Source organism: Scyliorhinus canicula, chromosome 14 (genome assembly GCF_902713615.1).
Source record: "Scyliorhinus canicula chromosome 14, sScyCan1.1, whole genome shotgun sequence".
Taxonomy (NCBI): Eukaryota; Metazoa; Chordata; class Chondrichthyes; order Carcharhiniformes; family Scyliorhinidae; genus Scyliorhinus; species Scyliorhinus canicula.
Window position 1 is genome coordinate 21476320 of NC_052159.1, and position 144179 is coordinate 21620498.

Sequence of the window (144179 nt, forward strand, 5' to 3'; positions counted from 1 at the left end):
AAGTGTAATAAAGCAACGGATGCTCTGCCTCTAGAACCATCCGGACACAGTCAAGGCTGCTGAAGGGGAGCAGGCAGCCAGAGTGACCCCCAGCTCCCCAAAACAAGTCAATATTGCTCAGCCTTCTATGCAACCCAGCAACTAACCTGTACGTAGTGGAGGCGACATTTTTCAAAACATATTTTTATTCAGGACATTTCTATACAAAACACGCATTACAACCGCCCTTATACAGTTATCACAAAAACACCCTCCAAACACCCTCCGCCATACCAACCCTCAAGCCCCGCTTTATTATTACATAAAATAAAAATAAAATGAGAAAACAAAATGGCCCCCGCTCCCTTTTGCCTCCCCCCTTCTCGCTGAGATTACCAACTCTTAAAGAAGGAGATGAATAGCCTCCACCTCGACTTGAACCCCTCCTCCGACATCCTAATGGTAATCTTTATCTTCGCCAGATGCAAGAATTTTGCCAGGTCCCTCACCCACCCTGCTGCCCTTGCCGATTCTGGGGCCTGCCAACCTAGCAAGATCCTTCCAGATATGGGCTTTCAGGGAGTCAAAGGCTAACATATCAGCCTCTTTCCCTCCTTCATCCCTGGATCCTCTGAATCTCCAAATATCGCTATCCACGGGCCACCTTCACCCCCAAGATCTCTGACATAGTCCCTGCAAAGGACTCCCAAAAATCCACCAATTTCGGGCAGGACCGAAACATGTGTATGTGGTTCATTGCCCCCCTGAAACACTGCCCACATCTGTCCTTTAACGATGAAAAAAAGCGACTCATACGGGACCATGTCATATGCACTCTGTGCACCACTTTAAATTGAATTAAACTCAATGTCGCACATGAGGAGATTGAATTTATCCTATGCAGAACCTCATTTCATAACCCCGCCCTCAAATGCACCACCCAGCTCCTCTTCCCACTTCCTCTTTATCTCCTCCATAGGGGCCCTCTCCTTCTCCATTAACTGCCCATAGATATCAGAGACCTTGCCCTCCCCTATCTTATCCTGGCAACCGTGGAAACATGGCCAACTCATCCCTCACAAAATCCCTAATCTGCAGGTACTGGAACCCATTCCCCCTCCACCAGGTTCCCCAGTTCTGCAAACCTACCTTCCATAAACAAGTCCATAAACCTCTGTATCCTTTCCCATTCCCACACCCTGTACGTTGAATCCAACCCTGTTGGAATAAATGTATGATTGCCACAGATTGGCACCCACAGCGACATGCCATTTATCTTAAAATGTTGCCTGATTGGTTCCAGACTCTTAACGAGGCAACCACCACCGTGCTTGTAGAATATTCTGCCGGCGAGAATGGAAGTGGAGCCATCATCAGTGCCCTCAAACCTGACCACCTACACAAAAGCTCTTCCATCCGCCCCCAAACCGATCCTTCCTCCACGACCCATTTCTGAACCTTCTCCACATTTGCCACCCAATAGTAATTCATCAAATTCGGCAATGCCACCCCCCCCCCCCCGACAGCCTGTCCTCTGCAAAAATGCTCTCCGAATACGAAGCATCTTACTCGCCTATATAAAGGCCAAAATCATCCTGTTTACCCTCCCAAAGCAAGGTTTAGGCAAAAAAAATCAGGGGATATTCTGATAAATCAACAAAACCTTTGGGAGTATCATGGTTTAAATTTGCCCTGCCAGTGATAGCGGAAGAACACCCCACCTCTTTAAATCCTCCTTCACCCCCTCTACCAAATTAGTCAAATTCAGCTTCTGCAACTGAGCCCAAATTTGCGTCACCCATATTCCAGATATTGAAAACTAGACCTAACCAGTCAAAATGGCAACTTCTTCAGTCCCCCTCCTTGTATCTGAGAACCTCGCTTTCTCCCACATTTAGTTTATACCCCGTAAGCGTGCCAAACTTTGTCAGTATCTCAATAATCCTACTCGTATTGAAAATCAGGTCCGTAACAAATAACAGCAAGTCGTCCGCATACAAGGACACTCGATGCTCCACACTCCCTCCTCCCTATTCCCCTCTACAAGTCATTAAACATTTCACTAGATGTAGCCTCAACTGTGCAGCAAACATTTTGTAAAATTCTGCTGGGAATCCATCCGGACCCGGAGCCTTCCCAGACTGCATGGAACCAACACACCTCATCACCTCCTCCAACCCAAGTGAGGCCCCCAGCCCCTGCACTTTCCTCTCCCCCAACACTGGGACGTCCAAGCCATCAAGAAACTGCCACCCGAAGATAGCTACTGCCACCCCCTCCATCCAATCGCTCCATAAAGAAACCTTCAATTTCAGCAACCCACCCCTCCCCCAGCATCCCAATCAAAGAAAGCCCCAGCGCCCAGGCTCACTATCCCAACCCAAGTTGAAAACAAACAAAACATAAAAAACAGCCCCCCCACAAATAGCCAGCTGCGGCTCTCCCCCCACTTCACTTCTGTGAACCAACATTTCTGCTAGCAGGGTGACCCCCACCTGAGGCCGAAAACAAACTTTATTTATAAAAAGACCCACATATTCGCCCCCTGCCCCACCCTCATTCAAACTTGTACCACCAAACCCCTTCATCCCCACATCCCCTCCCCTACCCCCAGCTCTCCCCGCAACACATGCTCAATATCCCCAAGGCCTACACCCCACATGTAGGGTGGCAAATATGGCAACCCCCCCCCCCCCCCTATCTGAAAAGAGCAACCTTTGGCATGTTGAACATGGCCCTACCCTTGGCCAGCTCTACTCCCAGGTCTTAGTAGATACAGACAGTATGGCCTTCCCAGCTACATTCACGAGTCTCCTTTGCCCACCTCAGGATCCTTTTCTTGTCTAAGTACCAATGAAGCCACACAATGAATACCTATGGCAGATCCCCAGGTCTCAGCTTCCTCCTCAATGACCGATGGGCCCGGTACACTTCAGGAGGGTGGCCGAAGACCCCCTCCCCCACCAACTTCTAGAACATCTTGGCCACGTATTCCGTGGTTCTCGTCCCTCAATGCCTTCGGGCAGCCCCACGATCCTCAAATTCTGCTTCCTTGAGCGGTTCTCCAGGTCATCGACCTTCTCCTTCAACTTTTTCTGCCCCTCCAGCACCAACAACATTTCAGCCTCCAAAGAGGCAATCCGATCCCTGTGGTCAGCAACCGTCTCCTCCACATTCTGGATCGACGCATTCTGCGTTTTCAGCCGCTTTCCACCCTCTCCAGGGCAGTGGCTCTGCCACTCTCGCCAGGTCCTCCGAGACCCCCAACATCTGCTTCTCAAATTCGGCCGAAAGGAATTTGACAACTGCTCCGTCGACCACTGTGCGGGCAACGTGCCACAGGTCCCTCCGCCATTTTTCCCCCTCCTGTGCCACGCATGACCTCCTGGTCTAAAGAATGCCCCTCATACGATGCACTCATCGTTTGGTGACTCTTTGACATCACCCACAGGAGGAGAGTACATAGATTTTCAATACTTCAATGCCGCTGTTAGGAGCATCACTACCTTACGTGAATCTGATTGATCTTCAAAATTTACTGCAGTAAGAAACAGATTAAATTGTTGTTTAAATACTTGCCACTTACTGTCCACATTAGCATGAAAGCTGAGACTCTTTGGTGGCTTCAACAACTCAATGCTGCTAATTCTTGTCATAATATACACACAAGTATATGATGATGCACAGACAGACATTGATTGACACACAGGATGACCAATGAACACACAGAACACAGCAGCCAATCACCAGACAGGACACGGCCACTATCAAGCCAGAGGGCACTAGTTTTCCCGCTCTCTAGGGATGCAGCCTCTGAGACAGTCAGAGCCCGTGAGCAACAAGTACAACACCCACCAGGTGGTAGTAAGATAGCCTGGTCAGGTTAGCCTCAGGTCTCCAATTAACTCAGCATAGTATCAAACCACAGTTAATGTATGTTTAATAGTTAAGAGTTCAATAAAATAGTTGCATTTCTTCGAGTGTTGGAAGCCTGTCTCTCTCACTGCTGCAGTAAACGCAGTCCTCGCAGACCCAGCTTAGACAATCTTCAAATCTCTGTGGCAGGCTGATAGTTTGTTTCTCAGTGTTTAACACCAGACATACCGCACCTCGCTCAATATACAGACCAAAACATTCACCCGCATATTCCAGGTAAAAACAATCAACCTGTGAACAGTATAACCCAAGACAACAATACTGCCAACTCACACTCCCCCTTTCCCCTAATATTCAATGGCAACCAATTCTCAAAAGTGCATAATAAGCAGCCCCCATGAATTGTGAAACCTTTCTATCATCCCCTTCAGCTGAGAATTCACCTTCCTGAGAGTCAAAGAAATTCAAGTAGGTCCCCCCCCCAAGCCGCGTCACAGGATGGAGAAGCTGACCTCCTCCAATAGGACCCGCCTCCGGGCAATCAGCGAGGCGAAGACAAAAAACATCTGCCCTCATACCCGCCTGCCGCCTGAGCTGATCCGACCTCCCTCCCCCCCCCCCCCCCCAGAGAATGGCTACCCGGGGCCCTGGTTCCAGGTTCACCAGCAGTACCCCCGAGATGACCTTGAAAAAGCTCCCTCCAACAAACTCCTCACATTCCACATAACAATCCTAACCAGGGATCTCTCACCCCCTCCCTCCCCTTCTCCGCCCCTCCTATCCGCCATCATCATAACTCCTGGCCCTGCCCACTGGGCTTGGTCCGCCCCATCCCATTGTTACCATCGAACCTCTCCCCCTCCCAGAATCCCCCCATCCACTTCTTCACCCAGTATCGATCCTCTCCCCCGACTTTTCACACCTCCTAGGCCCGTCAAAACCTGATCTATCAGGCTCCAATAGCTGCAGCCCCTCCCCCCACCACACTCCCATTCACTGGCCAGCTTGAGCTAGCCAGTGTGGAGGCCCCTGCCTAGGCTGCACTCCCTCCAATACCACCCCCGCCCGCCCAGTCCCAGGAAAACAAAGAAATCCCCTTGAACACCCAACAACATAGGATAGAAAATAGAGCTACATACAATCTTTCATCCCCCTTATCCTCAATCCAAGACTATTCCTCAATCCCATTTTGCATTTCTACCCCAGCCCTTCTGCCTTTACAAACACCTCCGCCACTTCCACCATCTCAAAATAAAAGTCTTTGGAGCTGTCGGTCGCCCTCAACTTAGTTGGGTACACTATGCTGAACCGCACACCGCTGTATTACAGTGCCATCTTCACTCGGCCAAAGGCCGCCTGCCTCCTCACCAACTGCACGGGTACGTCCTGGTAAACATGCATACCAGCTCCAGCCCGCTACACCTCCCGCTTCTGCTTTGCCCAACTCAGGACTTTCTCCTTCACGAAGTACCTGCAGAAACAAATAATCACTGCTCTTGACAGCTCATTCGCCTTAGGTTTAGGCCTCCACGCTCTATGAGCCCGATCCAGTTCATACTGGGTGGGATCTTCCCCCTCCCCTAACAGCTCTGCCAACATCTTGGCAAAATACTCAGTCGACCTTGGGCCCTCCACCCCTTCGGGCAGGCCCACCGATCCTCAGGCCCTCCATCCCTTCGGGCAGGCCCACCGATCCTCAGGCCCTCCATCCCTTCGGGCAGGCCCACCGATCCTCAGGCCCTCCATCCCTTCGGGCTGGCCCACCGATCCTCAGGTTTTGCCTCCTAGCTCTGTTTTCCAGGTCCTCCACTTTGGCTCGCAGACCCTTGTTGGCCTCCACCACCCTCTGCAGCTCCTCACCCATCGAGGTGAGCCGCTCGCTGTGTTGCGACAAGGCCTCCTCCACCCCCTTCAGTTTCTCACCTTGCTCCAGCACCTTGGCCGATATCCTTGACACCGCTGCCCTCACCGGGGCAATCACCTCCTCCACCAGCACCTTCAATGCTGCCATCATCTCCTTCCTCATCACCTCCATGTGCTTTGTGAATTGTTTTTCAAGTTCCACAACCATCACCTCGGTCATCTATTCTGCTGTGAACAGTGCAGCCCCACTCAGCGACCCAGCCTCCCCCATCCTTCCAGTTGCCGAGCCAGCCCTTCCACTCAACGGCGAACCTTCATTTGCCCCCTTCTTCACGGCAGTTTTCCTTTGTGTTTTTGACATCTTTCTTCCTTATGTCTTCCTGCACTTATTTAATGCAAAATTGCCCCATGGGACCAGGCATTAAATTCTAAATCAAGCCTTGAGCAGGAGCCATCCAATGTGCGACTTCCTCCTATATGCCGCCACCGGAAGTCACGTCCCATTCTATATTGCAGTGTTTTTCAAACTTTTTTTATGTGGAGCCATTTTTACCAACCAGCCAAACTAAAGGGGCTGGTTTAGCTCACTAGGCTAAATCGCTGGCTTTTAAAGCAGACCAAGCAGGCCAGCAGCGCGGTTCGATTCCCGTACCAGCCTCCCCGGACAGGCGCCGGAATGTGGTGACTAGGGGCTTTTCACAGTAACTTCATTGAAGCATACTCGTGACAATAAGTGATTTTCAGACTTCCGGTTGTGGTCATGGGGACTATTTTTGGACTTTCGGGCTCTTTTAAGGGCCCGCAGCGGCGCTGGTTTGACTTTTCCCCGGGTGGGAACGCGGCCACTGTGCTCAGCTGCCGGTGGATGGGCTGGACCAGGAGCGGAGCGGTCAGAAAATCGACTTTGAAGCAGAGAAAGGTGCGAGGCAAGGAAAACAAGATGGCGGCGGGCGGGGAACCGGCAGCGTGGCAGCAGTGGGCGCGGGAGCAGCAGGAACTGCTTCAGCACTCCTTCAGGGAGCTGAAGGCTGAGATCCTGGAACCGTTTAAGGCCTCGCTGGACAAGATCATGGTGACTTAGACGGCTCAGGCTGCAGAGATCCGGCAGCTACAGCTAAAGACCTCGGAGAATGAGGACGAGCTCCTGGGACTGGCAGTGAAGGTGGAGTCGCACGAGGTGCTTCACAAGAAATGGCTGGCAAGGATGGAGGAGTTGGAGAACCGCTCCTGTCGGAAGAACGTGCGGATTTTGGGCCTCCCGGAGGGGCTGGAAGGTTCGGATTTGGGGGCCTACATGGTTGTGATGTTGAACTCGTTAATAGGCGCGGGGTCGTTCCAAGGACCCTTGGAGCTGGAGGGGGCCCATCGAGTGCTGTTGAGGAAGCCCAGGCCGAACGAGCCATCTAGGGCGATGCTGGTCCACTTTCACCGCTTCGTTGACCGAGAGTGCGTGCTGAGATGGGCGAAGAAGGAAAGGAGCAGCAGGTGGGAGAATGCGGACATTAGGATCTATCAGGACTGGAGCGTGGAGGTGGCGAAGAGAAGGGCTGGCTTCAATCGGGTGAAGGGAGTGCTTCACAGGAAGGGGGTGAAGTTTGGCCTGTTACAGCCGGCTCGCCTTTGGGTCACTTACAAGGACCGCCAGCTCTACTTTGATTCTCCGGAGGAGGCCTGGGCTTTTGTCCAGGCAGAGAAATTGGACTCGAACTGAGGACTGGGAGGCTGGGGAATGATGCACATTGTCCGGAGGCTTTGTCCTCCTTGGTATCCTTTCGTTTTTATTGGCTGTGTTTGATGTTGCTTTTTTGTTGCTCTGCTTCTTTTTTTGGGGCTGTTATTTATTTACTGTGGTGCTTTTTAGTTTTTTGCACTGGTGGAGGGTTGAGGAGCTGTTCGCGGTCCCGCTGGGTCATGTTCCCGTCTTTTTCCCGCGTATTGGGCTGGGGGGGCGGGGCCGGCACTAGAAGGGGAGATTGGTGGTTGCGTTGCATCGGAGGGGGGGTCGTCGGTATGGCGGTAGCCGGGGTCAGCAGGAACATAGAACATAGAACAGTACAGCACAGAACAGGCCCTTCGGCCCTCAATGTTGTGCCAAGCCATGATCACCCTACTCAACCCACGTATCCACCCTATACCCGTAACCCAACAACCCCCCCCTAAACCTTACTTTTATTAGGACACTACGGGCAATTTAGCATGGCCAATCCACCTAACCCGCACATCTTTGGACTGTGGGAGGAAACCGGAGCACCCGGAGGAAACCCACGCACACAGGGGGAGGACGTGCAGACTCCACACAGACAGTGACCCAGCCGGGAATCGAACCTGGGACCCTGGAGCTGTGAAGCATTTATGCTAACCACCATGCTACCCGGCTGACTTACGGAAGTACAATGTTAGGGGATACGCAGCTGGGGGGGCCCTAGCTCAGGACGGGTGGGGGGGCTCGGGGGGGGGGGGGGGGGGGGGGGGGGGGGGCGGGAGTGGGGGGGGTACCGGGTTGTTGCTGCAGGGGCCGTAGGGAAATGGCTGGTGAAGGGGGGGGGCTGGGAGGGGGGGTCTGCCACCATGGGGAACGGACCTGGGGGGGGTTCCCTGGGCACGTGGTGAGCTGTGGGAGAGCTATGGCTGACCGGCGCAGAGGGAGGGGGAAGACCCCCCCGATTCGGCTGGTCACATGGAACGTGAGGGGGCTGAATGGACCGGTGAAGCGGTCCCGGGCCTTGGCACACCTGAGGGGGCTGGGAACGGACGTAGCTATGCTCCAGGAGACGCACCTTAAGGTGGCGGATCAGGTGAGGCTGAGAAGAGGCTGGGTGGGTCAGGTGTTTCACTCGGGGCTTGATGCGAAGAATCGAGGGGTGGCGATCTTAGTCGGGAAGAGCTTGTCGTTTGTTGCGTCTAATGTGGTGACGGACAGTGCAGGTAGATATGTAATGGTATGTGGTAGACATCAGGGGGAGTGGGTGGTTCTGGTCAATGTGTACGCCCCCAACTGGCACGATGCGGGCTTCATGCGGCGCATGCTGAGCCAGATCCCGGACCTGGATACCTGGGTGGGGACTTTAACACGGTGCTGGATCCGGCTCTTGATCGCTCGAAGTCTAGGACGGGTAAGAGGCCGGCAGCGGCCTCGGTGCTGAGGGGGTTCATGGATCAGATGGGAGGGGTAGACCCTTGGAGATTCTTGAAGCCGGGGGGTAGGGAGTTCTCCTTTTTCTCCCATGTCCACAAGGCTTATTCCCGGATCGACTTTTTTGTTCTCAGCAGGGCGCTGATCCCGAGAGTGGTGGGGGCGGAGTATTCGGCGATAGCTATATCTGACCATGCTCCGCATTTGGTGGACCTGGAGCTGGGGGAGGGGAAGGATCAGCGCCCGCTGTGGAGGTTAGATGTGGGGCTTCTGGCAGAGGAGGAAGTATGTGGGCGGGTCCGTAGGGGTATAGGGGGTATTTGGAAGCCAATGACAAAGGGGAGGTGCAAGTTGGGGTGGTTTGGGAAGCGCTGAAGGCAGTAGTTAGAGGGGAGTTGATATCCATTCGGGCGTACAGGGAGAGGGGGGAGAGGATCGAGAGGGAGAGGCTGGTGGAGGAAATGGTAAGGGTGGATAGGAGAAATGCGGATGTCCCGGAGGAGGGGCTTTTAAGGAAGCGTCGCAGTCTCCAAGCGGAGTTCGATATACTGACCACCCAGAAGGCGGAGGCGCAGTGGAGGAGGGCGCAGGGGGCGGTATATGAGTATGGGGAGAAGGCAAGTCGGATGCTGGCCCACCAGCTCTGGAAGTGGAAGGCGGCGAGAGAGATAGGGGGAGTCGCAGATGCAGGAGGGAACTTGGTACGTGGCAGGGACATTAATGGGGTGTTCAGATCCTTTTATGAGGGGCTGTACCTCGTGGTGCCCCCTAGGGAGGTGGGCGGAATGGACCGCTTTCTGGATAGGCTGGAGTTCCCAAGAGTAAAGGATAAGCGGGTGGAGGGTCTGGGGGCCCCAATCGAGTTGGGGGAGCTGATGGAGGCGCTGGGGAGCATGCAGACAGGGAAAGCACCGGGACCTGATGGGTTCCCGGTGGAATTTTACAAGAAGTTTTCAGATCTGCTGGGCCCGCGGCTTGTAAGGACCCTGAATGAGGCGAGGGAGGGGGGGGGGGCTCTGCCCCCGACGATGTCTAGGGCAATCATCTCTTTGATTCTGAAGCAGGACAAGGACCCCCTCCAGTGTGGGTTCTATAGGCCGATCTCGCTCCTTAACGTGGACGCAAAGTTGTTGGCAAAGGTACTGTCCAAAAGGGTGGAAGATGTGGTCCCGATGGTTATCCATGAGGACCAAACGGGGTTTGTGAAGGGGAGGCAGCTGAATGTCAACGTACGGCGGCTTCTTAATGTTATGATGATGGCGTCGGCGGCTGGGGAGGTGGAAATAGTAGCATCGATGGATGCGGAGAAAGCTTTTGACATGGTGGAGTGCAGTTATCTGTGGGAAGTGCTGAGGAGGTTTGGGTTTGGTGAGGGATTCATTAGCTGAGTGAGGTTGCTGTACAGCTCCCCGGTGGCTTGTGGTGACGAATGGGAGGAAGTCGGAGGACTTCCGGCTTTCCTCGGGGACGAGGCAGTGGTGCCCCTTGTCTCCCCTGCTCTTCGCATTGGCGATTGAGCCCTTGGCCATGGCGCTGAGGGATTCGAAGAACTGGAGGGGGATTGTGCGGGGGGGGGGGGGGGGGGGGGGGGGGAGAGAGGAGCACCGGTTGCCGTTGTATGCAGATGATTTACTGTTGTACATCGCGGATCCGGCTGGGGGGGATGCCAGAGGTATTGAAGATTCTTGGGGAGTTTGGGGACTTTTCGGGCTATAAGCTCAATGTGGGGAAGAGTGAGCTGTTTGTGTTGCACCTGGGGGACCAGGAGAGGGAGATAGGGGAGCTCTCGTTGAAGAGGGCAGAGAGGGGCTTTAGATATCTTGGGGTCCAGATAGCTAGGAGCTGGGGAGCCATGCACAGGCTTAACTTTTCGAGGCTGGTGGAACAGATGGAGGAGTTCAGGAGGTGGGACGCGCTGCCACTTTCGTTGGCGGGCAGGGTCCAGTCGGTTAAAATAACGGTGCTCCCGAGGTTTTTGTTTCTTTTCCAGTGCCTCTCCATATTGATTCCGAAGGCTTTTTTCAAAAGGGTGAATAAGAGTATTCAGGGGTTTGTGTGGGCACGGAAGGCCCCGAGAGTAAGGAGGGTATTCCTGGAGCGAAGAAGGGAGGCAGGCGGTTTGGCACTGCCCAACCTGTGTGGGTATTACTGGGCTGCGAATGTGGCAATGATTCGCAGGTGGGTGATGGAGGGGGAGGTGCCGCATGGAAGAGGCTGGAGGTGGCGCCCTGTGTGGGTACGAGTTTGGGGGATTGGTGACGGCCCAGCTTCCGCTCCCCCCAGCAAGATATTCCACGAGTCCGGTGGTGGTGGCATCCCTCAAAATTTGGGCCATGATGTGGAGATGCCGGCGTTGGACTGGGGTGAGCACAGTAAGAAGTCTTACAACACCAGGTTAAAGTCCAACAGGTTTGTTTCAAACACGAGCTTTCGGAGCACGGCTCCTTCTCCATTCACCTGAAGAAGGAGCCGTGCTCCGAAAGCTCGTGTTTGAAACAAACCTGTTGGACTTTAACCTGGTGTTGTAAGACTTCTTACTGTGCTCACCCCAGTCCAACGCCGGCATCTCCACATCATGGCTACCATTGACACCGCAAACTGCCGGCTCAAAGTGGAGAGGATCTCCAGGAAGATCGCGCATAAAGATTCACCTGAAGAAGGAGCCGTGCTCCGAAAGCTCGTGTTTGAAACAAACCTGTTGGACTTTAACCTGGTGTTGTAAGACTTCTTACTGTGCTCAAAATTTGGGGGCAGTGGAGACGGCACAGGGGGGAAGTGAAGGCCTCAGTGTGGGCCCCAATACAGGGCAATCACCGGTTTGCACTAGGGAGAATGGATGGTGGGTTTTTGAGTTGGCATAGGGCAGGCATCAGGCGGATGGCGGACCTTTTCCTCGATGGGAAGTTTGCGCCTTTAGAGGAGTTGGAGGGGAAGTGGGGCCTCCCCCCTGGGAATGCTTTCAGGTATATGCAGATTAGGGTGTTTGTTAAACGGCAGGTGGCGGAGTTCCCGCTGCTGCCGCCTAGTGGGGTGCAGGATAGGGTGCTCTCGGGGGCGTGGGTCGGTGAGGGGAGGATCTTGGCAATCTATCAGATGATGCAGGAAGAGGAGGAGGTCTCAGTGGAGGAGCTGAAAGCGAAGTGGGAGGAGGAGCTAGGGGATGAGATCGACGATGGGACATGGGCGGATACCCTGGGGAGGGTGAACTCGTCCTTTTCTTGCGTACGGCTCAGCTTAATTCAGCTGAAGGTGCTGCATAGGGCGCACATGACTGGGGCCAGGATGAGCCGGTTCTTTAGTGGGGAGGACAGGTGCGGGATGTGTTCGTGAGGCCCGGTGAACCACACCCACATGTTCTGGGCATGTCCGGCGTTGGAGGGGTTTTGGATGGGGGTGGCGGGGACTTTGTCCAAGGTGATCGGTTCCAGGGTGGAGCCGGGCTGGGGCTCGCGATCTTTGGGGTAGCATCGGAGCCGGGAGTGCAGGAGGCGAGAGAGGCCGGTACACTGGCCTTTGCGTATCTAGTAGCCCGGCGTAGGATTCCCTTAGAGTGGAGGGACGCGAAGCCCCCGAGCCCAGAGGCCTGGATCAATGACATGGCCGGGTTCATCAGGCTGGAAAAGATTAAGTTTGCCCTGAGGGGGTCAGTACAAGGGTTCTTCTGGCGGTGGCAGCCTTTTCTCGATTTCCTGGCGGAGAGGTAGATGGTGGTCAGTCTCAGCAGCAACCCCGGGGGGTGGGGGGGTTTCGGGATTTGTTAAGGGGGTTTGTTTTTGCGTTTTTATGTTTGCTATTTTTTTTTTCTTTCTGGTATTGTTATTAGTTATTAATTTATTACTTTGTATTGGGGGGGATTTCTGTTTCTGTTCCTGTTTAGTTTTATACCTTGTTTACTTTAACTGTTGGGAGAAAATTTGTTGTTGAAAAATTTGAATAAAAATTATTTTAAAAAAAATAAGCGATTTTCATTTAATTTAATTTCAACTTTGGGAACCATGCCGGCTGACCATCGCGACCAATGCCGGCAGACCTTTGTGACCCACCATTTTTGCTTACCTTTAATGCGACAGGTGAGCCTGCTTGGTCCTCACAATCTCACTTGCTTTGTCATTCAGTGTTACATTTCTGTATGATTGTTCATCAGGGGTCCTGGAGCTCACACCACCGCTGCTTTCTCCTGCTGTGGAATCTCCTGAACAGCTCACACCAGCACTGCTCTGTCCTGCTGTGGATTCTCCTGAGCCGCTCTCGCAGCAGATTTAATTGTGAGATCCTTGGCCTGTTTGTGCCTCTGGCCCTCTCTTCCTTATTACAATACGATCCGTTTTAAAAGTTACAGTTCTGTTCCTTGTTTGCTGCTGACAAACGTGAGGAATCACAATCACGCCCAGAGCACGCGACATGAGTGTTCGGGGTGTGAGATCTGTTCTCTGCTGTCTCTTCAGGCAGGATGACTGTATTAAATTTTTAAAAATCTTCTCCTGGGTTAGCGCGCTGATGTCAGGAGGAGGCGTTGTTTCTCGCTGGACTCCAGGCATGCGCATTGATGAGCGGGAACGCATGTTCAGCGCGCCCACATTCTGAAAGCTAGTTTACAGCTGACATTTCAAAAGCCGGTCGCAGCGGCATTTTTAAAAGTGGCTGCTGCGGCTATTGTGCATTAATTCCTGCGATTGGGAACGCCGCGATGCATGACTCAGCGACCCTCCCGACACCCACCCACCACCCACCTACTGGTCGCGGCCCCGACTTTGAAAATGACTGCTATAATGTTTCCGAGTGCTTGGATTCATTGTTAGGTAATCAGTCTTGTGAAGAATCAGGTCTAGTGCAGTTGGTATATAGCATCCACAACGGACTGAATTACAACACAACCGTGATATGACTGCAATAGGTCGGGGAGATAGGAAGAAATCGTTCCTCTGGGTAGAGGGGTTCATAATCAGAGGGCATAGTTTTAAGGTGAGGAGCAGGAGATTTAGAGGGGATTTGAGAAAAAACATTTTCACCCAGAGGGTGGAGGAATGTGGAATTCACTGCCTGAAAGGGTGGTAGAGGGGGGGGAACCCTCCCAACATTGAAGAGGCATTTAGATGAGAACTTGAAACTCCATAGCATACAAGGCTACGGACCAAGTGCTGGAAACTGGGATTAGAATACATATATGCTTGATGGTCAACACAGACACAAGAGGCGAGGCCACATTGGATTTGGTTTTGGGTAATGAACCAGGCCAGGTGTTAGATCTGGAGGTAGGTGAGCACTTTGGAAACAGTGACCACAATTCGGTGACCTTTACGTTAATGATGGACAGGGATCAGTATACCCCACAGGGCAAGAGTTATAGCTGGGGGAAGGGCAATTATGATGCCATTAGACATGACTTAGGATGTGTAGGTTGGAGAAGTAGGCTGCAAGGGTTGGGCACACTGGATATGTGGAGCTTGTTCAAGGAACAGCTATTGCATGTTCTTTATAAGTACGTACCAGTCAGGCAGGGAGGAAGGGGTCGAGCGAGGGAACCGTGGTTTACCAAAGCAGTGGAATCTCTTGTTAAGAGGAAGAAGGAGGCCTATGTGAAGATGAGGTGTGAAGTTTCAGTTGGGGCGCTTGATGGTTACAAGGAAGCGAGGAAGGATCTAAAGAGAGAGCTAAGACGAGCAAGGAGGGGACATGAGAAGTATTTGGCAGGTAGGATCAAGGAAAACCCAAAAGCTTTCTATAGGTATGTCAGGAATAAAAGAATGACTAGGGTAAGAGTAGGGCCAGTCAAGGACAGTGGTGGGAAGTTGTGTGTGGAGGCTGAGGAGATAAGCGAGATACTAAATGAATACTTTTCGTCAGTATTCACTCAGGAAAAAGATAATGTTGTGGAGGAGAATGCTGATACCCAGGCTATTAGAATAGATGGCATTGAGGTGCGTAGGGAAGAAGTGTTGGCAATTCTGGACAAGGTGAAAATAGATAAGTCCCCGGGGCCGGATGGGATTTATCCTAGGATTCTCTGGGAAGCCAGGGAAGAGATTGCTGAGCCTTTGGCTTTGATTTTTAGGTCATCATTGGCTACAGGAATAGTGCCAGAGGACTGGAGGATAGCAAATGTGGTCCCTTTGTTCAAGAAGGGGAGTAGAGATAACCCCGGTAACTATAGGCTGGTGAGCCTCACGTCTGTTGTGGGTAAAGTCTTGGAGAGGATTATAAGAGATACGATTTATAAACATCTAGATAGGAATAATATGATTAGGGATAGTCAGCATGGTTTTGTGAAGGGTAGGTCATGCCTCACAAACCTTATCGAGTTCTTTGAGAAGGTGACTGAACAGGTAGACGAGGGTAGAGCAGTTGATGTGGTGTATATGGATTTCAGTAAAGCATTTGATAAGGTTCCCCACGGTCGTCTATTGCAGAAAATACGAGGCTGGGGATTGAGGGTGATTTAGAGATGTGGATCAGAAATTGGCTAGTTGAAAGAAGACAGAGGGTGGTGGTTGATGGCAAATGTTCAGAATGGAGTTCAGTTACGAGTGGCGTACCACAAGGATCTGTTCTGGGGCCGTTGCTGTTTGTCATTTTTATAAATGACCTAGAGGAGGGCACAGAAGGTTGGGTGAGTAAATTTGCAGACGACACTAAAGTCGGTGGAGTTGTAGACAGTGCGGAAGGATGTTGCAGGTTACAGAGGGACATAGATAAGCTGCAGAGCTGGGCTGAGAGGTGGCAAATGGAGTTTAATGTAGAGAAGTGTGAGGTGATTCACTTTGGAAAGAATAACAGGAATGCAGAATATTTGGCTAATGGTAAAATTCTTAGCAGTGTGGATGAGCAGAGGGATCTCGGTGTCCATGTACATGGATCCCTGAAAGTTGCCACCCAGGTTGATAGGGTTGTGAAGAAGGCCTATGGTGTGTTGGCCTTTATTGGCAGAGGGATTGGGTTCCGGAGCCATGAGGTCATGTTGCAGCTGTACAAACCTCTGGTACGGCCGCATTTGGAGTATTGCGTACAGTTCTGGTCGCCTCATTATAGGAAGGACGTGGAAGCTTTGGAACGGGTGCAGAGGAGATTTACCTGGATGTTGCCTGGTATGGAGGGAAAATCTTATGAGGAAAGGCTGATGGACTTGAGGTTGTTTTCGTTAGAGAGAAGAAGGTTAAGAGGTGACTTAATAGAGGCATACAAAATGATCAGAGGGTTAGATAGGGTGGACAGCGAGAGCCTTCTCCCGCGGATGGAGGTGGCTAGCACGAGGGGACATAGCCTTAAATTGAGGGGTAATAGATATAGGACAGAGGTCAGAGGTGGGTTTTTTACACAAAGAGTGGTGAGGCCGTGGAATGCCCTACCTGCAACAGTAGTGAACTCGCCAACATTGAGGGCATTTAAAAGTTTATTGGATGGGCAGCACGGTGGCCTAGTGGTTAGCACAACCGCCTCACGGCGCTGAGGTCCCAGGTTCGATCCCGGCTCTGGGTCACTGTCCGTGTGGAGTTTGCATATTCTCCCCGTGTCTGCGTGGGTTTCGCCCCCACAACCCAAAAATGTGCAGAGTAGGTGGATTGGCTACGCTAAATTGCCCCTTAATTTAAAAAAAAAAAAAAAAAGTTTATTGGATAAGCATATGGATGATAATGGCATAGTGTAGGTTAGATTTTGGTTTTTGACTTCCCATGTCGGTGCAACATCGTGGGCCGAAGGGCCTGTACTGCGCTGTATCGTTCTATGTTCTATATTCTCTTTCTGTGCTGTAAAACTCTATGAGCTGGATTCTCCCGCCCCGCCCACCGCAAGAACGCCACGCGCGAGACGGCGACAATGGAAAATCCTTTTGTCGTTGGGCGGGATTCTCCGGTTGCCGGGCGAATACAGCCGGAGAATATCGTCCGATGATTCTAAATGCTTTGGGATGTTTCATTATGTTAAAGACGCTATATAAATAAAAGTTGTTGCTGTTATCCATTTTCTTACAAAAGCCAGAGGATTTTGTTGCAGTTACTGTAATAAACTATTTGTCATACCCTAACAATATATTATCAGTGAATCAATTTATGACCAAGCCCAGAGATCACTGTGGATAATATTGGCAAAATATCCTGAGATTTGTTTTACAATATCATCTTTGCTTTGCTAGTTTAGCAGCGATGATGCCCATTTAAAATAAATGGATTATCTCCTATTTTTAACATGTCGACAAAAAAAGTCATATAAATATATTTAGAATTTTAAGCATTAACGGGCAGCATAGTGACAAGCACTGTTGCCTCACACCACCAGGACACGGGTTTGATTCCGAACTTAGGTGACTGTATGAAGTTTGCACATTCTCCCCGTTTCTGCATGGGTTTCTTCCAGGTACTCCAGTTTCCTCTCACAGTCTGCAGATGGCAGGTTAGGTGGATTGGCCATGCTTAAAAATTGCTCCTTAGTATCCAAAAGGGTAGGTGGGGTTTCTGGGTTACGGGGGTAACCTGAACCCGCTCAAGGAAATAAATACCATAGATAGTGTTTAGGTGTATCAGTGCAATACACGCTCTCTCTGTCTCCAGTGTCATCCAGGCTGCTAAAGAGAAGCAGGCAGCCACTACACAATATCATTGTCCTTCTTTGACAATGCAAAACACTTTTGCTTTTTAAAAACGTACATGCCCGTTGTGTGACTCACATAGCTACATGATTGCATATGAGTCAACAAAGCTTGGCTGGTAATTTTAGAAGCGTGGACGCGAAGAAAAACTCTTCCTTTTGTGGTAAATGCACAAAGGATGATTTGCTGTTGCTTACTTCCTTCCCAGATGCTGTGCTAATTTCCCTGTGTTATGTGGCAATATGAGAGTCACAAGTTCTTAAAACAGTGGGTGAGGAGAGGTGATAGGCAAAAGAGAAAATGAAATCTAAGGTTCGGTAAAAGCTATTGAAATCGGTGTACTATTACAGTTACGAAAATGCCATTGTCTTTGTCCCACAACTCCTACGTAGGTCAGTGGAATGTTTTTGAAACACATTGTATGAAAAATAAAACACAGTTTAAATTGAAACACAAATGCATTGTCACCATCTCTTGAATAACGTAATTACCAGAAATTAACCTTGTAAAAATATTTCCCTCAGTGGTGATATACCTCCATTGCGTTGCAGCTCCAGTTCCCTGCATCTTGGAATAGTGCAAAAGAAAATGGGCCCGATACTGCAATTTCATGCCTGGTGAATCGAGCGGAAGCAGAGGCCACAAGGATGGCAGGAAAATCAGGCACCCCTGGCTGCCCATGCATGTTTCCTAACCGTCCAGCAACAACAGCATGGGGGTATTGAACCTGCACCTCACCACTGTGCATTGATGTTCCGGGATGCTGTTCTTATGTCATTCCAGATTCTACTTCAATAAATAGATACTAAAATGAAAAATTAGGAAATTGGCCATCTATCTTTGAGCATGAGTGCACTGAGCTCCCAAGGCGGTGATGTTGGACAATTAATAACTGTATTTTCCCATTTATATCCATGCTTTTTAATCAAACATACCCTCCAAAGTAAGATTTTTAAGATAGAACTATCTCTGCTTTTGGCCAAAAAGGTGTATTTAAGCCTTTTATGGATGGAAGGCTCTATTTGAATCCTCTATCTGAGGTTTGGAAATTCCTGGGTTGTGGCTCTACTGTCAGAGGGGTCTAGGACAACTCATCGCGGCCGACTCATCGCGGCCGACTCATCGCCAGCCCAACTCATCGCCAGCCCAACTCATCGCCAGCCCAACTCATCGCCAGCCCACAATAATAATAAAAACAAATACATAACAAGTAATTACCGACGAACTAGATCCGCAAATTACTCAGTTACCAACGCAATGCCTCTTCATACATAACAAGTAATTACCGACTAACTAGATCCACAAGTTACTCAAATACCAACGCAACGCCTCTTCATACATAACAAGTAATTACCGACTAACTAGATCCACAAGTTACTCAATTACCAACACACCTATTTGTCAACAAATAAATCTGCCCCTCCACATAACAAGTAATAACCGAACTAGATCCACAAATGACCTTCAGGACAGGAACTTCAATTTTATTTCTTCCAATTTTAAACCCTTTACTTCAATTTTAATTCTTCCAATTTTAAACCCTTTACTTCAATTTTAATTCTTCCAATTTTAAACCCTTTACAATGGAGCAAATTTTAAGTCAGCGAGGCAAAGAGAAGTTTTCTCATAATGGATATTTGTTCATTTTTGATAAATTCAGTAAAACCGAAGGCGATTTGATGTTTTGCCGATGTGAACAGCTCAGCAGATGCAAAGCAAGAATTCACACAAGATTTGGAAACGTAGTGAAATTCATAAATACTCACACCCATGACTCTTCACCAATACGAATAGAAGTGGCAAGGACGACTACAAAAATTAAAACCCGAGCCGAGGAGACAATGGAAAACCCAAGTGTATTGATTAATGAAGTTTTGGCGAATGTTTCCCAAGTGGAACAAGGATCACTACCGTGTGCGTCTGCTCTGAAGAAAACAATTCGACGGAAACGGAATCAAATTAGCGTCCCTCCGCCAGACCCAATTGACCTTCATCAGTTAGCAATCCCTGATGAATATGCGACCTACGAAACGGAACCAAACCAGAAGGAAGTTTTTTTACAAAGAGACAGTGGTCCCGGAGAAGACAGAATCTTGCTGTTTGGAAGGAGAAGTTGGTTGCAACAGTTGGCTTCATCAGAAGTTTGGTATGTCGATGGAACCTTTAAGATAGCTCCGAAGTTATTTTCTCAGGTTTATATTGTACTGGCTCAAAAATTCGGAGGCGTCATCCCAGTACTTTATGCTCTTTTACCTAACAAGCAAAAAGTTACATACTCAAGGGTATTTGAAATGATAAAAGAAATTGAGCCCACCGTAAACCCGAAATCAATTGTATGTGATTTTGAACTCGCGGCATTTAGTGCAATCAAAGAAATATTTCCAAACGTAGAATTAAAAGGGTGCTTCTTTCACCTTAGTCAAAATATGCAGAAGCACATTGCGGCTTCGGGTCTAACTTCTCATTATAATAACGACAGCAAGTTTTCGTTACAAGTCAAGATGATACTGGCTCTTGCATTTGTCCCTGTCGAACATATAGATTCCTATATTGATGCCTTAGTTGACAAATTATCTACAGAGCATTTGCCAATCCTGAATTGGCTCGAAAACAATTACATAGGTCGGTTAAACAGACGCGGAAATAGCAGACGTGCCCCACTCTTGTGGAATTTGTATGTTCGAACTTTAAATCATGAAGACAGAACCAACAACCACGCAGAAGCAGCAAACAGAAGACTACAAATAGAATTAGGGATGGAACATCCTACAATATGGAAATTCATTAATGCACTTAGAAAAGTTCAAAAAGGACGAGACTGTTATTTGGAATTGCTTATAGCTGGTAGTGCACCACCAGCAAAATTAAAAAGATACCTAGATACTGATAACCGCATTCTTAGGATAGTCCAAAGTTTTAATGAAAGGATTCCTATTGAATATTTAAGCGGTATTTCTCATAACATAAAATAAGTCTTTTCACCTCCATTAATTTTTATTGAGAACACAATGAATTTCAATTTTAAATAAGTCTTTTCACCTCCATTAATATTTATTGAGCACACCATGAATTTCAATTTTAAATAAGTCTTTTCACCTCCATTACTTTTTATTGAGCATACCATGAATTTCAATTTTTAGTTGGGCTGGCGATGAGTTGGGCTGGTGATGAGTTGGGCTGGCGATGAGTCAGCGGCGATGAGTCGGCGGCGATGAGTTGTCCCATTCCCTGTCAGAGTGCAATGGACCAGGATCCCATACACTAACAACCAAAGTTAATAATAATAATCTTTATTGTCACAAATAGGCTTACATTAACGCTGTAATTAAGTTGCCGTGAAAAGTCCCTAGTCGCCACATTACTGCGCCTGTTCGGGTACACAGAGGGATAATTCAGAATGTCCAATTCACCTAACAGTACGTCTTTTGGGGCTTGTGGGAGGAAACCGGAGCACCCGGAGGAAACCCATGCAGACACAGGGAGAATGTGTAGACTCCGCATAGACAGTGACCCAAGCTTGGATTCGAAGCTGAGACCCTGGTGTTGTGACGCAACAGTGCTAACCACTATGCTACCGTGCCGCCAATGGTTATTGAGCCCATACAAAAGCACGGTGACATGGTCTTCTCCATGACTGGTTTAGTTGGTCCATTCTCTGAGGTGTGTCTTGGGACCTTTGGAAGGCGCAGGTTGTTTTTATTGGATTGTGTGTGAGACAGAATTCCCGGAAAGCCTTTCCAAAGCCTCTTCCAGACTTTTCAAAGTTTTAATTTATACAGCACAATATTTAATTATTGAAATTCCTATCACAGCACCAACTATGGGCAAACTGCTATTGCACCCAATCTTAAGACTTAAATTTTTTTTAAAAGTACTAAGTGCTAAGATTTAGGTATATTTGGGTGAATTGTATTTTTCTACTATTGGAAGATCATCCTAGGATTTACTAGCATTAGACAATTATCCTGGAATTTGGGTGGTGGTCCTGGGTTATGGCAAAACTGTAGCAAACCTGTAGTTCGACACATTTGGGGTGCAATGTAAGGTTTGGTGCACTAGTGAAATCCTGACGTCTGACACATGGCTTGTAAAGTCTTCCATAATCTCAGGTTGAAGGACCTCCCTGATTTGGACACCTCTGAAAGAAAGAGAAAAAACCCTCCCATTTCTGTGATGTCTTCCATGACCTTGGGCCATCCCAAAGTCTTTGCCGGCATTCTTCCATCGGCCTAAAATAATGGAACATGCAACAAAGAAAAATTTGTTGCCGATTTAGTCGCTTCACATGGTGCAGCAATGTTGATGACTGAAAAGGCCAATCCATGAGAGGCCACATATGAACTGATTATCGGTGTTGTTGCGGGTTGTTGTTTTCCGTGTCGGCACCTATTACCAGGTAGCTGTGGTCACTGATCATAATAGAATCATAGAATTTGAATCATAGAATTTACAGTGCAGAAGGAGGCCATTCAGCCCATCGAGTCTGCACGGGCCCTTGGAAAGAGCACCCCACACCTCCACCTTATCCCCGTAACCCAGTAACCCGGCCTACCCTTTTTGGACACAAACGGCAATTTAGCATGGTCAATCCACTTAATCTGCACATCTTTGGACTGTGTGAGGAAGCCAGAGCAGCAGGAAGAAACCCATGCAGACATGGGGAGAACAAGCAGACTCCACACAGTGATCCAAAACCGGGAATTGAACCTGGGACCCTGGAGCTGTGAAGCAACAGTGCTAACCACTGTGCTACCATGCCGCCCATAGCCAATGAGTTAAGGCAGCCAGTTTTCACACACCAAAGTAGCACGAACAGCAATGTGACAAGAAGCAGAGAATCTGGTATTCAGGGAGCCCGGTGGTGCAGTCCACGGTGAAGATATGGAATCAGCTGAGGAGGCATTTTAGGGTGGAAGGGATGTCGGTGCTAACGCCGCTGTGCGAGAATCATGGGTTTGAGCCGGCGGGGATGGATAGTGCACAGAGGAGGTGGAGGGAAGTGGGGTTGATCATGGTGAGGGATTTGTATTTGGAGGAAGGGTTCGCCAGTCTGGAGGAGCTAAGGAAGAGGGTAGAGCTGCCGAGGGGTAGTGAGTTCAGGTATCTACAGGTTAGGGGCTTTGCGCGAAAGGTCTGGAAGGGGTTCCCCAGGTTGCAGGGATACACCCTGCTGGAGCGACTGCTGCTTCCGGTTGTGGAAGGGGAGGGAAGAATTGGGGATATATACAAATGGCTGGTGGAGCAGAGAGGTGAGCAGGTGGAAAGTTGAGCCTGATACAGTTTAAGGTGGTGCACAGGGTGAATATGACTCGGGCGTGTTGCTCGTTGTGTTCTCTCGTTAATTGGCTCTGTTTATGGTGGTTAATATGGTCGCCTTCCTTAATTCTAATTACGTTTGCTCAAGAGTCGCCAGGTATCTTTCGATACCGCCACAAGGTTCAAAACCGAATACTGATCAAAGACTCGATACACCAGTTAGTAAGTTCGAAATCAATGCTCATTTATTTACACACACAGTCAAATATACTCATGCACAAAACTCTACTAACTAAACTATCAATACTACTAAAGCCTGTACTTAGCTTCGGGGACCCACTCAGTCAGAGGAACAATGGCCATTGTCCGGTTCTGAGGCTGCTGGGGTTGAGCTGGTACGGAATAGTAGCTAGGAGCGTCTATCTCGTAGCGTGCGTTGATTTTTGACTTACTTGTTCTGGTGCAGCTGCTAGGCAGGCCTCTCGTCGCTAAGAGCCAAGGCCAAGAAGAACGATTCTCTCTTGGGGGCTTCTTCTTATACCCAAAGGGGGCTTCGTGCCCTTTTGGGCGATCCTTGAACTTGGTCCCAATTAATTGGACCATATCCTGATCATTGGTATCGATTTCCTCCAATAAAGGGGTGGCTGCCCTGATTGCTGGGCGGTCCCTAGGTGGCCGTTGGCCTGCTTTATTCTAGTCTCCTCTGGCGCCGGGGTGTCTGCTTTGGTATCGTTTGCTTAAATGTTTCTCTTTTGTCCCCGGTGATGGCTCATTAGTATGCTAATGACTTTGCAGTATCGGTCTTGTCTGGGAGCTGCAAACTCCAATCAACAGACAAACCTTGCACCTGCTTGCTTTCTCAGCATTGTCCATTTTTCCCTTCATTCTTTACAAAGTGTCCATTTTGTAATCGTGACGTGGCCACCCCAGGTGGCTACACTCCCTCCTTGTGGTCCTCAACACGAAGCGTGAAGGATCACATTACCGCGTCGTCTTCATTCTCTGACCAAGCGGGGCACCCATGACTAGGCTCTACACTGCCCTATACTATGAAACACAATTTTACCTAAAATCATTTTAAAAACATACATTATCAAAAAACTCTACGGGGCGCTATGGCATTCAGGCATGCATTACAAAATAAAAAACTGGAACCTCTATCTATCCTCAATAAACTATTCTCACGACTTCCGGTTGCGGCTTTGCCGAGGTAGGTTGCAAGTTTGGCAGCTCACGCCAGGAACGGACTTTTGGGCTCTTTTGAGGGGCCCCAATGGCATTTGTTCGATGGTTCCCAGTGTGGGAAGGTGACAGTACGGTTCCCCCAGCACTATATGGATTGGACCAGGAGTGGAGCGGTCAAGAAAGTGATTTTAGTGCAGCGAAAAGTGCGAGGGAGGAGAAGCAAGATGGCGGCGGGTGGAGACCACCAGCATGGGCGCAATGGTCACAGGAGCAGCAGGAGTTCCTCAAACGCTGCTTTGCAGAGCTGAAGGCAGAAATGCTAACGCCAATGAAGGCGTCGATCGAGAAGCTCGTGGAGACCCAGAAGGCCCAAGGGGTAGCGATCTGGGAGGTGCGACAAAAAGCCCCGGAGAACGAGGACGAGATCTTGGGCCTGGCGGTGAAGGTGGAGGCGCACGAGGCGCTGCATAAGAAGTGGCAGGGAAAATTTGAGGACCTGGAGAATCGGTCGAGGAGGAGGAATCTCCGGATTCAGGGTCTCCCTGAGGGAGTGGAGGGGTCCGATGCCGGGGCATGTGTGGTCACGATGCTCAATTCGTTGATGGGCGCAGGAGCTTTCCCAAGGCCCCTGGAGCAGGACGGTGCTCATCGAGTCCTGGCAAGGAGACCCAAAGCCAACAAGCCGTCAAGGGCTGTAGTGGTGAGGTGCCAACGCTTCATGGACAGGGAGTGTGTCCTGAGATGGGCCAAAAAAGAATGGAGCAGCAGGTGGGAGAATACGGAGATCCGAATCTACCAGGACTGGAGTGCGGAGGTGGCCAAGAAGAGGGCTGGTTTGAATCGGGCTAAGGCGGTTCACCATCGGAAGGGGGTGAAGTTCGGGATGCTGCAGCCAGCTCGATTGTGGGTCACATTCCAGGATCGACACCACTACTTTGAGATGCCAGATGAGGCGTGGACCTTTATTCAGTCTGAATGTTGGACTCGAAGTGAGGGTTTGTCGTTGGGGGGGGGGGGGGGGGGGGGGGGGGGGGTGCTTATGGGGTTTACTGTATTTTGGGAATGTTCTGTCTTTGATTGGTGCTGGGTGGGGTTGGGTGAATGGATTTGATGTGAGGGCTGGGTGAGAGTGTGGGCGTCGGAGTTGGAGGTGCAGGGCCCCGCGGAGGAAGAGTGGGGTTGGAGGCCCGGGGATGGGGAGTTGGGGTTAGGCCACAAAAAGGGAGCTGCGCCAGAGGGGGTGGGGCCGGCTTGGGTGGAAAGCGCGGGCTTTTTCCCGTGCTAGGGAAGGAAGGGGGCGGGGCCAGGGGGAAGGGCCGTGCTGGAGAGGAGCGCACACTGATTGCCAGGGGGAGGTTGGGGGATTCTCACACTGGGGGGGTGTCGTTGGAATGGTGGGAGAGGCTGGGGTCATCAGGAGTCAGCTGATTTATGGGAGTGCCATGGGGGGAGCAAAATGGCTAGATGAGGGTCTAGCTGGGGGGGGGGGGGGGGGGGGGGGGGGGGGGGGGGGGGGAACTGGGCTGCTGCTGCATTGGCCAAGGTGGAGTTGGAGGTAGGAGAGGGAGTCGGGGTGGGGGTCCGCCACCTGGGGGACTGGAGGGTGCGGGAGGCACGGGCACGTGCCTGGCCTAAAAAAGGAGATGGCTATTCGGCGGGGGGAGGGGGGGGGGAATGCCCCCTGATCCGGCTGATAACTTGGAATGTGAGGAGCCTGAACGGGCCTGTCATGAAGGCCCGGGTGTTCGTGCACTCAAAGGGACTGAAGGCAGACGTGGTTATGCTCCAGGAGACGCATCTGAAGGTGGCAGATCAGGTTAGGCTGAGAAAGGGGTTTCACTCGGGGTTAGATGCGAAGAATAGAGGGGTGGCGATTCTGGTGGGGAAGCGAGTGTCGTTCGAGGTGCTGAACATCATGGCGGATAATGGAGGTCAGTATGTGATGGTGAGTGGTAGGTTGCAGGGGGTGCAGGTGGTACTGGTGAATGTATATGCCCCGAATTGGGATGATGCCGGATTTCTGAAACGCATGTTGGGTTGGATTCTGGATCTGGAGGTAGGAAGCTTGATAATGGGGGGGGAGAATTCAATACGATACTGGACCCAGCGCTGGACCGTTCTAGGTCCAGGACGGGTAGGAGGCCGGCTGCTGCCAAGGTGCTTAGGGGGTTTATGGACCAGATGGGGGGAATGGATCCATGGATGTTTGCTAGGCTAGTGGCCAGAGAATTTTCCTTTTTTCCCCACGTTCATAAAGCCTACTCCCGGATAGATTTTTTCATCATGAGTAGGGCACTAATCCTGAAAGCAGAGGGAATGGAATATTTGGCCATAGCCATCTCGGATCATACCCCGCATTGGGTGGAGTTGGAGCTGGGGGAGGAGATGGACCAGCGCCTGTTGTGGCTCCTTGATGTGGGACTGTTGACGGTTGAGGAGGTGTGCGGGCGGATTCGGGGGTGTATCAAAGGATACTTAGAGACCAATGACAATGGGGAGGTGCAGGTGGGGGTTGTCTGGGAGGTGTTGAAGGCGGTGGTTAGGGGAGAGCTAATTTCCATTAGGGCCCATAGGGAGAAGAGATAGAGGATGGAGAGGGAGAGACTGGTGGGGGAGATATTAAGGGTGGACAGGAGCTATGCAGAGGCCCCCGAGGAGGGGCTACTTAGGGAGTGACGAAACCTCCAAACGGAATTCGACTTACTGACTACGGGGAAAGCAGAAGCGCAGTGAAGAAAAGCGCAAGGGGTAGCATATAAGTATGGGGAGAAGGCGAGTCGGATGCTGGCACATCAGCTTCATAAGAGGGAGGCGGCGAGGGAGATTGGAGGAGTCAGGGATAAAGGGGGGAACACGGTGCGGAGTGCGGTGAAAATAAACAAGTTATTTAGGGACTTCTATGGGGATCTGTATACGTCTGAGCCCCCGGTGGGGGAGGAGGGGATGCGACGATTCCTAGGTCAGCTGAGGTTCCCGAGGGTGGAGGAGGAGCAGGTGGTTGGGCTGGAAGCACCGATTGGCCTGGAGGAGCTGGTTAAGGGATTGAGGAGCATGCAGGCAGGGAAGGCCCCGGGGCCAGATGGGTTCCCGGTTGAATTTTACAGGAAGTACGTGGACCTGCTGGGCCCGTTGCTAGTGAGAACTTTTAATGAGGCGAGGGAGGAGGGGACCTTGCCCCCGACAATGTCGAGGGCGCTGATTTCTTTGATTTTGAAGCGGGACAAGGACCCATTGCAATGTGGGTCGTATAGACCGATCTTGCTCCTCAATGTTGATGCTAAGTTGCTGGTGAAGGTTTTGGCCACGAGAATTGAGGAATGTGTCTCAGATGTGATTCATGAGGACCAGACGGGATTTGTGAAGGTTAGGCAGCTGAATACTAATGTGCGGAGGCTCCTCAATGTGATTATGATGTCCTCGGTGGAGGGGGAAGGGGAGGTAGTGGCGGCTATGGACGCGGAGAAGGCCTTCGATCGGGTGCAGTGGGAGTATCTTTGGGAAGTGCTGCGGAGGTTTCGGTTCGGGGAAGGGTTCATAAGTTGGGTCAGGCTACTATACAAAGCCCCTGTGGCGAGTGTGGCTACGAACCGGCGGAGGTCGGAGTACTTTTGGTTGTACCGGGGGACGAGGCAGGGGTGTCCCTTATCCCCCTTGTTTTTTCCACTGGCAATTGAGCCGTTGGCCATGGCACTGAGGGAATCCAGGAACTGGAGGGGATTGGTTCGGGGGGGGGGGGGGGGGTGCAGAGGAACACTGGGTGTCATTGTATGCCGATGACCTGTTGTTATATGTTGCGGACCCAGTGGAGGGGATGGCGGAGGTCATAGAAGAAATAGAAAATCGCTTATTGTCACGAGTAGGTTTCAATTAAGTTACTGTAAAAAGTCTCGTCGCCACATTCCGGCGCCTGTCCGGGGAGGCTGGTACGGGAATCGAACCGTGCTGCTGGCCTGCTTTAAAAGCCAGCGATTTAGCCAGTGAGCTAAACCGGCCCTATGTGGATCCTCAGGGAGTTTGGGGACTTTTCGGGGTATAAACTCAACGTGGGGAAGGGTGAGCTCTTTGTGGTACATCCAGGGGACCAGGGAAGGGGGATAGATGCGCTTCCGCTGAAGAGGGCGGAAAGGAGCTTTCGGTACCTGGGGATCCAGGTAGCTAGGAGTTGGGGGGCCCTGCATAAGCTCAATTTGACATGGCTAGTGGAGCAGATGGAGGAGGATTTTAAAAGATGGGATATGTTGCCATTCTCCCTGGCGGATAGGGTAGTCGATTAAAATGATGGTTCTTCCGAGGTTTCTCTTTGTGTTCCAGTGCCTTCCCATTTTGATCCCTAAGGCCTTTTTTAAACGGGTAAGCAGGAGCATCATGGGATTTGTATGGGCGAGTAAGACCCCGAGGGTGAAGAGGGTGTTCTTGGAGCAGGGACAGAGGGGGGCTTGCGTTGCCGAACCTATGTGGCTATTATTGAGCAGCCAATGTGGCGATGATTCATAAGTGGGTAATGGAGGGAGAGGGGGCGGCGTGGAAGAGGCTAGTGCTAGTGTTCTATGTGGGCACGAGTCTGAGGGCACTGGTGGCGTCACCGCTGCCGCTGACAAGGTACACCACGAGTCCGATGGTGGCAGCGACTCTGAAGATCTGGGGGCAGTGGAGGCGACACAGGGGAGAGATGAGAGCCTCGATTTGGTCCCTGATTCGAGAGAACCATCGGTTCGTTCCGGGAAGGAATAGCAGCACAGAAATGTCTCTGGCTTGGCAGTCAAGCACAGAGTTTATATTTCTTTATTGAACAAACAAACACACACAAAAAAGGGATGCACTTTAATTCAGGTCAAGAGGTTCGGGGGTCTGGTGATATCCGAAGATAGGGGACTTAAACCTGTATACCGGGGTGCGAGAGCGATAGGCTCTCCTTCGCCATTTTCTGATTCTAATTGTCTGCATGACACTGCAAAGTATCGCCAATACTAAGAGGGCTTCTACTACATACAAAAGTGAATACCAGGTGATAAGCTTATCACACCAGGTCAGGGTATTGTTAACTGTCGCTGGGCTCTGTGTATTGCAGGGGTGGGAATCATTAACGGCTTGTGGGGTGGGATGAGAGGATTAGCATCCGCGCACAGTTGAAGGGATCCCGCTAAGATCCAGGTGAAAAGATGGAGGTCGTCTTCATCTTTCTTTCTTCTAGGGTTCGTGTGGTTCCGGAATTCTGTGAACACAAGCATAATATCTGTTATTATCTTGCTTAAGATCTCGTATGTCTGTCTGTCCTTTATTGCCAATTAACCTTTATAATTGGTCACCATCTGTGACACCCTAATTTTTTTTAAAAAACGAATCTTTGGACAAGACATCCGAGAAAATACTGACACGGTGCGAGCCGTCTCGCAGCCAGTGCGATTTACCATCCCAATGTTTGAGGATGTAAATAGCATATGGAGAGCAACCTAAGGGTTGCTGTGAAACAAACAAAGAATTTCAAATGAAAAGTGCCAAAATGGGGTGCATATAGGCCGCGGTGGGTAAGAAATAGATGGAATCCCTGGGTAGGACGGTGATCAGTGCCATATGTGCTCTACCCGAGTGTAGCTGACCAGAGGGGGGTCCTCAGGCAGGGCGGGGATCAGTTTCTCCACTGCCTGGGCAACCGGCAAGAACGGGTAAGAATGTGGTCGTCGTGGGGGTTGCAGTTATGCTTCTTCTCTCTCGAAGCAGAAGAGCAGTTACGAACAGGTGTCTGGGCAAACTTTTACCTCTGAAAGGTTTCTGCGACAAACTTGTTTCTCTGAACGGTTGTCTGTGGACAAACTTTTTCCATGAACTGCCAGGGGGCGTTAAAGGAGTGGTGGCGTGGGGCCGTGAAAAACGTGCAAATTTTCACAATCAACACTTAACAGTAACACTAACAAACAAACATACAACAAACATGGTGCAGGTTCAGAAAATACACCGTATCTCTCCATCGGTTCCTTCTTTGCCATCATCTGGACACCTCACTGCTCAATAGCGAACAGTCGCAAAGGGATTTGTTTGGTGGGAGTCAGACTGTATGTCATCATCTTCTCCCGGCTGCCATACTCTCGACTGGAGTAACCTTGCTAAAGCTGCGTGGGGCGAATTGGGGTCCATCTCATCGTTCAGGATGAGACTGAACGAATTGTCTTGGTGCCAGAATCGTGTGTCGAGTTTGGAGCTACAAGGGTTCAATCCGTAATCGTCGGGCAGTGGATCTGGGTCAGGGGCTTTTATGTATGTGATCTCGAAGGGGTCACTGGAATCATGCTCGGATTCACTGGGAGTGGGGCCTGGTACAGGGGGATAGTCATAACGTGGTGTGCTGTGGCTGTCGTCATTGCTGTCGCTATCATTGTCGCTGTTGGTTGGGGGCGGGGAGAGGCGGAGTCATGCCTCTGGGGGTGGAGTTGAAGTCGTGTCTGAGGACGGGCTGGGGGAGGGTAGTAATGCGTCATCCATGGGTGGGGCGTGATCGTCTGCTGCTGCGAGCAGGATGTGGTGTGCATGGTTATTCTGCGAGCCACGCTGGTTTATGTGAAAGCACGCAGATATGGGATATGTATTCTTGTATACCGAGGGGCTGACTTTGTCCAAAATGCAGTACGGTCCGGTAAATTTTGGGGAAATGAATGAACTGGGGTTGTATAGGAAAAGCATCACTTGCTGTCCTACTGCAAACTCAGTGGCGTGTACTGTTTTGTCGAAACAAGTCTTGCTCTGTTTTCTCCGTGTCCCAAGTCTCACAGCTGCTGCGAGTTACATTGCCTTTATGTTCTCAAGTAGCTGCTGTACAGCGTTTTCATGTGTGAGGCCTGTGACTGCGGGGCTGGCCAAATCCAGTCCTAATAAATACTCTGTCCCTTTCATGGGGCGTCCGGTCATGAGAATTTGGGGGTGTATCTTGTGGACGTGGATACCGTGTTCTGTAAAAACATTAAAGCAAATGGGAGAACTGAATCCCAGGTGCTGTTATACTGCTGTACCATTTTCCTGAGGGTGGCTTTTAATGTCCTGTTCATCCTCTCTACAATACCACTTGACTGGGGGTGGTACGCTATATAAAACTTTTGTCTTATCCCGAAAATTGTGAGGATGTTTTTCATTACGCGTCCTGTAAAATGGCGAACCAAACTCCAACATGAAATGACGAGCAAAAGAGCGGAGCTCCAAGCTGGGGCCACCACTGTTAGCAGCACATCCACGCGGACGCCCGTCAGCCCATTCCCCCCCACCCACAACCGAGCCTCACGCCGCCCGCTCCACAAACAGCACAATGCCTGCCCGCGGCTGTCATTCTTAAAAGCCGGGCGTGGCAGTTGGGAACTTCTTCCCGCCATCGGGAACGCCATAACTGATCACTCCACAGCCCTCCCGACACCCACCTGCAGGTCGCGACCCTGAGTTTGAAAATCCCTGTTCTAGGAGATGCCATCAAATGACCTTTGACCTTCAACTCCCCCTCCCCAGTCCTGCCATTGGTCACCCAACCTATGATTCATCATGGAGCCCCGCCTTTCCAATGTTGTCTCGGTTTGAAAATCTCATTATCCCAGCTCATCCAAACTCTCCTGTCCATAACACATACCAAATCTTGTTCACCCTTCACTTCTGTGTACCCCACATTGGTTCCCAGTCCAGCAACTCCTCAATTTTAAATAAAAGCGCAATACTGCGGATTCTGGAATCTGAACCGAAAGCAGAAAATACAGGAAAAACTCAGCAGGTCTGGCAGCATCCGTGGCGAGGGAAACAGAGCAAAAATTTTGAGCCTGAATGACTCTCCTTCAGAGTTAAAGAGAGGGAGAAAGGGGGGACAAAAACAGTTGGGATATAAAAGAAAGGTAAAGATGGAGGAGAGAGGTCACAGTCTAAAGTGGCTGAAATTAATGTTGAGTCCTGAGGGCTGTAATGTGATTAATCGGATGCCGAGTTGCTGCTCCTCCAGTTTGCGTTGGGCTTCGCTGGAACATTGCAGCAGGTCAAGGATGGACATGTGGACGTGAAAGCATGATGCTAAATTGAAATGGCAAGTGACAGTAAGGTTGGGGTCATGCTTGCCGACTAAGCAAAGGTGTTCTGCAAAGCGGTCACCCAGTCAGCTTTAGTCTTCCCTGAGGAGACCGCATTGGAAGCAACAAATACAGTAGACCACGTTGACGGAGGCGCACTTGAAATGTTGCTTCACCCGAAAGGACTGTTTGGGCCCTTGGGCAAAGAAGAGGTAGGAGGTAAAGGGGCAGGTATTACACCTGTGATTGCAAGGGGGATTGCCATGGAAAGGGGATAAGGAGTTGGGAGTGATGAAGGAGTGAACTAGGGTGTGACGGTGAAAGTGGAGGGGGAGTGGCGGTGAATGGAAGATGTGTGTTTTGTGATGGTATCATTTTGGAGTTGGCAGAGGATGATCTTGTTGGAGAATCTAGAACGAGGGGCCATGTTTTAAAAGCAAGGGACCACTCATTTAATTTGGAGATCAGGGGTATCTTTTTCTGAGAATGGTGAGTCTGTGGAGCTTTCTTCCTCAAAAGCTGGTGGAAGCAGAGCCTTTAGCGCAGAGCTAGATAGCTTCTTAATTAACAAAGGGGGTGAAAGGTTATCGGGGTAGGTAGGAATGTGCAGTTTAGATTACATTCAAATGAGCCATGATCCACTTGAGTGACGGAGCAGGCTCAAGGGGCCGAGTGGCGTATTCCTGTTCCGAGTTTGTATGTTCACATTAATCTTGCTTTCAAATCTCCCCATTTTTGTTAAACCGCCTACAACCCTCCAAGATTTCCCCTTCTCCAATTCTGGCCTCTTGCGGGACCCTGATGTTTGTTCCTTGCTCCACTACCGGAAACCATATCTTCAGCTACCTTGACCCTAGGCTCTTGAATTACTTCCCTGAACCTTTCTGAATCCCCCTCCCCCCCTCTGTTAAGTTTCATATTATTGTTGTTGTGGTCATAACTGGGAACTGATTGTTTCTGCATTCAGTTTCATTTCCTCAATGCTGGTTTTAATTTAACTTTGCTCAGTTTAAAGGAAATGTATTTCTTTAAAGCAGGAATGATTTATCTTAAGCTCTTTTGAAATTCAACTGAGGTAATTTTAGTCGAGCTCACCCCGATCCTTCACCCCTAATCCCAGGGAAGAACTGATGGGATTGGGGCGGATGCTTGCTGCATATTCCTCCACTTTCCCTGCCCAATATCCCAATATTCAATTCTACTGAATCCCCCAGAGAGCAAAATGGAATGTAGAGTTTGGGGTGGGGGGAGGGGAGAAGAAGCTATTGTGTTTGTGGCACAACCCAAAACAAATTACACTCCCAACAAGTAAAAAGAACTCCCATTTCTATCACACTTTTCATGATTTCAAGTGTCCAAAAGCGCTTCATAGAATTTACAGTGCAGAGGGAGGCCATTCGGCCCATTGAGTCTGCACGGGCCCTTGGAAAGAGCACCCCACACCTCCACCCTATCCCCGTAACCCCACCTACCCTTTTCGGACATGAACGGCAATTTAGCACGACCAATCCACTTAACCTGCACATCTTTGGACTGTGTGAGGAAACCAGAGCACCAGGAAGAAACCCATGCAGACACGGGGAGAACAAGCAGACTCCGCACAGACAGAGTGACCCAAGAACGGGAATCGCGCCTGGGATCCTGGAGCTGTGAAGCAACAGTGCTAACCACTGTGCTACCGTGCCGCCCATAGCCAATGAGTTAAGGCAGCCAGTTTTCACACACTAAAGTATCATGAACAGCAATGTGACAATAACCAGAGAATCTGGTATTCAGGGAGCCCGGTGGTGCAGTCCACGGTGAAGGTATGGAATCAGCTGAGGAGGTATTTTAGGGTGGAATGGATGTTGGTGCTAATGCCGCTGTGCGAGAATCATGGGTTTGAGCCAGGGGTGGGGGCCGTGTGGATATCGTATACAGGAGGTGGAGGGAAGTGGGGTTGGTCAAGGTGAGGGATTTGTATTTGGAGGAAAGGTTTGTCAGTCTGGAGGAGCCAAGGGAGAGGGTAGAGCTGCCGAGGTGGGGGGGGGGGGGGGGGGGTTGTGAGTTCAGGTATCTGCAGGTTAGGGACCCCTATTTCCAGCCAGAGATTTTGGGGGTCAGGAGCCAGTGCAAGGCCGGTTGCTGCACCAGTCTGCGAGGGGGGGGGTTACTTCACTTTGTAAATGTCTACGCACCCCCGGTTGGCGAACAGCAGACAACTTTCTTTGCGCAAGTGTCCACTCATCTTGTCACCATCGCCAAGGGCGGGTGCATTGTCCTGGAGGGGGGGGGGGGGATTTTATTTGCAGCCTGGGGACAAAGGACCGCCTTGGTACCCAGTGCAGCTCTCGTGCGGTGGTGACGTTAAGGAATCCGGTCGGGTTGACTTGCTGGACGTCTGGCGGACTCTCCACCCTGATTCCAGCGTCTTCACTTTTGTGAGGCCTGGGATCGGAGTGACGGAAATGACTGCCTCTACATTTCAAGGGCATACCTGCCCCATGTCCTGACGGTTTCTGTGCGACAGGTGCCGTACTTGGGACCACTGAGGAGGCTTCCCCTTCTTGAGGCTATGGTGGGACATGGGCAAGATGCATGTGTGTACCTTCTATCTGGAGTATGTGAGGGGGTCCACAAAGAGGTGGAAATCCAGGGTTGATGAGTTGGAGAAGGAGGTGGAGACACGTTTCTGTCAGTCCGATGAGGACTCTGCCCTGCGGCGGGTGCACATAGAAAAGAACTGCGCGCTGCAGCACCTGCAACTTGTCAGGTCCCACGGTGTGTATGTAAGGTTGCAGATCCAGATCCTCACTGGCATGGACCACAGCTCTGGCTGACGACAGGTCCCTCGTCTCGGATCCGGAGGAGATCAGGGCCCAAATTCGAAACTTCCACAGTACCCTTTTCTTCCCGGATCCGTCCAGCAAGGATGTTTGCAGAGTTTTGTGGGAGGGCCTGTCGTAGGTCGGCTTGGAGAAGCGCCTGGAGGCTTCATACCCCTATAAACCTGGGAGAGCTTATTGGCTCCCTCGACAGACAGTCCAGGGGCAAAAAGTGATTGGTTACAGTGCGGAACAACGGCCAAACAAAGCAAATACATGAACAAGAGCAGCATAGAGCATCATGAATATTGTTCTTACATGGAACAGATCAGTCTGAGGGAGAGTCGCTGAGGAGTCTAGCTGTGGGGAAGAAACTGTTCCTATGTCTGGATGTGCAGATCTTCAGACTTCTGTATCATCTCCAAGGCGATGTGTTTGCGCCTTGGCACCATGCTGGACCACATGATCCGCCCTGACCAGTCCTACACAGTCCCTGGCCGCACAATCCACGACAATATCCATCTGATCAGGGACCTGGTCCATCATTCCCTGAGGGCTGGTCAGTTGAGTGTCTTCTTGTCCCTTGATCAGAAGGTGTTTGACAGGGTGGATCCACCAGTACGTTAGCCTGGATTCTGTGTTTCAAATGTGTCTGGAGTGGGATCAGAAACCATAATTATCTTATTCATTGGGGGGAGTGCTACTACAGAGTCATAGCTTACACCAAGAGTGACAGTTTCTATTGAGTGAGGGTAACAAGTGATATGAATGAAATGAAAATCACTTATTGTCACAAGTAGGCTTCAAATGAAGTTACTGTGAAAAGCCCCTAGTCGCCATATTCCGGCACCTGTTCGGGGAGGCTGTTACGGGAATTGAACCGTGCTGCTGGCCTGCCTCGGTCAGCTTTCAAAGCCAGCGATTTAGCCCTGTGCTAAACCAGATAAACAGAGTTGAGGTACAGGCCAGGTGCGATCCTTCGGAGTGGCAGGACAGGCCCAAAGTCCTGAACGACGTCCTCCTCTTCCTATGTACTGGATTTGAAGAGCTGAATGATGTATTCCTGTTCCCACGTTGCAGGTTTGAGACACTAAATGGCCTCCTCAAGGAGCTGAATGGTCTTGTTCTCTTCTTACATCGCAGGCTCTAGGGCAGTGGAGGGAAGCCTGTAGCCCAGGGACTACATGCAGTTCATCTGGGTACTGAGTGCGACCCACAAGACATTTTATTGACCATTTCCCACACGCAGGACTGCCATATTCTGCAGATTTCCACGTATCATTTTTTCCCAACCATTATGACTGAAGTGATACACATGCAAAGCAAGGGTGAGTGAACTGAGATACATGTAACATTGGCTATGAGAACCGTGCGCTCCTCCTGTATCCAAAGTGTAAATATTTATTTTATTTTTTACAATTTGAAACTGATGACAGATCTACCAATATATAAATGATTAAATATTTTCCATAACTCATTGCGAAATATTCAACATGTATTAAATGTATTCAATCTTATTCATGGGCTCATGGGTAGTGAACAAGCGGATTTCAATATTGTGGCCCATTGAGATGAAGGAGGGTCCACTCGCTCTCCTAGGTTGCCCATTACTGCACTAGGGGTTTCATAGCCTGCACCTCCTATGCAATATTGGGAATGCAAAATGGCCTTCTTATAATGTAACATTGCAGAGAGAGTGCTTGGCAATCACCTGCTCCTATCTATTCTCCGTCCAAATTGAATAATGGCTGGATGCCAGTAAATTAACTCTTTTGCCTGGGTAGAGTGGGAAATGAAAGTGATGATCACCTGATGTGTGATTTTGGACTTCCCCTTTGAGACTTCACCAGGCACTAATGAGGAAGCAGTGCTCTGTGAAATAGAAATAGAAATCATAGCAAGAGCTCAGTCGCCAATAAAGTCTGGTCAAGTCAGGAGCTGATAGAGACAGATAAATGGGAGAGAGAGAAGAATGCTCCTGAAGGATATGCCTGGTCCTGGTTCATGCTGAATAGAGAGAGGGAGAGAGAAGACTGCTCCTGAAGGGTATGCTTGGTCCTGGTTCATGCTGAATAGAGAGAGGGAGAGAGAAGACTGCTCCTGAAGGGTATGCTTGGTCCTGGTTCATGCTGAATAGAGAGAGGGAGAGAGAAGACTGCTCCTGAAGGATAAGCTTGGTCCTGGTTCATGCTGAATAGAGAGAGGGAGAGAGAAGACTGCTCCTGAAGGATATGCCTGGTCCTGGTTCATGCTGAATAGAGAGAGAGAAGACTGCTCCTGAAGGATATGCCTGGTCCTGGTTCATGCTGAATAGAGAGAGAGAAGACTGCTCCTGAAGGATATGCTTGGTCCTGGTTCATGCTGAACTGCACCTGATGTGTGATTTTGGACTTTCGCTTTGAGAATTTCTCTGCCAGACCGAATGAAGAAACAGTGTGCCGTGAAATAGAAATCGATAGCAAGAGCTCAGTCGCCAATAAAGAGAGATAGAGGAGATTGCTCCTGAAGGATGTACCTGGTCCTGGTCCATGCCTTGCTGTGCATCCTGGCCGTGGGAGCCGTGGACTCGGGGCTTCAAGGGCCGAGTGTGGACAGTCTGACAGAATGTCGGAAGATCCGGAAAGACTTGACTGCCCTCGAAGTTCTGCCCGGCGGAGGCTGGGACAACCTGAGGAACGTGGACAAGGGGAGGGTGATGGACGCCAGCTACTCGCAGTGCCGGACCACCGATGACGGACTGTACCTGATCCCGGACCAGGTGTATGTGGTGCCGCTGAAGCGCACCAGCGTGGACATGGTGTCCGAGCTGATCGAGGACTGGCGCAAGTACGAGAGCACCACCAGCGCCTCGGTCAACGCCGAGCTGTCCTTCCTGCCCTACCTCAACGGCAAGTTCTCCGCCGACAACCAGCGGGTGAGGATGCAGCAGGCCGGCGGCGCCAGCGTGACCACCCGCATCCAGGTGAGGAACCTGGTGTACGAGGTCAGGGTCCAGGCCCACTTCCAGCTGGACCGGGACTTCCGCCAGCAGCTGGTGCGGATCGGCAACTACATCGAGAACAACCAGACGGCGGCCGCCCGCTACTACGCCGAGCTGCTGGTCCGCGACTACGGCACGCACCTGCTGACCGGGGTGCAGGCCGGCGCCAGCCTGCTGCAGGAGGACCAGCTGCGCTCCAGCTTCGTGGCGGACAGCCGGGACGACAAGGCGTCCATCACCGGCTCGGCCAGCGCCACCTTCTTCCACACGGTCAACCTGGGCCTGGGCGCGCAGGCCGCCCAGGAGGAGCAGCAGACCCGCCACTACCTGGGCAACCGCTCGCACTCGCGGATCGAGAGCCACGGCGGCGCCCCCTTCTACCCGGGCGTCACGCTGCAGCGCTGGCAGCAGCAGCTGGCCGGCCACCTGGTGGCCATCGACCGGGCCGGCCAGCCCCTGCACCTGGCGGTGGGCCCGCGCAGCGTGCCCGAGCTGCCCGAGCCCACCGCCCTGCAGGTGGCGCGGGCCGTCGAGCGCGCCGTCGGCCTCTACTACTCCGTCAACGCGCACCCCGGCTGCCTGGACGCCGCCTCGCCCAACTTCAACTTCGGCGCCAACCTGGAGGACGGCTCGTGCGCCGACTCCTTCCGCAACTTCACCTTCGGCGGGGCCTTCCAGGAGTGCAGCCCGCTGTCCGGCCCGGACGCCGGGCCGCTCTGCCGCAGCCTGGAGCAGAGGAACCCGCTCACCGGCTCCTTCAGCTGCCCCCCCGGCTACGCGGCCGCCCGGCTGCGCGCCGGCCTGGCCGAGGAGGCCTACAGCCGCTACGAGTGCCGCCAGCACTGCCACACCTGCTGGCTGCTGGCCACCTGCTGCCAGGACGTGTGCGGCGACGCCTACTACGTGCGCCGGGCCCAGTTCCGGGCCTCCTGGTGCGCGGCCGCCCCCCAAGGCCCGCTGCGCCCGGCCCCCGGCTACCTCTTCGGCGGCCTCTACATCGCCGGCGGCGCCGGCAACCCGCTGACCCGGGGCCGCTCCTGCCCGCCCTCCTTCTACCCGCTGCTCCTGCTCCGCGGCCTGCGCGTCTGCGTGGGCAACGACTACGAGCTGGGCAGCCGCCACTCGGTGCCCTTCGGCGGCTTCTTCAGCTGCGAGGCCGGCAACCCGCTGGCCGGGCGGCACGGCGGCCCGCAGACCGAGGCCCCTCAGGCCGACCCCAAGAGGTGCCCCCCGGGCCACAGCCAGCACCGCGCCGACATCAGCGACGGCTGCCAGGTGCTGTACTGTGTCAAGTCCGGCGCCTACCAGGGCCTCGGCCTGCCCCGCCTCAACGCGCCGCCCTTCTCGCAGCTGCCGCTCCTGAGCGGCGGCCCCACCAACACGGTGGTGGTCCTGACCGAGCACCAGCAGCCCTGGCTCAAGGACAGCCGCACCAAGCTGTGGAAAACCGCCCGCGCCTCGGACGCCAGCCGCCTGTTCGCGGAGGGCCCGTCCCCCGGCACCACGGCCGGCATCGCCTCCTCGGTCACCCTGGCCGTGGTGGCGCTGATCGCCCTCGCCTACTACGGCCGGAGGCGCTGGAAGAGCCGCGGCTACCAAACCCTGCGGAAGTCCAGCGGCGACCCCGACTCTGCCGAACCCCAGGACGCCGCAGATTCGCGGCCTCTCGTCCAGGATGGCGAAATCTGATCAGAAAAGACATTCCTGAGGGGTGGGGGTGGGAGGGGGTGGTGCGGAAAGAATGGGGCTGAAAATGTCATTCAACATAAACCTCTGCAGTGCAGGCATTGCTATGTTCAGTCATGTATTACTACGACCAAAAAAACAACTCACTTCAGTCTTGGTGGTTTGGGGACAGTAACCAGGAGAGAGAGGGATGGACAGGTGTGATAGTGAAGGGTATGGGGGCAGTACCCAGGAGAGAGGGATAGACAGGTGCGATAGTGAAGGGTATGGGGGCAGTACCCAGGAGAGAGGGATAGACAGGTGTGATAGTGAAGGGCATGGGGGCAGTACCCAGGAGAGAGGGATAGACAGGTGTGATAGTGAAGGGTATGGGGGCAGTACCCAGGAGAGAGGAGTAGACAGGTGTGATAGTGAAGGGTATGGGGGCAGTACCCAGGAGAGAGGGATAGACAGTTGTGATAGTGAAGGGTAAAGGGGCAGTGACCAGGAGAGTGGAATGAGACAGGAGCGATAGTAAAGGGGATGGAGCAGTAATCAGGAAAGTGGTTTAAACTGTTTTGGATATTAAGACGTGGGGAATGGATAGGATTGTGTGAATTTAGACTGGGTGGGGCATTTCAGGGTGTGGGGCATTGAGTGGGAGAGTGATTCAGGCTGAATTGGATATTTAAAGGGTGTAGGGAATTACTAGGATAGAAGGGGATAAGGCAGGGTGAGAGTAAGTAGGAGAATGGATTAGACTGGGTGGAATATTAAAGGAAATACAGAATGAATATTAGAGTTGGATTAGAAGACGCGTGGACCATTGTTGAGATAAACACCGACTGAAGTGACAAACCTATTTCTCTGAAAACATTCTGTGATTCATGTTCACTACCTCAAAGTTCACAACCTGTTTATTGATCTTGGCGTTACTTTTTGATTTAGCATTTTAAAACCAATCCAAATATTTTGATTCAAAAGAAACAGTGATTTGAAGTTTGTAAATCGTTCTAGCAATTGAAATTGTAAATGGGATGATAAGGAGAATGAGATATAATTTTCTTAACCACAGTAACCCTCTATATTGAGTACTACTAATGAAATCTCATGAGAGGAAAACACTTTTTAAAAATGAAATGGATGTATGTTTTAAAAATAAAATTGAGTTGAATTCTTTCACCTGTTTTTTGTGTGCATTTCAGTAACAATTTAAACTTATATCACACTTTAAATGTGGTAAAAATCCCAAGACGTTTCACAGTTGCTGATCAGCAAAGTTTTATACGGAGCCACATAAAGCAAACTTAGGTCAGGGGACTAAAATCTTGGTCAAAGTGGTAGAATTTAAGGAGTGCTTTAACGGAAGTGAGAAAGATAGATGGGCAAGAAATTCCAGAATTCGGGGGTTGGGCAGCTGGAGACACAGCTACCAATGTTGCGGTGAAGGAAGTTGAAAGGGAATAAGGAAAACGCCAAAGGCTGCAAGCATGGAGATTCTGTAAATTGCTAGAAACGTTGCTTCTCCCCAGATGTTGACTGGCCTTCTCTGTGCCTTTCCCCTTTTTAACAATTTCCACCTTACATTTATTCCTGTGCAACAGCTTTGTTTCTCAGTGATTCAAAAATTATGGGGGAATTTGCCGGGACCAGTGGCGGGAATGGGGTTGAATCGGGTGGGAGGCAAAAATGGGTTTCGGGCAAGTCTCCCGACCTCTGTCCTGAAGAACAAATAGACAGCCTCTTTTAAACACGGCGGTTAGAAAAACAGCAGCTCAAAAGAGGAAGTACTTGAGAGTTACTAGACCCCTGCAGAGTTATAGAAATAAACCAATGCAATCCTTCCTTTGGAACTGCCTGGACTTGTCATAAGAACTAGGAGCAGGAATAGGCCATCTGGTCCTTCGAGCCTGCTCCGCCATTCAATGCGAGCTCCACTTTCTGGCCCGAACACCATAACCCTTCATTCCTTTATTCTGTCAATCAGGAGGCTTTTGAAAGGTCTGAAATTGAATGTAAACAATACGGTCCCATGCTTTTAGCTTCTGAGCATGCACACAGAATTGAGAAAGTCAAAGGGCAATGGAATTTCCAAAAAGAACCACTTTCTACCACATTAAGGGGAATACTTGTATCTTCACCTCACAGACTTGAATTTAGCATGCTGAAAAACAGTTTAAAGGCTGCAGATGGGAAGATAAGCCAATCAACCCCCATCCCAGGAACGTCCCTGATCTGAGGCCCTGCAACCCAAGCCCCTCTCCCCCCCCCCCCCCCCCCCCCCCCCCCCCACTGGAACCTCGCATGTAGGATTCCCCCCTCAGCACTTTGGATGCAGGTGTAGGGAGGGTACTTACCCCTTGTTCCCCCTATCTTAGAGTACAAAGTACTAGGTTAGCACTGCCAATGGGGGGGTCTGAGGGGTGAATGAGGGGGTGAATGAGAGAGGGCTCAAGGGGGTAATGAGGAGGAGGAGGGGGTTTTGTCAGCAATTAAGGGGTGGGGGTTGCTATGCCAGCGATCTGGGGGAGCTGCAACTATTCTGAGATGAGGGCACCCTTCAAAATTGGTGCCCCAATTTCTGAGGGGCAAGACCTGTCGAGAGATTCGGTCCCACTCTCTCAGGTCCATCGAAACCCCGAAGTGCCATTGAATGGGTCGAAAAGCCTGATCCTGGGTTTAAAAACCTGGGTTTAAATTGAATGGCACGTCAAGTTTGCTCCTAGTGCCAGCGGGAAACACCCCGGCTTTCCTACCTGCAATTTCACTTAGTTTTCAATCAGGAGAATTGCGCCCTATATTTTTAATTTTGATACACTTTAATAATAATAATCATTATTGTCACAAGTAGGCTTACATTAACACTGCAATGAAGTTACTGTGAAAATCCCCTAGTCGCCACATTCCGGAACCTGTTCGGGTACACAGAGGGAGAATTCAGAATGTCCAATTCACCTAACAAGCACGCCTTTCGGGAATTGTGGGAGGAAACTGGAGCACCCGGAGGAAACCCACTCAGACATGGGGAGAACGCAAAACCACCTACTTCCTTCAGTACTAGCACCCTATGATTGAAATGTATATTATCTGCAGGATTCACTGCTGCACCTCCCAAAAGGCAACCGCATGGGAACATCATCATCTCCAGGTTCCCCTCCAAGTCATACAATATGCCAACTGAACATATATTAATTACCTTCATTTTCAGTGGGTTGAAATAATAATAATCTTTGTTCTTGTCACAAGTAGGCTTACATTAACGCTGCAATGAAGTTACTGTGAAAAGCCCCTAGTCGCCACATTCCGGCGCTTGTTCGGGTACACTGAGGGAGAATTCAGAATGTCCAAATTAACTAACGGCACGTCTTTTGGGACTTGTGGGAGGAAACTGGAGCACCCAGAGGAAACCCATGCAGATACGGGGAGAACGGGCAATCTCCGCACAGACAGTGACCCAAGCCGGGAATCGAACCTGGGAACCTGGCACTGTGAAACAACAGTGCTAACCACTGTGCTACTGTCCCGTCCATTGTGGGACTGCAGTGTTTTAAGCGGAAAACCACCATTTCAAGGACAACTATGGATGGATGATCAATGTCTATATCACTACAGTTTATTTTTAAAATGTCTGTAAGGGCCAACTCGGAGAGACTCTTTTTGATGAAAAATTATTTCCTTCAGTGTTGACCCTCTTAATATTAACAGTCTTGGTGCAGAGGAATAAATTTAAGGCAGGAAAATAAAAGAGGGGTGGGGGGAACACAGAGAAGATTGGTCAGCATTTGTGGAGGAGCAGTTTATCCAGTTTTTCATGACCCACACAGTTATGCAGATGCATAGTTTCTAGCTTGTTCACACATTGTAGGGTATACTTTACACCCATCAACAAAATCTACATGATATATAAGATAAAAATACAAAGTTGTTATGAGGTTATTTTGTCAAGGTGGTGCTAGTGTTTATTATGTGTCATTTAAGAGCTTACCTGATATAACAAGTAATGATTACATAGAACATACAGTGCAGAAGGAGGCCATTCGGCCCATCGAGTCTGCACCGACCCACTGAAGCACTCACTTCCACCCTATCTCCGTAACCCAATAACCCCTCCTCACATTTTTTGGTCACTAAGGGCAAATTATCATGGCCAATCCACCTAACCCGCACGTCTTTGGACTGTGGGAGAAAACCGGAGCACCGGGAGGAAACCCATGCAGGCACAGGGAGAACGCCCAGACTCCACACAGACAGTGACCCAGCAGAAAATTAGATGTTATTTTGTCGACATATGATAATTAAAAGCTGCTGGTTCAAAATTATTTTTTCTAAATGAACTCAAAACAGGATGAGGAAAAACACCATCTTTCAGTTTAATGCTTTTAGAACAGAAAACAACTGTATAATCAGTAGTCTGTCTTTTGTTCTCATTAACACTCAGAGGAGTGCATACAGACAAAATAAGAATCTTTATTATTGTCACAAGTAGGCTTACATTAATACTGCAATTAAGTTACTGTGAAAAGTCCCTAGTCGCCACATTCAGGTACCTGTTCGGGTACACAGAGGGAGAATTCAGAATGTCCAAATGACCTAACAGCACATCTTTCGGGACTTGTGGGAGGAAACCGGAGAACCCAGAGGAAACCCACACAGACACAGGGAGAACGTGAGTTGGTATTTTAACTCCACTTCAAAAATTTGATTTTGGAATTCTATGATTTGAACAGGTAACTGCTGGAGTTCAGAGATTTTGTTTTCCAAATCAGTTCTAATTTCATCGTCAGATTCAAGTTTGGATTTTGCATCTCGCAATTCTTCAACAACTGCAATTAGTTGGTCTTTAGTGGACCTATACTCATGATCAGTTTTATTTTTAGTAATTATCTCTTGCTGTCTGCGAAATTGTCCCACATTTACCAGGGACCAATTTGTACGTTCTGCTCCGTGCAGTTGTGTGCATTTTCCCCATGCTCTCTTGATATTATCGAAGGACCACTGTCCTCTGGGGATATCATACTTTGATTCAATTTTTCTTGAGGTTTACGAAAGAAAGAACCAAAATCCCCCAACATATCTTCAATAGAAACATCTGGGGCGCAATTCTCCGCACTCACGACGGTGCGGAGAATAGCGGGGTTCGTAAAATTTTACTGCCACGCTAGTCTGACGCCCTCCCGCTATTCTCCCCCCCCCCACGCCCGACTCCCGATACGAATCGCTGCCGCCGTTTTTTTACTGCCAGCAGCGATTCTCAGCTGGCCGATGGGCCGAGTTCCAAGCCCTTTACGGCTGTTTTTACGAACGGCAAACACACCTGGTCTGGCCGTTCGTAAAAACGGCCGTAAAGTGCCGATTATTAAAACCATGGCACCGATTGGCACGGCAGTACCACGGCCGTGCCAAGGGTGCCATGGGCCCACGATCGGTGGGCACCGATCGCGGGCAGCGGGTCCGATACCCGCGCACTCTTTGTCCTTCCGCCGCCCCGCTGTATCACTTCGCGGGGCGGCTGAGGGGCATCCCGGCCCGCGCATGCGGGGTTTCGCGCAAATGCGCGATGACGTCATCCGCGGGTTGTAGTCTTCCAATCCGCGCATGCGCGGCTGACGTCATATGACGCATCAGCCGGTGCAAACTCTGGCAAGCGGGCTTAACGAAATTCATTAAGCCCGCGATGCCGGAGTTTACGGCGGCGGCATGCTCGCCCCGACCGGGGACCAGAATCGGTTCCCGGTCGGGGAGGGGGAGGCTGGCATCAAACCCGCCCGGATTTGACGCCAGCCTTACGATTTCTCCCTCTCTGGGAGAATCGCGCCCCTGGTATCCCAGATCCTCCTTTTATCGTTATAGGGAGTAATTTTCTGCTTTCTAAAGGCTCTGAATCTATACTTTCATCTGGATCAGCCATAAATTCAACCTTTCACCTAACTTTTTGTGTGTAGGCTGTGTTAGTCTCAACGACCGGCACCTGATTGATTTAACACAGTCTATAAAAATGTCCTTTTCAGAGTCGAAGCACTGATTGATGCGGCTTTAAGACTTTTAATGGGTGAAAAAGATATCTCTTAACCCAGTCTAGCCGTGGGTTCCGACTGTCTTCCGGGCCTCCTCCGATTATTCCTGAAGCTTCCGTCGTCGCCTGGGCCGCCTCCGATTTTTCACGAAGCTTTCCGAACCTCTCCGAAGGTCGTATCAGAACTCCTCCCCTGTTGCCGACTACGCCAGTTGTAGGATTTCGACTGTGTCAGTTGAGGGATTTTGAACCCATTCAATTCAAGGTTACCAGCTGCACTTGCGATTACTGGAACTCAGTAGAAATTCAAGTTGAAACTTGTCAGGTGCAAATAAGAATAGTTTTATTTGTCTTCTATTGATCACAACTTGAAAGTCACTTAAAAGGCAATTCGTTGACAATTTGAAGCTTTCAAAGAATCACAGGAATTATCTTCTTAGACAAACAGCTCGAAACATAACTTTTAAAAGTCAAAGTCTGGGGGCAGCACGGTGGCGCAGCGGTTAGCATTGCTGCCTACGGCGCTGAGGACCCGGGTTCGAATCCCGGCCCTGGGTCACTGTCCGTGTGGAGTTTGCACATTCTCCCCGTGTTTGCGTGGGTTTCACCCCCACAACCCAAAGATGTGCAGGGTAGGCGGATTGGCCACGCTAAATTGCCCCTTAATTGGAAAAAAAAAATAATTGGGTACTCTAAATTTATTAAAAAAAAGTCAAAGTCTGAAGTCAAAGTCTGAAAATGAAATATGAATACAGAGAGACAGTGAATAGTTCAGATCAAAGTATAGATGCTTCTAACCTACCAACAAAAACTATCCTAAAACTCTTTCTCTCTCTCTCTAACCCTCTCTCTCTCTAACCTAACCTAACTCTCTCTAACCTAACCCTAACCTAGCTCTCTAAAATGGCGGCAAAATCTTCTATTGTTATACTGTTTCATATCTGTCTTAAGTGATCTGATCACACCCCAATATAATCCTAATTGGTTTGGGTTAGACTCAAACACATTTGATCTGACGGCAAGCTGTCCATCTTCAATATGTAACATTACTTCTAATTGTTGCCTGTCTGCCTACTTGTGCATGTTAAAGAATGCAATATTGTGCTTTATCAAAGCTAGCAAAAACTGGTTTTATGCTGACCTGTCTACTGCAACAATGGCGACCTCATGCTATCTCATCATACAATGCTGGACATGACTCCAAAAATATAATTCAAACTGTCTATTTCAATCTAGTAAAGTAAATGATGCTGCTTTTATAAAATTGTTGTAATGAGAATGTTGGAATCAAATATATATTTGATTCGATGTTCTAACTGTCCAAACTTTAAAAACAAGGCAACATAGTCTAAAATGTTTCAGCTTCTATAAGTCATGGGATGTGATTCGCCCTAATCTTGAACGGCGTGAGAACAGTAGAACCTTCACTCCTGCCACCTCGTTGCCATGGGTTCAGCCCTTGTCCTTGGAGAAATGTAATGAAAAGTGTTTGTCTTATCAGACTTCTATGTTAATTTAAAACTATGACAATGAGTTTGCAAAATATGTGTTTTCTTTAATTTTAAAACTGGGGATTAATATTTACGCTTAAACAGCTATCTTTTACCTATATTAGGTGTATTAGAAATACCTGGCTTCTACTACGTGCAAACTCCACACAGACAGTGACTCAAGCCGGGAATCGAACCTGGGACCCTGCAGCTGTGCAGCCATAACTAACCACTATGTTACCGTGCTGCTATTGTCTGAGTTTAAAAAAAAACATACTTGAATTTTACCTGGGCAAAATTTTTGTATCTTTTGCTCTAGCTTTTCCAGCAGTTCAGCTGATTGGATGGCAATGGGGCAAATTGGTATGCCTGTTCGAGTGTTACTAATAGGATTGATCGATTAACATTCTAAGATTACACAATCCAACTTCAGTCAATTGGGCATAAAATAATCTTGTCTTGGACCTTGCTGGGTATAAATTGGTTGGCGTGGCTCCTACATTGTACAGCTGTGACAACATTTGAAAAATACCTTGTTGGCTGTAAAGTACTTTGGGATTTTCTCAGGTTGTGAAAGGCACTATATAAATGCAAACACTTTCTTTCTTAAAATAACAAGTTGAAACCAAAGCTTTTGGTGGGAGACTAAGACCTTTAAAAGAAGAGAACTTCGTAATGATGAAAAATACAATAGTCAACTCAGAGTATCCAATTCTTCTTTTTCCAATTAAGGGGCAATTGAGAGTGGCCAATCCGCTTACCCTGCACATCTTTGGGTTGTGGGCTCGAGACCCATGCAAACACAGAGAGAACGTGAAAACTCCATACGAACAGTGACCTGGGACGGGGATTGAACCCAGGTTCTCGGCACTGTGAGGCAGTAGAGCTCACCACTGCGCCACCGTGCCTCTCCACAAAAATCAACTTAATTGCTAAATTTAATCATGTTATTTTTAAATGAGTGATATTCCCAACTTTCTTTACAATAGACAATAGTTACCTTTCATTTTATTTCATCTCCCTAAAAAGAATGGATTTTTTTCTTGGACCTTTGCAGGGAAGTGGCAAATTTATCTTCCAGGCCTTGGTCATATTCAACCACAAATTTGTTCCATTACTAATGCGGTTAATTTCCACACCTGTAACATTATCCAACATCATCCCACCTTAGCTCATCTAATGTTGACCTTTATCTAAGCCTTTGTTACCTCAAGACTTGGCTAGCTTGCATAATTTTGAAGTCATCCAGAATCCCGCTGTCTTTATCCTCGTGTGCACATTACCCTCGAGCCTGCTGGCCTACATTAGCACCCGGTTAATCAATGTCTTAATTTTAAAATCTGCATTCCCGTTTTATTATTCTTGCAGGGCATCATCCCCTCCGTATCTCTGTAATATTCTCTAGTCCACAAGCCTCAGAGATCTCGTTGCTCCTCTAATTCCTGCCTCTTGACCATGCTTGATTTTAATCACCCCACCATTGTTGCCCTTGCCTTTAGCTGCCAAGGCCTTAGGTTCTGGAATTGCATTGCATTCCTAAACCTCTGCACCTCTCTATCCTCTTTTACCCTTTAGTCATGGAGTCACAGAGTTTTCCAGCAAATGTAACCTTGTATGCTATAGTATTTTAAGTGCTTATCTAAATGCTTCTTAAATGTTATGAGGATTCCCTCCTCTACCACCCTTTCAGATAGTGAGTTTCAGATCCTCACCACCCTCTGGGTGATATTTTAATATATTTTGAAATATTTTAAACGGTGCCAAAAAATTACTTAATTGGCCAAGCTTTGATCATCCTCCCTACTGTTTCTGAATGTGACTTAGTGTCAAATTTTGTTTTGAACGCATCTGTGAAACGCCTTGGGACGTTTTACTCTGTTAAAGGTAGTTATTGCCAAGTCATTGCTCTCTATCTTATCCATTTTATGCTTGATCTAAGTGTTTTGGATGTTGACACGGGGTGCAAAAAGTACAAAATGTTCCATTTGTCAACTTTGAAACAGCTATTTTGGTCAGTGTAAAATGCCCCTCATTTTCTGCTGGACAAATCAAATTGCTTTGTATCTTTAAATTAATCATAGAATCATAGCACTTACAGTGCATAAGGAGGCCATTCAGCCCATCGAGTCTGCACCAGCCCTTGGAAAGAGCACCCCATTTAAGCCCACATCTCCACCCTATCCCTGTAATCCAGTAACCCCACTTAACCTCTTTGGGCACTAAGGGCAGTTTAGCATGGCCAATCCACCAGGCCACATCGCTGGCTTTTAAAGCAGACCAAGCAGGCCAGCAGCACGGTTCGATTCCCGTACCAGCCTCCCCGAACAGGCGCCGGAATGTGGCGACTAGGGGCTTTTCACAGTAACTTCATTGAAGCCTACTCGTGACAATAAGCAATTTTCATTTTCATCTTTGGATTGTGGGAGGAAACCGGGACACCCGGAGGAAACCCACGCAGACACGGGGAGAACGTGCAGACTCCTCACAGACAGTGACCCAAGACCGAGAATCAAACCTGGGACCCTGGAACTGTGAAACAACAGTCCTAACCACTGTGCTATTATGCCACCCAAGATTATAAACCAGTGCTGCAGACTACAGTTCAGGCGCATTCTCCTACGCTTCAAGATGTTTTTTGCTGCAGGTTTTTATTGCACCGATCATTGAGTATTTCCCATCCGATCTGCTTATTGTAAACAACATTCTGCACTTGTTTTTCCGATCTATTTCCATTGATGCTACTGGAATTGATCAGGTTCCGGATACTTCAAATAGCAAGTAATAAATGATTAAGATCTCAAGCGGCAAGAGCTCAATTCTACAATTTGTCCAATAATTGAGGCAGCCAGCTGTATAGAAGGGATTGTGATTCTTCCTTTCATCAGTTCTATTAACCAGCTTGCGTGTGACTGTCAGAGCAACACATTTCTGAGAAGTTTAGGATGTGTCGTTATTAGCAATGCTCACATCAGTAGTTCAGGAAACGCTCGAAAACAAATTGGAGCCGTGTTCGTTTGGGCTTTTTTTTTACCATTTAAGGGCAGAAATCAAAACCGTGTCATCATGGTGTGAGGGTGGTGTTAATTTCTGGTGCAATGAGGAAAAATCAGGTTTTCAAACTCTGACTGCGAACCAATTCGGAGCTGAAACAATGCAATCCTGCAACATCTATGTCTACTTCCAACTCCTCAGTCTTGGTGAGTAAAAATGATTGAGAGTTCAGTTGACTGGGGACAACTAAGGACCTTTCTTTTTAGAGTGGCATTGATTCTTTCAAGGGATTACATAGACCATTGTAGCTTCTTTGGATCATTATTTGTATCATTTTTCAATTCTCTGAAGTCATCTGAAAAACAACATCAGATCTAATGGATTTCTATTAACAATGGAAAATTCTTAAACAGGGAGGAAAACTAAAATAACTAATTTGCAATCGTTTGACAGTATATTTAACCAGTGGCTGTAGCTTTGGCAAAACTTTTAACATCTCTCAGCAAAACCACTTCACAAAACTCAACTACTTATATCATTCATTGAAAATTAGCAGGGGTTTTGACAGAGTAGATAGGAGGAACTCACTTCCACTGGTGGGAGGTGAGTAACCAAAGATACAGATTTAAATTATTTGACAAGAAAGTTGGAGAAGAGGAAGTTGAAGGCAACATATTTTGCTCAGTGAGTTGTTCTGATCTGAAATGTATTGTCTGAAAGGCTCAGGATGCAGTTTCAATAATAGCTTCAAAAGAGAATTACCAGTCGGCATATACTAGAAAAGGAAAAGTTTAGTGCCCTCCTTCGTACTCAATGATGATGTGCAAACACCAGAGAACAAGATGAAAGCAACAGCCAACAAGGCTGAAAATGTTTAGGTCAAAATTAGTGCAAGACTCTAAAGCCTTGGTTTTCAAAACTTGCAGGCAAGATTACAAAGAGCGAATATTGTATAGTTATCTATTCATACAATGCTATTATACAGCAGAGTAGCAGCAAGTGTGGTATTGTATCAGCAAGGCAATTAACATAATCTAAGAAAATGTAGGGATTTTTTTCAGTCACAGTCACTTCATCTTTCGAAATTCTGGGTCAATGTAGGTCAAGTTTTATCTACCGTTTAAAATAATTTGTACAAGTCTGCATCTTAGTATCGAAGTGTACATCATACACCCATTCGTTTTTAGTTTTGGGAGCAATTTCCCCTCCAGGCGCTATTTGAGAAAGACAAGTTATTATTTGAAACAAGTTTTGTATTTTTATGTTTTTAATATTTTTATCATTTGTCTATTCATGTAGAAAAAGTCAAATAAATCTACATCTACACTTAATGCACCTAAAATAAAAGTTAATATATTCTGTTTTAATATTTTAGTCTTTTTCTTAATAATTTCTTCAAGTATAATTGGAATTTACTTCTTTCTCCATACTGTAGCTAAACTAAAATGGCATTTTTGATATTGCCTGTCCTAAAAGGAAATGATGTTTCCCACTGTGTTTTTCTCACATCTAGTTGTCATAATTACACTTTGTTATATCTGCTGAGTGCACGGATAAGCACATTAATATAATAACGGAGAAAGAACTTTACCGATCTGTGAATGCCTGACCCTGATTGCGTGTTTGATGTCACCATTCTAAAATGTAAAATATTTCCGGTAGAAACATTTAGATATAGCAATTACACTGTATGAATAGTGAGCTTTGTGTGCCTCTGTGTAGGTAATTCCCCTTGTATGCTATTTTTAATAGATTAGTGTATCTGTCAGATTGGCAGACAATGGCGGCACGGTGGCACAGTGGTTAGCACTGCTGCCTCACAGCTACAGGGACCCAGGTTTGATTCTGGCCTTGGGTGACTGTGTGGAGTTTGCACTTTCACCATGAGTCTGCGTGGGTTTCCTCTGGGAGCTCCGGTTTCCTCCCAAAGTCCAAATATGTGCAGGTTAGGTGGATTGGTCATGCTAAAAAGTAACCCCTCAGTTATTTTAAAAATAATTTCAGAGTGCCCAATTCCTTTTTTCCCAATTAGAGGGCAACTTAGTGTGGTCAATCAATCCATCACACCTTTTTTGGTGTGAGACCCACGCAGACACGGGGAGAATATGCAAACTCCACACGGAGAGAGTGACCCAGAACTGGGATCAAACCGGGGTCCTCGGTACTGTGAGGCAGCAGTGCTAACCACTATGCCACCGTGCTGCCCACACAATTACTCCATTTTGTCCAAAGATAGACAGGTTAGTTGGAGTTACAGGGATAGGTTGGGGGTGTGTGCCTAGGTAGGGTGCCCTTTCAGAGGGTTGGTGCAGACTCGATGGGCCAAATGGTCTCCTTCTGCATTGTAGGGATTCTGTGGAATGGAGTTCGAAATCAACTTTGGAAATGCCTATTTTACAAAATCTAATTGTGCTTGATTTTACATTTCTTGACAGTGAGCAACTAAAATACTTAATAAAGTTTTGCGTAACATTTTTCAAGTCAGTCACCCTTTAATGGATCATTTTCATTTCCAAGGTCAATGACAACATCAATGTTCAACAACACAAATCCTTCTGGGGCTAGAGGTAGGGAGAAGGTGGGGTGGGTGACAGGGAAGTTAAGTAGCATTTATTTGAAGCATTTTTTGAAGTGAAACTGGTTTCCGGATGACATCCCATAGACTCAGCAATTAAATATGTGAACCAGTTGGAACTGCAGTATTCCAGGCATGTTGATGACTGATGAGTTAGCTTGTCTCATTTTGAAAGCTGCAAATTTCTCATATCTCTAAATCATTGTGTAAATAAAAGGGTATGGTGATAGTGGCAGGGCAATGTTTTATTGAGATCAATGCATTTTATCTGAATAAATGAAATATCATCTTGACACCAGTTTCGCTTCAAACAGACCCTGTTTCATTTCCCCCACCTAAGATTTGAATTGTTAAACATTGATACCTACTTTTCTGGATATATATTAATAACCCAGAACTGCGTGTGCATTGCATAAGTTCAAAATTTGAAGATGACGCAAAACTTCTCAGTGCTGTGAACTGTGAGGAGGACAGTGATAGACTTTAAGAGGACACAAACAGGTTGGTACAATGGGAAAACACATACAGCAAGTTAAATTTAATGCAGAGATATGTGAAGTGGTACATTTTGGTAGGCAGAATAAGGCAATGAAAAATAATGAGGCATTATTTCAAGGGGGGGGGGGGGGGCGGGGGGGGGGTGGTCAGGAATAGAGGATCCAAGGGTATTTTGCACAAGTCATCAAAGGTGGCAGGGCATATCGAGAAAGTGGTCACTAATATAAGACCTTGGACTTCGTAAATAGAGGCATTGAGTATAACAGCAAGAAGGTTATGATGAATCTTTTTGAATCAAACACTGATTTAACCTAAACTGGTGTATGTGTCCAATTCTTACTACACTTCAGGAAGGATGTGAAAGCTTTCAGGAAAATGTGGACAAGATTTATGAGAATGGTCCTTGGTGATAGACTTGGTGAGAGGTAGATAGATTGGAGAAGCTGGAATTGCTTTTCTTAGAGAAGAGGAGATTGAAAGGAGATTTGATAGGAGTGTGTGAAATCATCAGGTGCCTGGACAGAGTTGATCTAGAGAAACTGATCCTACTGCCAGAAGGGCCAAGAACTAGAAGATAGTGTGGTTCAGATATTGGCAAAAGAACTAGTGATGAAATGCAGAAAAATCTTCTAACGCCGTGAGTGGAAAGGACCTGACATGCACACCCAGAGAGTGGATTGGAATGGATCTGTTTTATTATCTTGTGTACCGGGGGTACAGTGAAAAGTATTGTTCTGTTCTCTGTACTGTCCAGACAGATTGTTCCATACATGAAAAAAAAACATAGGACATACATAAAATACACAATGTAAATGCATAGGCACAGGCAACGGGTAAGCATATAGAGTGTAGTACTACTCAGTAGAGAAGACGTGTGAAGAGATCAGTTTAGTCCATAAGAGGGTCATCCAGGAATCTGGCAAGTTTGTTTTGAACCTGTTAGTTCGTGTTCTCAGACTTTTGTATCTCCTGCCTGATGGAAGAAGTTTGGAAGAGAGAATAACCCGGGTGGCAGGGGTTTTTGATTATGCTGCCCGATTTCCCAAGGCAGTGGGAGGTGTAGACAGAGTCAATGGATGGGAGGCAGGTTCGCCTGATGGTCTGGGCTGTGTTCACGACTGTCTGTAGTTTCTTATCGCCTTGGGCCGAGCAGTTGCCATACCAGGCTGTGATGTAGCTAGATAGGATGCTTTCTATTGTGCATCTGTAAAAATTGGTAAGAGTCAACGTGGACATGCTGAATTTCCTTAGTTTCCTGATAAAGTATAGGGAATTGGATAAGCACCTAAAGAGAAAAGAAGTCCAGTGCAATGGGGAAAACATGGGGAAATGGTACAAGTTTCTCTTGGAGGAACTGGCACACACTTGGTGGGCTGAATGGCCTCCTTCTGCAATGTAACTATTCTATGAAATCCATCAGTAGATTAATTAAACATAGGATCATGCCAACCTATATCTAAACTCTGGATTTAGGCCTGTGGGGTGTCTTGATGGGAGGGGAACGTGTCACACCCAGCAGCCAAACATAAAATCTCTTGTAATAGATTTCTCAGTTTCGCGTTTTGGAGGCTTTTAACATTTAGCATCTGCCTCACCGAAAAGAAGGAACAAATTAAAGTTGGATTTAATTTGTTGTCTTTTTCTTTACCTCTAATTATTTCCTGCTTCCCTTGATGACACTATTTCATGCTCGGGTACAATTTCATAGGTGTCAGTTATCCTCTGCCAAATTATGAGAGGCATGAAACATAGAACATAGAACTATACAGCACTGTACAGGCAGGAACTTTCCTGAGTCTGGTGTTGGGAAGAGGAAGAGTATTCCTCCTGATCCTACATTAAAAGGACACAGGCGACTCCAACACCCAACTTAGTGATTTCCTCCCTAACTAGTAACTAAAAATAAACTTGCTAAATTTCTAGATCATGGTTTTGAAAAATTATTAAATTTTTTTGGGGCTGTGAGCATGATTCACATTTGTTGCTCGTCCTGAATTGCTCTTGAGAAGGCAGTGGTGGACCACCTTCTCGGAACGCTCTGGTCCACCTGTCACTAGACTATTCAAACACTTAGAACAACAAAATTAGGACTAGCTGTCTTGTCACCTGACCACCACACTCATCTACTTTCCATGGGATCACAGGTTCTAACCAAAAGGTAGGAATATTGACTGATGATTTCCCTTCCCTGTTATGGGCAGCACGGTAGCACAGTGGTTAGCACTGTTGCTTCACAGCACCAGGGTCCCGGGTTGAATTCCCGCTTGGGTCACTGTCTGTGTGGAATCTGCATGTTCTCCCTATGTCTGCGCGGGTTTCCTCCGGGTGCTCCAGCTTCCTCCCACAAGTCCTGAAAGACATGCTATTAGGTGAATTGGACATTCTGAATTCTTCCCCTGTGTACCCGAACAGCACCGGAATGTGGCAGTTAGGGGATTTTCACAGTAACTTCAATGTAAATCTATTTTGTGACAATAATAAAGATTATTATTATTATGATTTGTGGTCCAGTAAGGCCATTGGTAACACACTAGTTAAGATCAGGGCAGATTTGAGATAAACCATGGGGCCTTTTCAACTTTAGAATTTAAAACAAATCCTTCCATGTTATAATCCTGGATTGATTTGAACACATTATTACAGGAAGTGTGCACTGTAAGTTGGTTATTTAATGAGCACATGCTGACATGGAACGTGGGTGAGTGTGGAATTCACTGGGCTGGATTCTTACGTCCCGCCCAACCCCATGGGCGAGACGTGGACAATGGAAAAGTCCATTGACAACGGATGGGATTCTCCGGTCGCCGGGCGGCCGCAGCCAGAGAATCCAGCCCACTATCACATGAGGTTGTTGAGGAGATGAGCACAGATATTTTTAAGGAAAAGTTAGACAAACACATGAAAAGGGGAGGTTATGCTGATTATGATTAGACGAACAGTGGTGGGAGGAGATCTGTGTGGAGCACAAATATAGCACGGACCAGTTGAGCTGAATGGTCTGTTTCTATATTGTAAGAAGTCTTACAACACCAGGTTAAAGTCCAACAGCTTTGTTTCAAATCACTAGCTTTCAGAGCACTGCTCCTTCCTCAATTGAATGAAGAGGTAGGTTCCAGAAACATATATATAGACAAAGTCAAAGATGCTAGACGATACCCCGGACAGGCGCCGGAATGTGGCGACTAGGGGCTTTTCACAGTAACTTCATTGAAGCCTACTCGTGACAATAAGTGATTTTCATTTTCATTTCACTTTCAATGTGAGCATTTGCCGGGAATTAAGTCTTTACAGATCCAGAGAGAGGGGTAATCCCAGGTTAAAGAGGTGTGAATTGTCTCAAACCAGGACAGTTGGTAGGATTTCGCAAGCCCTGGCCAGATGGTGGGGGGTAAATGTAACGCGACATGAATCCAATGCCCTGGTTGAGGCCGTACTCATGTGTGCGGAACTTGGCGATAAGTTTCTGTTCGGCGATTCTGCGTTGTCGTGCGTCCTGAAGGCCGCCTTGGAGAACGCTTACCCGGAGATCAGAGACTGAATGCCCTTGACTGCTGAAGTGTTCCCCGACTGGAAGGGAACATTCCTGCCTGGCGATTGTCGCGCGATATCCATTCATCCATTGTTGCAGCGTCTGCATGGTCTCACCAATGTACCACGCTTCGGGGCATCCTTTCCTGCGGCGTATGAGGTAGACAACATTGGCCGAGTCGCATGTGTATGTACCGTGTACCTAGTGGGTGGTGTTCTCACGTGTAATGGTGGTATCCATGTTGATGATCTGGCATGTCTTGCAGAGATTGCCATGGCAGGGTTGTGTGGTGTCGTGGTCGCTGTTCTGAAGGCTGGGTAGTTTGCTGCAAACAATGGTTTGTTTGAGGTTGCGCGGTTGTTTGAAGGCAAGTAGTGGAGGTGTGGGGATGACCTTGGCAAGCTGTTTGTCTTCATCGATGACATGTTGAAGGATTCGAAGAAGATGTCGTAGTTTCTCCGCTCTGGGGAAATACTGGATGAGAAAGGGTAGTCTGTCGGTTGTGTCCCATATTTGTCTTCTGAGGAGATCAGTGTGGTTTTTTGCTGTTGCGTGATGGAACTGTCGATCAATCAGTCGAGCGCCATATCCCGTTCATACGAGGGCATCTTTCAGCATCTGTAGATGTCTGGTACGATCCTGCTCGTCCGAGCAGATCCTGTGTATACGGAGGGCTTGTCCATAGGGAATGGCTTCTTTAATGTGTTTCGGGTGGAAGCTGGAGAAGTGGAGCATTGTGAGGTTATCCGTGGGCTTGCGGTAAAGAAAAGTGATGAGGTGACCGTCCTTGATGGAGATGAGTGTGACCAAGAATGCAACCGATTTTGGAGACTGGTCCATGAAGAATCTGATTGTGGGATGGAACTTATTGATATCATCGTGTAGTCATTTCAGTGATTCTTCGCCATGGTCCAAAGGAAAAATTGTCATCGATGTACCTGGTGTATAACGTCGGTTGAAGGTCCTGTGCGGTGAGGAGGTCTTGTTCAAACTTGTGCATGAAGATGTTGACATATTGAGGTGCGAATTTGATCCCCATGCTGTTCCATGCGTCTGGATGAAGAACTTGTTGTCGAAGGTGAAGACGTTGTGATCCAGAATGAAGCGGATGAGTTGCAGAATTGCGTCTGGAGATTGGCAGTTGTCAGTGTTGAGGACTGAGGCTGGTGCAGCAATTCCGTCGTCATGGGGGATGCTGGTGTAGAGTGCCGAGACGTCCATTGTGACGAGGAATGTTCCTGGTTCAACTGGTCCATGGGTGCTGAGTTTCTGTAAGAAGTCTGTCGTGTCGCGACAGAAGCTGGGTGTACCTTGTACGATGGGTTTCAAGATGCCCTCGATGTAGCCAGAGAGGTTCTCATGCAGGGTCCCATTGCCTGATATGATAGGACAGCCTGGTGTGTTGTCCTTATGTATTTTTGGGAGGCAGTAGAGATCTCCAACGCGGGGAGCCCGTGGGATGAGAGCACGTAGGGTGCTCTGAAAGTCTGGATCCAAGGTCTTGATCAGTCTGTTGAGTTGGCGGGTGTGTTCCTTGGTTGGATCTGCAGGTAACTGTAGTGTTCCTGCTGTTGAGTTGTTGGTACACGTCTTTGCAGTAGTCCGTTCTGTTCAGTATGACGATGGCCCCTCTGTTGTCTGCTGGATTGATGACGATGTTGTGGTTGGTCTTGAGAGCGCGGATGGCGTTGCGTTGTGCTTGGGTGACGTTCGGGGCTGTCTTGTGAATGTGACTGATGAATCTGGCATTGATGCGACTCCTGATGGCCTGAGCATACATGTCGAGTCGAGGGCAGCGGCCTTCCTGAGGGGTCCAATTCGACTCTTTCCTCTTTGGTTGTCGTACCGCAGACCTCTCGGTCTGCTGTTCCGGTTCATTAGTTCTCTCATTGGGTTCACTGTCGGCCTCTTGTGGTCTGTGGAAGATCTCCTGGAGCCTCATTCACTTGATGAATTCCTCCGTGTCTGCTGCGAGACTGATGGAGTCCATTTTGGTGGTGGTGCATAAATTGAGACCTCTGCTGAGGACTTTGATTTTGTCTGGTTGAAGGTTGTAGTCTGACAAATTGACAATAGATTTCCCTGTATTGTTTTCTCCGCGACACAATGGACTTCTTACAGAAACTCAGCACCCATGGACCAGTTGAACCAGGAACATTCTTCGTCACAATGGATGTCTCGGCACTCTACGTCAGCATCCCGCATGACGACGGCATTGCTGCAACAGCCTCAGTACTCAACACCGACAACTGCCAATCTCCAGTCGCAATTCTGCAACTCATCCGCTTCTTTCTAGATCACAACGTCTTCACCTACGACAACCAGTTCTTCATCCAGACACGCGGAACAGCCATGGGGACCAAATTGGCACCTTAATATGCCAACATCTTCATGCACAAGTTTGAATAAGACCTTCTCACCGCACAGGACCTTCAACCGACGTTATACACCAGATATATCGATACCAATTTTTTCCTTTGGACCCACGGCAAAGAATCACTGAAATGACTACACAATGACATCAACAAGTTCCATCACACCATCAGACTCACCATGGACTACTCTCCAAAATCGGCTGCATTCTTGGACACACTCATCTCCATCAAGGACGGTCACCTCAGCACTTTGCTTTACCGCAAGCCCATGGATAACCTCACGAAGCTCCACTTCTCCAGCTCCCACCCGAAACACATTAAAGAAGCCATTCCCTATGGACAAGCCCTCCATATACACAGGATCTGCTTGGACAAGGAGGAGCGCTAACAGACATCTACAGAAGTTGAAAGGTGCCCTCGTACGAACAGCATATGGCGCTCGACTCATTGATTGACAGTTCCAACAAGCCACAGCAAAAAACTGCACCGATCTCCACAGAAGACAAACCCAGGACACAACCGACAGAGTACCCTTTCTCGTCCATTATTTCCCCAGAGCGGAGATACTACGACATCTTCTTCGCAGCCTTCAACATTGTCAAATTATACACACCAGTATATCATGGTGCAGACACACACTGATTGACACACAGCAAGACCAATAAACACACACAACACCGCAGCCAATCACCAGTTAGAGCACACTCACTATAAAGACAGAGGGCAACAGTTTTCCCGCTCATTCGGGATGCAGCCTCTAAGAAGGACAGAGCTCACAGCTTGTAGCACAGATCTTCACCATGTGATGAGAGTATAGACTGGTTAGGATAGGCATAGGTCGGGCAGCACGGTGGCCTAGTGGTTAGCACAACCGCCTCACGGCGCTGAGGTCCCAGGTTCGATCCTGGCTCTGGGTCACTGTCCGTGTGGAGTTTGCACATTCTCCCCGTGTCTGCGTGGGTTTTGCCCCACAATCCAAAAATGTGCAGTGTAGGTGGATTGGCCAGACTAAATTGCCCCCTTAATTGTAATAATTGGATAATCTAAATTTATTTAAAAAAAGGATAGGCATAGGTCTTTAGTTTAATCTAACACAGTGTCGACCCACAGTGAAAGTATGTTCAACAGTTTCTAGCTTAATAAAATAGTGTTGTACTATTTCAAGTGTTGGTAGCCTGTATGTGTTACTGCTGAGGTAAACGCAGACTCCACAGATCTAGAGTACCCAACACATTAAACATGTCATCGATGAAGACGAACATTTTGCCAAGGTCATCCCCACACCCCCACTACCTGCCTTCAAACAACTGCGCAACCTCAAACAAACCATTGTTTGCAGCAAATTACCCAGCCTTAAGAACAGCGACCACGACGCAATATAACCCTGCCATGGCAATCTCTGCGAGACATGCCAGATCATCAACATGGGGTACCACCATTACACGTGTGAACACCACCCACAAGGTACGCGGTACATACTCATGCGACTCGGCCAAATCTGTCTACCTCATATGCTGCAGGAAAGGATGTCCCGAAGCGTGGTACATTGGTGAGACCATGCAGACGCTGCAACAATGGATGAATGGACATCGCGTGACAATCGCCAGGCAGGAATGTTCCCTTCCAGTCGGGGAACACTTCAGCAGTCAAGGGCATTTAGCGTCTGTTCTCTGGTAAGCGTTCTCCAAGGCAGCCTTCAGGATGCGCGACAACACAGAATCGCCGAACAGGTATTTATAGCCAAGTTCCGCACACATGAGTACGGCCTCAACCGGGACATTGGTTTCATGTCGCATTACATCCCCCCCCCGCCATCTGGCCAGGGTTTGCAAAATCCTAACAACTGTCCTGGTTTGAGACAATTCACACCTCTTTAACCTGGGATTACCACTCTCTCAGGATCTGTAAAGACTTAATTCCCTGCAAATGCTCACATTGAAAGTATCGTCTTGCATCTTTGACTTTGTCTATATATATGTTTCTGGAACCTACCTCTTCATTCACCTGAGGAAGGAGCAGTGCTCCGAAAGCTAGTGATTTGAAACAAAGCTGTTGGACTTTAACCTAGTGTTGTAAGACTTCTTACTGTGCTCACCCCAGTCCAACGCCGGCATAGCCACATCATGTTTCTACACTGTACATTCTATGTATTTGGTAACACTGTGCCAAGCACTGTTGCACTCTCACCAACGCGCAAGGAAAAGTATCAATCAAACCCACTAGATTAGTCACGACCATCTGCTGCAGTGTCTTACCTTCCAATAGGTACATTTTAAGTAGTGTGGTCTTCTGAAGATTATCCACAAACAGTCATTCATTGGCTATTCATGGAATCTTGCTGTATGGAAGCTGGCTGTCATGTGTGAGGGAATGGTCTGATTTTGGTATTAAAGTTGTGTGATAAAGTATCTTCTCTTTCCATCATTTCAATTCAGCATCTTTTTTATCTACCATTTTATCATATTAGTTCTTGTGCTTTTCTATTAGTGTGGCCATTTGAATAATTTTGTTCTGGCACGTAATTTTAGTTTCTTTATCTGTCTGAATCGCTGATTTTGCAGGCAACTTTAAAAAAAATTAGAGTACCCAATTTGTTTCTCTAATTAAATGGCAATTTAGCGTGACCAATCCATTTACCCAGCATATTATTTGGGGTTGTGCGGGTGAAACCCACGTAGACACGGGAAGAATGTGCAAACTCCACACTGCAGTCAATTTTAATGTTTTTACCTCTTCAGTTAATTTCTCATCGTCAAACTTCCCTTCTTCGAGCTCTTATTCTCCCGATTCAATTCTTCACTGGGCTTGCTCTTATTTTCTAGTTGCTTTTTTATGAGGTTCAGCTTATTCACCATTGTCTCGTTTTACTCTGTACCCTGTACTCTGATTCCCCCTTCAAACCTTTAACTCTGCTGGCTGTCTTTCAGTTTCTTTAATACACTGACCAACTTGTAATTTTTCTGATTCTACATTACTCACCCAAAGAGAGATGGGTTGATGAGTTTTTTTTCTCAGCATTCAATTAAAACTGGATACTCACAGGTGTCGGGCCAGAGGTAGTTCTTTGACAAAGAGTCATCCAGACTCGAAACTTTTGCTCCTTTCTCCCTCCACAGATGCTGCCAGACCTGCTGTGATTGTTCAGTATTTTCTGTTTTTGTTTCAGATTTCAGCATCTGAAGTAATTTTCTTTTATTATCATGATAATCTTATCCTCGTCGCCAGATGTAATGAAGCACTTTCACAAACTTCATTAGAAACACAAAAGTATTTGTTAATAAGAAAAATTATACAGCACCCGCATGGCTGTCTCTAGGTCCCTACATGTCTCCAGCCTAAGTCATGTGACCTTTACTCTGCTGTGTTGCCCTTAAAGGGACAATCACTACAAGTCCTGAACTGGGACTTGTACCCATAACCGCCTGAACTCAGGAGCAAGGGTACTACCACCTGAGCCATGGCAGATGCTGTCATTTCATAAAATAATAAATACACAGCTCTTCATCAAAGCTCAACGTATTGATCTGGAACCCAGATTATACAAGAACTCAGTTACATTGTTCAGTTGTTTCAATATGTAATGTAACCAGCTGAAGGCTTAAGTAAACTCATTGTAGTTACAATTGAATACAAGTTCTTCTGTGTTGTGTGACAAAATGGTAAAGCTGCATAGAAAGAAAGATTAGTCAAGAAATATCATCCATCCCCCAGTTCAGTTTTGTTATTTGTAATCCAGGAACTACTAATGTTTAGGTACAGAGGGCAACAGTTAACAACTGGAGATGGAGCAGTGCTGAACTTCAGCTTCCAAACAGACTTCAGAAATGCAGAAATAGGATCATGAGAATTTATTAATAACTTCCCTTTCAGGTTTGTTTTTGTCAGACTGTTTTCAAATAAGTCGATTTCCTTGCATGTAAATACTTTTCAAGCAAATGCGTAACAACTTTCATCTTGGTCAGGCCACATTTGGAGTACTGTGTGCAGTTCTGGTCACCTCATTTTAGGAAGGATGTGGAAGCTTTGGAAAAGGTGCAAAGAAGATTTACCAGGATGTTGCCTGGAATGGAGAGTAGGTCATACGAGGAAAGATTGAGGGTGCTAGGCCTTTTCTCATTAGAACGGAGAAGGATGAGGGGCGACTTGATAGAGGTTTATAAGATGATCAGGGGAATAGATAGAGTAGACAGTCAGAGACTTTTTCCCCGGGTGGAACACACCATTACAAGGGGACATAAATTTAAGATAAATGGTGGAAGATATAGAGGGGATGTCAGAGGTAGATTCTTTACCCAGAGAGTAGTGGGGGCATGGAATGCACTGCCTGTGGTAGTAGTTGAGTCGGAAAATTTATGGACCTTCAAGCGGCTATTGGATAGGTACTTGGATTAGGGTAGAATAAGGGAGTGTAGGTTAACTTCTTAAGGGCAGCACGGTAGCATTGTGGATAGCAAAATTGCTTCACAGCTCCAGGGTCCCAAGTTCGATTTCGACTTGGGTCACTGTCTGTGTGGAGTCTGCACATCCTCCCCGTGACTGCGTGGGTTTCCTCCGGGTACTCCGGTTTCCTCCCACAGTCCAAAGATGTGCAGGTTGGGTGGATTGGCCATGACAAATTGTCCAAAATTCTATGATTAACCTAGGACAAAAGTTCAGCGCAACATCGTGGGCCGAAGGGCCTGTTCTGTGCTGTATTTCTCTATCTCTATCTCTATCTGGTTTTATGGCTGGTTTATTCAGCAAGTCACTTGTTTGGGGGGAACCACCAGAGCATATCCCCCAACTGTCTTCACCTGAAGCCCCAAAATATGCATTTTCTAACAAAGATCATTGAGTAGAAAATGGAATGGGAACGCTGGTTCATTTTCTATAATCCTCAATGCAGACGTCTAAAGCTAACTGCACTGCCCTCTGCTGTCTCAGTAGAATATTAACTAAAGCAAAATCTATCGACAGGATCCCCTTGCAAGGTTCCATTTCCACCAGTGCATCTCCAGAAATATCTTCTCGTCCCTCGTCCCTACACACTTGGGAATTTCCATTCTGAACTTTTCCGCAGCTTTCTCTACCTTCAAAATCTCTCCAAAACCCAACATTTCAACTTAGCTTTTGTCCATTGTGGTGGTATGATTAGCATAGCTGTCTGCCATTGGTGCAGAACACCGGCTTACCATTGGCCCTGGTCGGTCATGTGCCTCTCAACCGGTTGGTTGAGACTAGTCATGTGACGGCTCCCCGATTGGTTGAGAGGCTGAGTTAACCCCGCCTCCAGGGCGGGGTATAAATACCCAGTACTCCTGGCGGTCGTCCTTCTCCTGTAATCGACCGCAGGGCTAACATCTAGTAGATTAAAGCCATACTTTTGTTCAGCAACTCGTCTTGCGTTCAATTGATGGTACATCATCCATCTTCCCAAACTCTCTGTTCTTGGGTAGGCGTCCATTTTCATTGTGCTGATGTGTGAAGTGCCGGGGGATATTTTTATTGTTAAAAGTGCTATATAAGTACAAACCTGCTGCTAACACAAAATCTGAGACTCACAGTGATCTGTTGTGGGCAGACATAAATTTTTTAAATGAACAGTTTGCTACCAATATAGCAAACGTTATAGTTCTGACTAGTCTCCCATTTGTGTAGAAACAAGCCTGAGAGTGAAGGAAAGTTACAAATTTAATCCCTGCTTGGTACTCGGATGACAGTACAGGTGATCCAGTTAATCTCATTCGGCTACAGTTATTCACTATTACATCTTTCTTATTCCTCGTAAACTTCACTTATTCCATTCGACACACAGTTCCTCCTCCCTGAATCCCTGCTATATTGAAATCATGTCTCATTTCACAGTCCCTTACACTGACTTGTTCTTTGTACTTCGAATTGCAGGGTACCTTTCTTCCCTCTTGGTTCTCTTCCTATTACATTCCTCAGACACTTTGAACCCAAGATTTAATATCATTGAATTACCATTTCTTCATTTACTCTGAGTGTGATTCTCCAGAAAGATTTCGAAGTGTGGTAGGGAGCGGGAAAGGCCGCAAGCTTCCCGGCTCTCGGCTCAGCGAGGCCGGCAATGCTATTCAACGTTAATTGGTCCACTTAACGAGGCCCCATTGGCTTCTCGCTGCAAATGAAGGCTCGCCAGCCAATTTGCCGGGACAGCGCTCGCCAGCCCCAGGCTAACAAGGTCGAGCAGCACTTAAACAGCTCTTGCACAGCTGACACATCCCTCCCACAAGCCACATGTCTATTCTCCCGCAGGTCCTCCAGCTGACGGCACCGGCCCATCCCTGGTGGGCCCCTCTGCAGCCTCCTATGAGAACACCTCGGAGGAGAGCTCCAAGGAAGACACGACCGCAGCATCGCAGTTGTCATCCCCACCCTCCACCAGCGCAGGTGCACGCACCTCGGTGGGAAACCTTTGTCAGGCTTCTGGGGCACAATCTGGTAAGCACCACACTGCTGCTGATGCACATCAGGTGGAGACAGGAACCCCCAGGCGAGACAGAATTCGGAGGTCTACTGGATCCCTGGACCCAGCTGGGTTCCAGCCTGTGCTGAGCCTCCGGCACAGGGTTACCCGGAGCTGATGGAGACATTATCGTGCAGTCAAGACATTCAGAGGGAGATGCCAGTGGCATTCCAGCAGGTCCATAGCCGATTGGAGGAGCCCCAGATGCTATGGGCACAGGAGATGTTGCCGGCAATGCGTGGCACCCAGGCCAACACTGCTAGGTTGACGACCTCAGTGAAGAGCCTGGTGCACGGCATCAGCACCATGAGTGAAGGTGTCCAAAACGTCACATAGTTAGTGATGGCCATGGCTGAGGACCTTGGCAGAATGTCTGACACACTGGGGAATGTTACCCAGTACCAGGCTGACCTTGATGGGGCGCTGCGGGACATGTCCTACTCTCAGATGGGAATGGCCGAGGTGCTGTGCTGCTTGTTCCAGTCGCAGGTGGCCATTGCTGAGTCACTGCAGAGCATTGCCCAATCACTGAGAAGCATCGCCATGGGCGTCGACTCCTTGCTGCAGACATTGGGGAGCTGGCAAATCCAGATGATGCAAGGGCAGCTGGGGCTTGAGCCAGCTGTCCCTCCGTCCCAAGGTGGGCACCGGCTGGGAGGAGGAGGTGCTGGGTGCCAACCAGGACCTGTCCCATGAAGTGGTGACAGTGCCCACCAGCTCCCCCAGTTCCACCCCTCGGATGAGGCCGCGTCTCGATGCCAGAACACGGGACAGGGCGGCACGGCTGTGCATGCGCTGACAACAAGGCATCGAGGCCCTCCGCCCCAGAGCTCCTAGTGGCCAACCAGGGGCATCGAAGGCCATGGACGAGGTAAGCATCTGGCTACCTCTATCTCAGATATGCATCCAAGACGCACCTAGACGTAGTGGTAGATCTAGGCGGGCCAAGACAATCAAGGATCACTGAGGGCACCGGGGGAGGGGGGGGGGGGGGGGAGTAGGTAAGAGGTGAGGAGGGTGGGTGACGGGGTGGTGGGGAGAGTTGGGCGGCACCATTGGGAGTGGGGAACTGTATAACACCTGCGACACATTGAAAACACTTGAGCACAAGCAGTATGATGCCTCTGTCACTTACTTCCACAATGCGGGCTGACCTCCAAACCCTTGACCTATCTCTCCAGGCACCTCCCCCTCCGCAAAGCAATCACCCACCCTCCAGCAGTGGACTTGTCGTGGTGCTTCCCATCCCATGAGTGTTTGGATGTTGCGTGAGTGGTGTTGCCTCCTGCAGTGTTCAGGCACAGTGTCCAGGCATCAAGGTGTGATTGGGACGCTAGGCAATGACTTCCACATGCCACATGGCCCGCCCACCCATGGGAATCCACTTGGGTTGTTGAAGTGCTCACTTAACCACGATTGTCAATTCCCTATCAGCAATAGCCTTCGGCCGCATGGCTAGATGCTTTGGCAGTCTCTGGGGATTGTGGGTGGTCAGTGGGGCAGACAGGCAGGGGCAAGGTTTTCCCTGGAAAGGGTATACACAATCCTGGGGTTAGCATGCTGCTGCCATGCTGTTGCCCTTCTAGCACCTCCCCCTCCATCTCACCTCCTCTCTTGGAGGCCCATCTCTCCGGACGGTAACCCTCCCACCAACCGAGGGTCCCCCATCCCCGAGCACAGGGGCCGCAAGCCCAGCTCCACGGGCTCTTTGCATGTGATCAAAGATGGTTATCACCTCCTTGACTCCCTGCAGAAGGCTTTCCGCCAGGTTCACATTTTTCAAAAGGCGTACTAATCGGTGCCAGCGTGGCCACCTGCTGGAGAGGCCGCTGAATAACGAGAGGCCCTTGGATACGGGGTGGTTCTTGTTAATTGTATTGAAATAGGGTTTAAGTGGTGACAATTGGTTTCTCACCATGCTATGGCGCAATCCTGATTGCATCGCAAACTGTTTGGCGCCTGGCGTGGATCTTGTTTTCAGCCTCTCCCGTTATTCACCGGCCTCGTTTCGCATGGGCGAGAGCGCAATGGGGCCAGAGAATCACGTCCTTTATCTCCTCTTCTACTCTTTTCAACATTGGTGGTATTCTATGCCATCTACCTTAGCTATTCACATGGATTTATTGATTTAAAAGGTAAATTTCGGTGGTTCGTGGTAAAAGGAGCCACAGTGGCTCTGACCTATTTTTACAATTGCACCATAGAAAGCATCCTATCTGGCTGCATCACAGCCGGGTACGGCAACTGCTCAGCCCAAGACCATAAGAAACTACGGAAAGTCGCGAACACTGCCCAGTCCATCACGCAAACCCGCCTCCCATCCATTGCTGTCTATATCTCCCGCTACCTCAGGAAAGTGGGCAGCACAATCAAAGACGCCTCCCATCTTTTTTTTAATGAATTTAGAGTACCCAATTTTGTTTTCCAATTAATGAGCAATTTAGAGTGGCCAATCCACCTACCCTGCACATCAAAGTGTTGTGGGGGTAAGACCCACGCAAGCATGTGGTGAATCTGCAAACTGCACACGGACAGTGACCCAGGGTCGAAACCGGGTCCTCGGCGTCGTGAGGCAGCAGTCCTAACCACTGCACCACCGTGCTGCACCTGGGGTATTCTCTCTCCCAACCTCTTCCATTCAGCAGAAGATACAAAAATTTGAGAACACGCATTAACAGATTCCAAAATAGCTTCTTATCCGCTGTTGCCAGACTCCTGAATGGTCCTCTTATGGACTGAACTGATCTCTCCACACATCTTCTCTACTGTTGTAGCACTACACTCCGTATGCTTTAATCCGATGTCCATGTCTATGTATTTACATTGTATATTTAGCATATGTCCTATATTTTTGGTGTATAGTAGATCTGCCTAGACTGGATGCAGAACAATACCTATCACTGTACCTCGGTACACGTGAAATCTAAACCGAATCTAATTAATTTCAAAGTGCGATTGATACTGAAATTATGTGTTTCTATTTTAGCTCTGCTCGCCTTCGTTGAACTGACTGGTGGAGCTGAGGAGGAGGTGTCAGTGACTGTTGGAAATATTGCTTCACTAAGCTGCTTGATCACAGGGCAACTTCCATATGACCGTCCTGTGAGCTGGTACTGGACAGCACAATATCCAGAATGCAGCAGTCTCAATGGTGGCAAGGTTGTGGACATCTATCCTGATGGGCGAGCAGTATTTGAAGAGGAGTTCAAAGGGCGTGTGCTTGTTTACCGATCAAAAATAAAGAAGGGTGATTATTCAATCACGCTACGGGGCTTAAAGATATCTGATTCAGGCGAGTTCATCTGCACCCATGACTACCTATCTGAAGAGAAGAAAATTAGGCTAATGGTGAAAACAGGTGCGTGACCAATAATTCTGGCTAGAGTACATTTCCGTCAATGCCAAAAGCCTCCATAAATCTGGCCCAGGTGGCCAATCTTTATGCGCGAGTTGAGGGACTTTAATCTAAATGGCTGAGTCACAGAATGCAATGGGTAATTGTTAAGCTTGTATCTACATGGAAAGGGGTGGCTACCAAGGCACTGTAGAATTTGAGGCTGGGGTTATTTGTTGTTTTGTGTGTACATTCAAGATTTTGGGGAAAGGGAATCCATGGAATCCGTACAGTGTAGAAGGAGGCCATTTGGCCATCGTCTCTACACCACCCTTCTGAAAGAGCTCCCTACCTAGGCTCACTCCACCGCTCTATCCCCATATCCCGCCTAACTTACACTTCTTTGGACACTAAGGACAATTAATCATGGCCAATCCACCTAACCTGCACATCTTTGGACTGGGGGGGGGGGGGATACTGGAGCACCTGGAGAAAACCCACGCAGACAGGGGGAGAACGTGGAAACTCCACACAGACAGTCACCCGAGGCCAAAATTGAATCTGGGTCCCTGGCGCTGTGAGACAGCAGTGCTAACCACTGTGTCACCACGCCTACCCTAGTAGCTGGTATAGCTGGTAGCTGGTACAGCTGGTATATCTGAGTTTGCTGCTCACAATAAGAATTCTGAAGGTCCTAATTACAAAATATGCAGATCAGTGGCAGATAAATCCTAGCCAGTCAGAAGACTGGGCCAAAAAAATGGAAGATGCTGTTTAATGTGGAAAAGTGGAGTCATACAATTGAGGATGTTATATAAATGAAACCTTTCTTAAAATTCATTTAAGGGATGTGGGTGTCACTGGCCAGGTGAGCCTTTATTGTCCATCCTTAGCTGCACTTGAGAAGGTGGTGGTGAGTTGCCATCGCTGCACTCCCTCAGGTGTAGGTACACCCACGGTGCTGCTAGGGTGGGAGTTTCAGGATTTTGACTGAGCAACAGTGAAGGAACCGCGATATATTTCCAAATCAGGATCGTGTGTGACTTGGAGGAGAAACTCAGGTGGTGGTGTCCCCAGGTAAAACCTATTGTGAACACAAACTCTGGGACTCATCATTAGCGATCTGTTGAGGGATAGAGCACACACTACACCAAGAAGTATATAGCTTCCAATAAAGCCCAGATCTCTTCCACCTTGAGTGCTACGTACAGCTCTTGGCAACAAACAAAGAAGTGCCTGGGAAGATGTGCAAAGCAAGGCAAAGAAACTGATAAATAGGATTGGGTATCTGATCGAGAAGGAAAGACAAAAATATACTCAGGTATGCTTCAAAAAAGCAGCTTATCAATGTCCTTATTGAGTTATTTAACATCTTGTGGACCGTTAGCTTCTGGCTGCTGTTGGGTAAAGGGTCAAGAGTTCTGCTCCTTTCCCAAACACCTTTATTTTCCTTGAACATACTCTAAATAAAACGCTATCACCACACACCACAAGTGCCACCTGCAACTCCTTTACAGATCAGTGTCAATTATTGGATACTTAACATCAATTTGACATGTAATTGGAATGTCTTTTATCCCATTCCTAACAGGGACCAGTGCAATGAGTGGAGACAGTACGTGCTTTTCATATTTTTATGAGAATATGATACACTTTATTGCTGTGTTGAATAGGCTTCAGCATTTCATGTTTTGGTTTTACAGTAGTCACATCTCAATAAAAAGCAATTAAAGGGCACATGAAAATTCCACTGGAAGGAGACTGATTGAACAAATAAAATTACTGTAATATAATTGAGGAAAACTCAGGAGCTTAATGCAAAAAAAGGAAGGTACCAATCCATCTAGATGACACCATAAACCCCATGTGCAAAACTCGTGTCGCATTTTCCAAATCCATGGCCACTACCAACGAGAAGGACAAAAGCAGCAGACACCTGGAAACACCACCACCACCTTGGGCAATAAATGCTCATCTGGCAGTCACCACCCTGACTTTGAAATATTTCACCATTTCTTCACTGACACTGGGTCACAATCCTGGAATGTCCTCCCCAACAGCACTGTGGGTGTAACAACACCACATGAGTTGCAACAGTTTAAGAAGACAGCTCACCACCAGCTTCTCAAGGGCAATTAGGGATGGCAATAAGTGCTGGTCTAGCCAGCAAAGCCCACATCCCATAACTGAATAAAAGTAAATGAATATTACCCACCCCAGAGTCACTGTCGGAGAAATTGAAGCATAATCATGGCTTTCTTGAGCTTGCCAAATATTCAAAAGAATGTTCTGAGTGTTTCCCCCCAAATTAATCACAATTTGCGTTCTCTGCTTGCTCGTCTCCTCCAGCAATTAGCGGTATTGATTGTTCAGGAGTGTGTTGCATCAGATTGTACATTTCAGTGAATGGATTGGGCATTGATGGGCCTGTTGACCTTTTCCCACATTTATTTTCGTATGCTCATGTGCCATTCTTCAAGTGTGAACTTGGACATAAAATGTTGGCATTTATTTGTGGGGAGATAGTGGTGTTAATGTCACTCGGGTTGTAGTCCAGAAGTCCATGCTATTGCTTTCAAATTCCAGGTTCAAATTCCATCATTTTAGGGAATGTGAAATTTAAATTCAGTTAATAAATATGGAATAAAATTCATCAATAATGGCGAACATGAAACTATCATTAATTATTGTAAAAAAACATCCGATTCACTAATGATCTTTGAGGAAGGAAATCTACCATCCTTACCTGGTTGGCCTACATGTGACGCCATATCCCCAGTAGTGTCATTAACTCTTGACTGCCCTCTGAAATTGGGTAGCAAGTTACTTAGTTCAAGGTAAATTGAGAGCAACAAATTCTGGCCTTGCCAGTGATGTCCACATCCCATAAAAGAATAAACAATTGACTAGAATTGGATGGTTCCTCCCCCACCCCTTTTTCTTATTTGAATCCATTATTAAGGAAGTAGTAACCGGGCATTTAGAAAATATGGTTATTCGGTAATACAAAGCTTGAGCATTGTTGAATGAAAGACATTTTTTGTCAAAGCTTTTAGCTTTACACTCATCAGGACATCCACAAGGAAATAATGTAACCAAAACCAACAAATTTATACTGTATGAGAAGAGAGTGCTCATTGAGTGGAAAGTGGATTCAGATTTGTAGAGGCATTGCCATGGAGAAGAAACCAGCTGATGGCAACTGATAGTTAACTGCGAAACATTGTTTTAAACCAGGCAGCTTGACTCTGGCATTGCCCCGAGGAATGAACCAACGAATGGCTGTCACTTATTTTGTGAAGCTGAAACAGGTGCAATGTGTGTACATATTCTTTCTGCCCATAAAGGACAGGGCCCTGTGGTTTAATATATGTAGCACCAGTACATGTAGATGCACCACTCTGAAAGTCCAACTGACAATCTTAAATTGGTTGTCAGTGTCCAATCGCGGAATCACTTTGAATGTTGGACACTGTAATTTGCAAGCTTGGACTGGTTGGGTATGGTCTGTGTCTTGCCCATCGTAAACAGCAGAGGGACATTCTGTTTAATATGATCCACCAGTCTTTGGAAGTACAGCCCACGTATCTATTACACTGACACTGGAATTCATTTCCCACATTATTCATTTGTGTGATAGGCAAAAAGTAATTTTGGCTTGATGGCAGCATCGTGGTAGTGATGAATACTGCTCGTTGCTCCCGTTTTATTGAGTCCAGACTGTATTTTAAACATAATAGCTATCTTCACCTGTTGTTCAAATCTTTGAGATAGCTTGCCCTTTCAGGGTAATCTGAGGTAGATTGCGCACGTTTTAGGCTAAGAGACTTAAGTCCATTCATTTTTACACGATGTACAGTGCAAAATGATCTGATCAGTGTAGCCGCTATCTCGCAGGATGCCTTCAATGTGCCCTATTTCAATATTAAGCTGTCATGGTGACCAAATGGCGTGTGTCCTTTTAACAAGGTTGCCAATAGGCCAATCTTATTGCGCGCAGAACTATAAGAATCCCAACACATATATTGACCAGTGAAGGTAGGCTTGCGGTAGAGCATGGTGGAGAAACACTTGGCAGATTTCTCAACTAGTACATAAAGGAAATTTGTAGACTTGCCTTAAATTGTATTCTTGCTGATGAGTGCAAGATGAAAAGCTTCCACAGTAAATGTGTCTTTTTCAGAGAATCACAATGTGAACAAACACAGTAAATATGGTTTTATGAAAGAAAAATAATTTACAAACTTATTTTGAGAACGTAGCCAGCAGTTTCAGTAAAGGAACCAGTAGATGTTGCGCATTTGGATTTCCAAAAGGCATTCAATAAGGTGCCACACAAATTCCCCAAGATAAGAATTCATGATGTTGGGGTAATATATTGGCATGGTGAGGGGATTAGTTAACGAAAAAGAAACAGAGAGTCAGATTAATTGGGTCATTGGTTGGAACACTCTCTAATTGAGTGCCGCAGCGATCAGTGCGGGGGGTTCAACTATTTATAATCTATATGGTATGAGCAATATGCCAAGGCATACAAGGCTATGGGCTAAGTGCTGGAAAATGGGATTACAATATTTAGGTGGTTGTTTTTGACCGGTGCAGATGCGATGGGCCGAAGGGCCTTTTCTGTGCTGTAGACCTTTATGACTCTTATATTCATGACTTGGATGAAAGAACCGAGTGAATTGTAACCAAATTTGCTAATGATGTAAAGAAAGATAGGAAGACAAGTTGTGAGGAGGACACTGGGGTAACTTGACCACAAAAACTCAGTTGAATCAACGTGGTGAAAGTTAATCTTCATTAATATATAAAAATAACGATGTTTAAAATACAGTCTGGACTCAACAAAACGGGAGCAACTTGTTAAATATCGAAATAACAGTAACAGAATAGAATTAGAACTAATGATAGCTAAATACAAATATACAAAGGTAACAACAACAACTAATGACATCACAGCACCTACTGATGACATCAGCAATGGATTTAAATAAAGAAGATGCATAATAATAACACTCAATACCAGACACAAAAAGTCTGCAAAGGGACATAGATAAGTTAAGCGAGTGGACAACAATTGACAGATGGAAGATAAAGTGGGAAAATGTGAGGTTGTCCACTTCAGTAGGATGAATAGAAATTATTTTTCAGATGGAGAGGGATTGCAGATTGCTGAGGTACATAGGGATCTGGGTGTCCTTGTAGGAAGTGATTAGGAAGGCAAATGGATTGCTGGCCTTTAGAGCAAGGGGGATTGAGCATAACAGTCAGGAAGTCTTACTACAACTGCACAGGGCATTAAATAGACCACATTCAGAGGACTTGCACCATTTTGGCCTCCTTATTTATAGACATACTTGCATCAGTTCAAGGAAGGTTCACTTGGTTGATTTCAATATCTCATAAGGAGCACTTTACACTTGAATCCAAATCCAACTGAACCTCCCACATATAGAAGCTGTTTGAAATCTATTAAAACGTATATGTTTTAGTTGTTAGTTTATATATAACACTGAAATACTTCTTTTTTTTCTCTAGGATGCTGGTCTAACCTCCACCTCACAGTGGACCCACCTGTTGTGTCAGTTGGAGATAAAGTCACATTAACATGCACCTATTGTGGATCGAAAGTGCTGACGCCCCAAATAAAATGGCAGTATGATGGATTGTCTATATCGGATACTGGGGTTGTGAGCATCACCAATAATGGACAGTCTCTCGTTATTTCACGTGTGGATCAGGAGCACCTAAAGAAATATGGATGCAGTCTGGCCAAAAAAGAATCTATAGTTTCTGAAATATGCCTGGATATAGGTACCAAAAAATTTCCTTTCATTCAAGTTAGGGTACCCAAGAACTTACACAATATTAATCTGTTTTAGGCTCGGAAGCACTAGAACAGGGGTGGGCAAACTACGGCCCAAAAGTCATTAAAAAAAAAATTTTAAAATTTTAAATTAAAAAAAAATTAAGGTTAATGGGGGGGGGGCTGTTGGGTTACTTACTGGTATAGGGTGGATACGTTGACTTGAGTAGGGTGATCATTGCTCGGCACAACATCGAGGGCCGAAGGGCCTGTTCTGTGCTGTACTGTTCTATATTCTATGTTCTATATGAGGCGCCCAGAATCATAACCGGGTGAAGTAATTATTTTACTTAATATACTATGCGGCCCTTTAAAATTGTGAATTTCTGAATGTGGCCCTTGCACGGAAAAGTTTGCCCACCCCTGCACTAGAAGATGTGGCCACCCGTTCCGCTACTGAATCCCCACTGCAGAAGGAATGGTTGTGAACCCAATGAAAAGAGGGCTATTGGTCTCCCCATGCCACATTAAACTTCCACAGGGATCATGTGTTAGCTGAGCCCAGCATCCAATGAATCTCCTGACCCAACCTCTCCCATATTTAACTCAAGCCTCGTGTCAAGATATCGTTTCAGTTCTGTTGCAGTTAAAAATGCCGAACCATGTTGATTTCTATGTATGCATCCACAAATACAATCTGTAACATAACACAACCTGTTTTGTACCAGTGAATTATTTGTACAGTTTACTTAAAACAGGAAGTTTTGACATGTTGCAGTAGACCTTCACTCTGTGGTCATGTCAAATGGGTGATAGTTCACAACCTTGGTTAAAACTCTCTTAATTGAAGTCAATTGAAATGAGGGAAACTGTAAAAGCCATTGCTGATTCGCTATCACCCCTTTCATGCTTTGCCCAAACTCAAAATCTATCCCATTTTCTTTACTTTTGCTCCAAATTATTTTCCGTTGATACTTCCTCACTCCCACTAGATCTGAAACTGCCCCCACCCTCTTGTGAGTTCCACACTGTCAGCTGGGTTCAACGTTGAACGGTTATCAAAGAGAGTACTGATTGAGGCCAATTGTAGTTCCTCTAATCTAATTTCTAATCGGGTTCAGTTAATTCAGCAGATGGGAGAACAAATCTGGGACTTCGATGGTTATAACAACAATTGATATTTCTACAGCACCTTTAGCATATACTAAAAAACGCAAGCTGCTTTGGCTAGTTGGTCCTTTTAATGAAACAGACAATCAGAGAGATGTTACTGGATTAGGAAGGCTAATTCACTGGGGACAATGGAACTTAAACTCAGTTGATAATTCTGGAATTGTAAAGTGAGTCTCAGTAAAGGTGACCTCAAAATTATCAACGATTGCAGCAAATAAACCCATCAGGTTCACTAATGTTCCTTAGGGGTCTGGACGACATGCAACTCTGGACCCAATATGTTTTTTATTATTCGTCGCTGGCTGGGCCAGCATCTATTGCCCACCCCCGAGGGCATTTAAGAGTCAACTACATTGCTGTGGATCTGGAGTCACATGTAGACCAGACTAGGTAAGGATGACTTTAAAAGACTTAGTGAACCAGATGGGTTTTTATGACAATCAACGATAATTTCATGGTCATCTCTAGACTTTTAATTCCAGATTTTTTTATTGAATTCAAATTTCACCATCTGCCATGGCGGGAATTGAACCCTGGTCCCCAGAGAATGAGTCGAGGTTTCTGGATTACTAGTCCAGCGACAATACCACTACGCCGCTGTCTCCCCAAATTGACTCTTAAATCTGAAATGGTCAAGCAAGCCATTCAGTTCAAGGGCAATTAGGGATGGGCAATAAGCCAGTGACGTCCACCACCCATGAAAGAATAAAGAAAGAAATTGTTGAACTCAAATCAAAGGCATAGCTCTAAGGTTCCATGTCCAATGCTCCATCAGAGCTACAACAGTGCCCTTTTACATTTTTGTAATTACAGATATTCCTTCAGCAGCACCTTGACCTAATGTATTCTGGACCTTGCGGTGAAACGATTGGCAATATTGCCACTAGGATTTCATTAATGGTTAAAAGTGGGGTGTGAGAAGTTTTTGAATCAAATCTAGTTCAAGTCTGGAGAGAAAGGAACTCAGCATGAATATTAATGTTGTGCACACACTTTTGGGTTATACATATTGAGAAGCATATGATCACTGGTGGTCTAGCAATGTGAACAATTTAATGTGTTTATACTAAATTATAATTTTAAAAAATAACTTTAGTGTACTCAATTCATTTTTTCCAATTAAGGGTCAATTTAGCTTGGCCAATCCACCTACTCTGCACATTTTTGGGTTGTGGGGACGAAACCCACGCAAACAAGGGGAGAATGTGCAAACTCCACACGGCAGTGACCCAGAGCCGGGATTGAACCTGGGACCTTGGCGCTGTGAGACAGCAGTGCTAACCACTGTGCCGCCCATGCTAAATTGTCATTTTTCCTGTCAACCCACACCAGTGCATTCGGCATGCCAAGTGACAGCACAGTTTTGTTTAGCTCTTGTTCGAATAAAAACTAACGTTTACTTCATTGTTGCAGATCTTGATTTTCTCGATACAACAATGTTTGCTGGAGATTACGATTACCCAGTGAGTACAGCAGTTCCTGTTATTACTTCTGAAGCGACAACTCGGCTGACCACCCAAGAAACCACCACACAGGTGCAAACAACAGCTGTGGCCACAAATACCTCACAGGTGCTGTGGAACAATTCAGAATGGATGCAGGACACCTCCCCTGAGACTGCAAGTTTGAGAACTGAAAGTTACCCCACCACAACACGATCTACAGTAAAAACAGAAGAGACTACTGATCCATGGAATGAGGATGTGAATCAAGATCAGCTGGGGTTAGGTGGAAGAGACTGTCCTGTTGTAGTAGCAAATGGTGGTACAGATCACCTTCCCATATATATGTGCATCATCCTTGGTGGCATTCTGCTACTTCTAATCATCATATTCCTCATCAAGCGATTCAAAGGATACCGCAAATGTAAATATTTTCTTTTTAAAATGAAAGATATAGTTTTCTTCTTTGATTTAGTGTAAATGTACTTGTTGGACGTCACTGAGGTAGATGCAAGGTGATCCTGCTTTTTGCATGGCAATGGGGAATTGTGACTGATATCAGGGGGTAGTGGGGTAGGTGAAATCAGTCATGATTCACACTCCGAAACCATGAGCCTGCACCTTCACAAGAACCCTTTTAAAAAAAAAAATTTAGAGTACCCAATTCATTTTTCCAATTAAGGGGCAATTTAACGTGGCCAATCCACCCAGCCTGCACATCTTTGGGTTGTGGGGGCAAAGCCCACGCAGACACAGGGAGAATGTGCAAACTCCACACGGACAGTGACTCAGAGCCAGGATCGAACCTGGGACCTCGGCGCCGTGAGGCAGCAGGGCTAACCCACTGCGCCACCGTGCTGCCCTTTCACAAGAACACTTCATGAGTGGAGTGTCAGAGGGATCAGTGCTGGGGCGTCAAGTACTTACAATCCATATTAATGATTGGTTGAAGGGACTGGCTGCAATGTGATGAAATTTGCTCTGATACAATGACAGGTGGGACAGAGAGTTGTGAGGAGGATACAGAGTCTGCAAAGGGATACAGATAGGTGAAATGAGTAAGCAGATAAATTGTAGATGGTGTCTAATGTGGGAAAATGTGAGGTTGTCGATTTTGGTGGGAAGAATAGTAGAATAGAGCATTATTGAAATGACGTAGTTTACAAAAGAAATTGTGAACTTATGCCATTTTGCTGCTTTTAAAAATTACGTTTTGACTGTCAACATGGCGACATGAAATACTAATTGTAAATTAGAACAACCTACTTTCCGCATTAAATCTGTTGAAAGAATAAAACACTGACAAACACAAAATATAACCATAAATAGAGGATCACAAATGCATTTAAGATGTTTGTTTCTTGTTCTTATTTTGACAGGTGGAACCCACGATGTGGAACAAAAGGCAAGGTATAAACCAATGTAAATTTCTCACATATACAGATTGTATCACATCATCTTTGTTCTCACATAAGACCATAAAAAAGGAGCAGAATTAGGCCATTTGGCCCATTGAGCCCACTCCACCATTCAATCATAGAACAAAGAAAATTACAGCACAGGAACAGGCCCTTCGGCCCTCCAACCGGTGTCAATCCAGATCCTTTATCTAAACCTGTTGCCTATTTTCCAAGGTCTACTTCTCTCTGTTCTCTGCCCGTTCATATATCTGTCCAGATGCATCTTAAATGATGCTATCGTGCCCGCCTCTACCACCTCCGCTGGCAAAGCATTCCAGGCACCCACCACCCTCTGCGTAAAAAACTTTCCACGCACATCTCCCTTAATCTTCAATCATGGCTGATATGTTCCTCATTCCCAATCTCCTGCCTTCTCCCCATATTCCCTGATCCCCTTGTTAATCAAGAAGACTAGATTTGTGCTTTAGGTGCTGTTACCTACAAACCAAGCTACATGCCAAGAGCTGGAAGGTGGAATTAGACAGAATAGTTCTTTCTTAGAACATAAGAACATAAGGGGTGGGATTCTCCATCCTGCCAGATAATTTTCTGACCTGGCACCCTCGCTGGCAGCGGGATCCTCCGTCCAATGGGCTTCCCATTGTGGCCACCCCCATGTGGTCGGGAATTCCTCAGTGGAGAGTCTGTTGCCGGTGAAGCAGAGGGTTCCGCCAATGGAGAATCCCGCCCAAGAACTAGGAGCAGGAATGGCAATTTAGCCTCTTGACCTTATTCCATCGTTCAATACAATCATGGACAATCTCATCATGGCCTCAATTCCACCATCCTGCCCATTCCCCGTAACCCTTCAACCCTTTGCTAATGAAAAATCTGTCTAACTCCTCCTTAAATTTGCTCACTGTCCCAGCATCCACTGCACTCTGGGGCAGCGACTTCCACAGATTCACAACCCTTTGGGAGAAGTAGTTTCTCCTCATCTTTTTAAAAACTTTGCTATCCTGAGACTATGACCTCTCGTTCTAGAATGCCCCATAAGAGGAAGGATCCGCACCAAGTCTACCTTTTATCATCTTATAAAGCTCAATTTGATCTCCCCTCATTCCTCTAAACTCTAGAGCAGGGGTGTCAAACTCAAATACACCGTGGGCCAAAATTAAAAAATCGGGACAAGTCGAGGGCCGGACTGGTTCAATGTTTTTTTGCAAAACTTATTGAAATGAACTTATTGAACCTGGAACTAATAAAGCTTAGGTTATTGCCTATAAAAACAACATTAAATATTAAATAAATAAAAAAATTAGTTGCATTTATTTCTTATTGCTTTATCTGGAGCTTTTCCAGAGTAATTTCTAATGAAAACATTTTTACACAGGCCAACACTTTGTGATTCACACTATACCTGAATAAACGCGGCATCAGCCATATCATACGCCATAGGCGCTTCAATTGCTGGGGCCAGCTTTAATAGTAATTAGATATTATTAGGGCAGCACGGTGGCTTAGTGGTTAGCACAACCGCCTCACGGCGCTGAGGTCCCAGGTTCGATCCCGGCTCTGGGTCATTGTCTGTGTGGAGTTTGCACGTTCTCCCCGTGTCTGCGTGGGTTTCGCCCCCACAACCCAAAAATGTGCAGAGTAGGTGGATTGGCCACACTAAATTGCTGCTTAATTGGAAAAAATAATTGGCTAATCTAAATTTAAAAACAAAAGTAATTAGATATTATCTCGCGGGCCAAAGATAATTCCACTGCGGGCCGGATTTGGCCCGCGGGCCTTGAGTTTGACATATATGCTCTAGAGGGTATAGGCCAAAACTGCTCATTCTCTCTTCATAACCCAAACCCCTCATCTCTGGAATCAACCTAGTGAACCTCCTCTGAACTGTCTCCAATGCCACTACATCTTTCCTCAAATAAGGGGAACAAAACTGGGGGAACAAAACTGTGCACAGTATTCTAGATGTGGTCTTCCAATGTCTTGTACAGTTGCAACAGCACTTCCTTACCTTTATACTCTGTTCCTTTAGCTATGAATGCCAACATTCTATTCGCTTTTTAAATTACCTGCTGTACATGCATGCTGATTTTCTGTGACTCAGGCACGAGGACGCCCAGATCCCTCTACATCGGAGTTGCCCGCAGTCTCTCCCCATTTAGATAACAGGTTGCCTTTTGATTTTTCTGACCAAAATGAATGACCTTACACTTATCCACTTTAAACTTCATCTGTCACATTTTGGCCCACTCACCTTTTAAAAAAAATCAATTTAGCGTATCCAATTATTTTTTTCCAATTAAGGGGCAATTCAACGTGGCCAATCCACCTAACCTGCACATCTTTGGGTTGTGGGGGTGAAACCCACGCAGGCACGGGGAGAATGTGCAAACTCCACACGGACAGTGACCCAGGGCCGGGATTCAAACCCGGGTCCTCAGCGGCGTAGGCAGCAATGCTAACCACTGTGTCACTGTGCTGCCCTGGCCCACTCACCTAACCCATCTATATCCATTTCTAAGCTTCTTATTCGCTCATTGCAACTTACCATCCCACCCATTTTAGTGGCATCTACAAATCCGCTGATAGAACCTTCTATTCCTGTATCCAAGTTGTTTATATAGATTTGCCAAACACTGTGGCACCCCATTAGTTACATCTTGCCACCCAGAAAATGACCTATCTTTCTTGACTCTGCCTTCTGTCCATCAGCCAGTCTTCTATCCAAGTTAATAAATTGCCCCTAATCCCATGTAAACTTTACCTTGTGTATTAACCTTCTGTGCGGCACCTTGTCAAAACACATTCCGGAAGTCCAGATATACTACAGCTACAGGATCCCCATTATCCACTTGGATTATTGCATCTTCAAAGAACTCTAGCAAATTTGTCAAACATCATTTACCCTTCATAAAACTATGCTGATTCTGATGGATTGCATTTTGACTTTCCAAATGTCCTGATATACTTCCTTAATAATCAATTCTAACAATTTTCCAACAACAGATGTTGAACTAACTGGTCTGTAATTTCCTACATTCTGCCTCCCTCCCTTTTTGAATAAGGGCATTACATTATCATTTTTCCAATCCACTGGAACCTTTCCTGTGTCCAGGGAATTTTGGAATATTATATCCAATGGATTCACTATCTCTGCTGCCATTTCTTTAACACCTGAGGATGTAAGCCATCAGACCCTGGGGACTTGTCTGCTTTCAATTGCAATAGTTTAAAAAAAATATTAATTTAGAGTACCCAATTATATTTTTCCAATTAAGGGGCAATTTAGCGTGGCCAATCCACCTACCCTGCACATCTTTTGGATTGTGGGGGTGAAACCCACGCAGACACAGGGAGAATGTGCAAACTCCTCACGGACAGTGACCCAGAGCTGGGATTCAAACCCGGGTCCTCAGCGCCGTAGGCAGCAATGCTAACCACTGTGCCACCGTGCTGCCCTTACAATCGCAATAGTTTGATGAGTGCTGTTTCCCTATTGATGGTGATTGTTCTAAGGTCCACCCTTTCTATTAACACTGAATTACTCGTTCCTATTGGGATGCTATTAGTATCCTCTATCGTGAAAACTGAGGCAAAATATTGATTTAGCATCTCCACCATTTATCTGCCACTATTAACTCCCCAGTTTCATCTTGCAAGGGACCGACTTCACTTCAGTGACTCTCTTCCCCTTTGTGTACTTACAGAAGCTTTTGCTATCATTTTTGATATTTTACGCTAACTTTCTTTTGCAATTTACCTTAGCTCTTTTTATTACTTTTTTAGTAACCCTTTGTTTATGTATGAAAGTTTCTCAATCTTCCAGCTTACCACTGGCCTTTGCAACATGGTATAGCTTAATTTTTGTCTATAAATTGTCCTTAACCTCCTTGTTCAGCCATGGATGTTTTTTTACCCCTCCTGCCATCTCTCTTCCTCTCTTTTATTTTAGTTGTGAGGAATTGAGTATCTCCTTAAACAACTGCCACTGCTCATCAGCCCTCCTCCCTTTTAGCCTTCCTGCCCATCCTACTTGGGCCAAATCTGTTCTCATGCCTATGTATTTACCTTTGTTTAATTCCAGATCTTTAGTGTGGGATTCCACTTTCTTGCCCCCAAACTGAATTTTGAATTCTATCGTACTATGGTCACTATTCTATTGAGGATCCTTAACTATGAGGCCATCATTAATCCCTCCTCTTTGCACAAAACCAAATCCAGAGTAGCTCGTTCTCTGGTTGGTTCCATAACATATTGTTCCAAGAAACGATCTCTAATACATTCAATGAACTCTCCCTCGAGGCTACCCTTGAATTTGATTAATCCAGTCTATGTACATATTAAAATCACCCATGATTACTGCCATATTTTTCTTATAAGCCCCCAGTATTTCCTGGTTTATACTGTGCCCCACTGAGGAACTATTGTTTGGGAACCTACAGATTATCCACCAGGGACTTCTTCCCTTTGCTATTTCTTATTGCTACCCAGATTGATTTCACATCTGGCTTGGGTCACAGTCTGTGCGGAGCCTGCATGTTCTCCCAGTGTCTGCGTGGGTTTCCTCCCACAAGTCCCAAAAGACGTGCTTGTTAGGTGAATTGGACATTCCAAAATCTCCCTAGTGTACCTGAATAGTAGCGACTAGGGGATTTTCACAGTAACTTCATTAATGTAAGCCTACTTATGACAATAATAAAGATTATTATTATTATTATGGGTCCAACGTATGAGGTATGATTTTCCAATAATGGGGCTATGTCCCCTCGCCCACGATAAAACACGCACGAATCACTCTGGGTTTACCTGAAGAAAGTCCAGGGTGATTCTCCAATTTGCAGGGGGCTAGAAGGGCTCTGGAGTATTCCTCGCAGCTCTGCCAATACTGGGTCCTACACTTCCAGTCGGGGGTCCGTGCATGTGCACGGCGGCGGCCTGCGTCGGCCGCCCCGTGCAACATGGCCGATCCACACTGCGGACCAGCACTGAAAACATAGGCCTCCCCCAGATCATGCACGCCCGCAGATCGGTGGCACCCGATTGGTAGCCTGGGCCGTCTTGGAGGCCCCCGCCGTGACCCCCCTTTCCCCACCAGGTCGGCCACGGAGTGAGACCGCAGCCGCCACGCTGAGTTCCCGACGGGTGGAACCAAGAGAGAACCACACTGTCAGGAACTCGGCTAACTGCACTCGGTGAATCGGTCTGGGGGCTTTTTTGAATTGGTGGCGATTCTCTGGGGACCGGAGGACCTGATCTTGGGTTTGTCGCCTATTCTCCGCCCCCACGCCGATCGCAATTTTGGCGCGGAGGCTTGGAGTATCCCACCCATGGAGTTTGGGACAGGGAATTAAACTTCTGAATATTTTGTTTCCTAATTTTTTTGTAATTGATGAGTCGTTTTGTTCAAGGAGCTGAGAGGCCAATACTGGAACTGGACCACTGTGAGTGGTGGCTGAGGTCTCTGACCACATGGGGCAGGCTTGTGTCAAGTATTTGCCCGTGCTGAAACTTGTGCCATCTGCTCCATGAGAAATAGGCGCTCTGTCACTGACCCCACAAACTCAGCGGTGGGGCCATGAAGAGGCATTATTTGAGTACGTATCAGGAATATCAGCTTGGATATCTATTACTGGCTAAATGCTAATGCATTCCTATGTATTTTTGTGGTGTTTAAATTTCTTCAGCATTTGGCAAAATTCTCATTTCCAAAAATTATGATTGCAGTGATCCAAACAACCGTGATTCCTTGGGTTCAGAGGGAATGCCATCTGGTAAGGACGAATAAAGCAGCTCTTTTGTTTCCCTCTTGAAGATGTCTTGCCTTTAGAACATCATTTTTGTTTTATTTCTTCCCTGGGTCTCCTTGCATGCTTTATCTCTGGCGAACCACATTGAGAAATTAGCGAGTCACGGGCGTGGACCAATGTTGCTTTCCAATCAGATCCTTGGAGGTCTCCGAGATCAATTCAACATGATTATGTGCAATTTTAAATATCAAGTAATAAGAGTAGACCAATTACCCGCTCTTGAGCCTGCACCTCCATTCAACATCATCATGGCTGAATTTTCTACCTCAATTCCACTTTTTTGCCTGCTCCTCATATCCCTTTATTCCCCAAGACAGGAAATCCATCTATCTCTGCCTTAAATATCCTCACCCACCAATCCCCAGGGGTGACAGTTCCAAAGATTCATAACTCTGAGTGCAGAACATTCATCTAGCCTCAGTTCTAATGATCAACCTCTCATCCTAAGTTACCTAGTTCCCAGCCAATAGAGACAAACTTTGTGTCCGCCCTCTGTCCAGCCTCTTCAGAATCTTGTATGTTTAGATGAGCTCATGTCTCATTTTGCTAAAGGACAGAGAATATAGGCCCAATTTAAGCAACCTCCCATCATCGGGTAGTTCTCTCGTCCTGTGACCAATCCAGTGAGCCTTCCTTGTTCTGCCTCGAAAGCATGTTTGGAGGCCAAAGCTGCACACAGTAGTTAGTCCAGGTGTAATCTCATCAGAACCCGATACAGGAGAGGCGGTGGCGTAGTGGTATTGTCACTAGACTGGCAATCCAGAGACCCAGGGTGATGCTCTGGGGTTCCCGGGTTCGAATCCCCCCATGGCAGATGGTGAAATTTGAATTCAATAAGTATCTGGAATTGAAAGTCCAATGATGACCATGAAACCATTGTCAATTGTTGTAAAAACCCATCTGGCTCACTAATGCCCTTTGGGGAAAGAAATCTGCCTTCCTTACCTGGTCTGGCCTACATATGACTCCAGACCCACACAGCAATACTGTTGACATCTGAAATGGCTCAGCAAGCTACTCAATTCAAGGGCAATTAGGGATGGGCAACAAATGCTGCCCCAGCCAGCGACACCCACATCCCAAGAATGAATTTAAATAAAACTGTAGCAAACTTTCCTTATTATTATACTTCAGTCCCCCTGTGTGTGCTGTACCTGCTAACTTTGTGATCCTTGTAAACATTTAGATGTTTTGTGCCTTTATAAAATATTCTACTTTACCATTTTAATTACACCCCCATCTGCCACCTTGTAGCCATTCATTTAATATGTCTAGGGGGGTGATTCTCCATCCACGTTACGTCCAGCGCAAATCCCACTATGTCGGGAGGATTGTGGGAGAGCCCCAAAATGGGACTTGCGTGGGTAAAATCAGTTTCCAATGCTGCCGGTCCACTCCAGCTAGTGAGCAGAATCCTGCTCGGGAAGGGCAAGAACCTGGGCCGGGATTGTCCCATACCCGGCGTAGCAGAGTGGCGCCAACCACTCCGGCGTCGGGCCTCACCAAAGGTGCGGAATTCTCCGCACCTTTAGGGGCTAGGCCCGCGCCAGAGTGTTTTCCGCCACGCCGACTGGCACAAAAAACGGCGCCAATGGCCTTTGGCGCTACGCCGCTGGCGTCGGGGCTGGCCAAAAGGCCTTCGCCGGTCCGCGCATGCGCCGGTGCAACAGCGGCCACTGATGTCACCACCGGCGCATGCACGGTAGGGGGGGTCTCTTCCGCCTCCGCCATGGTGGAGGCCGTGGCGGCGGCGGAGGAAAAAGAGTGTCCCCACGGCACTGGCCCGCTGGCCAATCGGTGGGCCCCAATCACGGGCCAGGCCACCGTGGGGGCACCCCCCGGGTCCGATTGCCCGCGCCCCCCCAGGACCCCGGGGGCCCGCTCGCCCCGCCAATCCCGCCGGCAAAGAGGTGGTTTAAACTACGTCGGCGGGATTGGCCTGTCAGTGGCGGGATTTCGGCCCATCGCGCACCGGAGAAATGGCGCGGGGGGCACGACGATCGGCGGGGTGTGATTCCCGCTCCCGCCGATTCCCGGGTGGTGGAGAATTCCGGCCACGGCGGGGATGGGATTTACGCTGGCCCCGAGCGATTCCACGACCCTGCGGGGGGTCAGAGAATTCCGCTCCTGATCACAACTCAATTGCATTCATTTTAATTTCATTAGTGATTAAATTTAAATGCATTGACCTCCTGGAATTCACCCACCCCCTCCCCTCCCAGTGGCAAGTCACCCAGGCGCAAATCATTATTGGTCCCTAAAAGCAAGCACCAGGTGCAACAGACACTGAAGTGAAGCAAGGGGTGAGTATTCTCTTTACACACGTTCAGGGTGATTAGGGGTTGTCCTTCAGGAGAGGTGGGAGCGAGGGCTGGGCTTGGATGGGCTCAGGTTAGGGATCTTTCCCGGGATGGGGTCATGTGGCATGTCTTCCCTCTGTAGCCTTGAAAACCTTTGGACTCTCTTTTAGCATGTCAGTTTCAATGTTGTGACAGTGAAGGTAAAAGTCTAGCCTTTGCATCCTTGAAAACGCTTCAATCCTCTTTCAGTATGTCAGGTTCAAAGATGTCAAATGAAGGTACAAATCTTCCCTCCATAGCCTTCAAACCTTTTATGCTTCTTCAATTATCTGTCAGAAAAATATATGGCTCTGTCAAAGGAGAGATTAGATTTATTTGTTTTTATAGCTCTTTGTGGTCCATTAACTCTGAAGTGCTTCCTCTTTTGAGCAGGTGTTGTTTTTAACCGAAGTTTTTTCATAGAGGTCTTTGATTTGTTCTGCAGTGCTTTCTGGAAAGAGCAGATGTTGTTTCTAACTGCAGTTTTTTTCTGCTAGAGGTTCCTCTGTTCCGAAGTCCTTCCTCGAAAGGCCAGATGCTCTGTCTGACAGTTTTTATTCTTACTGGTGTTTCCTCTGTTCTGAAGTCCTTCTTAGAAAGACCAGGTGCAGGTGCTCTGTCTGAGTGCTGTCCCCGGCACCCTGCCAACCTGGCAGTGCCAAGTTGCCACTACCAGGGTGCCGTGGGACAGTGCCAATTCGGTACTGCCAAGATAAAGCCTGAAGGGGGGCCCTTGACGAACCCATAGCAGGGTGTCGCTCACTTGGAGGAGGGGGTCCCTTGCCAGAGATTGGGGGAGGAGCCTTACCAGCAATTGGGGGGGGGGCCTTGCCACTGATTGTGGGGGTGGGGCCTTGGCAGCGATTGGGTTATTCTGAGATCAGCGCATCCTTTAAAAATGGCGCTGTGATCTCTGAGGATCAATGCTTGCCAACTTCTTCGGCCCCACAGTGTGAATCGCTCCAGTTCCAAACAAATGTCTAAACGTGGGTGGATTGTGATCTGGATTCCTCCGATCCACCTGGCTGGAATCACACCTCGTTTCCCGCTGGAGACCACACTTTGAAGTTTTTGGGAGAATTCCGCCTTATATCTCTACGCATCCCTTGGGCGCGATTCTCCGCTGCCCACGACGGGTCGGAGAATAGTGGGAGGGCGTCCCCGACATTTTTCACGCCCTCCCGCTATTCTCCCCCCCACGGCCACCCCACGACACGAATCGCTGATCGCCGTTTTTTACGGTGAACAGCGATTCTCCCCAGGCCGATGGGCCGAGTTCCCAGGCCTTTACGGCAGCAAACACACCTGCTTGCTGCCGTTGTAAAAACGGCCACAACATGCCCGTTCTGGGCATCCAGGGCCCCGATTGGCACGGCAGTACCACGGCCGCCCCACAGGATCAGTCCGCGGGGCGGCCGAGGGAGATGACGGCCCCGCGCATGCTCAGGTTGGAGCCGTCCAATCCGCGCATGCGCGGCTGACGTCATCGTGCGCGTCAGCCAGCATGACGCTTGGAGCGTGGACTTAGCGACGGTCGCTAAGCCCGTGATGCCGTGCTTCACGGGGCCCCGCTGCTAGCCCCGCCCGGGGGGGAGAATTGAGTCCCGGGAGGGGGCGCGGAGGCTGCCGTGAAACACGGCCATTTTCACGGCAGCCTTTACGACTCGCCGCATTTGCGGAGAATCGCGCCCCTAGTGTCTTCACAGCTTACATTTCCACCTGAAGAAATCTTATGGACTAGAAACGTTGGGCTGAATTTTATGGTCCTGTCATGGAGTGGGGTGGGGCTGGACAATGCGGCGAGCCATTCAAACGTCCATTGACTTTGACAGGAGTGGAAAATCCCATCAACAGAAAATTCCACCCGTTAACCCTATTTCTTTCCACAAATGCTGCCAGGCCTGCTGGGTTTTTTCAGCATTTTCAATTTTTACCACATTTCCAACTAGCTTTGCACCATTAGAAAACTTGGATTCTTAACTCTGTTTCTACACCTAACTCATTGATATGAATTGTAAACAGCATTGAACTTTCTTGCAATCCACTAGTTCCAGCCTGAAAATACCGTTTATCCTTATACTCTGGTCCCTGTCTGTTAACCAACCTTCCAGCCATGCTAAAAATACCTCCAACTCCAAGCACATTTATCTTTCTTGTCAACCTTTTCTATGGCAGCTTATCAAATGTATTTTGGAAATGCAGGGGCGGGAGTCGGAGAATCGCCGGGGGCCGGCGTGAATCCCGCCCCCGCCACCAGAGATTCAGCGGGGGTGGGAATCGCGCCGCACCTGTCGGCGCCCCCCCCCCCCCCACCCCCCGGCGAGTCTCCGGCCCACAATGGGCCGAAGTCCTGCCGCTGTCCCGCCGGCGTGAATCAAACCACCTACCTTACTGGCGGGACCTGGCGGCGCGAGCGGGCTCCAGGCTCCTGGGGGGGGGGGGGGGGTGCCGCGGGGCGATCTGGCCCCAGGGGGTGCCCCACGGTGGCCTGGACCGCGAACGGGGCCCACTGATCGGCAGACGGGCCTGTACCATGGGGGCACTCTTTTCCTTCCGTGTTCGCCATAGTCTTCATGATGGCGGACGCGGAAGTGAACTCTTCCCCTGCACATGCGCGGGGATGACGTCAGCAGCCGCTCACGCTCCGGCGCATGCGCGGACTTCCGCCGGCCGGTGAAGTCCCTTCGGTCCCGGCTTGCGTGGTGCCAAAGGCCGTTCCTGCCGGCCGGCGGGGCGCCAACCACTCCGGCGCGGGCCTAGCCCCTCAAGGTTAGGGCTTGGCCCCTAAAGGTGCGGAGAAATCCGCACTTTTGGGGTGGCCTGACGCCGGAGTGGTTCACGCCACTCCATCCCACCGGGACCCCCGCCCCACCAGGTAGGGGCGAATCCCGCCCCAGATATGTTACATTTATTATCTCCCCTTTATCTAGTTTACTAGTTGCATCCTCAAAAAACTTTATTAACTGATCAAACATGATTTTCCTTTTGGAAATCCATGTTGACTGTCTGATTTTCCAAGTGCATAAATATGATTTCCTTGATAATAGATTGAAGCATTTTCCCTGATAACTGGCCTCTTCCTCTCTTTGCTCTCTTCCTCCTTCCATGAATAGTGCATTACATTTGCTAATTTATAATCCACTGGGACCATTCAATAAGATCATGGCTGACCTTTGCCATACGTTTGCCAATTTTATTTGCCGAGTCTTTTCTTTCGTTCACGAAATTTGAGCATCGACAACAATACCAACATTACTCATACTGAATTACCTTTGTGAAAGAAGTGGTGAGCTGCCTTCTTGAACCACTGCAGGTACACCCACAAGTAATGTTAGGAAGAGAGTTCCAAGGTTTTAATCTGGCAACAGTGAAGGAACAACAATATAGGGAAGGTCTTTCTGCCATGTTACTCCTGAAAGGCAGTGCAATGCAACCAGTAGATGCTAGGAGATCTCTCTTCCAGGATCTACGCAGCTCCCCATGTCTTGCGGGATCTAACGCGATCTTGTGGGACGTCGTGATGTGAATCCCACCCATTTTGGGCAGGATCACTTTTTAGCAAATCTGCGTGTTACAGTGAGATAGTCTCACTCTAATATGCATTTGCATGATCTTTTTAATAAATATTTTTATTGAACATATTTTGAATATATAAACACAAAATACAAAAAAAACAACCTCCCCAATCCCTCCCCTGCAAGATTTTGACAGTGACCAGTTCCTTGAAATACATGACAAATGACTGCCATCTTGTGCAAAACCTCCCAATCAAACCCCTCAACATGGAATTAATTTTCTCAAGGTACAAAAACTCCATGAGATCCCCAAGCTGGGAGGAGACACAGACTGCCATTCCAACAGAACCCGCCTGCAAAAAATCAGTGAGGCGGAGGTCAAGACATTTGCCCCTGCATCTGCCTGCAACTCTGGCAGGAGCGATACCCCGCAAATGGCTTCTGGGAGACCGGGCTCCAATTGCCTCTGTAAAATCGGTGACATGGTGCTGAAGAAGGAACCCCAAAGGTTCGCCAGCTTAGGACATATCTGGAATATATACACGATTCACTGAGCCTCGCCCACACCACACCTCCTCCCCCTCAAACACTCAACTCATCCAAGCCCTTGTTAAATGTGCCCGATACACCACCTTTAATTGTATGAGCCTGAACCTTGCACACGATGAGGTGGCATTCACCCTCCGCAGGACTTAACATTACACTCCCCTCCTCCACTTCCCTCCCTGGTTCTTCCTCCCACTTGGCACTCCCATGATCTACCCAAGGCGTGGGATCTAACCCCCTCACCTTGGCGATCTCAGGTAAACGGTGTTCAGTGCTGGTCTCCACAAACAGGGACCAGGTGGAATGGCACTCCTGGGGAGGGTCTCCCAGGGGATTGGAGAACCCAGATGCTTTCCCACTTGACGGGTGGCACTTTTGCACTGTTGGTGCCAGCCTGGCACCCTGGCACTGCCAGTCTGGCACCTTGGCAGTGCCACCTGGTTGCCAGCTTGACACTGCCAAGTGCGGCCTCGGCGGCATGTTCCCCGTTGAGGCCTCCAATCTATCTGAATGGCCGTTCGATAGTGTGGTGTTTCTCGGTGCTCCGAGCGCTGCAAAATACCCGGCTAATCGCACGCTACAGGACTCTTCCCATTCGGGTAGATCGCGTCCATAGTTTCAAGTCAGGATGCTGTGTAAGTGTGGAAGACAATCTGCCAATGCCGGTGTTCCCATGTGTTTGGTGTCCTTGTTCCACTAGGTGTTAGACCTCGCTGGTTTAGAATGTGCTTCTGAAGGAGGGTTGGTGGGTTGCTGCAATCCATCTTGTAAATGGTGAACAGACTTTGGGGAGTCAGGGTCTCGAGACTCTGACTTTCTCTTGTAGATATTTAAATGGTTGTTCCAGTTAAGTTTCTATTCAACAGGAATATTCTCCCGTTTGGAGAGGTCATTGCCTGGCACTTGTGGCAATGATGTTACCGACCACTTATCGCACCGAGCCTGAATATTGTCTAGGTCTTGGTCCAGACAGACATAGACTGTTTCAGTATCTGAGGAATTGGAAATGGTACTGACCACTCAACAATCTTCAGCGAACATCTCCACTTCTGATCTTATGCTAGCAGTAGCTGAAGATGTTTGGGCCTAGGGCACTACGATGAGGAATTCCTGCAGTGATGTGGATTATGAAGATTAATGTTTCCCACAATTCTAATGTTGCCTTTGTTATAAGCTCCAATCACCTCTTGCTCACTGTTCTGTCCAACATTTCTTTCTCCAAGAGAAAATATTTATCCTCCAATATCCCCAATTGTTACGATGGAAATTAGTTCAGAAGATTGGTGTAAAAAATACATAAGCCCTCTCTATGCTGCATCCAGACATGTTGTACTATACTCCCATACACATCTCAGTATCTGTATATTAAATTGTCCTGTCATTAATTTATGCTATGCTTTTAACAAGTTGCACCTTCCTTCACTTTTTTTTAAGAAACCCAAGCTGAGTGCCTGGTGCAGATAGGGAATGAAGATGATAGTACTGGGGCGACTGTGGATGGTATTGGTGGTAAGTAAATTATTTGCACGAAAATTAACAGTGTCGTTTACTGACCAAATTCTTTTGTGAGGTACTCCGTTGTATTTTCAAGTTCACATCTCCCTTTTTATTTGGTCTCCCTACGTCATCCTAATTATAAGGGTGGGAAGACACTTGCTGTCCTACATTAATGTCCTCTTGTCAGGATGTGGAAGACAGTTGACGAGGTGGCTGTCTCTTTCTGAGTATTTCTCAGGGTGGAGTCTCAAAATGATGTAAAACAGATTGATTCTACAAATGTGCTGCGTTAGTTTTATGAGCTGATGGTCCACTACTAAAATTGATTTTAGTTCTCGAGCTCTGGAATGTGGAAAATCAATTATATCAATCAAGACACTATTCACAAAAGTCACACAATACTCTCATCCTTGCTTAGAATATTGGGTGAGGATTAGAAATGTGATATTCTCTCACAGTCAAACAACCTACTGTGTTCGTGGTCTCAGCTTATACATGACAAATGACACTTGTGTCTGGAGAACCATACCCTAATTAAAAGAGAGGAAGACATTAAAGCAAAGTAACTAAACAGAATAGCTGTCTCAACTGTTGGTTAGATATGACTGAGGAATCCATGTATGAAGAATTGAAAATAAAACAAGTTGCTCTTGGTTATCAGTTTGCCATAGCATCAGAATTTCTTGATTTATTGATGTGTAGGCAACAAAAGAGTGGGCACTTAACATCACACCCCTTTACGTGCTTAGCATTTTTAGTCATCCCATAGTGGAATTATTTCAAGTACTACATCTGAATCTTCATCATTCCTCTCAATGTTTTATTTTCAATTCTTCATACATGGCTCCTCAGTCATATTGAGACATCTATTATGTTCAGTTACTCGACTCAGTCATCATGTCACAATTTCCCAATGATCTCAATCTCTTCCATTCTTTTCACCCATGCTGACGTCTCGCACAAAGAACCCTGACCCTTCAACTCTGGTTTGAAAACTTTTCAACAATTAACAATGGTTACATTAAGTAAGAGCTTACAAAGTTGACACTGTGTCGCAAGTCGGTTTTGTTTTAAGAACTGCCGTCAAAACACAATTATGTTGCATGTTGCTTCTTGTTTCTCCAAAAGAAATGCAAGAACCCAAGGATGAAGATGAGGATACAGCCGAATCAGAGGTCAGACACTTTTGACAGAATATGTAGTAAACCTGGGCACCTTTACAATGAATAACTTCCTCATCATCGTGTAACTTGGTCACCCCCAAGGCAGGCCAATATAATTTATATCAAAATGCTCAAAATCAAGTCTGTAGGATTTGTTGTGAGGCTGGTCTGCCAGTAATTTCATTCACTATGAATGTAAGTAAATCTCTTGTATGAAGATATGAGGTGTTGCAGCATTCACCATCACACAATTGGAAGTGTATGGAATCCATGGTAGAAAATAATAAATGTACCATTTTTTTCAGGCGGAAGGGAGAGAGAAACCAGGGGAGCGATTCAGTGGACTGAGGTTAAAGTCTGCTGAATGGCACATTTAGTGGGATGTTTCTTGGTGGCTGCAGCACCAAGAAAGATTCGGCTAAGCAATGGCACTTTGCCACTATTTGTGGCCTGGGGGAGCTTCTACTCACCGAGGCCGCTCTTCGAGGGATTTCCTGAAAAGGTTTCCAGCAGGTGAGGGTGCCATTTTGTCCGGCAGCCTCGATCTCCACCCCAACCCAGTTTCAGGCCCCCACACCTGCTTTTTTGACCCCCCATCCCCCAACTTTGGGCAGGCCCATCACCCTCCCGGGCCTGACACCTGGAAGTGCCACCTGGGTACCCTGCTAATTTCACCCTGGCAGAGTGGCACTGATGGTGCTGTGGCAGCACTTTCAGGATGCCAGGGCCAGGGTGATCATGTGTCAGGGAATGCCAGGGTGCCACCATGTCCTATCCCCGACCATCTGGGGTTCTCCAATGGCCTGTGAGCTACCTCGATGTGCCGTTATGCTTGGTCCACGTTTATGTCGACCAGTACTAAACGGTGCCCTGGCGAGGTCTCCCAGACATTGCCAATGAGTCTTGGACGCCCGGTGAATCCAGCATCTGAGTATTTAAATGAACCATTAAGGTAATTTAAATATTCGGATCTAGATCTCGCCAGTGAGGGTGAGATACAGATCGCGGTGGGCAAAGCGAGTTGAGTGACTCGTGATCGGCCTGGTGCCTAGCTCGATTTGAGGCTCACGCGCGATTCACCCATTGCGTCCGGGCCCATGCCATGTGCAACAGAGTCGCTGAATCATGCTCCAGGAAACTACTGGCTAGTTTAACGTCAGTTATAATGGGGATTTTAGTGGATTCTATCATCAAGAATAGAGTGACTGAGTGTTTGAACCAATATGATTTATCAATTTTCCCAAGGCAGGAGAGCCTAAAACTAGAGGGCATAGGTTTAAGGTGAGAGATACGATAGGGTCCAGAAGGGCAATTTTTTCACACAGAGGGTGGTAAGTTCTGGAACGAGCAGCCAGAGGCAGTAGTAGAGGCAGATACAACTTTGTCTTTCAAAAAGCATTTAGACAGTTAGTTATATGGGAAAGGTGGGTATAGAGGGATATGGGTCAAATGTGGGCAATTGGGACTCGCTTAGTGGTAAAAACTGGGCGGTACAGACAAGTTGGGCCGAAGGGCCTGTTTTCATGCTGTAGACCTCTATGACTCTAATTGTCGGTACAAATTTGTAAAGGATTGGTCATGGCAAACTTTGGCCGTGGTTTTTTAGGCCTGTTTACTGTGGGAGGAAGTCTAATGGCCGCTAACTTTTGATGAGGGGTCAAAAATGGGATTTGCGTCAACGAGAACTCAGAACGTGATAGTCACGGACTCTCCCCCACTGATGTAATCAGGTTCATGCCCAGTGGGGTTTTAACATAGTTTTTAAAAATAAATTTAGTGTACCAATTCATTTTTTACCAATTAAGAGGTAATTTAGCGTGGCCAATCCATCTACCCTGCATATCTTTGGGTTGTGGGTGCGAAATCCACGCAAACACGGGGAGAATGTGCAAACTTCACAAGGACAGTGACCCAGAGCCGGGATCGAACCTGGGACCTCGGCACCGTGAGGCAGCAATGCTGAGCACTGCACCACCGTACTGCCCTACATAGTTTTCAACTATGCTTCAGCTGCTTAACTCGGTCTGATGTCCGTACTCCACCCCGGCCCGGTGGGATAGCGTGATATTACACTGATGGGAATCATCACTGGTTTCTCAAAATGGAATCAGTCGTGATGACCATGCCGAGGGCTGGGAGGTGAGTGTTAGCCCCCTGGTGGTGAGGGACATGGCCGGCACCTTCTAGTTGTGCCAACCCAGCGGGGCCAGCGGTGGGGCCTCATGGGGAGGGGTTCCCATTATGTGGGGATGCCGACGATGTTGGGGATGGGCGATGAAGCCCCGATGCCAACAATGGGGGCGGGGCCTTCACTTTAAAGGATGCCCCAATCTCTGTAGAGGAGGGCTTGCTAGCTCCATGAGGTCCAGCCCTGCCACCGTGACGGTGCAAAACACGCCCCCATGCTTTTTTTTGACAAAGTGTCAGACGATCTGGGGAGAAAACCTGACTGTTTCTCTGGCGAGACACACACCGGTTTTCAGTCAGAACCTGACACTTTGCCATTTTTCAGAAAATTCTGCCCATAATCTTTGGAGGACAGAAATGTCTTTAGATGTTATCCTTCTGAACTTCCAAGAGGCATTTGGTAAGGTTCTGCACAAGAGGTTATTGGCAAAAATGAAAGTACATGAAATTGGAGGTTACATTGTGTCATGGATTTGCCATTCGTTGGGATGTAGGAGACAGAATAAAGATAAAGGGAATGTTATCTGATTAGTTGGATGTGACAAGTGGTAGACCTCAGTAATCTGTACTTAGGCCTCAGCTTTACACCATAAGGGGAGCTGTTAGGGAGGCACAGAAGGGTGCAGGAAATTACAGAGGACTATAGAGAGATTAAGTGGGTGGACAAAACTGTGGCAGGTAATCTTCAATGTGGAAAATCTATTTTGGATCGAAAAAAAGACAAATCAGAATATTTATTAATGACAGGAGACTGTGGAAGAACAAAGGGAATAGTAAAAGCTAGTTCACAGGTACATAAGTAATTGAAAAGGCTAATAGAATGTTGTCCTTTATCTCAAGGGGATTTCAGTACATAAGAGGTCAGAAGCTGTGCTTCAATTTTACGGAGCCTTAATTAGACTCCATCCAGAATACTGCATTCAGGTTTGGGCACAGCACCTCAGGAACGGAACCTTGGACTTGGAGGGGTACAGCATAGGTTCACCAATATGACAGGGCATAAAAGGCTAAAATTGTGAAGACTGGATGCACAAACCTGACGTGATTGAAACTTTGAGGAGTGATTAAATTCTGGTGTTTAAAATGATAGAGGGATTTGGTGGATTAAAAACAGAAAAGCTACTTCCTCTGGTGGGGGTGGGAATCTTAAAATTAGTGCTCAGCCATTCAAAATGAAATCAGGGAACAAATGTTCTATCCCCATACCCCACAACCAATGTTTCCACTGATGAGCCATCAATTGCACGAGAGACGAATTGCTTTACAAAAGTTAGGCTTTAATAAGATAGAACTTAGCCCTGCGGTTGTCTACAATAAAATGGACGACCACAGAGCGTTTCGACTATTTATACCTTGGCAAGGAGGCGTGGTTAACTCAGCCTCTCGACCAATCGGAGAGCTGTCACATGACTGGTCTCAACCAACTGGTCGAGAGGCACATGACCGACCAGGGCCAATGGTAAGCCGGTTTTCTGCCCCAATGGCAGACAGCTATGCAAATCATATCACCACATCCACTCAGTTGTGAGTACGCATGTTCATACAGACTTGTTCCGTGGTAAATGTTGGCTGGGCGGCTAAAGGTACAGGAGCTGTGCATTGAAAGAATACTGGCTGTGCACAAGAAAATTTTAAGGTGGAACATTGTCCAAAAGACTATGAACACAGGTCAATTCAATTTCCAAGACTGAACTGGAATTGATAATTGTTTTGTTAGGTTAGGGTACCAAAGGATATTATCAACGGTGGGACAATGGAATTGAGATACAGTTCATCTCATGATCTAGTTAAATGGTGGAACCAGCTTGAGGAGCTGAATTGCCTATCCCTGATCCTATGTAGTGTGCTGTCTATATAGATTTTAGAAGCCATGTTCATTTCCACATTTAAGCTAGAAGATTTTGCTTTATGTGAATGTTGTGTTTTGTGGCTGTTATCAACAGTTGATGACATAAGAAATAGGAGCAGGAGGCCTTTCAGCCCTCAAGCCCACATGTCCATTCAATGAGATCATGGTTGATATACCTCAACACCATTTTTCCGTACTATCTCCACATCGCGAGATGTTTTAAACTGTAGAAATCTATCAGTCTCAGGTTTGACTAAACGCCTGCAGCCTTCTCGGGCAGAGAATTCCAAAGATTCAGCCCCTCTGAGTGAAGAAATTCCTCTAAATCTCAGTCTTAAATGGCCTGCCCCTTATTCTGAGACAGTGTCCCTTAGTTCTAGACACTTCAGCCAGTGGAAATATCCTTTCTAGATCTACCCTGTCGAGCTCTGTAAGAATTTTGTATGTTGGATTGAGGTTACCTTTCATTCTGCTCAATTCCAGAGAAATCAACAAATATGTTCAAGCTAAAAAAGATTGCCATTTTCTTTTTTACAAAATCCAAACAGAATGTCCACTTGGGCAACTAATAATAATAATTTTATTATTCTCACAAGTAGGCTTACATTAACACTGCAATGAATTTACTGTGAAAATCCCCTAGTCGCCACACCCGGCGGCTGTTCGTCTACACAGAGGGAGAAATCAGAACATCCAATTCAACTAACAAGCACGTCTTTCAGGACTTGTGGGAGGAAACTGGAGCACCCGCAGGAAACCCACGCAGACACGGGGAAAACGTGCAAACTCCGCACAGACAGTGACCCAGGCAGGAATTGAACCCGGGACCCTGGTGTTGTGAAGCAACAGTGTTAACCACGGTGCCACCTTGCCGCCCATATTCCATGTATATTTAATTTTGTCAGTTTGCAAATTACATTTTAGAGGGTGTTTGGGGATCAGTGAGTCGGGATATTTTATGACTTTGGGCAGCACGGTAGCACATTGGTTAGCACAGTTGCTTCACAGCTCCAGGGTCCCAGGTTCAATTCCCGGCTTGGGTCACTGTCTGTGCGGTGTCTGCACATTCTCCCTGTGTCTGCGTGGGTTTCCTCCGGGTGCTCCAGTTTCCTCCCACAGTCCAAAGATGTGCAGGTTAGGTGGATTGGCCATGATAAATTGCCCTTAGTATCCAAGAAAGGTTAAGTGGGGTTACTGGGATAGGCTGGTGGTACGGCTTAAGTAGGGTAATCTTTCTAAGGGCCAGTGCAGACTTGATGGACCGAATGGCCTCCTTCTGCAATGTAAATTCTATAATAATGTTAGAACAGGTGATATTAAATGAGCCTTCTCCCTGGGTTTCCATTTCCAGTGCCTTCTATTAGGAGAGATTTGCAATGGGCCGCTAATCCCACATTGCGTGTCTGGGTGGGTTTCCTCCAGGTGCTCCAGTTTCCTCCCACAGTCCAAAGATGTGCAGGTTAGGTGGATTGGCCATGCCAAATTGCTGTTAGTGTCCAAAAAAAGATTACGTGGCGTTACTGTGATAAGGTGGAGGCGTGGGCTTGTGTAGGGTGCTCTTTCCAAGGGTCGGTGCAGACTCGATGGACCAAATGGGCTCCTTCTGCACTGTTAATTCTATGATTGCCTAGCTGACACTTTCACACTGAAAAACAATTACCAAGTTACATTCTTTGTATCCTTGTGAAAAAAAGATGATAATCATTGATGAACATTAATATAGATGAACATCCTATGTTCCTAATATACCTGCTAATTATTTAAAAGGATTGATCATAGATACATATCTACAAGGCTATTCTGCCATCACCTGCAGGTATTTCTGGAGGCATAAAATAGTGTTCTGTTTATTGTTGAAAATAGCCTTCAATAGTCAGTTTTCCTCCTTTCAGGCACCCATGTGAACGGGTACACTGGTCTGAGCATTGTGCGCTGCTTCAACAAATCTTCCCAACAGAAAAAGATTATCTATTGCCATTGCATGAAGACTATTGTGTGCAGATACTTAATTATTAATTCAAGTTTCTTTATATTTTGGGAAATATTAGTTGATACACACCGACTTGCTTCTGAGTGCTTATGGCATTGCTAATGGAGGAGCAGTGGAAAAGTACCTAGTGGCATAATCAATGGCAGAAGTTACTAACTCCATAATTTCCTTTCTCTCGCACTGTTCAGGAGTCTGTACGCTCCTGGCCAGACTCCCAGGAACATCTGAGCCACAGTTTTTTTGTCACATTTATTTTTCAAAAGGGTCCACATTAACGGTAAAAGTTATAATGGTAAAAACATCCGGGGGAGCTGTCTGGTGGATTCTGAGTCTCATATTGTGAGGTTAACTATGCCACGTTGTGGAACAGGGTAAAATGTTTTTCAGTGGGAGGACAGTTAGAACTCAAATGCTAATAACAGCAGGTAGTCTAAAACTGTTATATGTAGCTTATTTATAGAATACGGGAGCTAAATGTCAGGACTTAAGCCATACTATAAATAATATAACTGTTTTGGTTGCTAGCGTACTGTGTTGTCATTAACCTTGGACCCTGGTGGTCTTGAATCCTAATACAAATTGTTTTCTCCATTTTCAACACAGATTTCCCATATTACCCCTTCATATTATTTCTAAAATGACTCAGGGACATGAATAATTGATCTGTATCCCTCACCATCCTAATTACACAAATAAATCTGTTCTCCTTACCCATCCTAACAAATGATAAATCTACCGACCTCATCTGTTCTTGGTTGAAAGTAAATCTGTGCTCCTTAGTCATCGCAGTTATACAAATAATTACCGAACCCCATATTCATCCAATTACATAAATAATTTTGTTCACTGTCTTGGTTACAGAAATAATCTGTGAGCTTCGCCCATTACAGAATAGGTGCCCCCCCCATTCATTCTAGTTACATAAATTAATGTCAGCTTTTCACCATACTGTAACCATTATTAAACAAATCTGAGATTCAAAAATAAATAAATCAAATTAGTATTCCACAGAACCCTTTCTCTTGTTGCTGCGTTAAGCAGAATCAAATACCAGATCCGTACCGTTCCTTATTGTTTGGCCTAGTTGAGCATTGTCCCTTCCTTTTGTGAAATTAACCATTATGAAATAGTTTGTGGTTGCACAGTGGCATCTTGGAATGAGTGAAGATGAGAACACTTGTGAGTCGAGCATGAGTGGGTGCACTGGTAGCAGGTTGGAGGGGTAAGACATGATGCTGTTGATGCACAGATCCGAAAACTGGGAGCACTGTTGCATGATGTTCTTCCTGGTCACGGCCGAGAGTTGCTTCCTTCACAGGATGGAGTTGTGGAGAATGCAGCAGCCAGCAGCAATTCTGGAGGCTCTCTTGGTGGCATACTGAAGCACCTCTTCTAGACGGTGAAACCTGCTTTAGAAAAATAATCTTGCTCAATCAGGGCTCGGGTTGAATCTTGGCTTGTTATCATATAAAGGATACATGATCTGTACAGGGCGCTGATCATGTTTCTTTCTAATAATCTTAAAGTTCTGTATTGCCAAGTGACTGTCTGTACACCTGAGATAAAGGCATAATTAAAAACAGTAAGAAATGGAGTACAGACCTGTTGCCATTAGCTCAACATTTAGAGAGGAAGCTCTTTCTATTAACAAATACTCCAGGATCTTTATTTAAAGCTGTATGAATATAATTGATTCCTGGGACCTGCAGGATGCCAGTAATTCAGGCAAAGCCCAAAGCATTCTCCTGTTCTTTGGCAGCGCCCATAGAAAAAGGTGATGAATTGTTCCACCTGTCAGAGTGCATCAGTCACATGCTTTATTCAACAGTACACGATAACTTGACATATTGGCAAGGTTACCTGTTGCAGTCAAGAGTGACCCTGAGGCATATCCATTGATGGCTGCGCATGTCAGGCTGCAGTTACTGCACAACACATGGCAAAGCTCACTCAGTCTTCCTGCTAAAGAAGTGGACACACTGCTTCTCGCTTCATTTGAGATGAAACATTAGAAAAACCATGTGGAGCATTATCTTTGTGATGCACCTTATCCAATTTCATTCTCTTCTGCCACAAGTTCCAGGTCTCTGCATGCTTCGCCAGACCTGATGGCAGACCTGCATTTTTCAGCAATAAAAGACTCAAGAATCCTGCTTAGGTAACACAGTGGTTAGCACTGTTGCATCACAGCGCCAGGGACCTGGGTTCGATTCCCGGCTTGGGTCACTGTCTGTGCGGAATCTGCGCATTCTCCCCGTGTCTGCGTAGATTTCCTCCAGGTGCTCCGGTTTCCTCCCACAAGTTCCCAAAGATGTGCTTGTTAGGTGAATTGGAAATTCTGAATTTTCCCTCAGTGTACTCGAACAAGCACCATAGTGTGATGACTAGGAGTTTTCACAGTAACTTCATTTTCCTGTTAATGCAAGCCTACTTGTGACAAGAATAAAGATTGTTATTATTATTTTTAAGCTCCTGAAAGTCACTTTTTAAACAGCCATCTCCACCAAAATAGTCACTAAACTGTTTTCTCTACTTTGCTGCCAAAAAGATCTTTAAGCTTTTGTTTTACACAAGATTTTCTTAATTTGATTTATTGTCACAGACAGTCCAGATGGATCGTTTCATATATGAAAAAGCATAGGACATGCATAAATACACAATGCTTCCAAAATAATTTATTTAACTATAAAAAATAATAGATCAAGACATGATACTATTTTAATTTCTAGGTGCATTGGTTTTTAATAATATTTTACAAACCTATCCATGAGCAGGTAACCACTGAAAAATAAATCATAGTGTTGGTCCAATTTAGGAGCAAGTCACTTACTTTATATCAAGCTCCAGAGCAAATATGTTGCAGGGAGATGGTAACCAGAGAGAAAATACACTTTCAGGTTTGGATATTAACACATTTTCTTTGCATGGAATGTGAAACGTATTAAATTATAAATTGTACTTTTTCTTTAGGTGAAAGAAGTGGATGTCAGTGACTCCAGTCATGCAAAAGAATCAGAAGATGTGAACTCTCAAGATGAAGATCCGGAATGAATGAATTTTCCATCTATGCTTCAAATTTAATAGTGTTCTCTCGGATAGAGAACAGCAGTTTTTGTTAATGTAGTGCCAGTACTCTGCTTGCTGACAAACAACTGATGAGCATCTTTCATTAGATCATGTTAACTAAATGTGTCCTATACCCTCTCTGTAATCTTAATCATTCTAGCTTTTAATGAAATCGTAACCTGTCTTGCTCTCTTTATAATTTTACTGTTACAGATGAACAGGACCTTTAAAAAGCACTATTTTTATAACACCACAGAAAGAAGCTCGACATGACTGTTCATTTCTTGCTTGGTTGAATAAAGTGTGCTGTTGAACTATTTTATTCATGCTTTCAATTAAAATGTTAGATATAATAAATTTATGTTCTTGGTCCATGATTAGAAATGCTTCAGGGTTGTATTTCTTATAGAATGACATCAAGGACAAGTGGCCTTCCACTTAATATGTACTCCAGCTGTCGGTGGGGGAGCCAAAAACAATATTTTCCATTAATCTCTCTCAGCCAATCTTCCTTTAAGCCCATTCTCAGGAATAGCCCAAAATATTGTGCCACAAAGTCATAGGATGTGGCATTGTATCTCTAATTATCGACTGGATGAGACGTGGGGAGGTCAAGCACTCCTCCTCCACAGGAAAGAATGATGGGAGTTGTGGAGAATCAGATGTTCACTGCATGATGTTGCAATTTATTAATAATTGAACCGGGTTTTAGCAGTGTACTTTCACCTGCTTTGTTGTCCCCCTGATATCATTGATTGCTTTTATTCATTTGATAGGAAAACACCTCACTGTGTGAGATGTTTGTGAACATTGGAGAAGCATACCTGAGGTCACATGCAACCGGCACAACATTCAGTTCAGATCACAAGGATGTCCTTTCCCGCCCCCGGCATTGCCCTTTCATAAAGATAGATCTTGGACAGTTTGGGCACATTCAAAAATGTAAGACACTCAATCCAAATGTCAGTGACCAGCCCATCTCTACCTGCACGAAACCCAAAGGAGATCCAACGTTTTTTAAAAAATTTAGATTATCCAATTTTTTTTTCAATTAAGGGGTAATCCACCTAATGCACATCTTTATGTTTTGGGGGTGCGACCCACACAGACACGGGGAGAATGTGCAAACTCCACACAGACAGTGAACTGGGGTCGGGATTGAACCTGGGTCCTTGGCGCCGTGAGGTAGCAGCTAAACACTGTGCCACCCAGGAGATCCTAAACAGAGGTACCTGGGACACCCATTTTGCTGGTCTGTCCCATTGGCGGACATGCCTTCAGCAACTCTTTCGAAACCTCTCTTGCGCTTTCCTCTCCTCCTCTGCTTAAAACCCACTTCTTTCGCCAAGCTTTCAGTCACTCTCTCCTAATACTTCCACCTGGTTCAGTCTTGTGCCTCTGTAAAGTGTCTCAGTATTACAATAGGCACAATATGAATGCAAGTCATTGTTGCAGACAAAATCATTTCATCTTTGTAGTCTTTCCCTTAAAGTGGGAGAAAGAAAGGAAAATATTCCTGCAGAAGCTGACTGATACCTAGGTGACAGGTTGAGCTGGATGTTTGCAATGTCTTATTTGTTCTTCACTTCTTATATTCGGAATAGAATTGCCGGTTGGCTGTTTTTCCATGAGCCCTGCGGGGATTTGAAATTACACTGGCTACCAAATTTGTGTTGAGTTGGCTGAATGCAGTCGGGGGTAGCAACTCGATTACAATAATGGGTTTTACTATCTTAGTGCAGGCAGGGGGTTGACTGCAGTTATTTTTATGATCACTGCTGAAAGTACTCACTTGTGAGCTTCGACTGTGAATATCAGCAAACTTTACAATTGTAGACATTACAGTAGAGCAGGACAAAAGGCTCGCGCTCATTGGAGATTGATAATTTTTCAGATCATCAGTCATTGGTAAGGCTGCCAAAAGTGGTGACTTTGATTAAGCATTGGAAGATGTTTGGGGCCTGTGGAAACATATGCCGGTAAGGAGTCAATGCCTCAGTGAAAAGGAGAGAGAAAAAAGTTCTACCCAGTTTAGTCATATTCCCCATCAAGCTTCCCTCTTTGACGTGTGGCAAATGGTGACTTGCTCTCAAAGTTTTGTAATTTGACAGTGACGAGGAGCTACCTGAAAGCAGCAATGGCTGGCTTTCCTTTCCCGATGAGGGAGGAAAAGGTTACGGAGAGGATACCATTTTAACATTTCAGGAAGGGAATATTTGGCTGGTATACTGTTGCAGACAGCCAGTTAAAGAGCATGAGCATCAGCCGAGACCACGATTTGAAATGAAATACTCCAATGTGATGCTGTTTTATATTTACCATGAAATTTCATGAAAAAAAGTTTAGGACGGGATCGAACGGCAACGTCGTGCCTGATTCGGTGACGTGATGAGGCCGTTAAATCTTGCAAGATTTGCGACGCTCGCTGGACGAGATTCAGATTTAACTATTTAAGTGAGCAGTTAGGCTTACTTAAATACATCGACGTCCGATGCTCCTGAGGCTTGGGAACAAATGCTTGTGCCTGGGAGACATCGCCATGGCACCGTTTAGCATTAGTCCACACAAATGGACGGTTCCAAATGTGGACCAGACGTAATGACGACTGAGGGGCTCTCCAAGGCCATCAGAGGCCCCCTCGTGGTCGGACACTGGGAAGGGTGATACCCTGGCACTCCTGCTGCTCCCCGGGCACCTTAGCACTGCCATCCAGGCATCGTGGCAGTGCCACCCAGGCAACCTGGAAGTGCCACCTTGGCACTGCCAGGGTGACGGGTTGCCTGTGCCAGTGATTGGGCCTGGGGGTGCCCTGCCCTAATGACATGGGGTGAAGGGCGGTACTCTTGGACCCCCTAACAGGTAAGCTGGGATGTTTGGGGGTCCGGAGGAAGCGGTGTGGATGCAGAGGGAGGTTGAGAGATTGGGACGGCATGTAAAAATGGCACCGTGATCTCTTCCTGTACTGATGAGCTGAGCTCGTCAATGCAGGAAATGAGATAAGTGGGGCCTATGCAGGGCATTCTTTTCCTAATTCGAAAGAAAGAGCCCCGTTTGAATGCGGGGTCGTCCATGGCGCTGCAGATGCTGAGAAACACCCCGCCAAATGCCCCCAAATCAGGCATGTTTTTTGGGCATTAAATTGCGTCCTTAATGTTGAAAAACTCACAAGTTGCACATTGGTCTTAATTAGCATCCATCATGTGTTTACCAAGTGCCAGACTTTAGGGTCAGAGGGAATTTATAATTCACCTGCTGGAAGACCAACTTGGAACTGAAAAAGGGATCTCTCATTTATCTTATTCAATGTTGTACTATATTCTTAGCTAGCATAGCTTAAAAAGCAGGAATGTCAGCTAAATATTCCTAGTTACAAGGTTTTCAGATGGGTTAAGAGTCGAGTAAGGGGGGGGGGGATCGCAATATTGGTTACACCAACAATCACAGCTGTGAGGGGGGGATCGTATGTTAGACGGATCACTGAATGGGGCCAGTCAGTTTGAATCAAGAAACAAAAAAAAGGGGGTGGGGGGGCAATCACACTGCTGGGAGCAGACAATCGACCCCTGAATCAGAGAGAGAGCAGCCAATATCTAGGCTACCGAGAATAATAGGGTAATAATTGTAGGCTCAGACACATGTCCTGCGCCCTCGGGAACTTGGTCCATCGGGGGCGGAGCATCGCCTACCCCAATATTAACTGGGATAAAATCGCGTAAAAGGTATACAGGGAGCAAAATCCCTGAAATGTTGATTTGATGAAGCTGAGACCCGATTTGGCAAAAATGGACTGGAAACAGCTAATTGAAGGTAAATCAGTGTCAGAGCAATTGGAGGCATTCAAGAAAGTGATAGAGAAGGTTCAGAATACGTCCCTACTGTAGCCACCTGGGGTGGCCACGTCCCGATTACAAAATGGACACTTGCAGAGAATGAAGGGAAAAATGGATAATGCTGAGAAAGCAAGCAGGTGCAAGGTTTATCTGTTGATTGGAGTTTGCAGCTCCCAGACAAGACCGATACTGCAAAACCATTAGCATACTAATGAGCCATCTCCGGGGACAAAAGAGAAACATTTAAGCAAACGATACCAAAGCAGACACCCCGGCGCCAGAGGAGATAGAACAAAGCAGGCCAACGGCCATCTAGGGCCCGCCCAGCAATCAGGGCAGCCAACCCTTTATTGGAGGAAATAGATACCAATGATCAGGATATGGTCCAATTAATGGGGACCAAGTTCAAGGATCGCCCAAAAGGGCACAAAGCCCCCTTTGGGTATAAGAAGAAGCCCCCAAGAGAGAATCGTTCTTCTTGGCCTTGGCTCTCAGCGATGAGAGGCCTGCCTATCAGCTGCACCAAAACAAGTAAGTCCAAAGTCAACGCACGCTACGAGATATACGCTCCTAGCTACTATTCCGTACCAGTTCGACTCCAACAGCCTCAGAACCGGACAACGGCCATTGTTCCTCTGAGTGGGTGCCCGAAGCTAAGTACAGGCTTTAGTAGTAGTGATAGTTTAGTTAGTAGAGTTTGTGCATGAGTATAATTGACTGTGTGTGTAAATAAATGAGCATTGATTTCGAACTTACTAACTGGTGTATCGAGTCTTTGATCAGTATTCGGTTTTGAACCTTGTGACGGTATCGAAAGATACCTGGCGACTCTTGAGCAAACGTAATTAGAATTAAGAAAGGCGACCATATTAACCGCCATAAACAGAGCCAATTTAAGAGAGAACACAACGAGCAACACAACAAATAACAAGGGAGGGGCCTTCCAAATCTGGCTGTCAATGCTTATCAGAAAGCACAGAGTCGGATGAATCAAAAAAAGGAAAGTTTTCGGTTCAATATTCATAGAACATAGAACAGTACAGCACAGAACAGGCCCTTCGGCCCTTGATGTTGTGCCGAGCAATGATCACCCTACTCAAACCCACGTATCCACCCTATACCCGTAACCCAACAACCCCCCCTTAACCTTACTTTTTAGGACACTACGGGCAATTTAGCATGGCCAATCCACCTAACCCGCACATCTTTGGACTGTGGGAGGAAACCGGAGCACCCGGAGGAAACCCACGCACACACGGGGAGGACGTGCAGACTCCGCACAGACAGTGAACCAGCCGGGAACCGAACCTGGGACCCTGGAGCTGTGAAGCATTTATGCTAACCACCATGCTACCGTGCTGCCCCTAAAGGTAACCCTTTCAGAGGTTATTACTGCAGAAAGCCTAGGGGAGTACACAATGCAGGAATGAAAGAGTGAAGTAAAGTAGGAAAGCAAAAAACAGGACAGGAAAAAAAAGTAAAATCAAAGAAAATTCAAAGATTTTTCATTTTTATTTATGGGATGTGAATGTCACTGGCTAGGCCAGTGTTTATTGATCAACCCTAATTGCCCTTAATGAGGTGGTGGTGGTGAGCCACCTTCTTCAACAGCTGCAGTCCATGTAGGGCAGGTACACTCACAGTGCTGTTAGTAAGGCATAAATACATAAAGATCAACAGTGCAAACAATTGGTGACCTAAAAGATAATTCATATGTGGAGATGGAAGATGTGGGCATAGCTCCTAATACTTTATGTCTATCTTATTTATTGGAAATGTTTTTTTATTGAGTTTTCATATTTTACATCCAACACATTATAAATGATATATTATCAGGAAAACCCCACGACATTTACAAGCGAGCATCTTCATAACAACTTCGGGGCAGCAGGGTAGCATGGTGGTTAGCATAAATGCTTCACAGCTCCAGGGTCCCAGGTTCGATTCCCGGCTGGGTCACTGTCTGTGTGGAGTCTGCACGTCCTCCCCCTGTGTGCGTGGGTTTCCTCCGGGTGCTCCGGTTTCCTCCCACAGTCCAAAGATGTGCGGGTTAGGTGGATTGGCCATGCTAAATTGTCCTTAGTGTCCTAATAAAAGTAAGGTTAAGGGGGAGTTGTTGGGTTACGGGTATAGGGTGGATACGTGGGTTTGAGTAGGGTGATCATGGCTCGGCACAACATTGAGGGCCGAAGGGCCTGTTCTGTGCTGTACTGTTCTATGTTCTATGTTCTAACTGTGGCTGTATCCCCCGCTTTAACCACATACAGATTTTACATTCCCTAATATGGCCGAGACACATATTTACAAGCATTTATATACAATTTGTTTTCTGCCATAGCTTGACGTCCGACTGGATCCATGCAGCTTTGTCCCTCCTGCTCGTACCTCACATTCCTTTAATTGCCTTCACCTCTCCCCACCTTCCTTTTTCCTCTCTGTCCCGTGGCTCACCAGTGTTTAACCACGCCACCCTCCTCCCCTGCTGTACTGGTTTCTGGCTATGAACAGGTCTTGAAACAAGTTGGCGAACAGCTTCCACGTCCTATGGAAGCCATCTTCCAATCCGTGGTTGGCGAATTTTATTTTCTCCAGCCTGAGACGTTCCGCCAGGTTGGACAGTCAGTCTGCAGCCTTAGGCGGTGTTGCTGAACGGCAGCTGAGCAGGATTCTCCTGCGGGTGATCAAGGAGGCAAAGGTTAGGGCATAAGCCCCCTTCCCCACGAGGAGCTTTGGCTGATCTGATATCCCGAAGACCGCCACTTTTCGGCAGGCTCCACCCTCACTCACATAACTCTGCACATGGCCTCAAAGAAGGATGCCCAATACCTTTAAAAAAATAATAATTTAGAGTGCCCAATTCATTTATTCCAATTAAGCATGGCCAATCCACCTATCCTGCACATCTTTGGGTTATGGGAGGAAACCGGAGCACCCGGAGGAAACCCACGCACACACGGGGAGAACGTGAGACTCCGCATAGTGAACCAATCCGGGAATCGAACCTAGGACCCTGGAGCTGTGAAGCAATTGTGCTAACCACTGTGCAACCGTGCTGCCCCGAAAACCGGCCAAATTTCTCTAATATCCCCATAATCCCTCCAACCCCCACTGTGGGTCTGAAATATACAGAAGTAGATCATCTGCGTATAGCGAGACCCTATGTTCCACCCCCCCCCCCCCCCGTACTATCCCCCGCCAGGCCTTGACGCTCTCAGCACCATTGCCAATGGCTCTATAGCCAGGCCAAATAGCAGTGGGGAGAGTGGACACCCTTGCCTAGTTCCCTGCTGTAGTCTGAAATATCCTACAGATAGTCCCACTCCACCTAATCAAAGGTCTTCTCTGCATCCATAGCGACCACTACCTCTCATCCCTCCGGGGGCATCTTATTTACGTTAAGTAAGTAACCTCTTGATGTTGGTCGGCAGGTGCCTCTCCTTCACAAACCATGTCTGGTCCTCGCCTCAGTAATCCCCTCAGTAACTCCATGTTTACAAGAATGTTGTCAGGGCTAGAAAAGTGGGGAGACGCGGAGAGATTGAATAGATTGGGGTGATTTTCCTTGGAACAAAGAAGGCTGAGGGGTGACTTAATTGAGATGTACAAAATTATTAGGGGAAGAGATAGAATGGACAGGATAAAATTGTTTCTCTTGGTGGAGAATTATAAAACCAGTGGACATAAATTGAAGATAAGTGGCAGAAGGTGTAGAGGGGACATGAGGAAAAATGATTTTCCGCAGAGGGTAGTGGAGGTCTGGAATTCGCTGCTCGAGTTGCTGATGGAGGCAGAGACCCTAAACTCTTTTAAAAGATACGGGGACCTGCATCTTAAGTGCTGTAAGATACAGGGCTATGAACCAGGTGCATGAAGGTGGGATTCGAAAGGGCACCTGGGAGTCCTTGGGTTGGCCTGGTCAAGATGGGCTGAATGGTCTCCTTCTGTGTTGTACCTTTTCTATGATTCAATGATTCCTTCCCCTGGAAGGTGACCCAGTTTGGCTGGGTATAGCATGCCAAATTGCACACCAATCTTGTACCAGGCTGTCTCGCCAGTATTAAATTGACTGCGGTGCATGGCCAGGTCTGACCCGATGTCTTGGTAAACTCAGATGAATGGCCTATCCACTGGCAGGACCATGTGCATCTTGCCCAGTTCAGGATCTTCTCCTGATCCTGGTATCGGTGCAGCTTCGCTATTACGGCTCTTGGCTCCTACCCTGCTTTAGGTTTCGGCTGGAGTGACCTGTGGGATCTGTCTACCTCCGGGGGTTTGGGGAAGCTCTCCTTTCCGACCAGGTTACCCTGCATCTGGGCCATGTATTCTGTGGGGTTTCTGCCCTCGGTGCCCTTAGGTAGGCCCATGATACTGAGATTCTGGTGGTGCAACCGGTTCTCCTGCACTTTGACCTCCCCATTCAGAACCCCTTGCATCGCCATCAACCTCGCCACTTCTGTTTCCAGGGTGGCGATTTGGTCACTCTGATCAATTGCCGCCTTTTCTAGGTCCCTGGTTGTTGCCTCCTGTGCTTCCAGTTGCCGCTCTATTTTCTCCGACGCTACCTTGAAGGGAGCCAGGGTGTCCGCGACCACAGCCTTCACTATCGTCATAATTTCCAGCTTGATGGCAGCTCTGTGTTTCTGGAGCTCCTGAGTCATGAGGATCATTCACTCGCTTATCGGTGCACAGTCCACCGTGGGTCCCGGCGGCCCAGCTCGCTCGGTGTGGAAGAGAAATTAACATCAATGAAATACTGCTGAAATATTCTGGTTTCAGCTTTATTATGAAAATACATTGTCCTCCGAAAGATAACAAAGCCAAGGGCAAGAACATACGCACTACGTATTTCATCGTACGTACTTTCCAAGGTCTATTTAATATAAACATACCTGTTTACTTCAGATTATAAAAACATGCAGTCTTCAATCGAATCTCAGAGTGCGGTGCCCTGGCTTTGCAGCTAGACCACTCTCTCTCTGCAAATATGTTTGTGTAAATAAATTTCCTTAAATCGAACCTCGAGGAATTTGTCTTTATTATTATTTCCACGACACGGGTTTGGCTGGCTCCGACTCGTTCCTCGTGTTTGCTATCGTCTCGTTCCTTCTCTCCAACCCTTTGGGTCCTGGAATTATTGCCGGTCATTTCTCGGTGGTTGAGGCTGTCTTGTGAGGGTTTCAACAGGTTTGGTGGGGTATCACTGCTGAATGTAGACGCCAAGTTGCTGGCGAAGATCTTGGCCAGTAGAATAGAGGACTGTGTGCCGGGGGTGATACATGAAGATCAGACGGGTTTTGTGAAGGGGAGGCAGCTGAACACTAACATGCGAAGGCTACTAAATGTGATAATGATGCCGGCAGCAGATGGAGAGGCAGAGATTGTGGTGGCATTGGATGCGGAGAAGGCCTTTGACAGGGTTGAGTGGGGGTACTTGTGGGAGGTGTTGGAGGTGTTCGGGGAGTCCAGCGAACCATGCCCATATGTTCCGGGCATGCCCGGCACTGGAGGAGTTCTGGAAGGGGGTGGCGGGGACGGTGTCGAGGGTGGTGGGATCCAGGGTCAAGCCAGGCTGGGGACTCGCGATATTTGGGGTTGGGGTGGAGCCGGGAGCGCAGGAGACGAAAGAGGCCGATGTCTTAGCCTTTGCGTCCCTAGTAGCCCGGCGGAGGATCTTGCTGCAGTGGAAAGATGTGAGACCTCCGAGTGTGGAGACCTGGATTAATGACATGGCGGGATTCATTAAGTTGGAGAGGGTCAAGTTCGCCCTGAGGGGGTCGGTACAAGGGTTCTTTAGGAGGTGGCCGCCTTTCCGGCTCAACGATAAGGTACTAGGTCAGCAGCAGCAGCAACGGGGGGGGGGGGGATAGTGTTTAAGTTAATTTGCTTATTGTTAATTTAATCTGTTGTTTATTGGGGTTGGGGGGGTTTGTTATAGGCGTTGTTACGGGTGCCGGGGGTGTTTATTATTATTGTTGTTTTGTTGATATATATTTTTCAAAAAATTCCAATAAAAATTATTTTAAAAAAAAGGTTTTGGTGGGGTATTTCCGCGTTAAAAATGCCGTTTTTCTGAGATTCCTGAGGAGAGTCACCTTCCCCGGATCTGCTCAGCACAGCCCCCTCACCGGACGTCCAGCTCTGCTGTTTCTCAGCCACAAACAATTATATCTAACAGCCTCTCTCGCTCTCTCTTTTTGGTTTGAGGGAAGGATGGAAACAATACTGCAATGTAATCATTCTATGTCTAACTTTTTTTATAAATGTTTTTTATTCAGTTTTCATGTTTTATATTGAACAAATTACAAATTGTTAGAGAGTGAAAAAAAAACACGCAAAAATTAACATATATATTTACAGGTGAGCATCTTGGTAGTAATAACTGTGGCCTCCCCCTCTTTGCCGGCATACATATTTTACATTCCCCAACATGTTTATTGGCATTTATTTAGTTTGGTTTTGGGCCTTAGCTAGCCATCAAACCCCCGTAACGAGCCCGTAGCCCCCCCCCCTCCCCGCCGGCTACCTTCCCCCGACTATTCTTCCTCTTGTACGTTGGCCACAAACAGGTCCCGGAACAATTGCATGAATGGCTCCCACGTTCTGTGGAAGCCGTCGTCCGACCCTCGGATGGCAAATTTGATTTTCTCCATTTGGAGAGATTCCGAGAGGTCGGACAGCCAGTCTGCAGCTCTGGGCGGTGCTGCTGACCGCCAGCCAAACAGGATTCTACGGCGGGCGATCAGGGAGGCAAAGGCAAGGGCGTCCGCCCTCCTCCCCAGGAATAGATCTGGCTGGTCTGAAACCCCGAAGACCGCCACTATCGGGTATGGCTCCACCCTCACCCCCACCACTTTGGACATAGCCTCGAAGAAGGCTGTCCAGTACTCCACAAGTCTGGGGCAAGACCAGAACATGTGGGCGTGGTTGGCCGGGCCTCTTTGGCACCGCTCACATCTGTCCTCCACCTCCGGGAAGAACCTACTCATACGGTTTCTCGTTAAGTGGGCTCTATGTACCACTTTTAGTTGCGTCAGGCTGAGCCTTGCGCACGTGGAGGTGGAGTTGACCCTATGCAGTGCTTCGCTCCAGAGTCCCCACCCTATCTCCATCCCCAGGTCGTCCTCCCATTTCCTTCTTGTTGCGTCCAGTACGGTGTCGTCCCTATCTACCAGTCGGCCATACATGTCACTACAGTTCCCTTTCTCTAGGATACTTGCGTCCAGTAGGTCTTCCAGTAGTGTCTGTCGTGGCGGTTGTGGGTACGCCCTTGTCTCCTTTCGTAGGAAGTTTTTGAGCTGCAGGTACCGTAGCTCGTTCCCCCCAGCTAGCTGAAATTTCTCTGTCAATTCGTCCAGTGTTGCGATCCTGTCGTCCGTGTATAGGTCCCTGACTGTCAGTGTCCCCCCGTCCTGTCTCCACCTTTTGAAGGTGGCGTCAGTCAGTGCTGGTTTGAACCTATGGTTGTTGCAGATGGGAGCCTTGTCCGACATTTTGTTCAGGCCAAATTGCTGCCGCAGTTGGTTCCAGGATTGGAGGGTGGCTGTCACCACTGGGCTGCTGGAGTGTTTTTTGGGTGGGGATGGGAGTGCTGCCGTGGCGAGGGCCCGGAGGGAGGTCCCCATGCAGGAGGCCTCCTCCGCACGCACCCACTCGGCTTCTGGCTCCTGGATCCATCCCCTTACTCGCTCGGCTGTTGCCGCCCAGTGGTAGAATTGTAGATTCGGGAGGGCTAGCCCCCCCCTGGATTTTGTTTTCTGTAGGACCTTCTTTGGGATCCTAGCATTTTTACCCCCCCATACGAACGCCATGATAAGTTTGTCCAGCGCTATGAAGAAGGCCTTGGGGATGTAGATCGGAATGGATCTAAACAGGAAGAGGAACCTGGGCAATACGTTCATTTTGATCGTCTGGACTCTTCCTGCGAGGGAGAGTGGGAGTGTGTTCCATCTTTGCAGGTCCTTTTTTACTTCCTCCGCCAGGCTGGTGAGGTTCCATTTGTGGATCCCTTTCCAGTCATGGGCTATTTGGATCCCCAGGTAGCGGAATTTATGTCGGGCTTGTTTGAACGGCAGCCCCTTTAGTGCTGCCCCCCCCCCCCCCCCCCCCCTTGCTGGTGTACTGGGAAGATCTCGCTTTTGCTCATGTTGAGTTTGTAGCCCGAGAAGGCTCCAAACTCTTTCAGGAGCGCGATGATACCGTCCATGCTGCTTTGTGGGTCCGAGATGTAGAGGAGCAGATCGTCTGCATAGAGTGAAACTCTGTGCTCTCTGCCTCCCCTTCGGATATTCTATGTCTAACTTAACAAAATTAATTGCATGCTCTAGTTGTAAGTGGGAGCAGCTTTTACAAACTGGGGAAACGTCAGGGTATTATTAAGCATATAAAGTAGCTGGTTTCCACTGGGATGGTGGTAGGGATGTGAGTTAACCTGTACATATGCTCTTTGGGATTTGTGAATAAACTGATGTTTAAGGAAAGGTTGGCTCTCGATTCCTGTTTTACTCAGTGAACGAGCAAGAATTGTACAACAGACAGGAGACTACTGCAGATGTTGTAGTTGAGGAAGCATATAAATGGAATCAATATGATGAGGGGTGAAATATTATGGGATTTTGTAACTTTGAAATTGGGCTAATCGCCAGGCCAGGTAAAATCCTCAGCTCACAAAGAAGTAAGGCAGGAAATAGCAGAGGCCCTGACCATCATTTTCCAATCCTCTGTGGCTACAGGTGCCGGAGGATTGGAAGACCGCTGATGGTGTACCGTGTTTAAAAAGGGTGGAATAATTGTAGGCTGAACCTTAAGAGTTGGGTGAGTTTATTTTGGGGGAAAAAACATAATAATTTAGAAAGGGAAGAACTGTCAGCATGGATTTAAGGCAAGATGTCCGACAAATTGAGGAATCTAGAATACATGGGCAAGTCTCAAGGTAAGGGGCCAATCATTTAGGACTGAGATGAGGAAAAATTTCTTCATTCAAATGTTCATATTTCTGGGAACACTCTACCCAGACAGTTCTGAATGCTCCATCATTGACTATATTTAAGGTGCAATAGACAGATTTTTGGACTCGGGAAATCAAGCAAAATGGGGAGTAGCCGGGAAAGCGGAGTGAAGGTTGGGATTGTATTGAATGCCGAAGCAGGCTTGAAGAGACATATGGTCTAACTCCTTTTTTAAAATGTAAGTTGATTACATCTTTTTGAGGTTGCAACAAGGAGGGTGGATGAAGGTAGCGCATTTCCAATTCCCTTATGAAAGCCACAGTTAAATCTACTTTCGCTGAAGTTTCTCTTGCTTCCCACCTACTCACCATATACTGCTGATTAACTGAAGATGCTCTTAACATCTGGAAGCAGGCATGACGATAATTAGGCCGTTTATCTGGGACCAAGATATTGTGAGGGACTGTGGCCAACAAGAAGGTCACGATGACACAGGTACAAAGCAGAGGAAATGACCAGGATGTTGTGGGAGGTAATCAACTGACACTGAACAAACACTACACTAACTAACATTTAAAACAGTGATATCTAACCCGAAAATGCTCACAACTCCCTCCATCAACTAACCAGTCAGTGGATTCTCAAACAATGTTTTCTCAGGGAGCTTACTCAACATTATATTGAAAAGGTAATTGAATAGAGGCTGGGGATTTCAGTGCAGGGTGACAGATGAGACTGCTCTGAGTCTTATTACAAGCTGTGACATTTCATGTCTACGACATTTCATCCGAGCTGGGAGTATAATTACTAATGCCACTGCTCATTATGAAACCCTTTACTCCTAATAACAAGGCACAAAAAACGCTCCTCTGGCGTTAAATAAAGAGCACTTCCTTTCACATCCAATAACCAGGTCACCTTGAATCTCTCCAGTCCCAAAGCAGACCCAATACCAAAACTATCTCCCTTACATGGCAGTTGGTCTGCGTATTTGTACTAAACTGAGCAAAGGGACAGGATTGTACACCATTTGAGCCTGATCTACCATTCAATGAGGTCATGGCTGACCTGCAACCCCATTCCATATTTGTTAATACATGTGGATTGTTGTTGTTTGTTGCATGATCACTTTAAGTGTTTAGTCATGTGATAGTCCATTACATCATCGGCTATTTCACAGGCTTTCCGAGTCTCGACCAAGCCTTTATACAGTTCACAGCCATTTAATAAACCTCTGTTGATTATTGCTTTTAACCCAAATGCTTCAGTGTTTCCATTCTTTTTCTCATAATATTGCCGTTGCCCCATATCCCAAATCTATCTCTCAGATTTAAAATTAACTATTCCAGCAACAATAACCATTTACAGAAGGGAGTTTATCACTCTTGGCGTGTTTCCTAAATTCATTCCTAAGAGGTCTAAAGTTTATACTACATACCCTAGTCCTAGACCCCCCTACCAGTGGATATAATTTCTCCCAACATACTATATTTGTTCTCTTTAATAAGAACACATGAAATAGGGGCAGAAATAGACCACATAGCCAATCGAGCCTGCTCAGTCATTCAATGCAGTCATAATTGATCTTGGGCGTCAATCCCAATTTCCTACCTGTTCCCAATATCCCTTAATTTCCTGAGACACCAAAAATCTGTCTATTCCAGCCTTAAACGTGTTCCACAATGGAGCAACCACTACCCTCTAGGGTCGAAAAGTCCAAAAATGTACAATCGTTTGGGTGAAATAATTTATCATCTTGGTTTTATTGTGTAACAAAGCAGGGTTAATTAATAATGTCAAGGTGAAAAAAAAATCCTGGGAAATAATGATCATAATACCGAGTTAAATTTTAAGTTTGAAAGTGACATACTTCTGACTTCCGGTGACGGCGGGCGGGAGGCAGCTGCACAATGGAGCGCTCCCGTTCGGGAACGGCATTTTCGGGGCTTTAAGCCCGGTCCCAGGGGCCACGGAGGCGGCAAAAACAGGGAGAAGGCACAGAGGTGGCACAGTGAAGGAAAATGTCGAAGGTGAGCAAAAAAACGGCCGTAAAAAACACAGCTGAAGGGGAGTGGAAAGGTCACCGTGGGGTCACCAAGGAAAATGGAGGCTGGAGCACCGGGGAGGCCGCATTGTTTACGGCTGAAGAAATGACTAAGGTGATGGTTACGGAATTCGAAAGGCAGTTTACAAAACACATGGAGGCAATGAGGAAGATGAGGGAGGTTTTGAGTGTGCTGGTGGAGGAGGCGATTACCCCGGTGAGGACGGCAGTGGCAAGCACAGTGGCGGAAGTGCGGTAGCAAGGCGAGGCGCTGAAGGAAGTGGAGGAGACATTATCATAGATATCATAGAATTTACAGTGCAGAAGGAGGTCATTCAGCCCATCAAGTCTGCACCGGCTCTTGGAAAGAGCACCCGACCCAAGGTCAACACCTCCACCTTATCCCCATAACCCAGTAACCCCACCCAACACTAAGGGCAATTTATCATGGCCAATCCACCTAACCTGCACATCTTTGGACTGTGGGAGGAAACCGGAGCACCCGGAGGAAACCCACGCACACACGGGGAGGATGTGCAGTCTTGACACAGACAGTGACCCAGGCCGGAAGGTGATCAACTTACCTCGATGGGGAAGGAGATGCGGAAGGTGATAGAGATTAACAAGGATCTGCGAGGAAAACTGGAAGACCTGGAACAGATCCGGCGACAGAATTTGAGGATTGTGGGGCTGCCCGAAGGAGTTGAAGGAGCAAGGCCGACTGAGTATTTTGCCGCGATGCTGGCGAAACTATTGGGGGAGAGGGAGGATCCCTCCCGATATGAACTGGACCGGGATCATCGGTCGTGGAGGCCTGTACCAAAGGCGAGTGAGCCGCCAAGGGTAGTGACTCTGTGCTTCCGTAGGTACAGTGTGAAGGAGAAGGTCCTGTGCTGGCCAAGCAGAAGCGGGTGGTGCAGTGGGCTGGAGCTGGTATACGTGTATGTACAGTGCCCTCTTCACCCGGTTGCCGGGCTGCCTACAACCGGGTGAAGAGGGCACTGTACATTAGCAAGGTGCAGTGCGGCACTGTATATCCAGTGAAGCTGAGGGTGACTTACAAGCTCAAGGAGTTTTATTTTGGAATGGCGGAAGCAGCGGAGGAGTTTGCGAAGGCAGAAGGACAGTGGGAGAACTGAGAAATGACCATGTGCCGATGTAACCTCATGACTGTATTTTCTTTTTTGTTTCACTGTGTGCGGGTGTATGGGCTAAAGGAGCCAATGTTGTATATATTTGGACAAGGGAAGTGATGGGACTTTCACTCAAAATGAGGGCACTTTGGGGTGTAGGTGGATATGCGGGGTTTGTGTGCTAAAAAAGGATTTCTGGACTTCCGGTTGCGGCTATGACTAGCTAAGCCGCACATTTGGAAGCTCCTGCGACAAAGGTGTTTTTGGGCCAATTGGAGGGCCCCAACGGTGCTGAAAAAACGAATCCCGGTGGGGGAAGGTCCCCTGAGGAGAACTAGACCGATTTTATGGTCGGTACCCGGAGTGGAGCGGCAAGAAAAACGGCAGCAGCTCCCCAAAAAAAGCGGGGGAAGAAAATCAAAATGGCGGCCGGCGGCGCATCGGAGGAGTGGAAGAAATGGGCGGAGGAGCAGCAGGCCGCTCTCCTCCGTTTTTTCACGGAGATGAAAGTGGAGCTCTTAGAGTCCATGAACGCGACGGCCACCAGGTTGGTGGGAGCCCAGGCGACCCAAGAGGCGTCGATTAAAGATCTGCAGCAGGAGATGACCGCGAGGGAGGAGGAGGCCACAGTCATCGGGGCAAAGGTGGAGGTGCACGAGGCACTCCACATGAAGTGGCAGAGCCGCTTCGAGGAGCTGGACACTCGGATGAGGAGGAAAAATTTGAGGATCCTGGGCCTGGAAGAAGGCCTGGAGGGGTCGGATCTCCCGGGATATGTGGCGGAGATGTTGAGCTCCCTGATGGGGGAAGGGGCCGGTCCGGCGCCCCTAGAATTGGAAGAGGCATACCGGGTCATGGCCAGGAGGCCTAGGGCAAACGAGCCCCCGAGGGCGGTGCTGGTGCGGTTCCAGCGGCTAAGTGATCGAGAGAAAGTCCTGAGGTGGGCAAAAAGGGAGAAAAGCAGCAAGTGGCAGAACTCGACGGTAAGGATGTACCAGGACTGGAGTGCGGAGGTGGCAAAGCGGCGGGCCCGGTACAACCGGACAAAGGCGGTGCTACACGCGAAAAAGATCAAATTTGGAATGCTGCAACCGGCGCGCTTGTGGGTCACCTACAAGGACCAACATCATTATTTCGAGTCCCCAGAGGAGGCCTGGACCTTTGTACAAGAGGAAAAGTTGGACACGAACTAAAACCTGGGAGCACCGGCGGTCGTAGCCGCCTGGGGACTCTTGATTGAGCAAGTGGCCCTTTTCTTTTTCAGGCCAGGTCGGAACTGGGTAAGTTTCGTGGATTGTTTGGGGTGTTTTTTCTCGAACGGTTGACTTTTCTGAATATCTTGAAGGTTTCGAGTTGTTGGGTGTTTCTGTATATTTGTACTGTTGAAATCTCTATTGTGGGTCGTTGGCTTCTTATGGGGTGTTTCTTCCCGTTTCCAATTTCCCTTAGTTATTTACCCCTCTTACCCTTTTTCTTTGGGTGCTTGGGGGGGTTTTTTGTTCTTTTTTTCTTTTCGGGTTATGGTTATCTGCGGTTATCTATACTGTTTGATGGAGGGTGATGGTTGGGCACACTGTTAGTTGATAGCTAGTTAATTATTTTGTTATTTAAGTATGTAGTTAAGTATTTATGTATTTAGTTGCCATTGGGTATTTATATCGTTAAGGTGGGGAGACGGGACGGGGGGGAGCGGGTTGATTATGCGGGTCTTTCTCTGGGGTTTTAAGGGGATCTTTCACGGGCGCAGATGGGGTGAACCGGGAGGAGTCGGAATGTGGCAGGAGCAGCCGGGTCAGCGGAGACCAGCTGACTCTCGGGAGTACGATGTTGGGTACATCGCGGCTAGGAGGGGTCCTAGCCGGGGGGGGGGGGGGGGGGGGGGGGGGGGCTGGGGGGGGACACCGGGTTGCTGCTGGAAAGACCAGGGACGAGAAGGGGAGAGCCGGGGGGGGTGGGGGGCCATCGCTATGGGAAGCGGGTCAGAAAAGGAGGGATGACCCGGGGCGAGCAAGGGACAAGACATGGCTAATCGACAGGGAGTAGGGACGGGTCGCTCTGCGATCCGATTGATCACGTGGAACGTAAGGGGGCTGAATGGGCCGGTCAAAAGATCAAGGGTCTTCTCACACCTGAAGGGACTGAAGGCTGATGTAGCAATGCTGCAGGAGACTCATTTGAGGGTAGCTGATCAGGTCCGCCTGAGAAGGGGGTGGGTGGGACAGGTGTTCCACTCAGGCTTGGATATCAAGAACCGGGGGGTGGCGATTTTGGTGGGAAAGAGGGTGTCGTTTGTGGCGGCAGAGGTGGTGGCAGACAAGGACGGCAGGTACGTGATGGTGAGGGGTAGGTTGCAGGGAGAGAATGTGGTACTGGTAAATGTGTATGCCCCTAACTGGGACGACGCGGGTTTTATGAGGCGCCTGCTGGGCCTCATCCCAGGACTGGAGGCAGGGGGCCTGATCATGGGAGGGGACTTTAATACGGTGTTAGACCCTGGGCTGGATAGATCGAGTTCCAGGACGAATAGGAGGCCGGCAGCGGCAGAGGTGTTAAGGGGGTTCATGGAGCAGATGGGAGGGGTAGACCCATGGAGATTTGGTAGGCCTAGGGCGAGGGAGTATTCTTTTTTCTCCCACGTCCACAGAGTGTACTCTAGGATCGATTTTTTCGTATTGAACAGGGGGCTGATACCGAGAGTGCAGGACACGGAGTACTCGGCCATTGCGATATCGGACCATGCACCACATTGGGTGGACGTGGACATGGGGGAGGCGCGGGATCAACGCCCGTTGTGGCGCCTGGATGTAGGGCTGTTGGCGGACGAAGAGGTGTGCAGAAGGGCGAGAACGGGCATTGAGAACTATCTGGGTACGAATGACACAGGTGAGGTGCAGGTGGGGACGGTCTGGGAGGCCTTGAAAGCAGTGATTAGAGGAGAGCTGATCTCCATAAGGGCACACAGAGAGAGGAAGGAGAGGCAGGAAAGGGAGAGGTTGGTGGGGGAGCTCCTAGAAGTAGATAGGAAATATGCGGCGGCACCAGAGGAGGGGCTATTAAGGGAGCGGCGTAGCTTGCAGGCCAGGTTCGACCTACTGACCACTAGGAAGGCGGAAATGCAGTGGAGAAGGGCGCAGGGTGCGGCGTATGAGTACGGGGAAAAGGCGAGCAGGATGCTGGCACACCAGCTTCGTAAGCGAGATGCAGCCAGAGAGATTGGGGGAGTGAGAGAGAGGGGTGGGGACGTAGTGCAGAAGGGGCAAGAGGTGAATAGGGTCTTTAGGGACTTCTATAGGGAATTGTATAGGTCTGAACCGCCGAAGAGGAGAGGGGGAATGAAGAACTTTCTCGACAAATTGGGGTTCCCAAAGGTACAGGAGGAGCTGGTAGAAGGGTTGGGGGCGCCGATAGAGCTGCAGGAGCTAATTAAAGGGATAGGCCAGATGCAGGCGGGGAAGGCGCCGGGGCCGGATGGGTTCCCGGTGGAGTTTTACAGGAAATTTGTGGACTTGGTGGGTCCAGTGCTGGTGCGAGCCTTTAATGAGGCGCGCGAGGGGGGGGTTCTGCCCCCAACAATGTCGCAGGCCCTGATCTCCTTGATTTTGAAGCGGGACAAGGTTCCGGTCCAGTGCGGGTCCTACAGGCCCATCTCCCTCCTGAATGTTGACGCCAAGCTGTTAGCAAAGGTCCTGGCAACCAGGATAGAGGACTGTGTGCCAGGGGTAGTCCATGAAGACCAGACGGGGTTCGTGAAGGGACGTCAACTTAACACAAATGTCCGGAGATTGTTAAATGTGATTATGATGCCAGCAGTGGAAGGGGAGGCGGAGATAGTGGTAGCGCTGGACGCGGAGAAGGCATTTGACAGGGGTGAGTGGGAATACTTGTGGGAGACGTTGGAAAGGTTTGGGTTTGGGGAGGGATTTATCAAGTGGGTAAAACTGCTCTATTCAGCTCCGATGGCAAGTGTGGTAACAAACGGGAGGAGGTCAGAATATTTTGGGCTCCATCGAGGTACTAGGCAGGGATGTCCCCTATCTCCCTTACTCTTTGCATTAGCGATTGAGCCGTTGGCGATGGCACTGAGGGGTTCAGGGGGGTGGAGAGGACTGACAAGGGGAGGGGAGGAACATCGGGTCTCGCTCTATGCGGATGATTTGTTGTTGTATGTGGCAGACCCGGAGGGGGGAATGCCGGAGGTAATGGGGATACTAGCGGAGTTCGGGGACTTTTCGGGGTATAAATTAAATCTGGGGAAAAGTGAGGTCTTTGTAATACACCCGGGAGACCAAGGGGAGGGAATTGGGAGGCTCCCCTTCAAAAGAGCAGTTAAAAGTTTTAGGTATTTGGGGGTGCAGGTGGCAAAGAACTGGGGGACCCTCCACAAGTTGAACTTTTCTAGACTGGTGGAACAGATGGAGGAGGAGTTTAAGAGGTGGGACATGGTGCCGCTGTCGCTGGCAGGGAGGGTGCAGTCAGTTAAAATGACGGTCCTCCCGAGGTTCTTGTTTTTGTTCCAGTGTCTGCCCATCTTCCTCCCCAGGGCCTTTTTCAAGAAGGTAACGAGTAGTATCATGGGATATGTGTGGGCACATGGCACCCCGAGAGTTAGAAGGGTCTTTTTGGAGCGGAGTAGGGATAGTGGAGGGCTGGCGTTACCCAACCTTTCAGGATATTACTGGGCGGCAAATACATCGATGGTACGAAAGTGGATGATGGAAGGGGAGGGGGCAGCCTGGAAGCGCATGGAGAGGGCGTCCTGCGGCAACATAAGCTTAGGGGCACTGGTAACGGCACCATGGCCGCTCCCTCCCACGAGGTATACCACGAGCCCGGTGGTGGCGGCCACCCTCAAGATCTGGGGGCAGTGGCGGCGACACAGGGGGGAAGTGGGAGGTCTGATAGGGGCACCACTAAGAGGGAACCACAGATTTGCGCCGGGAAACACAGGAGGGGGATTCCAGAGCTGGCAGAGGGCGGGTATTAGACAACTGAGGGACTTGTTTATAGAGGGGAGGTTTGCGAGCCTGGGAGAGCTGGAGGAGAAATTTGGGCTCCCCCCGGGGAACACGTTCAGGTACCTCCAAGTGAAGGCATTTGGCAGACGACAGGTAGCGGGGTTCCCCGCGCTCCCCGACAGGGGGGTGAGTGATAGGGTGCTATCAGGGGTCTGGGTCGGGGAGGGGAAGATCTCGGACATCTATAAGATTATGCAGGAGGTGGAGGAGGTACCAGTAGTGAAGCTGAAAGATAAGTGGGAGTTAGAGCTGGGGGAACAGATAGAGGACGGGACATGGGCAGACGCCCTGGAGAGGGTCAACTCGTCGTCGTCATGTGCGAGACTAAGTCTCATTCAATTTAAGGTACTGCATAGAGCCCACATGACGGGGACAAGGATGAGTCGGTTTTTCGGGGGTGAAGACAGGTGTATTAGATGTTCGGGAAGCCCTGCGAATCATGCACATATGTTTTGGGCATGTCTGGCACTGGAGGAGTTCTGGAAGGGGGTGGCAGGGACGGTGTCGAGAGTGGTGGGGTCCAGGGTCAAGCCAGGATGGGGACTTGCGATCTTCGGGGTTGGGGTGGAACCGGGGGTACAGGAGGCGAGGGAGGCTGGAATATTAGCCTTTGCGTCCTTGGTGGCTCGGAGGAGGATCTTGATTCAGTGGAGGGACGAAAGGCCTCCGAGTGTTAACACCTGGTTAAACGACATGGCAAACTTCATCCAATTGGAAAGGATCAAATTCGCCCTGAGAGGGTCGGTGCAGGGGTTTTTCAGGCGATGGCAACCCTTCCTAGACCTCTTGGATCAGAGATAGAGACTGAGGCCGTGACAGCAGCAACCCGGGAGGGGAGGGGAGGGCGGGAGGGAGGGGGGAGGAGGGGGGGGGGGAGGGGGAACAAAGACGAAGGAAGTACGGTAGCGGTGGTGGCACGGGCAAGGCCTGCCCGAGGACGCTGCTAGAAATGATAAGTTGGTCTGACTGTCGGCTCGCCGGCGGCGGGGGGGGGGGGGGGGGGGGGGGGGGGGACGCGCGAGTAGGGGGGGGGGGGGACTTTTTTCTTTTTTTTGTTAAGTAGGGGGGTTTGACTTTGTTTTGTTATAATTTAAATGTAAATGTAGGGGGGGTTAAAATGTTTGTATTTTGAAAAATTTCTTCAATAAAAATTATTTAAAAAAAAAAGGATTTCTGGGCTTTCCTAGGGCCGGGCAAGGGGGAAGGGGACACGGGCGGGGCCCTCCACACTGGCCGGTTTAAGCCGGCCAGAAAACGGGAGTGAGGTGGGGGGAGAGGCTGCGGCCATCGGAGCCTGGCAGAACAGGGGTGTAGCCGGGGTGGAAAGTTGGGGGGAAGGAACAGAGGTTGGGGGGAAGGAGTTTTACAAGAGGCAGTCGAGGGGAGGAGTTTGGGGGGGGGGGGTTTACAACTCTTGGGTATCATGTATGGTACTGTTTCGGAGGTTGGATGGCATTGAGTGTGGGGTGGGGTGTGGACTCTGTAGGTTAATGGTGACCATGTGCAGTCCCGGACTCCTTTTTTCTTTTCTCCTTTGTTTTTTGATTCCACCGTGGGAGGGTTTGTTTTATTGGATGTATATATTGACAGGTGGGCCGTTGTTTGGGGTGGTGGGAGGATGGGATCGTTGTTATTGTTAAGGGGATTGATTTTGTATTTGTTACTGTTTATTGTTTGTTGGTGGGGTGTAAATTTTGAAGGAAAATGTGAAAATGGAGAATAAAAACATTAAAAAAAAGAAAGTGACATATTTCTACCAGACAAGAACCTTAAACCTGAACAAATCCAATAACATAGGTATGAGGGGAAAAATACTAAGATTAATTGGGTAACACTGAGACTGCGGCGCTGTGGACCCGGTTTCGAATCCCGGCCCTGGGTCACTATCCTTGTGGAGTTTGCACATTCTCCCCGTGTCTGCGTGGGTTTCACCCCTGTAGCCACCTAAAATGGATGCTGAGCTACAAAATAGGTCAACCGCTAAGACTGCTGGGAAACAGACAGTTTAGCCAGAACAGCAGTCTGCAAAGAGCAGTTTGCATTCTGCAGCAGCAGAAAACCAGTTTGGGCTCAGGTGAAAAGACCTTAGCTAGGTGCAAATGGCAAAACGCTTTGCATGCTAATGAGGCGATCAGACTTGAACACCCACACAATAGATACATTTGGTTCTGAATGGACACATTCTAATCAAGGCCCAGACATCGAGGCACCAGAAACCTCCAAACAAAAGGACATAAGAAACGCCCCCTCCCTCACGGAGACCCCCTCGCATTGGGGAATTAATCCAGTATCGATAAGAAATTGATCCAATAGGTAGAGCCCGCCCGAGAAGAGGGAAGGACAATGGAACCCCTATAAAAGATAGGGACCTCGTGTTGTCCGGTCTGTTTTGTGCTCCGACTACCTGTGATCCTGAACTTGACTCCTGACTCCAGCCGTTGAGCACCAGCCGCCGAACCGTAAGTGCCAGTACGACGCTCGCTACGCGAACTAAGCCCGCTAGAACCCCCAGTGACCAGAACGCTTGCTGAAGGTTGCAGCCTCAAGACCAGGACGAAGGCCTCGTTCCCTGACCTTGCCTGTTCCTGTTAGATAAGTATTCTGATTACTTTAGTTTAGTCATAGCTTAGTCTCTTAGTGTGTGCATGAATATTTATTATTACTGTATAATAAATATTATCGTTTGGACCTTACTAATCGGTGTATCGTCTTTATTACTTTGAACTTGACCTTGGAATACTTGTGACGTTGTCTATACGGCAACTGGCGACTCCTAAAGCTGAATAATTACATACAACAGAGCCTAGTAGTGTTAAGCACACGTCGAATACGGAGGCGTGTTAATACACTCCAATAAACGCGTTTTACGCCCATAGTAAAACGTGCAACATTTAGTGGCGACTCCCTGGCGGGACACGGTTGTAAGTGGAAACCCCACACCGTCCAGGACCCTGAAATTTGAATTAGAACTCCAAATTGCAGAGAAAGAAAGAGATCACAAGTATTCAAGGTGTTCAAAATAATAAGCGTAATTCGGAAGTGTGTTTAGTGCATGCGTACTAACAGGGCTGTAAGGTAAAACTGAAAGCATTTTGTTGCGACAAACTTTCGGCAGTTTTTGAACGGAACATAGCGTAAGCCGTACCCGTTTCTTGAAACACAACCCCAGCAACCCCCTGTTCCAAATTAATAAAAGAGAGTCAGAGAAAATGGCCATGCAGGCAATGGAACGTCTGATGGATCCAGCAAAGTTTGTGGTCGCAGCGACCAGCAGCAGTAGCAGGGTAGGCCAGTGTCCCATGTGGGAGCTGGAACTCCGCAAATATTTACAAGGAAAGGGATGGCCCCTTTGGAAAGAGTTTTGTTTGAATGAGGAGACAGGTCCCGGAAGTATAGAACCTCTCTCAAATTCACAAAAAGAACCTCAGTAAAGCACGCAAGCCGATGGCGATTGTGTCCTGTTTGGCACAATTGCGAGGCACAGAGGAGGTCGTCAGGACGCTCCGGTCAGAATTAGAAGAAAGGAATCGCATGAGTAAGGTCGATGTCAGGGACATTGAGAAAGAAAATCTGGATCTAAGAGGGAAGTTGCTAGAGAAAGGTAGAGAGGTGGATGATGCCAAGAGGGCACATCAGTCTTGTCTAGCCCATCTCAGCAGTTCCCAGACCCAGTATGAAAAGGCTTATCAGGACGTGCAACGTGCCGTTCTGATAAGGGAGGAATCAGAGAAGCAGGTGGAGGCATTGCAGAGGCAATGCTCTGATCTCAAAGCAGTTTTGAGAGCACTCCATGCTGCAACCACAGAACAAAGGCAAAGTACTGTGGATCACGCGAAATGCAGGAAACAGATTGCAGAGCTGCAATCGCTGCTTTCGGTGCAAAATGGGTTCCAAAGCACCTTTGGGACCCAGTTAGATGGAGAAAATGCCCCAGATTGGCAAGAACTAAGTGAAACAGCACAGCGATATGTTCAGGGAACATGTGCGCCAGCCGCGCAACAGAAAAGGCAGGCACCCCCACCCCCCACAGATCAGATCATATCCGCACCCATGAACCCAGTAACCACGCAGAGAAAAGCCATAACAGAAGGCGCACCAGATATAACCTACACCACCCCCTTAACCGTCACCCAGCTCAGGGACGCATGTGAGAAGATCACTCCGTTCCTCCCCACCGCAGACCCCCACCAGTTCTTCGCTAAAGTAAAACAGCAGGCTACCATGTACGGCCTGGATGAGAGAGAGCAGGTTAAGCTCACAGTTCTGAGCTTAGACCAGTCAGTAGTAGCAGCCCTCCCCGACCCACAGAACGTGGCTGGAGGCACCCTAGAGGAGATGCACACCTCCATTTTAGATGCCATCGGGTATAATCGAGGTGACCCCGTAGAAGGTCTGAATAAGTGCAGGCAGAAAAGATCCGAACACCCCACAGCATTCGCAGGAAGGCTGTGGATTCATTTCAATGCAGTTTTCGGCGAGTTAAACAGAGCGCATTTGAACCGGGAAAATATGGTTAAATGGACGCGCACCATTATCTCACACGCAACAGAGGCAGGACAGAGCGCTTGCAACAGCTACGACCCCTCAGAAGAGGCCCATAACGAGAAATGGGTCCTGAAAAGATTGTCCCGCGCTTGGGAGCAATCGCTTCAGGCAAAAGGCAGAGTTAGATCCCCAGAAGAGGCTCAGGCTGCTGCAGATATTCAAGCAGTCAGAGAGCACCAGAAGCCCGCTTGGGTAAATGAAGGCAAGAGCAGCCCTCAGCAGAAGGGACAGGAATGCTATAACTGTGGACAGTTAGGGCATTGGGCTAAAGAGTGCAATGCACCCCAGCGATCTCAGAGAGGCCAGCAGACAGGCACTCTGAACCGCAGTAAGGCAAAACCCATCCACAATGTAGCAGTACAGTCAGGACCCACCAATGTGGACGAGACGAACTGACGGTGTTCGGGCTCCCCCACTTGGGTCTGTGACACACTATGGGACTCATCAGGGAGACCCGTAGTCACAGCAAGAGTAAAAGGGAAGCCCATAGAGTTACTGTGGGACACAGGAGGCTCCCGCACCACCATTAACTCTACGATCACGGCACACGCAGACACGTGGCCGACCACCTCCACCATCACACTTAGCGGGTTCACCGGACACTCGCAGCAGGGACATATCACAGCACCCGTAGCGATCCAGCTAGGGAACATCTCAACCAAACACTCCGTAGTTCTAGTAAATCTTCCCCGGACAGCAGAGCACATCCTGGGGATAGATTTTATGAACGCTCACAGCTTGTCGTTCGACCCAGTGAACCAGTGTGTCTGGCGAATGGCTAGATCAGACAGAGCACCAGCCACCCTCACAGTAGGAGACTACGCTAATCGGATTAGCGCAGTGGGAGAGTACTCATTCGACCTGACTACACTCCACACCGACCGACAAATTAAGGCCCTACTAAACAAACACAGGACAGCATTTGCAAGTCACCGTCATGACTGTGGCAGAATGACTGGACAAGTTCATGTTACCGGACAGGACCCCCGACCGCAAAAGCAATATAGATTTCCCCTCGAGGCAGAGGTGGAAATAGAAAAGGTTATAGGTAGCTTGTTGGACCAAGGTGTACTGAGAACGGTAGCCTCCACCAACAATGCCCCTATTTGGCCAGTGAGGAAGCCCGATGGATCATGGCGTCTGACCATCGATTATCGGGAACTCAACAAAGTCACCCCCGCAGTAGCCCCAACGGTAGCTACTAGTCCCGAGACCATGCTCAAGCAGGGTCTCAACGCCAAGTACTTCACGGTATTGGATATCAGTAACGGATTCTGGTCAATACCATTGGCAAAAGCGTGCCAGTACAAATTTGCCTTCACTTTTAAAACACAACAGTATACGTGGACATGCCTTCCACAAGGATTCCACAATTCCCCCTCCATTTTCCACCGACAGCTGGCAAGTGGATTAGAGAAATTTTCCCGACCCGAATGTCTGGTACAGTATGTAGACGACCTACTACTGCAGACAGACACAAAGGCAGAGCACATTACGCTTCTGGCCGAACTCCTGGAACTCTTGACTGAAATTGGCTGTAAAGTTAACCCGAAAAAGGCCCAGATTTTGGCAGATAAAGTGATGTATTTGGGAACAGTCATCACGCACGGCAAACGCGAGATCGAATTCAAAAGAATTGATTCGATTGTCAAATTGCCCCTTCCCCAGAATGTTTCAGCCCTCCGGTCGTTTTTAGGACTGGTTGGTTATTGTCGGAACCACATAGACGGATTTGCGACAAAAGCAGCCCCACTCTCAGACCTCCTTAAGAAAGGAGCCCCCTGGGAATGGCTTCCGCAGCATACAGGCGCTGTGGAGGAGTTAAAACGAGCCCTTGGTGCAGCACCCGCGCTGCTAGTCCCAGACCCACTTTCCCCGTACGCAATCGAGGTAGCTAGCACCGATCTGACCCTCTCGGCCGTGTTGCTTCAGGAACGGCACGAGCAGCTAAGACCAGTGGCTTATGCCTCCCGACTGTTAGACCCGGTAGAACAAGGATTCTCTGCCTGTGAGAGGCACCTCCTTGCTGTCTTCTGGGCAGTGCAGTATTTCTCATACATCACCGGACTCAACCCCATTACTATTCTGACCGAACACACACCCACACAGCTACTACTAGACGGTCGACTGAAGGACGGTTCAGTTAGCCAGATTAGGGCAGCTAGGTGGACCCTACTTTTACAAGGACGGGACATTACTGTAAAACGGACACGCACACACACATATTTAGCAGACAACCTCCAATACCCCGGACAGCCCCATGACTGTGAAATTGTAGCTCCCCTGCATAACACAGGACCCTTTATCGCAAAGACACCCCCCAGGAAGATAGGGAACCCAAAACAAAGCCCCCAACCCACAGACACGTGTGGACCCTTGAGGATTTATGTAGACGGTTCCTCCACAGTTTTAAATGGTGAGCGTATCACAGGATGCGGCATCTATGTAGAGGACGCGCAGGGGCGCGCTCTCGAAGAAATCGCTCTTAAGTTACCAGGTCACTTAGGCGCGCAGGCAGCAGAGCTCGCAGCCATAGCGTATATAGTGGACCACCCCGATTCTTTCCCCAGCCCAGCAGACATATATTCAGACAGCTTATATGTCTGTAATAGCTTGACAGATTTTCTACCCCTGTGGAGGACACGAGGTTTTGTCTCCGCAGACGGGAAACCCCTTCCATCAGCCCCTCTACTCCAGCATATTTTAGCAAAAGCGAAGGACAGGACCTTCGGCATAATAAAAGTAAGAAGTCACCATAGGTCATCCCCCCCTGGGAATGTAAAGGCCGACGCACTGGCTAAGGCAGGTTCCAGGCGAGGACACTTATGGACCCCCCCCAGCTAGCGCACCAGCTAGCGCCCCTGTGAGCGCAGTCCACATCTCACAGACGGATATTAAAGATCTCGTGGCAGCACAGAAACAGGACGGAGACCTCAGGGAGGTTTTCAAGGGAAACTTTGTGCCTGCGTACGAGCACTTTAAACACACACTGACCACACATGAGGGTGTGATCATTAAGGATCAACTTTATGTGGTCCCGAAGCAAGACAGGAATCAGATGATTGCCTTGTTCCATGACGGACACGGGCATCAGGGAATTGATGCAACAACGAGGCCCCTCAGGCAACTCTGTTGGTGGCCTAATCTCAGGAATGATGTAACGCACTACATTGAGAATTGCCTGATTTGTGCTCAGAATAACCCGGAGCGGTATTCTAAGAAAGCACAACTTCGGCATACTCGCCCAGTTAACGGCCCTTGGACAAACCTCCAGATCGATTTTATAGGTCCATTGCCCCCTTGTAGGAATGGCTATAAATACGTTCTGGTGGTCATCGACACCTTTACCAAATGGGTAGAGGCATTCCCCTCTAGAACAAATACAGCAAAGACAGCTGCAAAGATCCTGACCCACCACATCTTCACGAGATGGGGTTTACCCCGAAGTATCGATTCGGACCAGGGATCTCACTTTACAGGACGGGTCATGAGGAACGTCCTGACAATATTTGGAATAAAACAAAATTTTCATATTGCGTACCATCCACAGTCCAGCGGGATTGTGGAGCGCATGAATCGGGCTCTAAAAACTACCCTTAGGAAAATGGTTCAGGAGAATAACTCCACATGGGATTCAGTGCTCCCATTTGCACTCATGTTCATAAGGAACACTGTTTCCACTTCCACAGGCTACACACCACACACACTCATGACCGGACGCCCTATGAAAGGAACAGAATTCCTTTTAGGACTGGACATGACCAGCCCCGAGGTGACAGCCCTCACACACAAAAAGACGGTTAAAGACTTAGTTGAGACTGTGAGGTCTGCACAGATTGCAGCCGCAGTTCAGCTAGGGAAACGCCGTCAACAACGCACCGCTTGTTTTAATAAGACCGTACACCCCACAGAATTCCAGGTTGGGCAACAGGTAATGTTATCTGTTTACAACCCCAGCAGTTTTTTGGCTCCAAAATATTCCGGTCCCTACTCAATTTCGGACAAAATTAGCCCCTCCGTTTACAGGATAAAGTATCCTAATGGGAAGACCGCGTGGTTCCATATTAACCAGCTTAAGGCATATGGAACACAGTCCAACCATGCTCACCATGTCCTGCTGGATGCAGCAGAACACTTCACCCCGCCCACCAGAGACACTTCTCCACCATCCCCCTCACAGACCAGTTCATCAACGGACTCGCCCACGACTCCGCCCACAGACCACTACAGACCACGCCCCGACACGCCCACAAGCTGCCACAGCAGAGACAGCAGGACAGACACTGACTCTGAAGACAGCGACAGCACACAGCCATACAGCCCACACTGCTCCAACTACGACCCCGACTCCAGTGACCCCATGGAAGTCACTTACCTTAAAAACCCAGAACCACCACCCGACCCCGACTACCCCGACAACACACTCGACACTACACAATGGCACAGGGACAACTCATACAGACTTGTCCGCAATGACGAGAGTGACCCCCGGTCACACAATTCGAAAATAGCATGCCTGATCCACACAAGGGTGTGGGATCCGGGAGAGCAGGACGACGCAATGTCTGAATCCCGACACGGCAACCCCTTTGTGACCCTGTTCACAGAGACAGAGGAAAAGTGAGGTGTCCAGATGATGTAAAATAGGAATCGTTTGAGGGAAACGATGTCCTTTCTGATGGAACCTGCACGTATGTTTGTCTTCGTTTTATGTTTGTTTTGTTTCAGGAATGTAAATGTTTCAGTTGGAGGATGGACATCTTCTTTTCAGCTGAAAAGATTGTGACCACCTCACATACACGTTAGTTTATCTGCAGATATCTCTGAGAACTTCAGTGATGTCCTCAGTTGGAGCATCTTGGCTCCCTTGGTTTTTTTTTAGGTGCCCCTCTATTCGGCGAATAGAGGCTGCAAGTCATGATGAACACATTCGTACCCGTTTTCTTTCCAGGTTACTCAGGCAGTGGACAAACGGCACTGAGGACCCGCCCTGTCTGAGAACCCACTTTGGTCAGCCAAGCTCGGGTATGGCACAGCACGCCCTACCCGGGGATTCCATCCAAATCGTACCCGTAGCGACCCATACGCAACTCATTCGGACGTTTCTTTCCAAATTTTGTTTTCATTTTTCGTTAGGCAGCCCTTCGGCCGCCATCCCACATGCTATTTACATCCAGGAACATTCGGATGGTAAATGAGCAAGGCCTGCGAGACGGCTCGCAGGAGAAGGATTGTTAGGTGTATTCTGGTCTTCAAATTCGCTTTTGAAAAAGAAAAAATGAAGGGAGTCACAGGGTGTGACTTGGCCAGTCATTTTTAAAGGGTCAATCGGAATATAAAAGACAGATGCAATAACAAGTAAAGATCTTAAACTGTGTATTGACAGATACTGTGCTTGATCCCATAGCTTTCGAAGGTCGAGACAGGGATCGAAGCAAGGATTGTCCATACAGGAGGAAGAAAGAAGAATACCAAGATAAAGATGATGGAAGCTCACCTACTGTTGTTAACTGTGATATTTGTTTGTGTGGAAACAAGACACGTTTCCCCCACAACCCCCACCGTAAATGTTTCCCTTACAACCACTCCCCAGTGCTCAGCTCTGATCAGTGAGGTTCAGACCTGGTGCACTAAATTTATGACATGGTACTCCATGTCATATGTAATCGAATCACTACTGGTGATTGCGATCCTCATTATCCTTGTACAGACCCTCAGGTTGAGGAAGTGGAAGAGGAGAGCCTCCCGTTCTTGCCCTTCCGTCTATGGAGTTCGATCTCCGATTTTCCGATTTCATCAATCCCCTCTGCCCCATGATGAATAAAGCACTGTGTAAAGAATAAAAAAAATTCAACCCTGTATTGTATTGTCCTATACTCGACTGCCGAGTTAGGAAATGTGATGTTGTGGTGTGAATGGTTAAGGTTTTAGAGTGTGAGGAAATGTTTAAGTAAAGTTAGGGATAATTGTGATAGGTAGAGGTTCCCAGTTTATGGTAATGCATGTCCCCTTTGACATAGCGCCAAATAGAATGTTAGGTAAAAATTTTTTTCTTCCATAGTTTAAGACAGAGTAGCCCAGGAACTGGCAAGAGGTCAGGGGACACAAAGAAGGCAACCCAGATGCACTCAAGACGACGTACATTGTGATCCTTCACAATATTTTGATTGTGAGGATCACAAGGAGGGAATGTAGCCACCTAAAATGGATGCTGAGCTACAAAATAGGTCAACCGCTAAGACTGCTGGGAAACAGACAGTTTAGCCAGAACAGCAGTCTGCAAAGAGCAGTTTGCATTCTGCAGCAGCAGAAAACCAGTTTGGGCTCAGGTGAAAAGACCTTAGCTAGGTGCAAATGGCAAAACGCTTTGCATGCTAATGAGGCGATCAGACTTGAACACCCACACAATAGATACATTTGGTTCTGAATGGACACATTCTAATCAAGGCCCAGACATCGAGGCACCAGAAACCTCCAAACAAAAGGACATAAGAAACGCCCCCTCCCTCACGGAGACCCCCTCGCATTGGGGAATTAATCCAGTATCGATAAGAAATTGATCCAATAGGTAGAGCCCGCCCGAGAAGAGGGAAGGACAATGGAACCCCTATAAAAGATAGGGACCTCGTGTTGTCCGGTCTGTTTTGTGCTCCGACTACCTGTGATCCTGAACTTGACTCCTGACTCCAGCCGTTGAGCACCAGCCGCCGAACCGTAAGTGCCAGTACGACGCTCGCTACGCGAACTAAGCCCGCTAGAACCCCCAGTGACCAGAACGCTTGCTGAAGGTTGCAGCCTCAAGACCAGGACGAAGGCCTCGTTCCCTGACCTTGCCTGTTCCTGTTAGATAAGTATTCTGATTACTTTAGTTTAGTCATAGCTTAGTCTCTTAGTGTGTGCATGAATATTTATTATTACTGTATAATAAATATTATCGTTTGGACCTTACTAATCGGTGTATCGTCTTTATTACTTTGAACTTGACCTTGGAATACTTGTGACGTTGTCTATACGGCAACTGGCGACTCCTAAAGCTGAATAATTACATACAACAGAGCCTAGTAGTGTTAAGCACACGTCGAATACGGAGGCGTGTTAATACACTCCAATAAACGCGTTTTACGCCCATAGTAAAACGTGCAACACCCCACAACCCAAAGATGTGCTGGTTAGGTGGATTGGCCATGCTAAATTGCCCCTTAATTGGAAAAGAAAAATAATTGGCAACTCTAAATTTATAAAAAAGATTAATTGGGTACATGGACTAAAAGATATGCAAGGAGATCAACGGTGGGAGACATTTAAAGAAACAACTCAAAATCTTCAACAAAAATATATTCCATTGAGAAAAAACACAATGTCAAAGAACCATATGTGGCTCACTCAGGAAGTTAAGGATAGCATTAAATTAAAATAAGAGGTTTACATTGTTGCAAGAAAACAGCAGCAAGTCTCAGGATTGTGTCTTTTAGAAGCCAGCAAAAGTTGATAAAAAGGGGAAAAAATAGAATGAGTAAACTAGCCAATAATAAACAGATTGTAAGATCTTTTAGAAGTATGTACAGAGGACGAATAGCTTAAGTATGTGTCGGTCCCTTAGAAGTAGAGAGAGGAGAAATTATCATGCGGAATGAGGAAATAGCAGAAGCATTGAACAAATGTTTTGTGTCCGTCTTCACAGTGGGAGATACAGGTTTCATGCCAGAAATAGACGGCAACCTATAGGCTTTTAAAAAAGTGAGGAATTTAAAGAAATTAACATCAGAGAAAAAGTATTGGTGAAAATGTAAGAAATGGAATCCAGTAAATCCCCAGGACCTGATGGCCTAGAACCTAGAGTTCTAAAAGAGATAGCTGCAGAGATAGTGGATGTGCTGGCTATGACTTTCCAAAATTCCTTAGACTCAGCTATGGTCCCATGAGATTATGTAGGGAACTGTGAAGCTATTCACTTTGGTCGTAAGAATAGAAAAGCAGAATATTTTAAAATATTGATGTTCAAAGAAACTTGGATGTACCTGTAAAAGGACCACAGCAAGTTAGCATGCAGGTGCAACAAGCAATCAGGAAGTCAAATAAAGAAGTAATTCTACAGTTGTACAAGCCAGGGACACAGGTTTGATTCCGACCATGTCCGGTTCCGGCATGTCCACATTAACCCTTACCAACTTTTACAGATGCACTATAGAGAGCATCCTATCGGGCTGTATCACTGCTCGGCCCAGGACCGCAAGGGACTTCAGAGTCGTGAATACCGCCCAGTCCATCACACGAACCTGCCTCCCATCCATTGATTCCATCTACACCTCCCGCTGCCGGCATAATCAAGGATCCCTCCCACCCAGCTTATTCACTTTTCCAACTTCTTCCATCGGGCAGGAGATTCAGAAGTCTGAGAACACGGACGAACAGACTCAAAAACAGCTTCTTCCCCACTGTCACCAGACTCCTAAATGACCCTCTTATGGACTGACCTCATTAACACTACACCCGTGTCTGCTTCATCCGATGCCAATGCATATGTAGTACATTGTATATATTGTGTTGCCCTATTATGTATTCTCATGTATTTTCTTGAATTCTGTTTAATTCCCTTTTCTTCCCATGTACTGAATGATCTGTTGAGCTGCTTGCAGAAAAATACTTTTCACTGTACCTCGGTACACGTGACAATAAACAAATCCAATCCAAGGGTGACTGTGTGGAGTTTACACATTCTCCCTGTGTCTGAGTGGGTTTCCTCTGGGTGCTCTGATTTCTTCCCACAGTCCAAAGATGTGCAGGTTAGGTGGATTGGACATGCTAAATTCCTCTTAGTGCACAAAAGGATAGGCGGGTTTTTAAAAAAATAAATGGTTTTTATTGGGTTTTTGAGCACCTATATTTACTGTTATGTACAGAGAATAATATATATATATAGAAGAGAAGGGCACACACAAACATATAAAAAAAACCCCCAAAAAAGCAATAATAGAGATAAAAAATAAAATAAAGTAACTGGTAAGGTATTATGCACCAGCTCAACAGCAGCATCTCTGTACAATTGGCAATATTATTTACAACACACAAGTAGGCATCTTTTTTTGGGGGGCGGGGGTGTGTGTGTGTGTGTATGGAGACCGGGGTGGTAGATATACATTTGGGTGCCGGAGAAATAATTACAGAGGGCGATACTCGAATGGGTCTGGTGTTGGTGTTGTCACTTGCTTCTCCCGGATGGATTTCACTGCTGTTGTCGTCTCGCGCTCACCTCCGCTTCAGCTGTTCCTCCTGTCTTTCGGCTGTATTTCCCTTGTTCTTTGTTCCTGTAGATGGCAAGTTTGTTATCGGTTCCCGTGCCCTCCTTCCGGCTATCGTTTCCCTGCCTCCCTGGTTCTCCTCTATTGTTCCCTGTCTCTTCCCTCTTTCCCCCCTACGGTGGTTCGCCTTTCTTTCCTCTTAGGTTTAGCTGTAAGCCCCTCCTCTCCCGGTCTATCTATCCCTCTCATGCTTTGGCTACTTTCCCCTGATTCTTGGCTACCTGGCTATTCTTCTGCTTGTTCGTTGGCCACAAACAGGTCCTGGAATAATTGGGTGAAGGGCTCCCACACTCTGTGGAAGCCGTCGTCTGACCCTCGGATGGCAAATTTGATTTTCTCGATTTGGAGAGATTCCGAGAGGTCAGACAGCCAGTCTGCAGCTGTGGGTCGTGCTGCTGATCGCCAGCCGAACAGGATTCTACGGCAGGCGATCAGGGAGGCAAAGGCAAGGGCGTCCGCCCTCCTCCCCAGGAATAGAACTGGCTAGGATATGCAGGGTTACGGGGTTATGGCATGGGCCTAGGTAGGAGGCTCTTTTGAAGGATTGGTGTAGACATGATGAGTCGAATGCTGTCTATCTACATTGCAGGGATTATATGAAGGTTTTTTTGAGACCACATCTAGAATACTATGTTCAATTTTAGTCTCCACATTTATGAAAGGATATGCTTGCATTTGAGATGGTACACCATAGGTTCACTAGATTGGGTCCTTGGATAAGGAGATTGTCCTATGATAAAAGGACGAGTAAATTAGGTTTATATTCGGAGTTTAGAAGAATGAGAGGCACTCTCATTGAAACCTACAAAACGTTGAAGGGGTTAGATAGGGTAGACGCTGAGATTGTTTCTGCCAGTTGGAGAGTCTAAAATTCTCTGGATAAAGGGCCGATCGATTTGGACTGAGATGAGAAATTACTTCACTAAAGGGTTGTGAATCTTTGGAATTCTTTACCTTAAAGGATTGAGGATGTTCCATTGTTGAATACATGCAAGGCTGGGACAGACAAATTTTTGGTCTTTTGGGGAATTAGTCAGCGAACTTGGAGGGGTTAGGAGTTGAAGCCCACGATCATAATGAATGGCAGAGAAAGAGCCAAATGGACTGCTCCTGCTCCTATTTCTTGTGTTCTCCTCTCCTAAATGATTTCCCCCTTATCTTTAGACCCAAATAGATTGAAACTTCAATCGAATTATTCAACATTCCAGGGAATTCAGCCTATGTTTGCGCAATTGCACCTTGTAAGTTAACCCTTAAGAGTCCAGGAATTATTCTGGAAAGTTCACTGGCTCCTTTCAACATATGCTTCCTCTGGTCTGGTGCCCAGAATTGCCCCACATGTGTAGTCTGCGGTAGCCAGGGATAAGGGAATCCCAGATTTGAAATTATACTTTAAAGCGAAATTAGAAGAGGAGGAAAGTGGCGTTTTCGCGCCACAGGACAGCCAACTCGCTCCTAATGGCCGCCGCCGAGTCCGTCAATCAAACTGCCGCGCATGCGCGTCCGGAAGTCCCGCCTCCGCACTCCCAAGGCCGATGCCGATTGGCCGAAACGTCGGCGGCGGGGGCCCGGCTCCGGTTGGCCGGGAGAGCTGTCACCCGCCGTGGAGAGCTGTCACCCGCCGTGACGTCACCGCGCCGTTGCTAATGGCCGTCGCCTTCAGGTTTGGTTGATCTTCGTTTCCTGCAGTGAAGGCTGCTGTGAGAGCGCGCGCGCACACAGACAGACAGAGGGAGAGGCAGCCGAGGCAGGAAGAAACCAGGATTTAACGGTATGGCGGCGGCGGAGGAGGAGGCCGGTCGGCTGTTTGAGCACCGCAAGGGCTAGGCCCCGAGCTTGCGCAGGCACTGATGCACACAGGGTGAAGCTGGAGCGATTTGATCCCCTTGGCGTCTCCGTTTAATACAATGCGGCTGTTTCCCTCCCCTGCTCCCTTCACCCTCTCTTGCCATTGAATCTCCTGGAGGAGCTGAGGTGGGAAGATGCCTTTCCAGTGTTTCTGTTTGGCAGCACAGGCTCGTTTCGACTCGAAGTGGCTGAAGACGGATTTGCAGGTATTAAAAATAATTAGATAATTATTTCCCGTCTAAGTGGCGGGTGGAATCTGTAATGTGGGTTAATATAACTGTGATGATACCTCACCCCCACCCAGGTCCAGGGATGTCGATTAAGGAGAGTAAGGCTAATGGGGTGATGTGTGTGAATTTGGTTGAGTGGGTGAGGGATGCCGATTAATGCAGCGTGATCATATTTTCAGTCTCTTCTGCAGACAGACAGCCATGTATTTGGATGGTTCTTTTCTCCTTTTTACCAAATCTCCACCTCCCGCTTTCCTCTGCCTTGCTCCTGTCTGCTCCAATGATGGGGATAGGAATAGTGATCGGGAGGATTTAAAATTTATATGTATAACATATGTGCACTTATATTATCCTGTGTAGGGTCTTATTGTTCTGAGTTCAGTTGGCCTCTGCTTTGGGGTGTGTATCATCATACACTGCAAGCAGTTACCAGTACTGAAACATTATACTGTATTTAAAAGATCACTATGTACTTTCACTCAAGCAAAGGATACTTAAGGAATTGCATTACTATCAACAAAATATCAGTTGCCATACATTACCTTAATCACCTTTGGGTTTTAACTAGGCCTTGGTGAATTGGAGGCAGCAAGGTACCATTTTTAAAATAAAACATCTTTCGTAGAACTATAATTCACCGGTTTAGCCTCCTTTATACGACACTTTGTGGAAGGTATATTCATTCTGCTAAATTATTTGTATGCATTGAATAACATTCAGAATGTATTCTGTTGGCGGGTTCCTTACTGTGTGGGGGAGGGGAGGAACCTCTGGTCAATATGACTGAGGTGAAGAGTGAATTTGTGATGGGAAAAATGAGAAATTCAAAGTACTGAGTAGTGATGTAGCATGTGTAACAGATTACTTTGCTATGGAATATTAAGGTAGAGATGTGTACTTGCTCTTTCCCATGTATTTGAATTCTAAACACAATTGTACCAATAGAAGAAAGGCCATTGGCTGAAATGCTGTTCCCATATAATTCTAATTGAAGCGTGAGCTTATTTTCTCATATGTGCCATCCTTCTTCAAAAATCTTGCTGTCTTGAATGTATTTTCTGGCATTTAGTTAGAGCAGGGAGAAGGGAGAGATGTGAGAGTAGATCCTGTCTGCAAGACAGAATGACGCACACTGAATTATATTGGAATTTGCAACATGGAAGAAAGTTGTTTTGGCCTAATCAGGCCATGCTTTTCATGCGCCCACCTTGTTACCATGCGCCCACCTTGTTACCACGTATTTCTTATTCCACTTTCCATCAATGATTTATGTAACCTATTTTTAAATTTTGGCAGGGGCTCTGTTTCACTAATTTTGGTAATGCATGCAGTTAATGTGTTTAAAAAAAAGAAGAAATTTCTGATGCATGATCACTTGAGATCTGTGTCCCCTTGTTTTAGCCCCCACAATCACTACAAACAGTCCTATGATGTGGGAAGAGCTGCAAACGTGAAACAAGGTATGGGGAAAGTCCAGGCGTATGGCGTTGAGATCGAGAATCAGCCATGATCATATTGAATGGTGGAGCTGACTTGGAAGGGCCAAATGGTTTGCTGTTATTTTCTTTGCATCTATTGTAATTTGGGGATTTTCTGAACAGTTTCTATTCTGCAACAGTCACTGAATGTATAGGCTCATTAATGCAGTCGAATATCCTAAGAAAGAGGGATTGGATGCAGAGTAGGAATCGAAAGACGTGCAAGGAGATGTGACTGAAAGACAAGTCAAAGAGCAAATTTTTCAAAAACGTTTGAAGGTGGGTAAATTGTGGAAAGATGGGGATGGTTTAGGAAGAGTGGTTTAGAGTGCAGTGCCATCCATAGAGTCCCTACAGTGCAAAATGAGGTTATTTGGCCCATCGGGTCTGCACCGATCCTCTGAAAGAGCATCCTATCTAGACCCACACCTCCATCCTATTCCCACAACCCCATCTAACCTGCACATCCTTGGACACCAAGGAGTAATTTATCATGACCAATCCTCCTAACCTGCACATCTTTGGACTATGGGAGGAAACCGGAATACCTGGAGGAAATCCATGCAGGCATGGGGAGAATGTGCAAACTCCACACAGTCACCCAAGACCGGAATTGAACCCGGGTCCCTGTTGCTATGAGGCAGCAGTGCTTTCCACCGTTTCACCTATAATGCCGGGGCCATGATGCAGAGGTTGCGGGTGGGGAGGCGGAAGGAGTGGTGATTACTGGTGACGTCTGGAGGATATAAACTGGAAAATAAGTTTGAAAGATCTGGAGTGAAGCTATTGAATGGTGGAACAACAATGATAGGTGGCGGGACTCTAGGATATCAATGGAAGTGGATCTTGGGGTGAAGTAGACTGGTCTATAGTGGATAAACAATGAGATAGATCCTTGAGGGAATTGCACCTGGGAATGAGTAGGGTATGGATGAGCATTTCGGTGATGGGATCTGAGATTGATGTGGAAATACACAATGGTTGGTGATGACTGGATGGGTGAGTGATGTTTGGTTCAGTCTGAGTTTGTAATATGGGGAAGGGTGGAATCTGTGGGGGTATCAGCTGATGCACTACAGAGGTTCAGAAAAAGTCTGCTACATTGATTTGACGAACCATTTGTAGATTTTACTGAGAAATGACGATGATATTGTCATGTTTTGTTAATTTGGCTTTACAAACCTGGTGTAAATAAACTGTTTTAAATATATATCGATGAGTTTTAAAACATGACCTTGATTATTGTTTTGTTTGGAATAGCCATTGTTTAAAGAAACAAACACTCTCAGAAAGGAATTTTGAGCAAATTATTTTTTTGCTCCAAACGATCCTTTTCTGTTTGCAGTCTAGCTGTAGTGACCTGTGAGTTTCATCAGAACCCATTAATAGACCAACTTGTGTATGTTTCTTGTAGAATTTCAACAGAATTTCCCTATCACAGTAAATGTCGTGTCAGCACTGACCCTCTGAAAGAGCAGCCCATATGGGCCCACTCCCTCATCCCATTCCCACCCAACCTGCACATCTCTGGACACTAGGGGGTAATTATCCAGCTAATCTGCACATTTTTGGACTGTGGGAGGAAACTGAGCACCCGGAGGAATCCCAGGCAGTCACGGGAGAAAGTGCAGATGGAATTGAACCCGCCCTTTGACACTGTGAGGGAGCAGTGCTAACCACTGTGCCACTATTGCATTTGCTATGCCAAAATTTGCGCTTTGAGAAATCTTTAATGGGAACTAGGAATGCAGTCATACATTTAAAAAGTATTGATATACTGAACTGACATCTAGTCCCTGTTGGTATTAGTTTCCTGAGCCCATCTTTTTATTTTGTTTAAACTGTACAGATACTTTTACTGGTTGTTTTGCCTCTGTATTTTGGTCTTGTGAAGGGAGAGTTTTATTTTTAAACAGTTAATGATCTTTCAACTGCATGTACAGTATGTGATTTGTTTTCCCTCTTGAGGTATCTTGGTAAAAATTGTTGAGGTAAAAAATGTTATATTTAAATAATGTGGCTGATGTTTCTGTGAATTCCAACCAGGCTGACTCAAAAAAATGAGGAACTGTCTTTATTGTATCTGAAATATTTTGTCTTCACAAGCTTCCAGGATGGGCTTTAAATTCTAACTGAAATACGTATGCTACATTCATACGCAAGAGCTACTTTCAGGATTTCACCAGTACTTTTCTTTTACATTTTCTTTACATTTATGTTCATGAATGTATCATGAAGGATTGCTCATCGACTGTGCTGGCTTGCAAAACACTTTGAAGGATGTCACAGACTGCTGAGTACAGTTGGGAGGTTGACCTGCAGCTTTGAGGTTCAGAGCTGTGCAGGTGACCCTCGGTCCTCTTGGATAGCTTGTCAGGGGCTAACATTGCCGAAATTATCTGCTGCTATTGAGCTACCCTTTGCATATGGAAAGAAGGAAGTGGAATGCGCCCCCAATGTAATGTCAATCTGTTGTGAGTCATGGTTAAATTTACGAGAGAGAATCTAACTACTGTATTATGAGAGATATATGGCAAGGAAATCCTTGAAAGAGAAATCCTTATTGGAAATATAATAGTTTTAATAAATACATCTTTTATTTGTATGCCATCATAGCCCAATTGTGCTTAGTTTAACATAGTTCAATCTTTAAGCAAATCGACTATACTATTCTGGTATAACGAAATGACGCCCTTCCAAAAACGGAGCTATTGAACAACTGCAGCTTAAGCAAACACTGCATGTTTTTTTTCCTCCTTCGAACTTCTGGTGAGCTATTGCGATTATGTGAGGCCTACAATTTAACTAGTCCAGTTTAATTATGTTCTCCGTGTGCTCGCCTTTCCTATTTCACTTTGTCAGCTACCTAAATTGTCGACTTGCAGGTTGCGAAAGGAAACTCAATTGCAGAGAGAGGGATCCAAATATTTAACTTGGCCTTTTGGCCAATTTCTGTTTATATCTGGAAAGAGATAACCGAACCCGAGAAGGAATGGCAAAATTATATCTAACTATTCCAAAGTCCCTGCCAGAGATTTTTGTGACTGTCGATGTGCGTCTGGCCCGTTGTCTTGCCTGTCAACTGCATTTTATCAGGCCTGGAGATCTGGCTCCATTCCAGACCAGTTGTAAAAGGATGCTGGATTTTACCGTACAAGAGTTAGCATTAAGCTTGTGGGTTTACTTCAGTCTCAATTTATCTGAGACCCGTAGCTGAACGTTAGCTCCTTAAATGACTTTCTGGCTTTTCTTGAAAAGTTCTTGTACGTTTTAATATAGTGCCAGTAAACAAGAGAAACATCCCAAAATTGTTTTGTGGCCTGGTCTGGAGAGATACGCCTTGGTTGATGTATTGTTGTTTTTCCAGAATGCTTTCCAAAGCTTGCTGGGA

The 144179-nt window shown here is 47.5% G+C and overlaps 3 protein-coding genes across 11 annotated transcripts in view; all 3 read left to right on the plus strand.

Annotated features, from left to right (window-relative positions):
* The first annotated feature begins 36623 nt into the window (after nucleotides 1–36623).
* Nucleotides 36624–40531, plus strand: LOC119977603 (macrophage-expressed gene 1 protein-like). The gene has a single exon (XM_038818728.1). The coding sequence runs from the start codon at nucleotides 37214–37216 to the stop codon at nucleotides 39371–39373; it is 2160 nt and encodes a 719-aa protein (XP_038674656.1). The 5' UTR covers nucleotides 36624–37213; the 3' UTR covers nucleotides 39374–40531.
* A 9373-nt stretch (nucleotides 40532–49904) lies between these two features.
* Nucleotides 49905–102778, plus strand: LOC119977746. Its single transcript, XM_038818951.1, has 9 exons — nucleotides 49905–50049; nucleotides 68276–68647; nucleotides 74165–74440; nucleotides 77019–77471; nucleotides 78427–78457; nucleotides 84187–84233; nucleotides 92104–92178; nucleotides 93295–93341; nucleotides 102326–102778. Exons 1-9 carry the CDS (start codon nucleotides 50004–50006, stop codon nucleotides 102404–102406), a joined length of 1428 nt encoding a protein of 475 aa, XP_038674879.1. The 5' UTR covers nucleotides 49905–50003; the 3' UTR covers nucleotides 102407–102778.
* Nucleotides 102779–138910: 36132 nt separating this feature from the next.
* herc2 (HECT and RLD domain containing E3 ubiquitin protein ligase 2) overlaps nucleotides 138911–144179 on the plus strand; it is a 297727-nt gene continuing 292458 nt past the window's right edge. For 7 of the 9 annotated variants that reach the window (XM_038818501.1, XM_038818504.1, XM_038818505.1 and 4 more), the window contains exon 1: nucleotides 138911–139286. In XM_038818501.1, the coding sequence (XP_038674429.1) occupies nucleotides 139215–139286 (72 nt within the window). In that variant the 5' untranslated portion in view covers nucleotides 138911–139214. The remainder of the gene's footprint in view (nucleotides 139287–144179) is intronic. The other 2 variants (XM_038818499.1, XM_038818500.1) reach the window with 1 other exon arrangement.

What these genes read in the sequence shown, in the direction of transcription:
- LOC119977603 (XM_038818728.1), top strand. Translation starts at nt 37,214, where the DNA reads ATGTACCTGGTCCTGGTCCATGCCTTGCTGTGCATCCTGGCCGTGGGA.
- LOC119977746 (XM_038818951.1), top strand. Translation starts at nt 50,004, where the DNA reads ATGCAATCCTGCAACATCTATGTCTACTTCCAACTCCTCAGTCTTG. An exon ending in CTTCCAACTCCTCAGTCTTG is followed by an intron (nt 50,050 to 68,275) that starts GTGAGTAAAAAT and finishes TTTCTATTTTAG; the next exon opens with CTCTGCTCGCCTTCGTTGAA. An exon ending in ATTCAAAGGATACCGCAAAT is followed by an intron (nt 77,472 to 78,426) that starts GTAAATATTTTC and finishes TTATTTTGACAG; the next exon opens with GTGGAACCCACGATGTGGAA.